We start from the raw sequence: 134,939 nt of genomic DNA, 5'->3' as shown, positions 1-134,939 counted from the left end.
CTAATTAAAACCTAGAAAAACAAAACATAAATTAATTTTTAAAACGCATAGCACAGATAACAAATTTCTCACTATTCTTTCTCTAATTTCACCATAGCATCCCCTTCTTCTTCTTCCTCCTCCCCTTCATCATCATGGCATCATCATCATCAAAAGCTAACATCGAATTAACGCTGTTGTTTTTCTTTATACTATTATTGTTGTTATATGAATTTTGTTCTACCAAAACTAGATTCCACTAATCTGGTGGTAATTAAACGAATCCACCGGAGCCACCACAAACATTACCATATTAGGAGGAATACCATACTTAATCGTTCCTCTAGCCGTCGCTGAGTTAGGCCAAGACGACCCAGCTAAGGGTACTAAGGATTACTGTTGTTAAAGTACTGTGATGTTGAAGAAGGCTTGGTGAAGGTGGAATTGGAGAAGGTGTTGGGTGCACATACGGATAAGGTATAAAGCCAGAATATTGGTGCTGATGATGCGGTGGCTGTGGTGGTGATATGTATGCAGGTGGTAGCTAGCTCCGGTGGATATGAAATAATTTAGCAACTGTTATTTGCTTTCTTTTGATCAAATCTAATTTAAAAAAAGAACAACCAAATTAACCCTACAAATTTCAACTGGGTGTTTTTTTTTTGTTTATAACAATAATAGAAAGAGAGAAATTTTGATTCTGAGTGTATCGATGGATATGTAGAGTGTACTGTTTGGTTTAGGTAAAGTAAGGAAAAAGTGCAGGTTTATGTAAAAACATTAAAAGCATTGAAGAAGATAATGGTGATGTGGCAAAACGAATGAGTTCAAAGGATAAAATAAATATTAATAATGACGTGGCATTTTTGTGTATCTTTTTATATTGTTTTTCAGTGCCGTGTTAAAGTAATTAACGTTATTTCAAATTTCAGTTAACGGAATAGTTCAATTGTCCTCTTTTAATAACGTTAGGGTCATTTTTGAGACTCGAAAAACGTTAGGAGGCTAAGCGAGACACGAGATAAACATTAGGGTCATTTTTGTACCTTCTCCCATTAATGAAATATGTCGTGTTTGTATTGACTGTAATCATATCAATAGAATGAATCGACACAAAATGTTTACGAGCTGTCAATCCATTTTGACACTCTAATTAGAGAATCTTAATAACAAACGTGTCTGACGATCACGTGATGGGAGCGTGGCAATTTTAATTTATCATAGAGCGCGTGTAGTGGGAACCAAACAGAAGCCACATTGTTCTTACAAGCAACGACACTAATGAACCGTATACGACGACACTTGGAAGTGGAGTTTGTTCGGTTTGACTCATTTGACCCACGCGTTCAGAAATTTGGAGTTTACATTTAAAAAATTTAACAACATTTTAATGTTTTAATTTTTTATTAGATCATGTTATAAAGAAAACAAGGTGATGTATTGAAGCATCTTTGTGAAGTGGTAGTAAAGCATAAAATCCAAAGAAAACACAGAATGAATTGATATTGAAACCAAATCATGGAAGTCCACACAATCTTAATTTTGTCAACAAGTGTATGAAATAGACACAAGTCATTACAGTAATTTCATCCTTTTATTTTCTTATATGACCTCTGATCGGAAGGGTCACGCCTCTTTTGAAAATATCACATTACTACAATTTGTTTCGTTTCATTTTAAAAACTAAGATTATAAAAATATGGCAGAAAGTATAAAAAAAAATCCTTATAGTTTTTATAAAAGTACAAATCAGTTCTTTTGGCATATTTAACATGAACTTTTTCATTTTTGCAATTAAAACCACGTGTGTTTTACTTTAAAAGATAGTGTTATTTTACATCCAAAACGACGTTATTTTAATATAAAACGGTGCAATTTTACATCCAAAACGGTGTCGGTGTCTTGAATTGCAAAATTTTGAAAGTTCATATACTTTTTTGCCAAAATTTAAAAATTATGTTAAATACTAAAAACACGCGAAAGTTGGTGCATTTTTGGTGCATTTCAGCCTTTTTTTATTGACTTTTTATGAGCGGAGCAGATTTCAGCGGCGTTCACCTATACTTTATGGTTTACTTCGGATCTCGTTAGATTTAAAAAAAATGGAGTCGCTACCTAACTAAACTAGAAAATGTCTTTTATATCGACCAAACAATATCACACGCTGGATTTAAAGCTAATTAACGTAATTATCCTTATTAAGCATGTTAATGCTGAATTTGGACATGCTTGAAAAGTGATAAACAATATAAGCATACATATTTACAGTTGATATACATATAAGGTTAGAAATACTTTTAAACTTTGAACATCTAGGGTGTTTGGCAGTTGTCTGTCGTCTGTCTATACGGCCAGAATCTGGATCTGGGCAGAGCGTGAAAATTCTTTGTATGGTCGATACGGATCTATTGATTAAAACCGAGGTTGATTGTGAGTTCATACGAATTCAGATCTGATTTGAAAGCTGTTGGTTCTGGCGAGGTTGAGCTTTCAGGCTCACGATGATGTGGCAGCTCATTAAACTAATGTGGCAGGCCGATGCTGATTAGGATGGATTTGAGAAATTACATAAACATAGATTCTTCATTAGGATCAGTTGAAAACGAGCTAACGACTCAGAATAATACTTCTACCCCCCAAATCCAACCACATCACATAACTTTTCTTCACTCATAATTTCTTGTTTAATTTGAATTACTTGTGTTTTAATAATTTTTCTGTTATTTATTCATAAGCTGTGAAAATTAGATTTTGTTTAATTATAAGTTTTATCCTCATATGTATAGATGTGCTATTAATTAGAAAACAGCTTACTATTCTATAATTAAAGAAAAATACATGTTATTGGCAGAAAGGGTTAAACAAGGTATGTGGTTGTATGGTCTTATAGATAGTTTGCATCTAGAAGTTTAGAAGCCTACAATTTATTGCAATCGTCAAAGTGCTTTTAACTTGGCTAATAATATGGTATGTCATGAATTAACAATATTGATGTGAGGATGAACCTCAATTGAGACACCATAGATTTTTAATATAAAAAATAGCCATAACGGTTAATCCATCGGATATATTGACAGATTTATTGTCTATTGATAAGTTCAAGAATAATTTGGATTTATGACCCATCCTATTTAATGTTATATGTATAATATTTTATTGACTCTAAATCGACCAAGTACATTCTACTTTTTCGATATTATATATTCGTTCAGTAGTGCTACCGCGTGTCACTGCCCTCCAAATATGAGGAATTTGGTTCACAATTATAAGTTTTCCGGTTGATGAACAAAAAGATCTATTTTCAAAAACTAAATCAAATTTATAATTAAAGCTCTTTCATTTTGTTTTTATTGAACTTTGATCATTCTATTCTCTCATTAATTGACTTTAATAATAAATCAACGAAATATACAACAATCTTTTTTTTAAATATGTAGGGCATATAAAAAATATTCAAAAGATTTAAAACACTTAAATAGCAAAGGTTAAAAATTTTACATTAAGAGTTACAAAAAGAGTTTGCATCCGCAAACACAAACTTCATGAGCCAAAATTTAATTTTATATGACCATTGCAAACTTTCGAAGGCAAGTCTAAAGATTCAAGATGCGAAGTAGTTTGGAAAGGCGAAGCCAAAATCTTACGTACGCGAAGCTCATAACTGTCTAAAACCTTTGAAGTTGGACCTAACGTGAAGTCAAAGATCATTTAGGTCAAAAGCCTTAGTAGACTTTCAAAGCAAAAACCTAAGGTCACTAGCGTGAACTACAAATACATTTTGATATACAATGATCGTCGGAGATTTGCTAGAGTAAAGAAAAAATAGCGAGCGCGAACTTTGTTTTTTCAAAGAAAATAAAAATGTGTTGATGCACATTTATTATATTCAGTTTCGGAAGCCGCAACCTGTAATGTATTTCTTAAAAGTTCGCATACTATGGAAGATCGTGAGCGGGAACTAGGACTTCATCATCGTGATCTTGTTTATCAACTTCAAATTAAAACAGTTGATTTCGCTCTTTCAATCGAGGAACACAAATGTTGTTTTGCTGCCTATTTACCGGAACAGAGCAAAAAATTAAAAATTAAGGGGTCTAATTATACAAAAACTGAAATTTAACAACATAAGTTTTTATTAAAAATATTGCGTGCAAGTGTAAATATAATCTTTGCATTCGATAAAAAGATCCCTAAAATTTGTCACATGGGAAAATGAAAAGTGTGAAATGAATAATAGATGAGTGTGTTCCCATTTCTTTACACCGTAAGCAACAAAAAGGTTCCCATTGTCATAATGTGTAGTGCCACGTCAACACATTTGGGACCCATCTTATTTGTGGAGATATCTTAGATAATGAAATAAAAGGTCCAATATGTTTGAATCCTTAGAGCTGACTCATGTAGCCACACGTTTGGTGTATAGAGATCGTGTTTCGTCAAAAACATTTAGAATGCCATTTAATTAAATATATTATATTGTCATTTTTGTTATAAAAAATATATATTATATTGTCATTTTCATTCCCAGCTACTCTTTTCGTTTTTCTTTTAACCTTCACTGATCAATATTATTAGTATATATTAAAAAAATATCCTCTTATTTTAAATTGTAAATTTTAAAACTTTTTTCTTTTGATAATTAAATTTTAAAACTTAATACTATAACTTTATTAAATAATTAATATTTTACTTTATAAAATCATTTAATCAAATAATTTTTATTAAAAAAGTAATTTTGAAAAATAGTTATTAAAATTATTTTAAAATTTTAAAACGTCAAATAATTATAGATAAATTTATTAGGTAAGATAGACAATTTAAAAAATGGAGAAAATACGAATCAGTAAACCAAATCATAATACTCTTCAAAGCAAAAAAAAAATTAAAATAAATGCATACATTTTTTTTAGGGTTAATGTCATAAAAATTCAAAAAAATTGCACGTTTTTTCATTTTAATCACGTAGTTTAAATTTTCTCATTTTCATGCACGAACTATCACTTTTTCTCAAATTCATGCACGGTGCTGAGGTGTCACGGCTCCATTGGTGTAATTCGCTGAGGTGGAGGTCATTTTACAAATGAATGAGTGCCACCTCAGCACCGTGTATGAATTTGAGAAAAGTGGTAGTTCGTGCATGAAAATGAGAAAATTTAAACTGCGTGATTAAAATGAGAAAACATGTAAAGTTCGTGATTTTTTTTGACATTAACCCTTTTTTTATGGGTTAATGTCATAAAAATTCACCAAGTTTACACGTTTTCTCAATTTAATCACGTTTTTTAAAAAAATTCATAAACATATACCGATTTTTATTTTTTTCCCAAATTCATACACGGTGCTGGCGTGTCACTCATTTATTGGTTAAAAATGGCTTATACCTCAACAAATTGCACCAATTACTGAGTTCCACGTCACCACCGTGTATGAATTTGAGAAAAAAATGAAAGTTGATGTATGTTTATGAGAAGTTTTAAAGAACGTGATTAAATTGAGAAAACATATAAAGTTTGTGAATTTTTATGACATTATTCTTTTTTTTATTTTTATAATATTAACTTTCAAAAAATTATTTTTTTAAAAATTTGAATGGATCATGTATAAAATAAAAAAGTAAATCATATATTTATTTTAAAATATTTATAATAAAAAATAAAAATTATCCTCAAACTATCTTACTTTTAATAAATAATTACAAAAATTTGGATTATTAATTACTAATTATATTTGGTACCCAGTTTTATAAAATATTTAAAAATATACTTTTTTATAACCAGCGTTTATTCACCATAAATACACCATAAAATTAAACTATAAATATACTACAAAGACACTAATAAAAATATACTAGAAAGAGTATTTTTGAAATTAAAATGACAATTTAAAATAAAATAAAAAACATGAGATATAATTATTTACAAAAATAGATACCGCTATAATTATTTTATAAAAGTAGAGTATTTTAAGAATTATTCCTAAAAAATATGATGAATTCTTTATTTATTTATAAACTTTAAATATAAATTGTAATTACCTAATTTAATTTATGAGAAAAAAATTTATATAAAAAATTAATTAATTAATGTAAAATTATTAAATCTCAAATTAATTTAATTATTATATATAATATTTTTAATACAACTGTAAATAGAATGATTTTTTATGTTAACATTTATGTGCATCATTTTTTTGGTATTAGTATGAGGTTTTGAACGGGTTTTAATTATAAGACAACTCTTTAAATCTTTTACATTCAGACTACTTTCTACTTGAATCAGATAGATTTTTTACTGTAGATAAAGTTCTGATCCCAACCTCATTTAACCTAGTAAAATTTCCTAACAACTCACCTATGCCTCTCTATGGGTTATATTAATACTATAGTTCGTGACTAGAGGCGAAAGCTTAAAAGTATGGAATTAAACTCAACAGCTGATCAATTCATGATTAGAGACAACAGTTAGACAATGTAGAATTACACTCAACAACTATGTCGAATGCAGTGACGGAGCTAGGATTTTTATATAGGAGGGGTCAAATATCAATATACCGTTATATGTCTATTTATAAAAAAAAATTGTAATGTATATCAAAGACTTGAAATTTTATGAAAAATCATCCAACAAATTATAACACTAACAATAATAATAAACCATAAAAATAAAAAAAATAAAATGAAGCAAAATTTAAAAAAGACCAACCTTACAATTGAACAATTCAAGGTCAAAGTGTTGATTTAAGTTGTAAGGCCATATTGATATCTGATACCTGCACATTACATAATCATGTAAAACAAATACATGTATAATGAATAATCAATTTGATCAGATTAGCATAAACAGTAAAGTAATGTAATTTGTAAATTTATTCTATGAAAAATTAGGAAATAAAGAAGAAGGACAACTTACTGTTTAAATGGGTGCCAAAAATTAACCTAAACTTACTTTCAAAAAAAAAAAATTAACCTAAACAAAACAAAATTATAACTTATATAAATTATAATCATTTGTCAAAGACTATAAGATAATCCTAATTGTACTATTTTTATAAATCTAACACCAAATGATTTTTAATAACATAATATTTACAAAACAATTTATTATGCAAATACATTTAATATACAAATAAAATAAACAAAACTGATGTTATAAATAAGTAAACTAATCTATTCAAATTTTTAATCATTACAAATAGTAGAAAATAAATTACAAAAATTAAACTTAAGTTGAAGTTCATACGCACCTTTCCTTAGATAGCTAGAGAAAATAACAAATGGCTCCAAATTTGATTGATGATTTTTCTCTAGTAGATACTTAATGAAAATAATGGTCTGGAACAAATTTTCTTTTCAAAAGAGCAAATTGTGAAAAAGGCGGTGGCTTGTTCGTTACTCCAAATAGAAAACCAAAGGACACTGATGATGAGAAAGAAAAATAAAAGAAGAACAAATACAATAATAATGGCCTAATTAAATTGGATTTTTATTTTTTTATGGGCTACTCAAATGGGTTATATGAGAAGGTAAAAAATGAGTTAATTGAGATAAATAGAAATTGGAGAGTGGGCTCATTTTAAGGCTACGGGCCATGTAATTTATATTGACTTATTCTATTATAGTTATAAGTTTGTGGGAGAGGGGGCGGGGGGGGGGGGGGGGGGGGTTATTTTATTAAGCTATAGAAGATCATTTTATAAAGTTAAATAAGTTCTGTATAATTTTTGTAATTTTTTAAAAGTTAGGGGGGGTTAAGACCCTCTCTAGCCTACCCCTAACTCCGTCACTGGTCGCATGTGGGAGTTACAAACACAATTCGAGATTTGGAAAACTTTTGGTCTAACATATTTTATTTCCTTTTAAATATGGTATAAAGCACCGTTTGGATTGACAAATTTTAAAAGAATAAAATTTTATACGATTTATAAATCTTATGGAAATTTATTGTTTGATGTAAAAAATATCACAAGAATCCAAAAATTGTGTCAATCGACCATTCTTTAAAATCCATGATTTAATTTCGCACCTCAAAAGTGAGAACATTGAAATCTATCATTTCTCATAGGGGCATTAAATCCTATATTTCATTTTTTTTTGCCATTTAAGCTTAAGATTTAAAACTTTACGAAACAAGTTCTAACCTTTCCAGTATTTGAAATTGTATTCTTTGCATATGTGTCAGCTATATTATTGGCATACTATTTTTACATAACGGTATTTCAATCAGTATAGCGTTTGAATACTTTCAAAAATTATAAATAATCCTTAGGGGCTCCTATGTGTACGATAAATTTCTCAAATCATGTGGAATTGACTTATAATGAAAAAAATTTATTTTAATATAAATGAATGAAACCAAACAATTCAAGAAAATAAACTTAAATTTACAATTTGCAAATTTTATCAAAGTAGATGGAATTTACAAATGAAGTTCAAAAAATTAAATGAACAAGCTTTTTTGAATAAAATTATTAGAAGTTTTTAAAGATTATTTTGTCTTTTTTTTTTTTTTAATTTTCATTGATGTTGCTTGATTTTCCTCACTTTTTTTTAATCTTTTTCATCTACCCATTACAATAACTAAAATTAATAAATATCAAGAGTAGTCTTAGTTACTCTAATATTGATGACAAATTATTTTAGGGTGAAGATATTACCAGAGTAACATTTGACAATGATAGAGCAGAACATGTTATTTTGACAAAATCACCCTCTTTTATTTATAACATAGAAATAGATCCTTTTAAAAACAAATTGAGAAAAAAGGGCGATGAACTCTCTTTTCGTAAACTCCAAAAACCCTTACCCAAATGGTTCAGCTAGCTACATACAAGCATGTAAATCAGACGATTCAGATGCGCTAATCTCTTTAAGGGCTTCAGACTTGTCATCTTCCATTAGGAGTCTGATTTATTTCGAGAATTTCCCTCGAACTTAGAGGTATCATCATTTTGAAAAGGTATTCGTATGGTATGGTGTAATCGGTCGAGTTTCACTAGCTACCAAATTCACCAAAAGAAACTGCAGTTTCGGTTTTTTTAAGCAGAATTCTGCAAGGATCTACAATGGATTCTCAATCAACTTAACATGATTGCTATTGGAAAATTCAGATTGAGGATTCTTCGCTCTAGGTTTTCGGAGAAGTAGGTTGGTAATCCTAAGCCTATTAACAGACTCGCTGCTATTTAAACTCCCATTCGATCGCCATCGTTAATGTTTGCAGCCTTTTGGGTTGGTGGGTGGCATGGGTATTTTTAATTCCATCGGTGATCCCCATTTTTATCGATAGAATTTATTTGTTTTCGGAAAATTTAAAGTTCCCGCAGACGGAATCAAATGATAGATCCGAGAATGTAGGAGCATCAACTTTTAATTTAGTTATCTTTACTGTAATTGTTGTTTTATATGTCTAGATAATTGTATTAGTCAATTACTTTTTTTGGAGATCAACATAATTATATTAATAAATCAAAGCAGTTATATTTGTGAGATATTCAGGAAAGTGACAAACCACTCCTAATGATCTGATAGGGAACAAGCATTTTGCGCTGGAACATGCGCAGCCTGATTCACAGATCACCTCACGAGAAAAAAGTTAACATTACATAACTGCTTTTCTAAACTCAAACAATCATCTATTAGAATATCTGATTCAATAAGATTCGGATTTCCAATCTCCAAGGATGCAGGCTAGCCATCCCGAAGGAACCGAATAGGATGCAGGCTAGCCATCCCGCGACAGATCCAGTTTAAGTAACTATTGCTCTGGGCCAGTTTGATTATCAAGGCCCGGCGGTCTGTAATTTGTTGAGTCAACAATCATGTCCGTGAGTTGAAAGATTGGCTCACTGTCAACTTGGACTCCACCCATACTCACACTAGATCTTTTCCTTTTTGAATTTACCGCCACATCTTCATCTAACAGATTTGGAAATCTGTAGCTACCAACTTTCAAATTTATTTGATTAGATTTCCTTCCCTCTCTAATCCATAAATCAGTGGAATTTCTTTCAAACACTCGTTTTTCACACATTTTCTTCTTTTGAATTTCAAAAATTTGATTTGATGCTGGTAAGCTAAGATTTTCAGAATCTTTCATCCAAAATTACCACATCAGCTTCTGCTTCCTCACGCTCCTCCCTCACCGGACTTGTGTTGCACAGCCACCTATTAGACATTAAAACCTGCTGTTTCTTCAAGTTAACTCTCATATAATATCCATATGGTAAATAACTCCTTTGCCACTGGATTATCAAAGTACTTCGCACAGAATATCTCCAAATGCCTGATAATTCCACAATAGAAACAAACTCCTCCGTAATTCGAACACCCTTCACCGGCTTCCAAATAGTGGGCAAAGCTCTTTGCACTGCAACACATTTCACATTCTTCTCAGTTAAAAACCTACCAACTAAACACCACTTATACATTGCAAAATCTTCTCCTGCCTCTACACCAGCGAAGTCCAGTCCTTCATTTCCTCTTCTTCCACAGCCAATCGGGTATTAAAATCAATTGCATCATTATTTTCAGTCATAATGAACAAACAGATAAAAACTCTCCTCCACAGAAACAAACTGATTTCAAAAAGTTTTATAGTAATAAACACGTAAATTGCATGCAAGAATGCTAAAACACCAATTTGTACCCAATAAAATGGGAAGCAAATCCAACAAAATAACCAATAGAAATGAAGCCAATGGTGAGGGGGACACAAACTCACTGACAAAACCACTTGTCGCCGGAGCACAAGACAAATCTTAACTTGCCACAATGCAAGACTTCACATAGACATATAGAAATTTAAGAGTGCAAGTTCATCTCAATAAATATATTCAATGGAATTGACATATTGAAACTAGACATTACATGGAAATGGGTTTACATTGAGAGAGATTTAATCTCATTCAGCAAGTTGCTCCTTAAGTAATAAAGTTTATTAGTCAATATTTGATAATATAATTTAGATTGCTTTTAATTAGCAATCATTAATCAATCCTTATAGAAAAGATATTATATTCACTATTTTATTATTTGACTATGATCGTATATATTTGTGAATTTTTACATTATTATTTTCTTCAAAAATTTTCATTATTTTTAGATTGTAAAATTTATGTGTGAAAGTGATTCACATGTAAGAATTTCCCACCATGCTTCGTTTTAGATGATAACTTATCAGTTTACTTTTATATCATTCCTGGGTTCATAATGAACTAAAGCCCAGCCCAAAATGCATGAACCAATGTCTCATATAATGGATGGGCCTGCCTTTGCTACTAATTTCATAGGGCTAAGTACATATATGGGACGATGACAAAAGTATCTAAAATTTTAAAAATATTTACAAAAGTATCTGTAAACTTTTTTTATTTACAAAAATATGACTGATTTAAAATTAATTACAAAAGTATCAAAAAATGAAAATTAATTACAAAAGTACGATTTGTATAATGTCGGTATAATTATGGTATAATTTTGGAATATTAAAACTATAAATCAGATAATTTAAAAAGAATATTTGGTTTATTATTGGTATAATTTTAGTATATTTTTGGTATATTGATTATAAATTTTTATATATATTTTCTAGTTGATAACATATATTTTTTTTTATGTGTATTTTTCACTATAGTTGGTAATGAACTAGAAAATTTGTATACTCTTGGTATACTGATGGTATAATTTTGGTATATTATTAATTTAATTTTCAGTATACGATTTGATGTAATTTTGGTAAATTTTTATTTAATATTAATAAAATCTCAGTATGTATAATGTTGGTATAATTTTGGTACAATGTTGATATAATGTTAGTTTATTAGTATACTAACATTATACCCACAGTATACACCGTATGTTTGATATTATTTTTATTTTCTTATACTTTTGTAAATATTATTAATATTTTTGTAAATAAAAAAAGTCAACATATACTTTTGTAATTATTTTCATTTTTTTTGGTAAATGGTGTAATTTCCTCTACATATATGCCCGATTTGGGCTGGACCTTTTCAAAACTACTCCACCATTAAAAAGATAGCAAAAGTACGCTTTTTTTTCCTTTTTGTTTGCATTTGCACTCTTTTTAAAGAGAAGCTACATAACACTTGTCAATCTAGAGCCAATACTTCACATGTTACATCCATAAAAGAAATAAACAACTGTCATTGTTTTACTATCATTGAAAATATATAAGTTTATATTATGTTAATTTTTTTTTTCGATTAACTGCAAATTTGATTTATTTTAAATTTTATATTCTCCGTCTTTAAACTTTGTATGTGAAAAATTTGTGATTCAATCATTTTTTTTCTAATTTCTCATATTTTCTCTCCATTTTTAAAATCTAACTACTCCAAATTAATTTTTCAATTTGAACAATAACTATATAAAAATCAAAAACAAATGAATAATTTAAAAATAATCATTAAAAACATTTAAATTTTTATTATTTTTATTGTTGTTATTAGAGTGAAAATATTAAATTTTAAGTCAAATATTGAATAAATTTACTTACATGGTAAGACATTTATCTATCTTTAAATATTTATTTATTTTGATATGTGAACACTTGTTTTTTTGTATTAAAACTCTTTCTTGTCTAATTTTTTTATTTTTGTTTATTTAATATTTTATTATTATTATTTTAAAATCGTTATCTATTGATACCTCTTATCTAAGTTTACACTTATCAATAATATAATAAAGTTGGATATAATTGAAACGAAATCCTGCGTTTCATGACAAATTGGATAAAATTGAAAGGTTAGACTTTTGTAAAATTTTCTTCAAATGTTTGGCCTTTTTTCATCATTTGAACTTTTTTTATTGCTCGTTAGTTGCTCTTTTGGTTGCTCGTTGGTTGCTCCTTAGTTGATTGTTGGTTACTCATTTTTTATTCTTTTATCATTTAAATTTAGACATATATCTCAATTTAAATTATATTTTAATTATTCATTGGTTATCATCCAAATTTAGACATATATCTTAATTTTATTTCAATTTTAATTACTCATGGTTATTTTTTTATTATATATTAATTATTATTTTATTGCTCGTTAGTTGCTCTTTTGGTTGCTCGTGGTTGCTCGTTAGTTGATTATTGGTTACTCATTATTTATTCTTCACATATAAGAATTTATCATCTAAATTTAGACAAATATCTTATGTATTTAAACTCTTTTTAAAAAAAATGACGTCTATATTATTTAAATTTTAGGGATACAGAAAAAGTTCAACCAATTAAATACAAATTAATAATAATATACAGATATTTTACATAGTTTGATTTTTAATAATTTTGTGCATGCAATTTTTATAAACCAAACACTTTTTTTTGTTACAAGAATTAGAAGCATAAGCCTGAAAACTAATCTATTGCAATCCTTCTGCAGTAAGCTACTCCATGTTCATCATGCATCAACCATTGCAAAAGACTTCTTGGAGGGTTATCATGAAAAATAAAACCAGCTATATCATCATCACTCAAAGATGCGAGGTGGTTCGCTGTAAAGTTAGCTTCTCTGTTAACGTGAGTGATTAAAATTTCCCAATTTCTATTCATTAAAGCTCAGATAGCAGCTGCGATATTAATAAAATTTCCCAATCACATAGATTTTCTTTTCAATTCTTCTCTGTTTTCGACTCCCATTTACACCGAAGGTATCATCCTCCTTCAATCATCATCATCCTCGCCGTTGTCGGCATATTCATCGTCTTTCACGTCCTCCACAACAGGTTCATCCTCTTATGGTGTTTTGGATTATTACTTCTTCAAGAGAAAGATCTGCCCAATTACTTCTAGGTTAAAAAGGAAATATAGTAAAATGATGTTAGAAAGACAATTATTCGGAGAAGAAGATAGTTAAAGGAGATAATGATTTGAAGGCTTAGAAAAGAGCGTATAAGAAAAGACCGTATAAGTGGAAAGAGAAAATTAAAAAAAGCGTACGCTTGATATCAAAATTTGTGGGGGAGTATTTTCACAAAGTTTAAAGAAAAGAGGGTACTCTATGTAATTTCCTCAATTTCATATTGCTTTTCATGACATGTCAAATTTAATTTTAAATGAAGAAACAAATATATAAATATTAATTTCTTTAATAATTTATCTTATTTTTCTTCTGAAATATTATTTATTATCTAAAGAATCATTACTTTTTATTACATTTTAATTAAATATAAAAATAAACATCAAACTAACTAAAAACAATATTCATTTTGCAGGCCACCAATCTAATATTAGAATGTTGAATTAAAAATCGTATGCACCTCTTTTTCGTAAAATAATTTCATAAAATTGTATCTTCAAATATTTTTTAATTTTGCATGTATAAATTAGTTTAGTAATAGAATCCAAATCATACAAACTTGTATGTGATTTTTGAGAATTGGACAGAATCATTTTGCATGTTATATTTATTAATGAGTTAACACGTGTTGATATGTCTTGTTTGTCAAAACAGATTATAGTAAATTACATTTTGATATATTTAACATATATATTAATAAAATATTTATCCTCTTTAATATATTTTTTAATTATATAAATATAATAAAATAACAAAAACAATTATAAATTTTAATACAACAAATAACCATTAATAAATTGTATGAATTATATGATATTTTTATTTTGATAATTGGAAAACAAAAATCGCTTATGGAAAAAAATTGATCACCCGACCTGATAAAATAATGCATAGCACTTATACCATTGGAGCTATAGCTAATTTGATTATATATAATAAATAACATAATTAATAAACAGATTTAAACATGTCTCGGCGTGTCTTAAACGGTTCAACAAGTTTAACTTGTTTAATCTATTTTTTTAACTTTATCAAAAATTTCAAACCCGCATAATCTCAACATAGTTGTGTCATGTAAAACTAATAAGATATGTAAAATATTGTCATCTTTACTGCTTGTATAAATCTTTTAAAAAAATCAATATCTCACATATATATTTTTTTGTTGAGGATCGCATATATTATTAATTTGTTGCACACATAATGTAAGCATAACAGATAATTATGCAAAATATATGTTTATATAAAAGATTATATGAATGCACATTTCGACTTTTAAATTTCAATTAGAATTTTAATTTAAAATAGGGTTAATTCTAATAATAAAATACCAAAGTCTGCAGGTTTTGTCAGTTATAATTAAACTTTTCAAAATCAGCTAGTTTAACCTATTTGGTATATTTGAAATCTTTTATAGCGATTCGTGAATTAAATTGAAAAATTTGATATTCGTGAATGGGTTAAACTAACTGATTTTGATTGATTTCGCTAGAAAAGGTTTCAAATATCATATATCATTTAAAATTGGTTAGTTTAGTATATTCACGAATAATAAATTTTCGGTTTGATTCAACAATGGCTAGAAAAGATTTCAAGTATATCAAATGGAATAAACTGACTGATTTTGAAAGATTTGGTTATAACTGAATAAATCCGCAAACATTTGGTATTTTATTGGAACTGACCCTATTTTAAAATAAAAATTTAATTGGAATTCAAAAGTCGAAATGTGCATTCATATAATTCTTTTATATAAACATATATTTTGCATATTTTTCTGTTATGCTTACATTATGTGTGTAATAGAATAATAATAATGTAATTTTCAAAACAAAAACTATATATATGAGACACTGATATATTTTATAATAATTATACAAGCTTTTCAGTTTAATTTACGGATGGCTAGAAAAAATATCATGTCGTATCTCGTGTTTTTTCGTCATGGTCTCGTTGTATTTCCGACTTGGTTTCAGATTGTTTATGGTGGAATTAGCAAGATTAACACTTTGTTTGGGGTTTGAATTGTATCTTGTATGTGTCACATGTGTCGTGTGGGTTTACGATGACGATTTGATTTGTATCCGGTTTATAATCGATGATGTGTTCGTGTGCCTTCTGAATCTGACATGTTTTGATAAAATATTCATATCTCCCAATTGCACCGTCGGATCGGGCTCTTTTTTGGATATGCATTGCACAAGAAAAAGTTGACTGTTGGATCAAAATTGAGACGCGTTAGAGGGCGCGATCGGTTGTTAATTTAAGGACGAAATTTTAAGGACGAAATTTTTAGAGACTAAAATGTTTAGGTCTCTTTTTTATTTTTAAGGACGAAATTTTTAGAGACTAAAATGTTTAGGTCTTTAAATAATGACAATAGCCTACTAAAATAAACAATGGGTCCTTAATCATAATTAAAAACAAAATATTAAATCGTCGTTCATTAGAAACAGCTGAAAACATAGAAATTTAAAATAACAAAAGCGCAACATCTTTAAAAAAAAAACAAAAGCGCAAAATCTTTCCAAGCTCCGGCAAAATTCAAACTCTCCTGATCTCTCTGCGTTTCTCGATTACAAACCTCTCACACAAAAACTAATCTGATCTGCTCTCAGCTTCTCTCAGATCGTGATTTTAAAATCTAGATCCAAATCTCAGTTCGTGATTTCAAGATCTAATTCCTATTCTCAGTTCGTGATTTCTAGATCTAGATTCAAATCTCAGTTCGTGATTTCAAGTTCTAAATCCAAATCTAAATCTGATTTCAGATTATCTCACTTCATCTGGAGTAGAAGATTTAGGGTTTTTGTGTTTATATAGTCTCTCTAATAAGGTATGACCTAATTTGTTCAGTTAATAGCGGCTAATAATCATGGACGGTCCTCGACCTTTGCACTAAGCTTCCCTAAACCCCCTCACCTTTCAAAAGCTTCACTAAACCCCCTGACCTTTATGGCGGCGCCATTCACGGCCCTTCTGAAAAAAAAAACACAAAATCGCGGCGCCGCCAACGATTTAATCGTTTGCATGCGTTTTCCTCGCCACCTGTCGACCCACGTGACCTGTCCTCTGTCAGTTGCAACAGTCCCTCTCTCTGACATGCCGGTTGACTTTTCAAATTTTAAAATCAAAAAAAAAATTAACCGCTCGGTAACTTTTATCTCTCTTTCATCTTCTTTCTGACATACTCTTTCATCCTTCTCTTCTCTTCCCTTTTTTCTTCTGAAACTCATTCTCTTCCCTTTTTTCTTCTGAAACTCTCATTTTCACACCGCCATTGTCTCGTCGATTGCCTGTTCATCTTCCGTGCTTTCTGTGTTTTTGCATTGTGAAGAAGAAAAAATAACGAAGGAACAAAACATAAATTTAGAGTGAGAAAGATTGATTTTTACTCTTGTTATCTGGTTCATGTGGTTTAGGGTTTGATTAACGTGGTGTATTTACGTTCTCTGTGTCACAGGTTTTTATAGTGAAAGAATTACAAAAATGAGAAAGAAAGGAAAAGGAAAATCAAAGGAAAGAGAACGAACGGGACCACCTGGAACTGCTGGATGGGGTTTAATGGATGAGAGCGATAGTGACGAAGTGGTGGAAGGTATGTAGGACCACATAGTACTTTGGTTTCTGTAAATGTTTGTTATTCTATGCTTTGATTTATTAGCCGCTTTTGGACATAGGACTACAAGTTGCTTTATGTTTGTTTACTGCTGTAGGACCACTAGTTGGTTTGATTTGTTTAATCTTTGTACGAGTTGTTTATTGTTTTCACGTTTCTGTTGGTTGGCATTTACTATTATTTTTGTGTTGCTTGATGGTTGTTGGTGTGTTTAAATATTTGTCTGTTTGCAGTGTCACCAGGTTTTGAATTTTTTCAAATCAACCTTCACATTAATGGGGCATTGGGGGAATGGGGTTACCATGATGGGGAAGTGTCCACCGGCGTTTATTCTGTGTCTGGTATGACTATGAAGAAATTAGATAGATGGATGAAAAGAGAAAAAGTTGAGGGCTTAGTTGATTATTACTGGAAAGAAAAAGACAAGGAATTTCATGATTGGATTAGACCGATAAATCACGACGATGATGCTATGGAAATGGCAAGTGCTGGGAAGAGGGACGGAGAAGTGGATGTCTATGTTAGGAAACTGACCGTTAAAGACATTGAGGCTTTAGTCCCTCCGCCCCCCTCGCCCCCACATGTTGTAATTGAGGAGATACCAAATCCCAAAGATTTAGCTTATGTGTATCCCACTCCCGTGAAAAAAGTAAGGGGTAAACCATTGGCTACCAAGGCTGGTGGGAGTAAACCACTGGGTACCAAGGCTGTTGGTGAAGGTCCTTCAGAAAGTGGGTGGTCATGGATGAGTCCATATGTAAGTGAATATGTAAGTGAAGGGGCTTCTATGGTCCAGGGAAATACGCAGGCTCAGGGGAATGAAGGGGCAGATTTTTTGGGACAAACTGACACTGGGAATGATGAGGTTGCTGGTGAGCGGGCAAATGAAGAGGCAAGCGTTCAGATGGCTGATGAAGATTGCCATGATAAGGGGGATGGGGCTGCTGAAGATTGCCAACTTAATGGGGCTGAGGCTGGGGCTGTGGATGGGGCTGAAGCTGAGGCTGGGGCTATGGATGGGGCTGAGGCTGAGGCTATGGATGGGGCTGAGGCTGAGGCTATGGATGTGGCTATGGATTTGGCTGAGGCTGAGGCTGGGGCTGCTGAAGATTGGCAAGTGAATGGGGTTGAGGCTGGGGCTAGTGAACAGCATGGGCCACAAGAGGAAGAAGTTCCAATTCAGGGGCCACATGAGGAAGCTCAGGATTTAGGGGCTGACGATGGGCCGCACATGGATGAGGTAGAGGGGCTGCATGATAAGGGTCCTACTCAACAAACTCAAGATGTGGACTTCGACAATTTCTTCCAGACCCAACATCAGCCCCCTTTTGAGGGTTTATTTGAGGACCAGAACAGGGAACTACCGCAAAGGCAAAGTGAAGACCAGCCACCGATGCCCACTGAAGAAGAGCTTCATCATTCACATGAATGGGTTGAAGTTGAAGATTGGGATGATGATCTAGATGAGTACATTGTGGATCCTGATTATGACATCTTGGATGGTGATGAAGATTTGACTACCGAGTTGAGGTCAAACGGTCAGTTGCCTGAAGAGAATGAAGAGAATGAACAGGATGAAGAGAACGAAGAGAATATTGGTGCTTCGCAGAACAGGGCTGGTGGGAGACCCAAAGGTAAAGCCCAATTTGAGTCTGGTGGTGTTGACAGAACAATTCACCAGGACACTGTGGGTGGTGATTCAGAGTACGTAGAGTCTGATGGTAATAGATCTATTTCAGATTCAGAAGAAGAGGGGGAGGATTTTAATGTGTTTGATGAAGACCACGACCATGAGGGTCCAACTTTCTCTATTGGGATGTTGTTCACTGACAGGGAGCAGTTTAAGAAGGCCTGCCGTGAGTGGGGGATACACCACAGGTACCAACTGCACTTCCCTGTAAATGAGATAACAAGGGTGAGGGCAAAGTGCTACTCAAAGAGCAAATGTAAGTTCTACGTGTTTGCCTCAAAGCTGCACCTCAAAGATCCCAATGACAACACATTCCGAGTGAAGACCCTTGATCTGCGCCATACATGTCCTAAAGTGAGCAAAAACTTCCACCTGACTAGTGCAGTCCTCGCCGACAAGTACTTAGAAGAATTTAGAAACGATCCTGAATATAAGTCTGAAGTGTTTGTGAAGAAGATTCAGACGGACCTAAAACAATCAATAAGCATTCAGCAGGCAAGAAGAGCAAGAAGGGCAGCATTGGACAAATTGGAGGGTGATGAAGACCGGCAATATGAGAAGCTGTATGACTATAAGAGGGAGGTTTTGAGAACCAACCCAGGCAGCACGGTGGAGTTTAAAGAAGCAAGGGGGAAGTTCCAGGGAATGTATGTATGTTTTGATGGGTTGAAGCAGGCCTTCGTGAATGGGATGAGACAGATTGTCTGTCTGGATGGGTGCTGGTTGAAGGGTAAATACGGGGGTCAACTTCTTTCTGCAACAGGGATTGATCCAAACGACTGTATGTACCCCTTAGCATATGCCTGGGTTAAAACGGAGAACACGGAGACCTGGATGTGGTTTATTGGGCTACTATCAGTTGATCTGCACCTTACGAATGCCGCTGTTTTCATGTCCGATAAACAAAAGGTACAATCCTATCTTGATTAATGTGCTGTATTAGATTTTTTACATTAAGATCAGGGTCCTTTGGTGAATAATGTACAAACTATAGGGTGTGTTATTGATTGCATGGGTGATTATATTTCGTGCGCTTGTGCAGGGTTTGTTGAATGCTGTGAAGGAGTTGTTCCCATATTCAGAGCATCGATTTTGCTGGAGGCATTTGTGGGCCAATTTCAGGAGCACATTTCACACGCAACACATGAAGCCCTTCATCTGGAACATTGGAACAGCAACATACAAAGCAGCCATGGATAGAGCAATGAAAGCTCTGGAAGACAAACATGACGCTGGCTACAAATGGATCAAAGAGAGGGACAGGAAACACTGGTGTAGAGCGCTGTTCAAAGAGGAAGTTAAGTGTGATATCCTCCTAAACAACCTGGCTGAAGCATTCAACAAGTACATACTTGCTGCAAGAGAGAAGCCAGTGTTGACAATGTTCGAAATGATAAGGACGCAGCTTATGAAGAGGATTAATGACAAGCAGAAGTTTGGGGGAAACATGGAGGGTGAGCTGTGCCCAAAGATCAGAAAGAAGCTTGCTAAAATCATTGATTATGGTTGGAAGTTCACCGCAGATCCTGGTGGTAGCCCTCAGTGGCAGGTAGAGGGCCCAGGGGGCCAGTTCGTGGTTGATTTGGCTAACAGAACATGCACATGTCGAAGGTGGCAGCTTAGTGGAATCCCATGTTCGCACGCTACACCATGCATATATGGAAATAATCAACGGCCTGAAGAGTTTGTGGATGATTGCTACAGTGTAGCTACGTATCAGAGGGTATACAGCTATGTAATCAACCCTATGAATGGGCCAGACATGTGGGAAACAGACCCTGAGCCGGCTAATATCATACTCCCACCGTCCCCAGTACATAAGAAGAAGAGGGGCAGAATACCAACGGCCAGGAAAAAAGAGGCGGAGGAACTAGAGAAACAAAGGGTTGAAAAAGCCAAGGAAGCCGCTGCAGGTAGGGAAAAGTTGCCAAGGAAAGGAAATATGAGAATGACGTGCAGTTTATGTGGTCAATATGGACACAATAAGAGGGGTTGCCTAAAGAGGAGTGGGGGTCAGTCAACTCATGAGGTTGGTGGTCCGTCAGCTGAAAGAGTGCCTGGTGGTCAGTCTGTTGAAAGAGAGCCTGGTGGTCAGTCTGCTGAACGAGAACCTGTGCTTCATGACTCTCCAGTCACCCTCCGCTGGATGATGGATGTAAGTGAATGTGTGGTTTTGTTGTTTTTAGTTTTTTGGTTTATTATTCCTTTAATTTTATTTTGGGTCTGTGTCTTTCCATGGCAGGGTACAAGTCAAGTCGTTCATAGGTCACCGAGTAGACGTGACACCTTTCCATTTGTGGATCAAGCAGTTCCGGCGGAACCTCCGCTTGCTGACCAAGGCCAACCAGACCAGAACCACCCAGGTGATGCAGAAGAGAATGCCTTCAACAGCCAACGGAGCAGTGTTGACGATGGAGCTCCGTCCCAACCTATCCCGACGCAAGCTGAAAAAGGAAAAGGGAAGCAGAGAGCTAAAGATGTTCCCTCTAGATACATGAACATCCTGAGGAAGAGATCCAAAAAAACGTAGTGCTGGAACATGGATTAGTGGTAGTTATTTTGCTAATTATTATTGTGGTGCACATAGGCAGTATTTTGAACCATGCTTTTGATTGTTTTGAGCCACAATGTTGTGGTTGTTTTAGGAATGGAATGTTATGAAACTTAGGAATGTTATGTAATTAATTCTTGAATCAGTGTACAGACATGAAAATTCTTAATATAAAAGTACTCTACTAAAGACTTCAGAATCGAAATTAACACCAGAAAAGTTGAGTTACATAATAAAACGATCAATAAGACAAGTTTCACAAATGATTTATAAGCCTTCAGTTCCCCTATTATTTTCTCTAATCCGAGCAGCTGTGAGTTCATTCTTCAATTCTCTAATCTCCATCTGCAGTCCCCTATTTGCAGCATACAAGTCTGTTAGCTCCAGCTCCATCCCCTCAATTTTGTTAGCAGCTTTAAGAAGCTCGTCCTCCACTTCAATTGCATCAATTATACTTGCTCTGTCAATCAAATGCTTCAGCTCGAATACATCTCCTCTGAGCTTTTCCCCTTCTTTCTGTAGCTCTCCATTTGATCTCTTCATAGTATACAACATGTGCTTCAGGTGAGGAGCATATTCCTCGTCATACCACATGAAGAAGGGGCATCGATTCACCCGCATCTATACACAACAGTTGGCTTTAGAAAATGCCATATAAAAAATACAAACACATTGAATAAAACCCTAATATCCAAATGACTCAAATCAGAAACCCCAAAATTACCGTTTTACAAACCCTAATATCCAAATGACCCAAATCAGAAACCCAAAAAATTGTCGTTTTACACAAGAAGAAGAATTTCATACAACTAACCTTAGCATTTGGACATCGAAAGAATCGCCTCCCAGGATGCTTTTCAGTCCAACACACCATGACCTTCGCCTCCAATCCGCATTTGCATTTAGGAACATTGCACACAGGGAATCCATCTACATAATCCTCTTCTGAAAATCCTTCGGCCATAATTAGGAGATCGACACAAGAAAGAACCCTAAAATCGACACAAATGGAAAGGTGTCACGTCTATAACAGTTTATAACAGTTTATGTTTGTCTATTGTTTTTTAGCAACGATAAGGTCAACATTTTACATAATCACCTAAGGTACTTATCCTATGTTTTAAATATCGTCCACGGTACTCATTCTTTTATTTCAGGATCAACCATGGTACTTCAACTTTTAATGAACTATCACTTAAAGTACTTAATCTTGATAATTAAAACAATAAAGGTTCGTTGGTAATTAAAAAAGGGACATCTGTCACACCTGACAACGAAAAGCAAATCTGAACCCTGCATAAATGAAGGTGCAACACATTATTCAACTGAACACTCAACCCCTTTCTGAAAACCCTCGTCTCATTTTTTTTCTTACCAGCCTTCCCATAGATCTCCACTCCCAAGACACAACGACAATGGAAGGACAAGCTAAACAAGTTGTGTGCGACTGTGGAATTCCATGCCGTATGCAGATTTCCTCCACCGAACGAAATCCAGGACGGAGATTTTACGGCTGTTCGAAGAGAAATGTAAGTATTTTAGATTTTACGGCATTTCGAAGAGAAATGTAAGTATTTTTTTAAAACTTAATCTTCATTTGTTGCCATTTAACTGTCGTTTGACCTACACTACACAGAATCAATGCGATTTTTTTGCGTGGGTGGATAACGACATGGCCTATCAGATGACGATGGTCAGGAATTTGAAAAGTGAGGTTAATGGCATGACTGAAGAACGCAACAAAGCTCTACTGGAACTAGTTCATGCCCATACTCAGGTGGCGGCTAAAACTGACGAACTGGAGCAACTTAATGAGGCCTTCGAGGGATTGAAGGAGTCCATTGAGATGTACCACGAAGAAAATGTGCTTATGATCCAGGATAGTGGTCTGCAACTTATGGAGATAAACACTCTGAAGAAACACGTCAAGCTGATGGAAGTCAAGTGCTCAGACATGGAGAGGAAAAACAAGATCATGAGGCTTGGTTTTTTTGTGGCATTTACAATTGCCGGTTGCAGTTTATCCGTTGCTTGTTTGAAGAAAAAATGATGCATTTTCTATTAAGTGACAATGGCTTGTGTTTGTGCAGTGTTGTTAGTAAACTGCGTTCCAATAATTTTTTGTATTATCTTAAACTCATTTAATTTGCTTGTTGGGAAAACTTTGTGTGATTCAAAAATTTAAATTACAGTACTGTCGTTGATTACATAATTTAAGTGCAGGTGCTGTCTTTCATAATTAAATATAAGTTCAGGTGCTGTCTTTCATAATTGGTCGAAATGTCAAGGGCTATATTAGACTTCACAGAGAAATAAACCGCCAAAAAAATGAAAACTTAATGGCAAAGATTAGCAATGGGTTTTCCAAGAAACCCTTTCATTACACCCGTTCCATCAGTTGTATTGTTCCAATGCAGCCTCTTCGTTAACCACAACCACTAACACAAAGGGCATGTAAAGAAATTGAAGAGTCATGATGGTAACTTATTTAAATAGGCAACCACAGCAACTGATTCAACCATTTCAGATTACACAAATTGTTCTTATTCTCAGAAAAACCAGAAGATGTCCGATAATATTGTTGTGTCTTCACTTAATATGGAACTCATGGATTGCCCAATATGCTGTGAACCCTTAACAACTCCAATTATTCAGGTTTTTACCCATTTATTTATCTTTACCGTTTACTGTTATTTATTTCTGTAATTGTATTGTTTAATAATTGTATTTTTTCTGTAACTATATTTAGTGTGAAAATGGGCATGCAACATGCAACTCATGCTCGGAGAAGACTCAGAAGTGCCATTCTTGCACCCTGCCTATCAGAAGAATGAGGAACCGGATTCTTGAAGATGTTGCTGACTCTTTGAGAGTTTGTTGCTCGTTCAAGAATTATGGATGCCCAGCAACTGTGAGGTACCCCGAAAAGAGCAACCACGAAAAGTTCTGTTCTTTCATAGAGTGCTCATGCCCCATTGAAGTTTGCAATGTTAAGGGAACCTCTGAAATGATTTATGCTCACTGTAAAGTGATGCATAAAGATTTTGTGAAGCCGTTTGTTTTTTGTCGTAAATTCCCTGTTTCTGTTCGGCTGAATGATAATTTCTTTATTCTCCAAGAGGAAAACACAGACATTGTGTTTGTTCTGAACAACACAACGTGTTCTTATGGGAATATTCTTACAATCTGTTGTCTTGCACCGTCACAAGCTGGATGCTGCCCCTATGAAATTGAAGTGAATGCCAACTCAAGTCACAAGTTTCACAGTACTACCCAGAACATTCAAGGCACCGGCAATTACTATCGTTCTTTTTCAGGGTTCCTTCTTGATAGTGACCACGAATTTTTTGCTGACGGTATGATCAAGATGGAGTTTTGTGTTTATCGCGCACCGGAGCTTGCTTAAGAGGATGACCTGTTTATGTAGTCTTGTTTATGTATTTTTTGGTTAATTTTGGTGAAGATGGATATTTTTGTTCTTGTTTTTGTTCTTGTTCAGGGTTAATTTTGGTGAAGATGGATGTTAATGTAATTTTTTTCTAAACGTTCTGAAATGTTTGAATATTTAATGAAGTCAATTATTAATCTTACTTTTATGCTTGTTTATATGTCTTTACGAATTATATTTTACATGTTCTGTAAGTAGTGTAAGTAATGTATGTTCTATATGTTTTATGTATATTTTTTTGTCCAGCGTAACAAATATCAGGGTCCACTACTCAATCTATTTTAAAAAGTCAGGGACCTTATGTGAACAAAAGTATAAGAATGAAAGACAGTGGTCATGCATGAACCATACGTATTTCATTTCTCTAAAAATAAATTTATAAAATTTCCAACATATAAGTGTCTTTGAATAAAATAACAACATATCAGGAAATAATAAACAATGCTAAATTATGAAATAGCACATATAAAAAACATATAAGTGTTTTAAAATAAAATAACAACAATATCCGGAAATACAAAACAACGCTACATTTATTTGTTCTTTCGTTTTTATTTGTTCTTCTGTTTTTTGCTGCACCCTTCTTCTGGACCTTCAGCCACATCAGATGGGCCTTCAGCAGCAGCAATCTCCACTTCCAAGGCTTCTACTTGGCCCTCATCTTCAGTGCCGTACCACTCTAGCAACAATAATTCATCACCTGGACCTTCTTCAACTCCCGCGGCATCTTCAACTGCCTCCACTGGACCATCTTCAACTGGCTCAAATGGACCATCTTCTTCAATTTCTTTCAATTCTAACTTGGGTCCACTCTCAGGCACCAAATTATGCACATCATCAGAGGTTAAATATCGAACGTAGACATCAACCACACCTTCTTTTAGTGCAGCCCTTGCCATCTCCTCAACATCTCTATCATGTTCAAGAGGTTTTATCCCTCGATGATAGTCCAACTCTGGCTGCCTCCAATAATACATAACCAGCCCCTTCACTCCAATTTTTTTGGCCCACAAATCAAGCCTATTCAGTGACAGTTGGGAAATGTCAAAACATCTTGCACACACGTCGCCCCACAAATAACCACCTTCTCCAAATTCTCCATCATAGTGCAGAACAATTTCCAGGATCTGAGAATCCACTTCCACAGTACGGGCTGTTCAAACAAACAATATGGAGACATTCATTCACAGACATTATGCAAAACAAATCAACAAATTTTACAACCAACTTGAGAATAACTCCCCCCAAAAAACATACCCATAAACCTAAAAATTTACAATAAACCTAAAATCACAATTTCAAGTACCCAAAAACACATACCCAAAAACCAACAAAATTACCCTAAACACTAAAATTAAAATTCGAACCTGGCCGTTTCTTCCCTTTCGTCTCATCACTGCCGAAGAAGATCTCTTCTTTTCCCATTATCTTCTTAGCCTGTTTTACCATATAAAGATATCAATACCAAAAAAGTGTGCACATGACAGTAACTTTACAAAAATTGATCAACCATTTTTTTTCATACCCGGATTTGTTCTTCCTCGAAATGCAACGCAGGCGAACTACAGAACGAGAGAAAATGAAGAGCAACCAAACGACGATGACAAACGTCTAGGTCAGAGGAGATGGGAAATATAAAAAGACTGATTTCAAAAACAAATATAATGAAGAAGAAAGAGTATGTCAGAAAGAAGATGAAAGAGAGAGAAAATTTACCGAGCGGTTAATTTTTTTTTTGATTTTAAAATTTGAAAAGTCAACCGACATGTCAGAGGGAGGGACTGTTGCAACTGACAGTGGACAGGTCACGTGGGTCGACAGGTGGCGAGGAAAACGCATGCAAACGATTAAATCGTTGGCGGCGCCGCGATTTTGTGTTTTTTTTTTTTCAGAAGGGCCGTGAATGGCGCCGCCATAAAGGTCAGGGGGTTTAGTGAAGCTTTTGAAAGGTGAGGGGGTTTAGGGAAGCTTAGTGCAAAGGTCGAGGACCGTCCATGATTATTAGCCGTTAATAGCAATCTAATCTTATTATTTGCTCATTCATAGTAGATTTGTGTGTTTTTATGTTGTGATTTTGTAACCCTAAATAATTATTAGAAATATATTGTTTTGCTATCAAAATTAGAGAAATCTGGCTAAGTTTTTATTTGTGTGAAGCAGTAATCGGTAATATGTGTATGCTGTTAGTGATCAGCTGTATTAGTTGTGTTTTTATGATTTAAGTGGTGTTTAGATGAACAAAAGTGTTATTATTACAGTGAGAAGCTTCTAGAATACTACGAATTCAGATAGTTAAGGAATGGAGCTACTAATTCGGTCATATTGAGTGCTACTGTTGCTGCTGGAGCTTTAGATTTTTTACTAGTTGTGTCTATTCACCAAGCGATATTTATGAAATTTATATATCAAATTTTTCTCGATGTTCATTTTTCTGACACGGAAATGTGTCGCAGGTGAAAGAAGCTTGAAACTGAAGCTGCAATTTTCTTATCAAGTGGGGGTTCTAGAAAGAAAATTGAGAAGAATTCATGGATAGATGAAGAGGAGTTTATAAGGATTGATCTATGTAAAAATCTCACATAAACTTCAGTGTTATGATGAGGTGCAGAAATGTGCTAATTAGCTGATTGGCGTCTGTTTAAGAACAAAAGTATTATCATCATCATTTCAAGATCTGCTTTCACCAATCCATCAGCAAGGTTAGGCTCATTTGAATTTATTTTTATGCTTTACTTTCTGTTTCTGTTTATGTTAATAAATTTATACAGAGTTTTGTCTGCTGTATTTATTCTTTAAATGCTATAGATGAGTTTTACTTTGTTGCAACTTGAGCTACTTGAATCAAGTAGAAATGGAGATGGTATCTTGAATTATATGGCTTTGCACTTGAAACTGAAGCTTGAAAATTATTCAGCACCATGTTATTTGTCACTATAGCTTTGTCCTCTCACTTTGCAATGAAAGTTCAAATGACACATTTAGAAACTAATGAATTCACGGTATTTTTTATTTCTTTCATTTACTTTAAAATTGTAATATGGGAGTTGTAATTTGACATCCCCTCCAAATCCAATAGTCACAGCAATCTTTTTTAAATTTTTAAATGGTTGTCCCACGCTCACCAGGTAAAGTAGCCTCCACTGCCACTGCTAATTGATTGTAACAAATTTTAGATAGAAAGCTGTTCGCAGTGTGAAGTTCTAAAACAACAAGAGTTAATAGTTTGGTGTTGCATCTTATTCGTTGAAGCATTTAAATTCTATCTTTTTTATTAGTTAAGCCTTTATAATTTATGATGTTGTATGGACTGAAAAGCCTTTATAATTTATCATTTAGCATCATACATGACATCTTACTGATTTTATTTTTATGCAGATTCTATATTCAGCAACAAAGGACGCGGTCCTACACGAGGCAAGGGGCTCGCTTCATTGAACAAAACCATTGGAAAGAAACTACCCATAGATATCTCTCTTGATCTAGGAAGGCCTGTGGATAGGGTGCAATCGGCAAAATTATCAAGCGAACTTGGATTGATTGCTAGAGAGTTTATGCGAGTGCCTATATGCTGGAAAAAACTTGATAAGTCAGATAAACAAAAAGCTCATGCTCGTCTTGATGTAAGTTAAACGTAAGTTTTAGTAACTTTATATTTTAAAGCATAATTTCATACTTTATGATATCATTTTTTGTAGATGAGACTTTCTATTTTGAATCGACAAGATGAAGATGTAACAAGAAGAATTGATGATATTTTGAAGCGCCGGAGCAAGGATTGTAGATATAAATGGCACCAGCATTTCTTGAAGTTTGATAGTGTTGATGATGCTATTATTAACAAGCCAAGAAGTTGTAGAGATGATGATGATTGGAAAAATCTTTGCATATATTGGTCCAACCCTACTGTTCAGGTCAGGTTTATCTATTTAATCTTTGCGTATCTCGACTTACTTCTGCAAGAACTCTTCTTCTTCTCGACTTACCAAATAGAACTGTTGTTCTCTGTCAAATTATTTTAAAGCAGACAGTTCAGTTCCGTTCTATTTAAATATAACAACTACAAATTAAGTGCAACGGTAATTTTGTGGAAACAACTACGAAAAATAAAAAAAAGAGTCCTTAATTGTATATGGTAGAATCAATAACAAATGTGGCATAAGGAACTATAACCTGTTTGTAATACCCCAAAATAATTAATTAGCTAATTGGACCACGTGTCCAGTTTTGAGTCGCGGAAGTGGCGATATTGGAAAGTTTTCCGATAAATAAGTTTCAAGTAGGTCGGTTTTGAGAAATTAGCTATGAGAAAATTAAGGTTATATTTCAATTCTAAAGTTAGAATTGGAATTAATAGGAAAAATGTCAAGAAAAGTCTAAAATGAAGTACAGGGACCAAAGTGGTAATTTAGCCACTTTGTGTCGAAAATAGAAATATTGGATTTTGACGGGAAAGTGTTAATATCGGGCTTTGTATTATTTATAGGATATAAATAATACGTATAAGTCGTGATAAAAGAGTTTAACGATTTAGCTATGGACTAAATCGTACGATTGAAAAGTTTAAAAGATAAATGATAAGAAACAAAAAGAACAAGGACTCAAGTGAGCTTTTAACCAAATCATATATAATTAAGGAATTATGAATGAAGAAGAGGAATCAGAGTCCAGAAGCTTCAGTCGATTGATTTCCGTCGTTTCGCCGCCGTTTCTCCGTTCGACGTCCGATTCGAGCGATTCAAGCGGCAATCTCTTCAGAATCTTGTCCTCTATCAATATTAAGCTTCGTTTCGAGGTAAAGTTCTTGAAATTTGGTGCTAAATTCGAAATAACGGGCTGTGTTGAGTTAGGATCGAGTTTGGATTGGAATTTGACGTTTTTAAGGTTTTTATGGCGTTTTTGAAGAAACTGAGATATGGGTATTGAGTGTGGGTGTGTGAAGCACGTCGGGGTTGTGGCGAAACCCCGGAAAATCTGATTTCCGGGGCTGTGCACGTGGTACACGACCGTGTACCACGGGTGCACGAACGTGTACTGATGTACACGAACGTGCACCTAGCAAGGTACACGATCGTGTACTGAAGTACACGAACGTGTACTTCTCATGGTACACGGACGTGTACAATAAGTACACGAACGTGTACCCCTGAGGTGCACGAACGTGTACTTGGTTGCACGATCGTGCACCCACCAAAACGCACACCCGTGCACCCCAACTCGCCCCCACGCGTATACAAACTATAATTGACCTAAGTGTTTGACGTTTTGAGTAATTTGACTCTAAAGGACGGGTTTCGGACTTTGAGAATCATTGATCTCAAGATTAGCTCGACGTTTTAAATGAATAATAATAATGGAAAACGTCAAGGACGTTAAGCGATTCTCAATTAGGAGAAATAGTATTCGCTAAGTCGTTTATACGACTAGAGATATTGAATACGTAAATAAGTGTAAAACAAAACTAAATCCAAAAACTTAAAAGAATTATACGTATAAGAATATGAGAATCACGTCTAACTATTAACGATTTATCAGACGTGTCTGCGAGTAGTGAAGTCAGTAGAGGCGGACTAGCAAGAGCGTACTATCAGATCGATCATATCATTTCTTGGATTGCGGTCACTGTGAGTTGCACTTTACTTTCGTGTATTATCGATCAATATTATGTTGATATCATACTATATATATATACTGTTTATATGCATCGCACTATATATATATATATATATGAATTGTTGATATGCTACATGTTTTGATTAAGTTTTAATGTACGAGAACCTAGTATACGATCCAACGAAACTAGCTACCTATTGGGTGTCAATAGGCTGCGTGATCACCAGTAATCGAGTCAGTCTAGTGTGTCTGACTATAAGATATGATTTGAGATGCATGCATGGTTTGATTATGAAAACTTTGATATGAATGCTATACGAGAGTGAACTCGGTTACAGTGTAACCTGAGCCCCGTATCTAGTAGGTTGGACCTACCAGTGGGTTGGACCCACCTCTTTGGGATTAAGAGATATGTTCTGACTGACGTGGTTGAACGTGAACGCTCCCGGGTCAGACTAATGGAATCAGTATGATTTGAATAATAGTGAGTTACGTTATGTTTCAGGATTATAGTTTCGAAAGGATCGAGTACTTGTTCATATGTATTTTTGTATTAATGTTGATTTAAAATGCGATGCTATATTTCTATAATAATACCGTTAGTAAATGCAAACTCACTCAGTATTTTCCCAAATACTGACCCCTCATCTTTGATGTCTTTCAGGTGCTTAGCTTGTGGACTTAGCTAGAGGCCAATTTTGGAGTGCAGAAGTCAGCTGTATATGTTAGTTTATGACTTCTGTGAGTGCTGCAGTAGTGGTCCTGTGTCAACAGAATAGTAGCCTAGTCAGCAGTTTATTTTGATTGTATATATCAACTGCTGTATTTGTCTATATGCTTTTTGATAGGCTACGTACGTTGTATATGATCCACGGCCCCAGATGCCAGTGAGATGTTTGAAACACTAATTGATGTATATAGTACCGCGAGGCCAGTTCGTACAGGGTACGGTAACTAGAGCCCGCGAGGTTTTGAAACAGTTAGTGTACATATTCGGTTATATGTTATATATATGTATATTTGCTTCCGTTGTCTGTTGTTATTTGTTTATATTATATTTACGAAAAATAAATTGTGATTTTAGGCTTGCTACGGGTTCCGGAGCTACCACTCCCGTTCCCTAGCGCCGGTTGCGGCTCAATATTTTGGGTCGTGACACTGTTGAACAGTATTGCAGCTTTTCTAATAGCTTTTCTGTTAACTTATGGTTCTGTATGTGGTTGAATTTTTGTTGCTTAACCTCAGTTCTTATATTAAACTAAAAATAACAAGTTGTTGCAAAAAATGAAGTCAGGCATGTGTAATAGTTCAAATTGAAGTTAACCTACAAACAACTGCATCAAATGTTTTTAAGTTGTTGGTGATTTATTGCAGGAAAGGTGTGCGAAGAACTCATATAATCGATCAATGCTAAAAATCTTGCACAATCAAGGTTCTATGGCTTTTGTTGCTGTCCGACATGAAATTGTACATCACTATCAGCATATTTTCATAAATTAACAATTTGATTATTAGCACTTTTTAATTCATTGTCTTGTTTTTAGGAGCAAAATGAACTTAATGGCGAAGAATGTGATCGAATTGAACTCTTTAAACGAACACATTATTCAACTGGAAAGGGGTGGACAACTATAGAGGCTGAAAAGAAATATGTAAGTTAGCTCTTCTAATATGAACCTGAACCTAAGTGGAAAGTTGTCTAATAAGCATTGACACTTTTTTTTATTAGGATGAGATGCAGGCTTTGCTTGATGAATCATCCACATCTATTGATGCAATGATAACAACGGATGAGATTTGTGATAAGGTTCTCGGCGTTCGATCCGGCTATATAAAAGGATTAGGATATGGTCCAAAGCCAAAAAGAACTTACACATCTAATTCAAGAATTCAAGAGCTTGAGGAGTCGCTTAAAGCATCTCAAACAGAATGCAATGAGTTAAAAAACTTTTATATTGATTTGAAGGCCCAAGTCGAACAACAAGCTTCATGGATTGAAAGTCTTATTGCAGCAGGATTTCGTCCACCTCCTCCAAAGCAATAGTAAGATTATCTTTATCTTACTTCTAATTTGTTTATCTTTTTTATTGTTTCATTTTATATCTCATTCTTCTTTAGTAATTAGGACTGATTACTATGTTATGTCACATCTAACAAATATATCTTATGATCTTGTCATTCTGAATTGATGGTTGGTTTTTCTGTGAATTAATGATAATCATATCTTGAAACTTTATAGGGTTTGAGTAATTTGATATTTAAGGCTGTGCATTCTTTGATGATGTAGTCTGGCGCCGTGTGTATAAATAAATTAAAGCAAATAGATGATGTAAAATTTTGATGAAGTTTGTTTAATTTCTGGTATCCAATGGTGCTAATGATACTTAATTGATGCACACAGCTAAAAAAATTGTTGAATCTTTAAGATTGTGCCTGATGTATGTCATTTGATATCATTCTCTGGTTACTGTAGTTACTGTAGTTATCTTTTGCTGTCATTTTCTGGTTATTTTGTTAAGTTTTCTACTTGTTATGTTCCAAACTAAATTACTGTTTATGTTATATATTGCAGGTTCATTGTGCCAAAATATATTGGTTTAAAAACAACACCTTAGGAGCACTCAGAAAAATAATCCGAGTTGTGTCCGAAAGGCTCTAGCAATAAGACAACATTGAAGCATAGTGAGCTGCATCAATTCATATTTTGAGTTGGACATTCCAAGATGTTGCATCAATTCATATTTTCTTGTTAGATTCAGTTTAATTGCTATTGTTAGATTCAGTTCAATTGCTATTATTGTTATTGTTGAATTGAATTTAATTTCTATTGTTGTTATTTTTGTAAAGCTGGTTATCAGTATTTTAATGGTGGAATATTGTAATTTTCCTTTTTCATATTAGCATAATTTTTTTTTTGCTGTAGTTTTAGTTTTGGCGACGAAATGCAATTTTAGTCTCTGTAAAGTTATATAATAGCGACGAATTTTGGTACTTTTGGCGACTAAATAAATTGTCAGTCAATAGACTATTAATAGCGACGAAATGTGTTCTGGGACGAAATAATTGAAATGGTTGCTGTTTCAAATGGGCGACCCCTTTTAGGCGACGCCTGGGGCGACGAATTTATTTCGTCTCCAAAGGCTTTGGCGACAAAATTTTCAGTTTTAGTGACAAAATATTTCGTCGCTAAAAATCAATTCTGTTGTAGTGACCATTGGAGCTATAGCTAATTTGATTATATATAATAAATAACATAATTAATAAACAGATTTAAACATGTCTCGGCGTGTCTTAAACGGTTCAACAAGTTTAACTTGTTTAATCTATTTTTTTAACTTTATCAAAAATTTCAAACCCGCATAATCTCAACATAGTTGTGTCATGTAAAACTAATAAGATATGTAAAATATTGTCATCTTTACTGCTTGTATAAATCTTTTAAAAAAATCAATATCTCACATATATATTTTTTTGTTGAGGATCGCATATATTATTAATTTGTTGCACACATAATGTAAGCATAACAGATAATTATGCAAAATATATGTTTATATAAAAGATTATATGAATGCACATTTCGACTTTTAAATTTCAATTAGAATTTTAATTTAAAATAGGGTTAATTCTAATAATAAAATACCAAAGTCTGCAGGTTTTGTCAGTTATAATTAAACTTTTCAAAATCAGCTAGTTTAACCTATTTGGTATATTTGAAATCTTTTATAGCGATTCGTGAATTAAATTGAAAAATTTGATATTCGTGAATGGGTTAAACTAACTGATTTTGATTGATTTCGCTAGAAAAGGTTTCAAATATCATATATCATTTAAAATTGGTTAGTTTAGTATATTCACGAATAATAAATTTTCGGTTTGATTCAACAATGGCTAGAAAAGATTTCAAGTATATCAAATGGAATAAACTGACTGATTTTGAAAGATTTGGTTATAACTGAATAAATCCGCAGACATTTGGTATTTTATTGGAACTGACCCTATTTTAAAATAAAAATTTAATTGGAATTCAAAAGTCGAAATGTGCATTCATATAATTCTTTTATATAAACATATATTTTGCATATTTTTCTGTTATGCTTACATTATGTGTGTAATAGAATAATAATAATGTAATTTTCAAAACAAAAACTATATATATGAGACACTGATATATTTTATAATAATTATACAAGCTTTTCAGTTTAATTTACGGATGGCTAGAAAAAATATCATGTCGTATCTCGTGTTTTTTCGTCATGGTTTCGCTGTATTTCCGACTTGGTTTCAGATTGTTTATGGTGGAATTAGCAAGATTAACACTTTGTTTGGGGTTTGAATTGTATCTTGTATGTGTCACATGTGTCGTGTGGGTTTACGATGACGATTTGATTTGTATCCGGTTTATAATCGATGATGTGTTCGTGTGCCTTCTGAATCTGACATGTTTTGATAAAATATTCATATCTCCCAATTGCACCGTCGGATCGGACTCTTTTTTGGATATGCATTGCACAAGAAAAAGTTGACTGTTGGATCAAAATTGAGACGCGTTAGAGGGCGCGATCGGCCACCGCGCCTCGTAACTCGCCCAATGCTGTTTGTGCGCCAAGTGAAGGCGCGATGGGACGAACGCGCCTCGCATCGCGCTTCCCAACGTGCATGAGCTGTAATTTTATATCGTGGGTTATATATAGACTCCTTATTCGACCCATATCATTCCCTACTTATTTTATTAATCCTAGACACTTAAAATCCATCTGAAATACTAATTTCCTTGCTGTCTCTCTCTCGTTTTGAATCTCGGTAAGTGTTTGTTCATTAATTTCATAGTTTAATCCTTGCTTTATCGTTTTACACGATTGATTCGTTGGTTCCTCATATTTCAGTATTGTGGGTGTTGTGACTCTTTTTTTTCTAGAAATCTCTTCCTTGGATTCAAGTGGTAAGTTCCCTCATTTTGTTTCATTGTTTTCTTGTCGAATTTCATAGAGTTGTCTTAAATCAATACCTTAGAATGTTTTGATGATTTGTTACTGTTTTGCCTTGTTGTTAGATCTGCGTTATCACATTAGAATTGATCTAGAATGTATGTGTAACAATTGTTCAAGGATTGCGATGGTTAATAATGTTGTAACGCTTAAATTGCTTCAATGTTGATTCTCCTATTATAGATTGTTGTGGGCTCTTCTAGCATAATTATATTGGCTGTAAATTTATAATTAGCGCAGTTGTAGGTTGATGAAATCAACTCGTTGTTGTTTTGCTTTTTGAATGGATTCTAAGTTGAGTAATTGACTTGTAATGCACGTTTATACTTGGGTTGGTTCGAATGTTGTTCTTAGACCTTAGTTGCTGCCCATAGGTGATTTAGGGATGTTTTGGATGTTTGTAACAAGTTGGAAATGTTTAAAAATCTGGAAAGCTTATATAATTTGGATTGAAAAAAAAATCTGGAAAGCTTATATAATATAGTAGTCTAAGATTATTATACTTTGTTTTGTCGGATTGGTCCGACTAATTATCTTTATTGATTTTTTACATGTTATACTTTGGATTATATTGTTATATATAAGGCATGTTGTTAAGTCTCGGGTTTTAGCCGAGCATTTCAGATATTTTAATTGTTATTTATGTTGTTATGTAAACTGTTAGACTTAAATTGTAGTCCCGGTTGCCCCCAAGTAATATTTTTCTGCAGGTTTATATGTGTGATTTTTTATCCGCGAGACTTGCTACGGGTTTTGCTACAATCATACTCATACTTTAGTGCCGGTCTACGAAATCGGATCGTGAAATATCCCAAAATGGGCTAAATTAGTCAAATTTAAAAAAATTAGCTATAAATGATAAAACCATTAAAAGTTTAATATTTTATTAGGATTAACTCTTTAAAATATAAACCAAAATTTAAATTTGTTAATTGGAAAAATGTGCAAATCGTACTCTTCAAATTATTACCATATTAATTAAACTAAGGGGTTAGTTAATTAAAACTTAAGTGGTAATTTTTCTTTCAATTTGCAAATCATGATCAACTAACAATATTTTAATTTTATAGTTAATTTAGTATATCAACTTGTTTTCTTTTGTTAATCTGCCTCGATATAAAAACAATTTGCTTCTTAATTTGTAAGCGATGATCAATTAGCACATATTTTAATTTGACAGACAATTAGCACATATTTTATTTATAAAAACTTCAATGAATAAATAATTATTAATATTAACTAAATTCTTTAAAACAATTAATGTATGAGTAATATCTTAAATTTTTTAGTTTTATGTATAATTAATCCCACATTAAATAAAAAAAACATACACTACCTTATCATACATTTTTTTTGATAATTTATTAAATACAAATGTATTTAATTAATAATTATAATGGTTTTTAAAATTATTTTGCAAAGATTATGTAATTAATGTGTGATGGTCACACACTGCCGCTCTTGGTGCTAATGCCCAGACATCGCCACTAAAATATTAATAATTATAATTATTTGGAAGTGATTATTTATATTATAAAAAGATAATGTATAAATAAATGAAAATTGAATATTTAATTTTATATCAGATTCTAAAAAATTATTATAACTAGTTATTGTATCTTTTGTTTTTATTTAATTTCATACTAATTTATACTAAAATATATTTAGGGACTAAAATTTGAATTTTATTTTTATTAATAAAACCTCTTCATAATAATATGATCTAACTAATATAAATTGACAGGTTAAATGGGTTAATTGAAAAATAATTTAATTTTGATGTTAATTAACTACAACATACAAATTCAAGGGGAAGATTGTTATTGAATATAATCTATGCGTTCATTATTAGAGGTGAACATCACGTGCTAAGTTTGGTACAAAATTGGGACAAATTGATAAAAAAAAAAAGAGTTTATGTACTAAATTAACCACATAATTAAAATATATATTCCTTCCATCCAGTAAAGATAGAGCAAATTTGATTTATGCGGAAATAAAAAAATAAAAAAATTAGCTTTGTCTACTTCTAGCAAGAAGCGATAGAAGATAGATTTCTTTCCTGGTGAGCCTTTTTTTCATTTTACACCAGCTTTAAAAAGCATTTCTCCAAAAGACAATATCCAATAAATAGAAGAATAAAAGGATCGATTGCTACTCTCGGAAAATTAAAAAAGTCTTTCATTGCTTCCTAAGGTCAGGACAAGGCCCCCTTTATTATTTTTAATTAATTTTTTATTATACTCTTAATTTAATTATTTTAAATATATTAAATTATACACTTAAAAAAAATCGCTTGTTAAAATTATAAATAAATTTTTTAAAACTACTATTTGTTTTTAATTTTAACATTGGCTTAAGTGATAACTAATAATGTTTAAAAGAATATGATATAAATAATTATAATTAAATAATTAATGAATGATAAAAGTGACATTCCAACTAAATTAAACAAACTAAAATGAAAAATTAAATTACATTGTGGAACGCTTAAGATAAAAACTTGACCTAAGACGAAAATATATTAAATAATTGTCGATTGTGAGTTTGGAGGTAAATTAACATAATTCAATTAATTAATATTTTGGGACAACTAATCATATTTAAAAGTAAAATATTAAAGAGAAGACAACTAACTTCGTTGTGTTAAGTTTTGGGATCTATGTTTAGAATTTTCTTTATTTTTCGATTTTTTTTGCTTTTATTTTACTGTTTTCTATTATTTTATAGTTTAATTTGTTGAAAGATCATATGTAAGTATTTGTTATATGACTTTCATCTCTTATAAGTTGAATCTTCATAATTAAATCTACCTTGGAAGAAAAAAAACCAAAATCAAGGTTGAAAGTAAAATGTGAAAGAGAAGAAAACAAGGCTAAACCCATCTAGAGGCCCTTGTACTATATCATTTTTGTTCAAAAAACCCCTGTACTATTTTTTTATTCTTCAAGTCCCTCTACTTACATAATTTTAGATTTTCAGGTCCTTTTTTAGTTTTTTCCAGTCCCTCTACTTACAATTTTTTTGTTCCTCCAGTCTCTCAAAAGGACCTAAAAATCGGAATTTCGTCAAGTACAGGAACCTGAAGAACAAAAAAATAGTACAAGGGCTTTTTGAACAAAAATGATATAGTACAAGGGCCTCTAGATGGGTTTAGCCAGAAAACAAATGCACATGCATACATATGCATCATTAATTGACCACTTAAAATAACAAAATTCTAATTTAATAAGAGGAAAAAAAATGTGTTTTGATTGCTACAAATTTATAGCAACATAATGTTTGCCTCGAAGTTAAGGTGAGTAATGATTACGATAAAGAATAATGTGAACATTTGCATGATCCCCATGTCTTTTTTTAGTGCTATCTTCATGCTGCTCCACTCTTCTTCTTCCTTCTAAACTGCACCCTCTCACATGTTTACTTTCCTAATACTAGCATTTAAATAATATGATATATTCTATACTCTATTTTTTTTTATCAAAGGTGGAAATCGACTCTTTAAAATCTCATGTTAATTGTTAGTTACCGAAGCGTGTTTCGAACCCACAATCTCTCGATGCACTAAGAGACGTCTTAACCATTCAGGCTAGGTCTACATTGACTATTCTATACTCTATAGTACTGTAAAAAGAGATTCCATGGTTCGAAAAATCAAGAGCATGTATACTTATATACTTGAACCAAATATAATCTAGACACCGTTGAAATTCAAATATAAAAAAAAAATCTTAATCTAGTTTAAATTCTCATGATCCAACTTAAATATGATATATTAATTAATCATATAATTAAATCAATAAGTAAACTTAATTTTATTTTTTCAAACGACCAAATCCTTTTTTTCATTTGATGTGCCGAAATAAAACGAACAAATCACAACATTCTCTCGAACATTGGATTGAATTTTTAAAATAATTGAGTGAGAACAGTCAAATTTTATGTAATCTGCTCCAACAGAATAATAAAAAACTTGAAATTCCTGCTTAAATTTGTAAAGCAGAAAAAAGGAGAACGACGATTTATAAAACAATGCTAATTTTTTGCTTTTGTAACTTTAGAAATTATTGGTGTTGGATGGGGACAAACACTACCGTTTTATCAAATAAAGCCTCCTTTTGTAGTTTGTGTTGGATCATATTAATTTGACCGTTTTATCAAATAATTATTGAACTTTGATCTTGGGAATAATAATCATCCATGGCCTCTAATTTTTGAGGGTCCAATTACAAAATTTCTGATGTTTACGGCCCTTATAAACAAAAAATATCCCTTATTTTTGGGCGTCTGTGATTTAAAAAAAAATTAATGGCGTCAGATGTCAGCTGACACATCACTAAATATATATATAAAAAATTAAAACATCTAAAATACCTCTAAAAAACTTTAAGCAAACCAAAATCCAACCACACTCAATCAAATCCAGCTAAACTCAGTCAAACCCACCCATCTGGTCAACCTATCCACAACCGCCCGCCGATCCAAACTACTTGTCGTCGTCGCCGCTGCCGCTCTCTAGTCGTCTTCTAGCCCTGGACATCTGTTCTTCAAGAACAAATAGCTATTCTTCAAGAACAAATATATATTCTTGTCAAGAACAAATCAAAGTGGCAGATCCACATCTGTTCGTCTGAGAAGACGATCCAGATAGTTTTCTTCTCAGAGAAGACGATCCAGATGGTTGTCTTCTCAGAGAAGACGACCAGCTGGGCCTGAGAAGACGACCGGCTTCTGTCGTTTTCTCACCTGAGAAGACACACCGGAGGGGGCGGGTGGATTGGGTCGAGTGATAGGTTGGGTTTGAATAGATGGTCTGGGTAGGATTATATTTTTTTTTCAAATATTAATTTGAGGGTATTTTGATTATTTTAATTTTTAGAGTATTTTGGTGACCTGTCAGCTGACGTAGCGAGCGCCAATTTCTTTTATTTTCAAAAAAATGACAGCTGCCAAAAAAGAAGATGACGATAGGGGTATTTTTGTCCATAAGAAACGTGAATGGCACCGCCACAAATATTAAGAAATTTACAGATTATTTTTAAACATCAGAGGGTTTCGAATTTCCAAAAAACAGGGTCCATGAGTGATTATTAGCCTGATCTTGGCTTATAAATTTATAGTGGATATGGTAGACCAAAAGGGGTGGGTGTTGGTTGATCAATATTTCCTAATTTCGTTATCAATTTCACAACATTAGTTTTGCTTCGTCATTTCATACAATTTTAATCACTTAAAATAAAAGATTAATAGTGTAAAATAGCTAAATCGTTAAACTTTCTATAAAGCTATTCAAATATCCTAAAAATAATAAATTTATTTCAATTTTATAGATTCGCTAGGAATATATTTAATTTTCAAAATTATTTTAATTATGTTTACCATAACAGTTGAACGTGTAAATATTATTTTTAAATTGAAAAAAAGAGAGTTGTCTATTATGATGCTATTTTATTCAAATAATTAACTTTAAAATATATTAAATTAATCTTAAAAAATTCGATAGAATTTCAGCGAATTGACCAAGTTGCAATAGATTTATAACTTTTGAAAAATTTGGATAGATTTTAAAAAATAAAAAGATTTTGAGTTTTAATACCATTTAGACCTTAAATAAAAATAAAGTGAATATCACCTTTGAATGTTTCCGTCTTAAATGAATTTGTGTTGATATAAAAAATTGTAGTAAATTCTCAAAAATAGTATAATTGACTAGAGAAAGATCTATTTAAATGTAAATTTAATATTTTTATTTAATAAGATAACAATTAAATTTAATAATATTTAAATTTAAATAATATGCAAATATCACTACCCAGAGTAAAATTGAGTATACAAATTAATTTAATTAATTTTTTTTTCTGAACTCATATTATATTATTGAACAAATTACTTTGAAATCCCCAATTTATAACATAATTCACATTTTAATTTTTTTGTTTGAAAATCAAACGATATGGTCTATTACTTTTGTTTTCATCAATAGTTTAGTCCCTCCGTTCATTTTTAGTATTAGTCAACTGAGTTAAAGGATTTAAAAGTAAATTAATTTTTAAATATGAGGAAAAAAAATCGTTGACGTAAATAAATGTAGGAAAACGCGTCATTTTTTTAATTTTATTCCTTTGATTCGGTTGAGTAATATCAAAAATGGATAAAATGACTAAATTGTTAAAAAAAATTTAAAAATAAATAACTATATTGTTTGATTTTAAAACAGAAAAGACAAAAATATAAATTATGATATACATGAGAGTCTCAAAGTAATGTGCTCTGTATTATAGTATGTTTTATTATGGTCTCAAGTGTTGGTTGGGATCTACCTTCTTAATTTTATTCTACTATTTAAAAATATTATTTTCACAAAAAGACATTCACTTATTGTTAGGAAAGTTTTCGATATTTTTGAAAAAAATTAGTTTCACAATGTAGCAGCACCCATATAATTTGAGCTACATTCACTTATAAGTTAGCATTAAGGTTTCTCTTAAATCACATTTAAATCCTTTTGTCATATAAAATCAATCGTGACCTCCACAACAATTATTCATCACATAGATTGCTATTTCCATGCGTATCGCATCTTCCGAAAAAGCAAAACTTAATACTAGAAACAAAAGCCTAATCACTTAGATATATAAAAATATTAATTTTAATGAATGTATTTCAATTATAAACTATATATCAGTATAAATTTTTATAAATTTTTTATGTTTTTATTTATGATAAAATATTTTAAGTTTGTTAATTGTAACATAATTTTAATACATATTTTTGAAAAATCAAAAAACAATTATAGATATATCTAGTTGACTACAAATAAAATGTACTTACCAAAAATATTTACAAAAATTAGACCATAATAAAAAAATTGATATTTTTTAATGATTAGGATTAGAATAAACAAGCATTCATGTCTTATAATTTATCGATATGCCATATATAATAAATTAATTTTTGTCAATTTTAATATATTAACTTTAAAATAAATCAGTTATTCATTTATATTTTTAGAGCACATACAAATCAAACGTAAATATATTTTTGTTTAATATATTTTATTACTTTTAATATTGTTTTGATATGTATATTAATCACATTATATTTATGTGTAATATTTTTACGATTTTTTCTACGCGAAGTAATAGATTATTTTGAAGATTAATTAATTAAATTATTAAAATAACCAAATTTAATATATAAGCTCATTCCACAAATTTAAAATTGAGATGATGTTAAATCAAACTTAATATATAACCTAAATGAAAGCAAATAACTTTTTTGAATGTTTATAGATGAAGGCAAAAATAAAAAATTTAGAACTATCATCTATTGTGAACACGCATGATCTATCTATGCTTCTTAAAGCATTCTCATTTTTTATTGACAGAGACAGAATTTAATTACATTAATAATTAGTGGATAATAGTTAGATTTTATTTTCAATTGGCTTTAAACCTTAAAACCGAAACTTCATAAACGCGTTGGAGTCTGGAGCGTTTTAACCACTTATACTAAGCCTCACTAGCTCATTTTGATTTATTTGCATTACAAGAATTTGATATCAGATAGGGGAACTGTTTTTCAATTCTTAATAAAGGGGTAATACTGACCCAATAATATAAAAAATATTTGCAAAATAAATTTTAATGTCTCATTTTTATAGCGATTTAATTTCAATATTTTAAAATGTCACGAAACAAACTTTAACTTTTTTTATTTATACAATTTATAGTTTAAACCGTTTTCCGGCAATTTTGTACGTGACAAGTCATCTTAAAAACATGTATTGAAATATTAAATTTCAATATTTCAAATTTTTTTATATAAAATTCTAACCTTTCATATTTTTGTATTTTATAGTCTAAAAAAAGAGACATAACTACCAGAAAACTGAGTTGGCCTATAAATTGTAAAAATAGGAAAGGTAGAGATTTGTTTCATAACGTTTTAAATGTTGGAATTAATCGCTATAAAAGTAAAACGTTGAAATATGTTTTGACAATTTTTTAATAATAATAATAATAATAAAAGTGATTTGGTTAATTTACCAAGTAGATGGGATGGTTTAGACATGACCGAGATAGGCCTATTATGCATTTGCAGTTTGCCGATCAACCAACCCTCACCCGAGTCCGACTCCAAACTAAATTGAACCGATCCAATTTGACTCAATGCTAGTTAACTCTAGTCTTGACCACCAAATTGAACTGAACCGAACTTGTGTCTCGCCTCCGATCCAAATCAGGATCTCAACTCCAAAGCAAGTTGAGTCCAACTCAAAATCGAGTCCTGGTTCAAATCCAAATCCCAACCTGACCCCAAACTCAAGTGCTCACCTGAACTTGAATTCCGGCTTTTTGTTCTGAACGAATCTGAGTCATGACCTGATAATTAATTTTAATTTAATTTTATATTATCGGAATTTTATAAATAATAATTTAATTTTAGTCTTTTCTAGGGATAATATAAAAGAATTAGAACTCTAATATCAATCTTTTTTAGGTATGGAAATTTCATGTATTCCTTAAAAAATGATTCCTAAGGAAATCCTATTTTATTAATTAACTTTTATATTTAAATAGCAAATCAAAAAATTAAAATTGAAACAGATATTTAAAAAAAAAATTGGGATACCAAATTTGTTCTACATGAAAGCAAACAATTTTTCTGAGTGTTATGTATTCCAGAATTATAATATCCAGGATTTTGATTATTAAAGATGAACTGCAGTAAATTAATATAATGAATTCTATTGTCAACAAGCATGATCTATGCTTCTAGAAAATTTTCATTTTATATTTATCTAGCTAGGGAAAAAAGTTACTTGCATTGCAAGAATTTAATAAATTTTTGGATAAGGAACTGTTTATCAATCCTCAATAGTGGAGGTAATTATACTGACTAAAAATATCCCTCAAAAAAAAAAAATACTGACTAAAAATAAAAATATAAATGGAAGTAGTTTGGTCAATTTACCAAGTAGATGAGATGGTTTAGAGTTTGACTTAGATAGGCCTACATGAATAATTTATTGAAAATGCATACTTTATAATTAGTAGTACAATTTTCTATTTAGCACTCAACATTGATATTATCATCATTAGCATATAATAATTACAAAATTAAGATTATTGAATAATAAAAAGTGTCTTAATCCTGATTACATTTGTAAGAACAACTTGTCATTTTCAAAGGGTCAGATATATTTCATCAACTTAAAATTGAAATTGCTTGTTGGAATATTATTTGATTTTTCAATTTTATTAGTATTAAGGTTTAGGTGGGTTAGATTGAGAGACAGTTGCTCCTTACCAAATTTTAATTTTTTTTCCTTCACCATTTAACTGCCAATGCACACAACACCAAACTACTAGGCTCAGGGGTTTGCATTTAATTCAACCCCAAATAATTTTTTTTTTAATTTAAATCAGTTTAAGTTTTTATGTCGAACTAAATTAAATCGGTTTTGATTTGATTTTTAAGTTTGATTTACATAAACTGGATTAAAAATTTGTTATCACTAGAACCAAACTGACCAATTCTTTTATAATTATAATTAAATTGAATCGAAGTGAAGTGAAGTGAATTTATTGATTTGGTTCATTGAATTTTATTTTTTTAAGGAGGAGAAATTTTGGCGTTTTTAAAAAAATTATCCTACAATTTTAATAGAACTTTGCTAAGCACATATGTTATTTGAATGATATACATAATTTGACTCTTGAATACATATATTCTCAGTTTTAGTTAAATATTTTTGGCTTAATGGTGTAAAAAATCATAAACTTTACCGTGTTTTGCAAATTTAACATGAACTTTCAATTTTGGCAAATTAATACACAAACTTTTGATTTTTTGCAATTTTAGCACCGATCAATTTTCCTTCAAAAAAATAGAGAAAAATGCTGATGTGGACTCCGGAATAGTGGTTATTCTGGTGTACACATCAGCATTTTTTTCATGAAAAATTGATCGGTGCTAAAATTGCCAAAAATCAAAAGTTTGAATTTGCCAAAACTGAAAGTTTATGTTAAATTTGCAAAACACGCTAAAGTTTGTGATTTTTTACGCAATTAAGCCAATATTTTTTGTCAAACTTGTTTAAATTTAGATACTATAGAGATTGTGATCGAATTTTAAAAAGTCAGATCCGGTTGAACTCGATATCAACCCGACTCATGATCATCCTATACCTTGAATTAAAAATAATTATATTATTTTATGCTATGATACATTTACATTTTAAGGAAATCGATTAAAAAGGTAAAACTTTGCATGAACAAGGCCACCTAATTGAATATCTAATCCTGGTTAGATTGGCTATGAGCTTACCTGTAATTTTGGTTTATGTTGAGGTCCATTTGCTGTCATGGAAGGACATGACAATAACTACCAGAACCTAATCATACTTTTTTGGATTAATGTAGCATTTATCTATTCTATTTACCAATTTAATGAAATTAAACCAAGAACTATGATTTAAATGATAATTCATTTGCCTGTAATTTAAAAAAAGCAATTACTAATTTAGTTTGTAAATTAATAAAATTTTAAATTAAAATGAACCAATCAAATCAAACTAAACCAGTATTGCATGGACAATTTGAGGGTAACTTTCCTTTATGAATTATTGAGATATTTTAATACAAAAATTTATATTGTTTTCATATGTTAGTTAATCATTATTAAAATTTATTTTATATGATATTTTTATGATAAACAAGTTAAGGTGAAAATTATCTTAAAATGATATAACAACATTATAACCAAATTATGAATGTAAATTCGATATTGAGGTTTCTATGATTGATGACTCAACTTAACTTTTTTTTAGTCAAACCAAACAAATCCAAATTTATTGATTTGATTTTAATTTGCAAATAAACCTAATTAATTTGAATTACTATTATATTAGTGTTAAATCATTCTAATAAAATCATACACACTCCTAATTCTATTATTTTAATAGAATTAAAATTCTCCCAAATTTATTTCAACTTGAGGGGTTAAATTTAATAAATCTATACTATTTATTATTAAATATCAAAAAACTAAAATTTTAATTAAATTAATTTATATCATTTATTTAATAATGATAGTGAATTCGACTTCCTCAAGTTGGAATTAATTAGAAAATCCTAATCCATCTTAAAAACATTACTTAAGAGCAAATGTGTATAATTTATTATTATGATTTTGAAATTTTGGTGTTACATAATGATCACATAAACCCTACATACCCTACCTGAACATGAAATCTGGTCCTGGACAACACATAATCTTAACCCATGAGAAAAGATAAAATTATTACTCAATTAATAAAAACATAAATTCCTTATTTGAGGACGTACTTGTCAGAAAAAACAAAGCTGAGGGTATTTTCGGACTCTAATTTACTCTATCTCCTAATTCTTAAATTCCCTGCTTGCGTTTTATTGCTCCAAATCACAAAACGGCGATTCACGTTCAAAATAAATAAACAACTGTTTGTTTTCAAAACACATAACTCTGTTTTATGTTAAAAAACATAAAATTTTGCTTTATTTTTAGCTTTTTTTGCTGTCTAAATTCTCCACATTTTTAGATTTTTTTCTCTTCATTGTTCACATTACTAAACTTGAATCTTCAGTCTCACAGCATATTTTTTTTTTCTGAAAAGCTTACAAAGATCATGTAACTGTGTCCACTGTCAATTGTTCATGGGTAAGTTTAATTCTTTTTTTAATATTATTTTTGGATTATACAGACATGTTTCTGATTAATTCTTTATCAAAATGTTCCATGTTTTTACAGCAAAAACGTGTTTTTTATTACTTGATCTGTGTTTCACATTTTTTGTCATTACAAATTGTTTGGTTTCTGGGAAATTTCCTGATTTTTGTCTTTAAAAACAGATCATCAATTTGCTTTAATGGGTTGACCAATTTTTACTCCAACTTTAAGTTTCTAATTTCAGTAAGTTCTTGATTAACTATCAGTTTAACATAAAATTTTCAATGTTTAAGATTTCTGGGTATCTTTTTTATTGGCCTTTTTAAGCAAAGTTTTAATCTTTACAAAGTATTGTTGATGGTTTTTGTTATTTTTTTCTTATAATAAACTCCATCATATTTACCAGTTGAGTGATTATTTCTATGTTTAATGTAGATTAGATTAGTTTAAAGGTCAAAATTTGTTAGCTTTGTTGGTTTTTTTACGTGTAAAATCAGTACTGTTGAATAAGACTATTATTATAATTGAATTCAGAAATGTTTTCTTCTTTGCCTTATTTTACCAATTCAACATTTGGTGTACAAATGACTTTTTTGCTCTTTGTTTCTCATTTTGGTTTCTTGGCCTTGAATGCTAAAACATTCTTTTTTTATCTATTTGACCTTTGCCTGTTGTTATCAGCAAATGTGTATAGCTAATCTATGGATTTTTATTGAATTTATTATTGAAATGTCAAATTTTCAGATTTTGTTCTGTTGTCCAGCTGCATCAAATCAATTTGGTTATAGTTTGACTTATGGATTATAGTATGCAAATTTTGTACAGTTTTTCACTTTGGTTTTTGTTGCAGTTCAGTCATTAAGGAAATGAAAGGGGAGTCATCTGGATTGATTATTGGGATTTCCATTGGAGTGGTGATTGGAGTGCTTTTGGCTATTTTAGGATTTATCGGTTTTCGATACCATAGGAAGAGATCACAGATTGGGAATAGCAGTTCGAGGAGGGCTGCAGCTATTCCTATTCGAGCTAATGGTGCGGATTCATGTACTATTTTATCAGATTCAACTCTTGGTCCGGAATCTCCGGTTAAATCTGGACGTAATGGCATGTCCTTTTGGCTCGACGGAATTAAGAAGAGTAATGTAGTGGCAGGGTCTGGAATACCGGAGTATTCTTACAAGTATGTTTTCTCCAGTTGATTTTGAATAAGTTTGTGTTTTCTAATCATCTGTGGCTGTGAACTTGCACCATTAAATGAGTAGAATATGCAATCGCTGTTGCATGTAAGTCTAGTTCTATATTTCAGAATTTCATATCTATTTTCGAGAACACTTCTAAAACTCTAAAACTTTATATTTATTCACTATTCTTGTATGAAAATGTCCTTCTGCTGTTTTCCATTTCTATGTTTTCCGTGAAACATAGGTGATCATATATTGGTTGATAGTTGTTTCCCTATTTCTCTGCTTGTTGTAAACGATATCTGAACATTAATGGTAACTGTTACTTTATTGGATTCTTCACTTCCTGTTCAAATTGGTTATAGTTTTGTTACTGGTGCTACTTGTTCAGGGATCTGCAAAAAGCAACCTTTAATTTTACATCATTAATTGGACAAGGAGCATTTGGTCCTGTATATAAAGCTCAAATGTCATCTGGTGAGATAGTAGCTGTTAAAGTGCTTGCTACTGATTCCAAACAAGGGGAGAAAGAGTTTCATACTGAGGTATAATGTGTTAGCAGTTTGCTTTTATTTAGCATTTCGGATCTGATGAATAATGGTTTATTATTGAGGCATTTTTTTCAAGTTGAACACTGAATTTTCTTTTAAGATTATGATATGACAACATGCACAGACATGTGACTTAATTTGAACACTGCATGTGCTTTAAAGGTTCATATTAGCAATTGATTGTGTTTTACATAGATTTTGTTTTTTTCAGAATTCCGTATTGCTAATCAACTTTTTATGTTTGAACTCCTTTGATTATTCTCAGGTTATGCTCTTGGGAAGGTTACATCACAGAAATCTGGTGAATTTAGTCGGATATTGTGCAGAAAAGAGTCAACATATGCTTATATATGTCTATATGAGTAAAGGAAGCCTGGCGTCTCATTTGTATAGTAAGCTAATATCAACTTTATATATGATCAGAAAATTGTTTCACTTGTGATTGGATAGCTATCATATGCTTTTATGACATGCTTACATCACGTTTAGGAAATGAAGTTATCCTGCAAATGCATCAGTTATGTACCTATTATAGCTAAGAAGTTTAGTTGTTGAAAAACCTTTTTCCTAGTTAGACTAAATGCTATGGTGAATTCTGTTTGTTGCATATCCATTGTCCTACTTTCTGGAGATTCTATGAAGAAAGCTGAATTCATGAAGTTTTTCTTGTGGCTTCTGTTTAAAGATAAGCGCAAAACACCATTGAGAGTTGGCTTATATGAGTAATACTAAGTAGAATTATTGAGTAATGCAGTGTATTTGAAGTTCTGTAAAAGGTATGAAAGCATGTTGTGATTAGTATCGTCTAGTTGTCGTATCACATGGTGAGAAGTGAAACCAAACGTCAGGGTTGGTTTTGGTAACTAGTGGCATTAAACTCAAGCATATGTTGTTTATTCTTTTTGCATTTTGTTTTTCATATCTTTAAAGGGTCAAACAGGTCATTTTTTTTAGGCATGCACAAAGAATACTTCTGTTTTTCTTATTCTTCATTATTAGTCATCTCATCTTTCATGAACTTATAGAATCCTTGGCTCAGAAAGTGAACTTTTGTTTGCAAAATAAGCCTTTGTGCAAGATGATTTTGTAAAGTTAATTGCACTTTGTTTCTATCATGTCTTGACTAAAGAGTTGAACAGTGCCTTCGTAGCAGTACAATATCTATGGAAACATCAATTTCAATTATTCTCTTATCTTCGGACATGTATGTGCCGCTTTTTGAACCATGACTTACTTTCTCATGTATGTGCAGGTGAGAACCATGAACCATTGAGCTGGGACTTGCGCGTTTATATTGCTTTGGATGTTGCGAGGGGGCTGGATTACCTTCACGATGGGGTAATTTTCCACCTTTTTATAGACAACTGCATGTATGTTTGTCTTTGCTTATGCGTCTAAAAGTTTCTAATGTCAATCCTTACGAACCGCTCTTTTAATGTTATCAACGTATTTTTGCTTCAGGCAGTTCCTCCTGTGATTCATCGGGATATTAAATCTTCCAACATTCTGTTGGATCACTCTATGCGAGCCAGGGTATGTTTGTTGTCGATGATAATTTTTTGCATAAATCTTAGATCTTGTTATGGCTTGTTGTGCTAATATGTATGCTACTTCAAGTAGGTTGCTGATTTTGGTCTTTCAAGGGAAGAGATGGTAGACAGTCACGCAGCTAATGTACGAGGAACTTTTGGATATCTAGATCCTGAGTACATATCTACAAGGAACTTCACAAAGAAAAGCGATGTCTATAGTTATGGAGTTCTGCTCTTTGAACTTATAGCTGGCAGAAATCCTCAACAAGGTCTCATGGAATACGTCGAACTAGTAAGCATTCTACTTAACTTGTCCTTATATCAGTAAACAAATTGATTGCGAAAATAGAATTAAGAAACTACATTGTGTAAAAAAACCTAATAACTTCGACTAAAACGTAAATCCGATAGACGTGAATTTCCGTTTATTCTCTTTCTTAGTGGAAATTTATCATGATAAATAGGCTGCAATGAATACGGAGGGTAAAGTCGGGTGGGAAGAAATTGTAGATTCCCGACTAGATGGGAAATTCGATGTGGAAGAGCTAAACGAGGTAGCAGCTCTTGCATATAAATGTATCAATCGTGTGGCGAAAAAACGACCAGCCATGAGAGACATTGTGCAAGTACTGACAAGGGTCCTGAAGCTGAGGCACAACAGAAAACATAAAAAGTCACTTTCTGCTGCCACAGCCGATGAAGTTTCTATCGACATTGATCAACTAGAAGTCAAAACTCCAGTTTCCGATTGCCATCGGAGAGACGAGTCCATGGACAGCACTGACACTTGTGAAATTAGATGATTGTTTTGTTCATTTGATCATTAAATGGTCTTCCTTTAAATGTATGGTTTTTTGGCTTGGATTTTTGTGAGATATACATGCAATCTAAAATTGGTTTAGATGGCAAAACAGGCCTATTTATTATTTATAGCTCTGATTTTTGCCTAGAGGGTTAGATTGAAGGATTCAAATTCAGTATTTTTTGTAACTTTATGTAACATAGGTCCTCTATATTCTCTAATATTGTACATCTCTTAGAAATGGAAATGCAAGAAATGAAAAATAGAAAAACTATTTTCAGTCTTGTAATTTCAAGCTTATTTTTATTCATTCCTTGTATATCAAGAATCTTTTCCCTTTATGTTTCCAAGTGTATGATATTTTTTGTAAAATTATTTTCTTTAAGAGCAAGTTGAGAAGTTTAAAAATTGGCATATATTTTTTTCTAATATCATTGACTGATTAAATAAAAAAAATGAAATTCAAATAATAAAAATGTGTGATAATGATTTGGAAAGGAGATTAGATACACTTACTATGTCAACTATGGCTATGACATTGGCATTGATTATAACATAACGTAAAAGAAAATCAGGAAATTATAGAATGACGTGTTGAAACTGCCATGCGAGATAAACTATTCAAACCATTTTTAAATTTTTTAAATTTAAGTTTTTAAAAATATTTATTGTTTAATTAATTTTTTATTTATTTTTTGAACAGTAGTATATCAAACAAAGAGATAATGCTGAATATCTACTCAAAGAGTTTTTTAAAAAATATTAATAGAAAAAAAGAATAATCTTAATAAAAATTGGAAAAATGGATAGAAAAACTAATAAAATATTAATAGACAATGTTGTTTTAATATCTACAAAGAGTTTTTTTTTTTTTATAATTGAGTGTCTGCTCAAAGAATTATTGCATAGAAAAGACAGTTATGAGAATTAAAGGACGAAATGAATTTAAAATTTATTACTAACTTCTTTTAAGAAAAAAATGTTGATAATCAAATTGCTGAAAGTATTACAGTATACTCTTTCTGTCTTAAATTGATAAACCATTTGAACAAACATAAAAACTTTAAAAATATAATCAAGTTAATTAAGATTACTTCTTTTACCCATCTTTACAATTTTTTTCTTGAACGTACCATCTTTACAATTTTATTCTTCTGTAATTTCTGAATATATAAATAAAATATTAATAACTAATTTTTCTAGTGGTACATGAATATGAGCTATTCATTTATTTGAGAGTGAAGAAGACTTTTATTTTTTAAATTGTTTACTAAAAAGTGACTTATAATTTAAAAATGCTAACAATAGTAAAGTGGTTTATCAATTTGGAACAAATGGAGTATTTCATAATTTATTAAAAATGTACGAGATAATTAAAAAGAATATAAAAATTTGTATAATTATTGGATTGGTGCTGTTATTGTAGAATTTCAAATTATAAAACCATGTTAAATTTTAAAATTAATTTTACTTATGGTATACTTGAAAAGCTCATCGAATCAGTTGAAACTAATAACTGTTTAACTTCTTCACATACATCAAAGATAATTTTTATCCGAAATTCACAAAATTAGAGATGAATATGACGCCGCTATAAATTTGACACCCGCTTTTGGGCGGTTGTTAGCAAATTTATGATTTGCAATTTTACAAGTAATATTATTTTGGCTGGGGCACGACGTTTCAGGAGTTAAAGAGTCCGCTAGAGGCACTAAAACTTTGAACGTTGATAAAAAAATTGTTACACAGACTATCAGTATTTAATTTTTATAAAAGATTGATAGAGATATTAGATAGTATTAGACGGTATTTTTTATTTTATTTTTTATTTTTGAATATTAGGTTTCATATTATTATATTTAAATGATTTATTTAGTGGCTAGAAAAATCCTTATGAATGACTGATTTGCGGTTTAAAAATGGGTCACTCATTATTAAAGGAATCATACTTTAATTGTACAAAAGGTCCTATTTGATGTAATGAAATGAAATGTTAGAGTTTGGAAAAAGTTTAAAATTAGTAATTGAATACGGTGTCGTTTGGAAACTTTATCTCTTGAAAAGTTGCTAATTCTTATCAGGCGCTTCCCTTGTTATCCGTTTATCCATTGAAAGAACTCAAAAAGCAAAGAGAAAATGGCGGCAGCAGCACCAATGGCTGCAACAACAGCACTTCAGAGCTCAATCACTTCTCTGTCCCTCTCTTCTAACTCTTTCTTCGGCCAACGCCTCTCCTTTCCCTCTCTCGCTACTACTGCTTCACCAGTACGTTTCCCATTATTATCACTCCAATTTTTTTCAGTTTCCTAATTTCAATTTTGATTCTGTTCTTGGGTGTGCTTTGGTTTCTTGTTTGATGTATGTAATTGGGTCTTTTTTGGTTTGCTTCAATTTTGAGTTAAACTACCTGTTTTTTCTGTCTTGTGTTTCTTGGAATTTTGACGTGTTTTCTTTGTGGGCTTTAGCAAAATTTAGGAACTTTTTTAAAGTTTGTTTTTTATGATAATCAAATAAGTGTTGAGCATAATATGCAAACTCAAGTTGTAGCATTGCTAAGTGAACAACAATAGTGTACTATCAGTAGTGAAGTAATAAGATCACTTAGCTTGTAGTTGCTGAGTTATTATAACTCTACTCAGTACGGGCAGTTCTGCAATTGAACCAAGGAATGCAGCTTATTTCCCCAACTAATGGAGAGATCTTGGCAGAATTGCCTCATGAAATTCGGCATAATTTTGCAAAGAAATAGCCCGTTTCTTTCTTGAAAAGAAATGGAAAACATGCTCAATATCATTGTATTGACCAGCCGCATTGTTGTAGTTTGCATAGCTGCTTACATGTATCTTTGTGCATAATTTGTCTTATATTTCCACATTGAAGCTCATGCTATTCATTATAAATGATATGCTTGCCACGAAATGCTCTGGCCTTTTATATTTTGCCCTAACAGTTTGTCTTGTTTGTTTTCAGTACATTGGAAAGTGTTTTTGTCGTAGTTTCTGATACAGTCTAAGTTGGTCATGGGCATTAATATAATGCTTGAAATGCTTTCCAATTGCTGTAATTACTTGATAACAATTTAATTCCGTGTTCCTCTTGCAGGTGAAGACACCTGAAAATCAATGTCTCATTGTTGCAAGGGTTAGTATCTTGGAATCCTTTTCAAAATGCTGCATTTTCACATTTACTTACTTAAGGAGCATTTTTTAAGCTGTATGTTGTGTAAATACACATAAATATAAATGCTTCAAAGCAATTAAAATGTAAAGGACTTGATAGAAAACTATAAGTGAGCAATAGATTATAATAATGATTCAAGAAAAAAAGACAATAGACTTCTACAGTCTCTGATGCATGAAAATCCTTTTTTATTAATCCAGTTTATGTTCTTGTTGATTTGTTAAGTGAACCTGCTGCAGCGAGACATAGTTTTGCCAAAAGTTTCCTTGAGACGGAAGGTTCTTCTAGTGCATTGTTCTATATCTGTCTTATTTTTCGGACTGACATAAATATTTTGTTTGTAGCTCTACTAATGAGCTTGTTGTGAACAACATGGAGTCTTATGAGTTGACTCTTATTGCTCTCTGATGCACATCTACTGGGCATTGATCAACTAGGTTGTAATGAGTGTGTATTCCTTTTTTTCTTGCAGCTTAAACGATGGGAGCGGAAGGAATGCAAGCCAAACAGTCTCCCAATTTTACACAAAATGCACGTTAAGATTGGAGACACAGTTAAAGTGATAGCTGGAGATGACAAAGGGAAAGTTGGAGAGGTTACTAAAATTTTCAGGCATAACAGCTCTGTGGTAGTAAATGAAATAAACCTGAAGACAAAGCATGTGAAGAGTAAAGAAGAAGGGGAACCTGGACAGATTATTAAGGTTGCTTTCATTTCATTTACTTTTTCTTGAATTAGCTCATATTAATGATCGAATTCTTATACTATCAGATTTGGTCCGCACTATCCATGTCGGAAAAAAGTCTTATTTTATAATCATCTCAATTTCTTTTGCTTTGAATGGATGCCATCACAAAAATTTTGATTTTTCATGCTGATATTCTTCTATATTGCACTGAAATCAAAATGCTGAAATAGAAAAACAGCGAAGTGGGTTAAAAATATATTCGGAGTTTTAAAAGCAGTCTCAAAAATGGATACTAAACACCGAAATATAGGACTCGATAAATTTTCGTGCAATATGGTTCAACTTAAATAGGTAATGAGTTTTCTTATAATTTAAACTTGCTCTTTTAGTTAATGTCATATTAATTTCTATTCTTATACTCTTGGATTTGATTCATGCTATCTGTGTCGGAAAATGGGTCTTGTTTTATATTCATTTCAAATTTTGGCTTTGAATGGGTGCCATCACAAATATATTTAGATTTACATGCTGTTATGCTTCTATGTAGCACTGAAATCAAAATGCTGAAATAGAAAAACAGCGAAATGGGTTAAAATATTATTTGGACTCCATAAGTTCTTGTGCAATATGGTTCAGCTTAAATAGATAATGAGTTTGCTTACAATTTAAACTTGCTCTTTTAGTTAATGTCCTGTTCTTGTCTGTACGAACTGACAAGTGGATTTCTGAAATAATATTACAGATTGAAGCTCCTATTCACAGCTCCAATGTGATGCTCTACTCAAAAGAAAAGGACGTAGTCAGCCGCGTGGGTCATAAAGTCCTTGACGACGGAAAGCGAGTTCGTTACCTCATAAAAACTGGCGAAATTATTGATGGAGTAGAGAACTGGAAGACACTAAAGGAAGGGAAGAAAACCGAAGTAGCTGCTGCTTCATAGCAAAGCAATGCACGCGTTGGCAATTGATGTAGATTCTAGAACTCTAGGTGAGTTATGTATCATCTTTCACTTCTTTACTGGTTAAATAGTTTGTCATATCCCCCTTGTTGATTCATTTGTTGCAAGAGTTAGATTTGATGATTGTTTGTATGGCCAACTGATACAAGATACAGAATTCTAGTGCCTATGCGTCTAAGTTTTGTTTGTTTTGTATCAAATGAAAATTAGTTGATAAGATCCAAACAAAAAAGTAGTTGATTGAGTGCCCGAAACACCTTGAGTCTTCATTTCTCAAAGAGATCTGATTCTTATGTATGCGTTAGAAGCGAATTGATTTTAACAGTTTCAATACCATGTTTCGGCATCAATGGAATTTGCTTCTTTAGGCCCCTAGGGGTGTGCTTTCCGTTTGGACGGAACCTAAATTTTGAATGTTTTCAACACCGAACCAAACTAGACGGTTTGTTTTTTTTTTTATTGGGATTGGCCTTTTAGTTTGGTTCAGTTTTTTGGTTCGTTTTGAACTAAAAATGAGTTGAAATATTTTACCGAATGTCTCATTGAATAGAACCGAATTTGTCAGTTCGGTTTAGTTAATCGAGTTGGTTCTAGAGTTTTCTTGATGTTGTATATGTAATCAACTTGTGTGTCATTTCTGTAAAACAGATGGTACACTATCAAGAATTGAGCATGAAATGATTGGTATAGTCATTGCTCAAAACAGAGTGATGGGATCTTTGGCACACCTAAAATATGAAGGTTCACAACGATCGAATTGATCATCTTTCATGCATAAGGATACTAGATTATCTAGTATAAACAATTTAAATATCATCACAGAGAAGAGTATTGTTTTATTTCTTTTATTTTTGTAGGGAAAATTTCATTTTCATACCCTGTGGTTTCACCTTTTGACACAAACGGTCCTGTGGTATTTTCTGAGACATTCTGCTACCTTGTGGTTTGCCACGTTATCACTAATGGTCCAAATCCTTTAACACCGTTAAAATGGCTCATTCTTGATTTTTAAAATGTATGTTTGTCCCATCTATAATTGAAACTTTGCTCTTTTAAATTTTACCTTTTTTGAATTTATGCTATAGGTTTTTCAAATGACATCAGATGTTTGATTATTTGTCTAAATGAGAATTGTATATGCCACGTCACTATGCTGACTGTGCAAAAATGAGCCATTTTAACGGCGTCAAAGGATTTGGACCATTAGTGATAACGAGGCAAACCACAAGGTAGTGGAATGTCTCAAAAAATACCACAGGACCGTTTGTGTCAAAAGGTGAAACCACAGGGTATAAAAATGAACTTTTCCCATTTTTGTATAGAGATAATCCACTTTGAGCTTGAATTATATGTGTTAATTAGTTTAATACTAAAATTAATAGTTAAGAAATAATTATGTTAAAGAAAGGTGTTTGATTAAATTTTAAATTGCTGCAAATAGGTAGAATGTGACCGGAAAAATTCTGGTCTGAACCAGTTCTGGCACCGGTGCCGGCAACAGGCGGGTGTGGGCCACACGTGGTAGCGGCAGTTGGTGCGATTCATAAAAATATTTTTATAATTTTTTTAAATACTATAAATTATGTTAAGTATTTTTCGTAAAAGCACTATATGCTGAATATGCACGGATATTGAGATAAAAATTATTGAAGTTTAAACGATAATTAGGTAAATTTTTAAAATCAAATAAAAACGAATGCCATGCATAAGTTAATATATTTTTAAGGATATAAGTTAGAATTAAAAGTTGACAAAATAACTTTGGAAATGAGTTTTATAAAATTATTAAATTTTTATTTAACGAAATTTTGAGTATTTTACATATTAAATATATTTCTATGAAATATATTATTTTTAAAAAAATTATAATATAATTTAAATATTTATGAAAAATGGAAAAATAATATTTAAAAGAGAAAAGAAGAAAATTCAAATAAATAAAGTATGGATATAATTATTAAAGAAATAATATGAGAATTATAAAATAAGTTTATGATTCTTAATATTTTTGGTCGGCTTTCCCGTTTTCCAATCGTCCCACTATTTTCCGGACGCCTCCCCTGTTTTCCGTCTTCGAAACTCGATTAAAACAGGGTTGTCAAAATGGGCCATGGCACGATAACACGATTCGCCTAACACGTAAATTTGGCGAATCCGGGTTGAAGTTTAGTGGGTTCATGTAGCATCCCTAGATATATAAAGATATATGTATAATTTTAAAAATTATTATGCATATGCTTATGTTTGAATGTGGTTATTGTTGATGCAAATGAATTCATGATATTGATGGAATCAAGTATATTACGTATAATAATTGTGAGAGCAAATATTATATCGCGAATAGGATACATCGGTTAGCTTCGTTACCGATGTCAGACGATTGGGATGGATCGATTGATTGTGCTATCGGTCCCAGGCGAGTAGGAAAGATCGGTTGTTTGTGCTAACGGTCTCAAACGAGTAGGAAAGATCGGTTGGTTGTGATATCGGTCTCATGTGACCTAGTATGGATCAATTGGCTGTACTATCGGTTCCATGCGTTTCCGTTACATGGTTGGCTTTACGGTCGATGTTCAGGCGGGTGAGATCGTGATATTATGATTATTATTTTAATTTAAAGAGTATAACTAAGTTATGTTTTATCGATTTTAATCAAGTTATAATAATAGTGAGATCATTCACGAAATATTTTTTATAAATATTTTCAAAGTATATCGAGGAGTTTTAATTTTGAGCTAAAAGAGAGGTTAAAAAAATGTTTACAATGGCATTGAAATTTACGTAAAGTAGATTTAAAACGTTTTTAAAAGTTTTTGAAAATGCACAAAAAACTTTTAATAGTAAAACGCTTCCTACTTTATGTGATGTTTATTTGTAACAACACGAATTCACTCTGTTTCATATTGACGTCGTTGTTTCCGATTTTTTAGTGTACACACACCATAAAACACCATAAAAATATAAATCAATTCGTTGTATCAAAATCAGTAGTAAAAACACTATAACTACACCACAAAACACCAAAAACATAGATCAATTCGTTGTGTACGAAATCAGTAGCATCAAAACAAGAGAACAATTATATGAACAAGAGAACGATTATATAACAATTATATTAACATGAGAACAATAGATCTATAGTGATATGTGTACAAAATATCTAAACAATCACAAAAATTATAAAATATTCTAAACAATCACAAAAAATCTAAGAGGCGAAAGAACAACGATGATAAAACCGGCGAAAGTAAGATGGCAGCGAAGAAACCACCGGAAGAAGGACGACGATATATGAAGAAACTATTAGATTCCATCTTAAAACCAATTGATGTTAAGTGGAGGTGCCCAACCAATATTTAAACACATGTCCATTCACACACATAACCAATGTGTGATTCCCACTTCAACACTCCCCCTCACGTGTAGCGTGTCCGGGCCGAGCAACATATCCCCCCTCACGCATCTCACGTGGGCCAGGCCAAATTCAATTGTGTGAATGGATAAGACTCTGATAACATATTAGTATTCCATCATAAAACCAATTGATGTTAAGTGGAGGTGCCCAACCAATATTTAAACACATGTCCATTCACACACACAACCAATGCGTGATTCCCACTCAACAGAAACCACCGGAAAAAAGACGAAAATTATGAAACAACCGAAAGAAAGACGACGACGTTGTGATCTTAAATTTGGAAGGAGGTGTCTTTTCATGTGCTCGTAGACCTGAGAAGAAGAGAGGAAAAAAGAGAGAAATTGAGAGATTTAGAAGGAAGGAGAAGAGATGCGTCGGCTGTGTGAGAAAAATGATAAAATGAGAAAAAAAAACCTAATTAGGAGAAGACTTATTTTTGAAATTATTTCTAAAAAATTGGATAGTCAGTAAAGTTAGCTAAACATGGCCTAAATTGTTGCAATTGTTTTTTAGAAATAGGGTATTTTATAAATAATTCCCGTAATAATATGATTCATCGGTACATGCTTTAACGACAGCCATATTAATATTTTAATGAAGTTTTAGACAAAAGATTCAGATTAGCCGTTAGTCGGAGTCAAAAAATATTTGAGCCCTTAAGGTGAACAATGCTCACTTAAATTCTTGTAGTCATAAAAAAAATGGTACAAAAAGGACCATATCGTTAACTCCGTTAAAAATTCTGTTTCTTTAAAATAATAAGTTCAGATAAGCTCTTGTGGTTAAAAAATTTGGAACATTTAAACCTTTATCTATACTATATATAAAAGCACGGATGGGGGAGGGGACAGGCAAATTTACGGTACTATCCTTTATAATAATTTAATTTTTTTAATAATCTATATATTATATAATTGAGAGGATCAACGGAGGCTTTTCATTGATTCTCACCAAATAGAGAATTCTTATGAGTTCCCACCTTTTTAAAAACACTTATGTTAATTATACTTTTTCATACAATTTAATTAAAAGAATTTTAATCCATTTAGATTTCTTATTTTAACTAAAAGAATTATAATTGGTTTAGACTACTATAAGTTCTCACTTTTTCAATCAATATCAATCTCTCTCTTTTTTCAGATTTCAATTTGTGTAGCCGATATTAGCATACTATTCATTCTTTGAAATTAAATTAATTTTTTTCTTATTTGCACTCACTTCTCTCTTTCAAAACCAATTCCAATTTGTTCTTTTTTTTTTAGGGAAATTGTCCAGAGGAAGCAAATGAGAGGTAAGCTCAATTTTTCTTCCAATTTATTGATGCTCTAATATGCATTTGTGATTAATTTTTGTATATATGTGTCAGCAAGGACATGTTTTTTATATTTATTTCTTTGACCTGCCTTTGTTTAGATTTAGCAGTTACATGCATACATGTTTCATATTTATTGTATGACTGTTTTATTATCTCAATTGTTTGTGTGTTGTACTGATTTATGTTTGATAGTTATGCAAATAGATCGATGATTTACTTTGTCGATTGAAAAAGTCACCAAAAGTAAATGACAAACAAATTGCAGTATTAATCAAGTAGTTTAGAGCAGTTTGTATATCCATATTATTCATAGACTTAATATATAAGGGATTTGTGGTTTCGCAGACTGCTTATATTGGTTAATTCTTTATTACTGCTTTTTTCTTTGTAGTATTAATTGAATAGATATTTTTTTCTGTGTTTTTTATAAATTTGATTTATGTTTTAAAGATTGTTTAAAACATAAAGCAATGCGGAATGTGGAGTACGCAATTGAAAATTAAAAAAAAGTAATGATATTGATTTTAATATTAATTTTATATCCATCTATGATAATTTCTTGCTTAATATCTTTATTAGTATTATTTTATTTTATTTTTAAACTTTTTTTATTACAAATGTTTAATCTTTATAAATTTAGTAAATTTTTGGAGTGTTAAGAATTTATATCAATATTAAAAAGTATATGTATGAAAATATGAATAATTTTATTTTATTTTATTAAGTTTCAGTTTAACTAGAACTATAGATGTTTTTTAATATTTGCATTAAATTTTAAATTGAAACACATGCATTTTTATATAAAAATAAATAAATAAATCATGTCCATCTCTCTGGTAGAATTTTAATTTAAGTTATATGTAAGTTTCTATGAATTCTACAATAAAAAAGAAAGTTATACTAATTTTATAATAAGATGTGGTCAGAGTCAAATCCAAAATTTACCAATTTGTATAAACAAAATTTTGGTACAAAAACTATCTATATATATATATATATATATATATATATATTTATATAGTTGAGAGGACGAAAATAATATTTTTATGAATTTCCACTTTAGATAAAACACTCAATATTTATTTGATTTTTGAAAGTTACTACAAACAATTCTAATTAGTTTTTCAATTTAAATAAAATACCTATATTAAATGAGCATGTTGTAAATTTAAATAAATCACTTACTTGATTTTTAAAAGATATTAATTGCTATATTATTAGAAATTTAGAATATATTTTTATTAGTTTGTAAATTATAATTTTTTTGACATTTTGTTTTTGACATTTTTCTGTATTAATGTTTAAAAATATATTATTATTTAAATAATTTTGCGCAATTGCGCGGGATTACGACTAGTTAATTAATACTCCTAATTCTAATTCATAAGATATTTCCTAATTCAATTAAAACACTAATTCCGTATATCATAAACAAAAAGAGTCCAACTTGAGCACGTTGTCATTATATACATATTAAAGTAGAAAAAGAAAAGGATTGTTTGAGCACATTGCCACTTTCAATTAGTGTTAATCGGCAGATTCTTGTGGCTCATAGTAGGTTTTTTGCTGTTAAATTGTGTGATCGTTGGGCTAAACAACAGTAGAAATCTTCTTTGCCTTATGTTATTGAGATTGCTGACTGTGATGATGTGGAGGTTTATATTGAGACTTTGAGGTTAATGTATTGTAAGGATCTCAGACGAAAGCTCATGAAAGAGGATGTTTGTAAGGTTCTTGGCATTTTGAAGGTATTTTTTTTAATTATTTTTATTCCGTAAATTGGTAGCACAGACACGGAGACACTTGGGCACAGAAACATTGTTATTTTAAAGTTTTCTATGTAAAATGTCCGAAGTGTCAAGTGTCCGATACATTTTCGAAACGGAACATGCTGATTAAATGATTAAATTTATTATATTAATTAAATTTAATATCATAAATCATTATATTCTTTTTATTAGATTAAGAAATATCTTATTTTATTTATTATATTATTGTATTACTATATTTTATTAATTTAATATTAAATTAAATAAAGATTAATTACAAAACTGTTAAATAAATGTTAATTATATTATTAAACAACAAGTGTTCTATCTAAATTTTAGCTAACTGAAATTACTTTTTATACAATTGAAATACTCATCTATTTTATGGTCTTCTACCATATCTATCACTGCAAAATTTACCATTCTATTATTTCAAGCCACATAATCTTCCAATTCCTCCACTTATTTTTCTGATTCTATAGTATTGATTTTAATTTAAAGCTTTTTGATGTATACATATGAGTGTTAAGCTGTTTTGAAAAATTTGATGATGCATATCTAAGATTCTAAGTTGCTAAATCAAAATATATAGAGCACAGTCAAAAATTACAATTATATGCTGCAATTTAATTTTTAAGTGTTCTTAAATTAGAATTAAATCAAGACTTTATTTATTTGTCTTCTTAAATAGGATTTGAGGGTTCCTTTTTTTAAAAAAAGAAGAAGATTTATTTTTTCTTTTTGGCTCAGGAGAAGATTTGTGAATTTTTAAAAAACAAATAACATATTTCTTTTAAATTAATAAACAAATGATTAATATTTATTAATTATAGATAAAATACATTAATATTATTATAATAAATTTAATTTAACTCATAAAATATTTTCTAATCCAACAAAAAATGCTAACTAATTTAACATCGATTATAATTTTAAAATATATTGGTATAATTATAATAAGTTTAATTAATACTATATATATTATTATGTAAATTATTAATATAATTAGTTAATACAAATCGACGAGTCACATTACGTGCCACGTGCGTAGCACGTAATACAAAACTAGTAGTTTAAAATGAGTCCAACTTTAAAAAAATTATTATAATTGTATATAATTATTATAATTATTATAAAATTATTCTAAATTAATGTTTATTAATTTTTTCAGTTCAGTTAATTAATAGCTAATTTTTAATTTTTATGTCTTATTTAATAGTCAAAAAAATTGATTACGTTCATAAATTTATTTTAATTTTTACAATTTTATTTGTTTAAATAATTTTATTTTTATTGATAAAAAAATATATAGTTAGTATAATTTTTTATCAATAAAAATAAAATTATTCAAACAAATAAAATTGTAAATAATAAGTATCACAATAATTATTTTAAATATTTTTTTTATTTTTAATTTAATTATACAAAGTATAACATTTATTATAATTACTATTTAATTTAATTATACTAGGAGTAAAATATATTATAATATTTTAGTGTAACTAAATAAAAAGTATATTAAAAAATAGTAATAAATTTTTAACGTAGTATAAATAAACAATATAATAAATAAATTTTAAAGAAAAAAATAAAAAAAAGCTATTAATTTAAAATAATTTTTTTGTATCATTTTTTATGATCATAGGAGTTTAAGTGAGTCACTATCCATTTTAAAAGTCTAAATATTTTTTAGCTCCGACCACAAAAGCGAATCTGAATTTTTTGACAAGTTTTTAGTATTCGTTGTAATAAAAAAAGAAAGGAGATCACATGAATGATGAACTAAATATATTGGAAGTTTCACAAATGATGCAATACACACACCATTTGTCAATTCTTTTATCTTTTTAATAACAAAAAAACATGTAGGCAAACCACGTAATCTTAATTTTATTACTATTCTTTAGCTAAAAAACATACTCTTACAACTGTAATGAAGGTGTAGCACGCCTTACATAACGTGATAGCAATCAAATAAAAGCATTATATTATTCTTTATATTAGTTGTAGATTTAGAATTTATTAGGGACGAAACTAAAGAATTTTGGAGAGACACTGTTACAATACAGCAATAACATACTTAAGTGAATATAAATCAATTCAATGAGTCGAATATCAGTTCAGACCGCTTAAATCCGAGCACTTGAATTGATATTTATGTATATCTAACAAGTCCGAATTAAACTCTCATGATTCATTATAGATCGGATTTAATAATAAATATCAAATAAACGGACTTGAACCCGACTTGAACTTGCATATAAAAAAAGTCGAATTCAATTTATCCATCTCGATCGTGTTCAAACCATATTCATGGTTTTTAGATATAAATTAAAATTTATCAATTTTCAAGGTGATGTAAGAAGATGAGTTATTTCATATTGTATATTTCACTCTCCATGTGGTTACCAACATATTAAAAATTAAAGAGTCAAAAATATAAATTTTGATGGATAGTTAATTAATATTCAATTTTTTCAAAAATTCGGCGATCAAACTAATTTCATTTTTGTTTTATTTTAGTTATTACATTTACATTTTTTTTATTTGATTATTAAACTTTAATTTTGTTTCAACAAGAGGTTTTCCGGTACAGGAAAGCAAAATTTTTACTTTATTTTTATTTTGAAAATGTGTCATGTGTATAATTTGAACTAAAACTCTCATTCGAAATGAAATTATGCATATGTAGCAAAATCTGGCTGTCACACATGCTTTTTGTCCGGAAGAATCTCTATTGAAATAAAACTAAAGTTTAATAACCGAAATGAAATAAACTAAAGCTTGGTCACCATAATATAAAAAGCGATAGTTGGATACCCACAGATAAATTACCTAAATCTTGATAGTTATTTATTGTTTCATTCATTTATTTTAAGTAAAAGAATTGGCAAGGAGAATCAGCTGCCTAAATTCTGCCACTTAATTATATCAGTCTAAATAATTATTTATACACAAATGAAGATCATAGATGCATATAATATGTATATATATGTATTTATATATATCTAGTCTTTGCTTTATTTCCTGCAAATACAAAATGAATGAAAATAAATTAGGTGCAGCTGCATACTGTGTGACTGGTGCAAATGGATACATAGGATCATGGTTGGTGAAGCTTCTTCTTCAAAGAGGTTATATGGTTCATGCTACTGTTCGTCATCCTGGTTCGCTCCTCTTCCTATTTTAATTTCTTGTATTTACTTTTTACTATATCACTTTTATGTAAATTCTTTCTCTTAATGCTTCTGTTTTAAAATCAGTCAAATAAGTCATATTTGCTTTGATAAGACATAGAAATTAATTTATGTTTCAACATAAATCATTGATTTTAAAGGGATAGGATTTTTTTTAAAACAAATTCAATTTTTTATAGTTTTTTGTTTATATTCCAATTTCATAAATGTTAAGTTTAATCTAATTTTAATAAGTAATCAAGTATTCAATTTTTTTTAAAAAGGTCAAATCTTGACCTTTTCTGGCCAATTTTCACTTTTGATAAGTAATTTTTATTTTTATTTTAAAAAGGAATTGTTGCCATAAATGAAAAAAAAAGGTTTGATTTTTTTGAAAATAAATAACTTGCTAAATAGAAATATACTATTCGAAATTCAATGAAATTGACATTTTTAAAAGATTGAAATATAAATAACAAAATAAAAAGAATGGTAATAAAACCTCTAACTTTGATTTTATTGAACCAAAAATCTCTGTTTGTTTGGTTCTGCTCCATTTTGTTGCTCATAGATAATATGGTGATGAACTAAATGCTAATACATAAATAATTTTATTATTTAGGCTTAACCCATCTAGGCCCCTATATTTTATACTTTTTTTTTGTAGGTTCTTATACTTTATTTTTGTATTATCTGGTCCTTCTACTTACCTATATTCGATTTTCAGGTCTTTTTTGAGTTTTTTCCAGTCCCTCTACTTACAAATATTTTTTCCTCCAGTTCCTATACTTACAATTTTTTTTTTCCTCCAATCACACAAAATGACTGGAAAAAACTCAAAAAGGACCTGAAAAATAAAAATAGGTAAATAGAGGGATCAGATAATACAAAAATGAAGTATAAGGACCTATGGAAAAAAAAATGTAAAGTACAGGGGCCTTTAGATGGTTTTAGCCAATTATTTATAATTTGTACTCATATATCACGTATGAAGATCATGTGGCGTTGTATTACAGTTGGTATAGTACTCTTGTGCGGCCACATACTCATTATGCAATACTTCCTCCGTCCCACTTAAGAAGGGACATAACCCTTATGCACATATATTAAAAAAATAATAATTATTCTTGGTTTTTCTTATTTTACCCCTATTAATTATTGTCTTGTAATTTGTGTGTAGAGTATTAGCTTTAATTATAGAAAGAGAAAATGAGGGTATAAGAGAGAATTCCTTATAAAATGGCACAAAAATCATGAATTGGCCTTCTTAAGTGGGACAAAAAAAATTGAGATATGTCCCTTCTTAAATGGGACGGAGGGAGTATATTATTTTGTCAATTGAAAAACAATTTTTTTTGTCAATTGAAAATTTACAGAACTAAATTAATATAATTTTTTTAATATAATGGAGTTTATTATAATAAGAGATCGCCAAGGTAAAATCTTCTAAAAAGAAGGATAAACGAAAAAAAAGGAAGGGCGTAATGGTGCCTGCATGCATTTAATTTGAGTCCGGAGGAGGAGACCATGCTAAATAAAAGATGAATTTAATGCATGATTAAGCTTCAAGGCTATGTCTTTCCAGATGCATCTGAGGATCGTGGATTCAAATCCCGCGCCTGTTGTTTCCGCTAATTTAATTCTTCTGTAATTTTAACTGAATAAATTGATAAAATTATTTTTTATTAAATAAATTTAAAAATAATATATAAAATGGCTTAATGTTTTAAAAACACCCGACCTTCTAACCCTTTTGCAATGCTATTCCGATGTTGAAAACTGGTCAATTTTATTCTATTTTGTATTTCTTCGTTTCAATGGTATCTTTGAGCATTAAATTGACTTTTTTTTATTTGGAAAAAGTTTGAATTTTTTTTAAAAAAGTTAATTTAATGCAAAAAGGTCAATTTAATGAAAAAAGGTCAATTTAAAGAATGTTTTAAAAAAATTGCCAAATAAAAAAAGGTCAATGTAATGCTTAAAGTACAATTGAAAGGAAAAAATACAAAATAGAATAAAATTAATAAATTTTCAATTTTAAAATAGAATTGAAAAGTGGTTAAAATGTCGGCTGTTTTTATAATAATATGCCAATCTTTAAAATATGGTACTTAACACAAACCAATTGATTTTAGGCAAAATAAATTCCAACCTCACTATTTGTTGTTTGGCCTATTACTCTCAGGGCCAATAAAGTTTCAATAATCTTTTAAAAACTAACTATAATTAAATTAGATTTTATATTCTGATTTATAATTAACTGATATTTAAATATTTTATTTGAAATTTGAAACTCTATATGTTATTCAAACAAAAAATTTAAAATTCATGAATTTAAATTTTTTGAATTGTGAGATTGAAATCCATAATCCATACTATACATCCAAACACATTTTTAATATATATCTTTTTAAAAAAAGTACCTCTATTTTTCTGCAAATCTTTTTTTATAAAAATACGCACTTTTGTAAAAATACTTCCTTTTTTTATTATTATGCGACAAAAATTAATTATTTTTTTTATATTTGTGAGATAAAGTGAATATTATTTTTAGATAAAAGGGTCAAATGAGCCCTCCATGTTTGGCATAAGGAGCAGATTCACCCTCTATGTTTGAAAAGGTGATAAAACATATTTAACATTTAAAAAACAGCTCAAATAAGCCCCTCCTTCTAACACCATATTAAAAACCGTCAATTCTTACTTGGGTGGAATCTGACGTGGCTTATTGAATTTGAAGTGGTTCAAATATGCCCTCAATATTTGGCATATGGGTCAAGCATGCCCTTCATGTATAGAAATGTTCAAATATGCCTTCATGTATAAAAATGTTCAAATATGCCCTTCATGTATGAAAAGTTCAAATATGCCCTTTATGTATTAAAAAGGTTCAAATATGTCCATATATAAAAAGGTTCAAATTGAATTTGAGCATCAAAATAATCCGCTTGATAAGCCCGCGAGTCTAGTCGAACTTTAGTAAAAAAATTATTCTTTATTATTATATATATAAACACAATAATATCTTTAATTTTTCATAATAATTAATTTCTAAATATTTATAATCAAGTCAAATCGAGCTCGAACTTTAATTATTCTATCGAGTTTGAGTTCGAACTTCTAAACTGATATTTTGTCGAGTTTGTATTAAGGTTCAAACTTTAAACTTTAAAATCGAAGTGATCTCAAAAGTGATTGTATTTTTTTAGAATCTACTCGATTACATTGCTAATATCAAGGGATAATAATGTCCTTTGATATCAGACAAAAATTTGCAATGCTTCAATAGGCCATTTCATTCTATTAATTTGAATAGCATCGAAACCGACATAAATATAACAAAAAATTAAAAAAAATTGGCTTGTTCAGTTAATTTTTAATAATTTAAATCTCAAACCGAATTAAAAAGATTTTCTTTTTATTTTTTATTTAAAACTAAACCGACTAAACCCAAATTTATAATCAAACAGACCGAAAGTCATAAGTTTGATCAGTGAATTTGGTCGCTCGATAATTTTTTCTCATCCTTACTGGTGATACTTGAACCTATTCATACATGAAAGGCGTATTTGAACCTATTCATATATAAAAGGCATATTTGAATTTTTTTTTCATATATGGAGGTATATTTGAACATTCTCATTAATAAAGGGTATATTTGAACCTTTTCATACATGAAGGGCATATTTGAACTCCAAGTCAAACATTGAGGGCATAATTAAATCACCTCATGTTCAAAAAGTCACATCAGATTCCAGCTAAGAAAGAACTGAAAGATTTTCAAACGGTGTTAGAAAGAGGGGCTTATTTGAGTTTTTTTAAAAATATTAAATGTGTTTTAGCACCTTTTTAAACAAAAAGGCCAACTTGATCCTCAGGTTAAACATGGAGAGTATATTTGATCCTTTTCTCTTATTTCTAACGCATTCTAAGCACAAATTATAATTGAAATTGAAACATAAAGAGGCAACAGCAATTGAAACCATTATTTGTGATGCTAACCGGAAAATTGAAAAAAAATTGACAAACACAAAGAGCACCCGCTTCTTTTAGTTGACAACTTCCAATTTGGTCCTTAATTCTTAAAACTATTTTAACTATTTTATCTATGGAGTTTGCACATCTAGTTGTCTTATTTAAGCTCATTCTTTTTCTATTCTCTCTCTAATATTTAAGTCCTGCATTATCACATTTTCTTGATTTAGATCCCTCCACTATAAATTTTATACATTGAGCCGTTACATTTTTATTTTTATAGACATAAGGTCCTTTTATCATATAAAATGTGTTACCAATGTCAAATCAGCGGGAAAAAAAAAACCATATCGAGAGACTTACTTTTAATGTAATTAAAAGCAGCGACTCAATTCAAAATGTTTTATTTTAGATGAATGTCAATTCAAACAGTTTAATATAAAAAAGCGAATAAAAGATGTTTTGCCATTATGAATTGAAAATCTTACTAAACAAACTGGAACCTGAAATATCAGCAAAATCACTACATCTATTGTCACAATGGAGTGGAGTTGACAGATTGAGACTGTTCAAAGCTGATTTGCAAGAAGAAGGCAGCTTTGATGAACCTGTAAAGGGCTGCCATGGTGTATTCCATGTTGCAGCATCAATGGAATTTGGTTCCGAAACGAACAGCAACACTGGTAATTCGAAAAGCATGCAATTCTCTATTTCTTCAATGAAAATTCTCGCCGGAGTTTACTGTTTCAAACTAGTTTCCTTACTTTCTGTGAACTTGTAGAGTACATTCAGTCAAATATTATTGATCCTGCGATTAACGGAACGCTGAACCTTCTAAAATCATGCTCGAAATCTGAATCCGTGAAACGGGTTGTTTTCACATCCTCCATTAGTACACTAACTGCTAAAGACAGCGATGGGAACTGGAGAGATGTAGTCGATGAAACTTGCCAGACTCCGATAGATCATGTCTTGAACACGAAAGCTAGCGGATGGGTAAAATCTATGATTCCTCTTCCATAACCTGAAAAAGCTACCGAGTGAATAAGTTTTGACAAGTACATTTCCGTGTTTTGCAGGTTTACGTGCTCTCCAAGCTTGTTTCAGAAGAAGCAACTTTCAAATATGCAAAACAGAATAATATCGATCTTGTTTCGGTAATAACAACTACTGTTGCTGGTGCATTTCTTACTTCAACTGTTCCATCAAGTATTCAAGTTCTCTTATCTCCAGTAACAGGTTAGCTAGCTCTAACACCTGCAATTCTCAACATTCAATGCATCAGATATCGTCGAAAGATACATGACAATCATTTACACGAGCACCGTCAGAAAACTGAAACATTTAAAAGCTTAAGCCTATAAAACTATGTAGCATGAAAACTTATCAAGTCCTACATTTCAGCATTATGTTAAACTCCGAAACTTTATATTTATGACCTACTCTTGAAAAAATATTCTTTTGTTATTTTCTGTTTCAACATTTCTCGTTCCAGAATTTTTGTTTCCGTACAGGCAACTCCGAGTTTTATTCCATATTATCAGCAGTGAATGCAAGAATGGGTTCTATAGCATTAGTCCACATTGAAGACATATGCAATGCACATATATTTCTAATGCAGCATAGTAAAGCAGAAGGTAGATACATATGCTGTAAAAATAGTTATCTAATGACTGAATTAGTTGATCATCTTGCCGAGGAGTATCCTTGCTCGAACATTCCAAGGTGCGTTATTGTTCATAACATTCGTAATTCAAATGATTCAAAGTAAAAATAATTGATCTGAAGTTTTGTAATGCCTCTAGGTATGTCAGGGGAAAAGAAGGTCGCATACCTTCTGAGATTTCTTCAAAGAGATTAAGAGAACTCGGGTTCACTTACAAGCATGACATTAAAGATATAGTTCGTGAAACTATATCATGTTGCATCGACTATGGATTGCTACCGCGTATTCGATAGTAAAGAGAAGTTAATGTTAGAAACTCATGATATATGAACATAGACAGGAAAAAATGCTCAAACAATGTGTCTATGGTTTTACTGTATATAAGCAAAGCCTGAGGTGACCGTATGAACATATTTAAGTTACTACATTGAACCATATGAACATTTTACCGAACATTTTTCGGTTTATGTGAGCTGAAGGTTTTTTACTCCAAAAACCGAACTGAACCAAAAAAGTTAAAATAAATTAAAATTTCACATCAAACTGAACCGAATTGGTTTTGTTTAGTTTGGATTTTGCACAGTCTAGTTGATATTTAATAGTTAAATAAATGCTGAGAAGACATGAATTCGATCTAAAGGCGTCAATTACGCCGTCTTAACTCAAATGAATTTGCAAACTTAATGTAGCTATTTATTATCACAACAACTAAATATGAGACCATTTTGAATGATAACAATCAAGTTACTAAATAATTGCACATCCATCATTGTCAAGCCGAAACAAATGAAGCAACATATTCAAAATGACCAAAAAATGTAGGTAATATTTAGTATACTTTCTTCTTATAAATGCTCATAAGACATTGATCTATGACTAAAAGAATGAAAACAAATTGCAGCAATCTAAAGACACCAATTATGCCATTATTGAATCACAAACTTGGACTAGTCCTTCATTTTCAAAACAGCTGGAGAGACTAACAGAAATTGAGACTAACCAAATAGAGACTAACAGAATAAAACATTGATTCTGTTCTGTTTAGCACAAGGTAGGTAAGTAACTAACAACACTAACAGATAAGAACACGATTTCGGATGGGCCCATAACATTATATACATAGACTATCTTAAGGCAGTTGATTAATATAAATCAAACTCAATGTTTCACTCCTTGGTTCATTGATGGAGCATCGTAACTAAGTTGTACAGAAACAGAAATCGCTTAATATTATTTTGAAAGTTCTCGTTTTAAAACGGAAAATTTCTCTAAAACGTTCCGAAATGCGGAAATTTTAGATTATTAAAGTTTTTTAAAAAAATGAATAAAAATATTATATAGCTTTAATGCAAAAGCTACTTTCTCAACTAACTAAACAAATACTAGTATATTATTTTCTTGCTGTCTGAAATGACATTTGATATCTTATACTATAACCATACTAGTATATATCAGGACCACCTTATGAGGTACATGAATTCCTAGCCACCCCCACCCAAGCCCCAATCAAAGTCTTTCATAAAACTGCAATTCAAAAGTTAGGGTCCAAGCTCCGTATTCATATTGCTGATAGCTGTTAGCTGTCGCTATTAGATTCGTCCATAAAATCCAACAGTTCTTACAACATTTTCATCTCAACCGTTCGATCAGTTCCTAACAACACATGCTCGAAGTCTAGTGCCGGTATCGATGCTTGCTTGCTATGCACAATTCAGTATATTCTTGAATGGTACTTTATGTTTTTTCTACCACATGACCTTGAAACAGAAAATGAAAACAAGAAGCAAAATGGCAATCTTTTATAATTCCTTTTTCTAATCTCTAATCTTTCATTTTCAAGTTCAGTTGTCCTATGAGGAAAACATAATTAATCTTAGTTTGTCTCACTATAGAGCATTTCATTGAAGATAACTGCTCATAGAAGAATGAAAAGGTGGCATCCCACCAAACTGAGAAGTCTATATCATGGGGGCCATGCCAACTGCACTGAATATCTTCATTTGTGTTCATCTACTCCCATGCAAATATTTAATACTACCACCATTACAATTATTTAATTTTCAGACATTCAAAAAAAAATCACAGAAATACAGAAACAGTAGTATTTGTCCACATTTATTAGATCCATGTGCTTGCATTAATAGCTTCACAGATTTTGCAGTAAAAATAAATTTAACCATTTCAATTTCCAAATTCAAAATTGAAAGGAGAAAGAGAAGGGATGAACCTTATCTTAATAGCTGTTTTCTTCAACCAATAATGTATCTGCAAAAAGAAAAACAACAACAAAACAAAGATTTCATAGTATAAATTCAAATAAATATATAAAACAGAATAGACAAAACCAATCTATGAGAATAAATTTTTTTATAACTTCTGAATTTTTGTCCTGTGATTTGGACTAATCCTTGGTTTTAAGCATAGCCTCCAACAAGGACCACATGCAAATATATATCAAATACTACCAGTTAGTCACTACACATGTTTATAAGAGCTTTTATATATTTTAAAAAAAATTGTGGTGAATAGAAGATGAGTTTATAATCCTTCAATGTTTATATCAAGTAGAATCTGAGCATGATTCTGTTTAAATAATTACTAATATGTTAGTTTGTCTTCAAGTTGATTTAGAATTTCATAAAATAATACAAACAACTGGGTTTACTTTGGAGTTTTCAAATATAATTGCACTTGCATATAAATCAAAGTCTTCTTTCAAATTTCTCTGACAACTCATAAATGTTAGTTTCAATTACAAAACCATGTCATGGTTATTAGCTGCAGAAATATTTTTATATGTCTGCTGCATATATACATGAACACTTTTCAAATTCTATATTTCAGCGTTTCGATTCTGTTTTTGAAAAAAATATCTAAAACTACAAGACTTTATATTTATAATTTATTTTGTAAAAATATTGTTTCGCTGTATTTCGTTTCAGCATTTCCCGTTTAATGTTTCCGTGGAATGTAGGGTAAAAAAAATCCTTTGAAAACAATGGTTCCAATCAACAGACAAAAATTAGAGAAGCATAAGATATATAGTAACAAGAAGCAGATACAGCTATGCTACCAAAAGCCAAAAAGAAAAAGTAAAAAATTGATGCACTAACAAGTGAGAGAAGAATTGAAATTCTTCCAAATAAAATTTTCTACCAAGAGATCAAAGAGGAAAAAATGGAATTCACATACACTTGATAGCATTTTTTACTGAGGTTTTCTTCAAGGTTTGCATATTACCACAAAACATGGAAGGAGAGCTCTAGGATTTAGCAGATAAAGCTCCTCAATATTTGAGTAGAGACCAACTTTTCCTGCTAATGAATCAAAGCCTGTTTGGCCAGAAATTTCTTGTATATTCTCTAATGGTCTATGAACTCTTCCTGCTATCACTCTGCATACTATTAGAGCTTTTCTTAAGCAGGGATCTTCTTCTAATAATTCAATAGATTCAAAAGCTCTGCCGCTAGTAGACGTTGTGAAAACACCTACTCCGCCTTTAAGCTCTTTCTTTGCAGAGAATCCGTTTCTTATTATTCGGCAAACACAGCATTTTTCAGATATGCATAAGCTGGATGATCCGTTTAGGCCGAGCGAGCATGCAATGGTGGTTCCGTAGAACCTGAGTAGCTCATTTCCATCTGCAATGCACCTAGGATGTTTCTTGGGGAGTTTGCTGGCCTTAATTTTGACCATTTCTCTGTATTCTTCGAAGCGCGCTAGAGTTTTCTGCATATTATGAACTTTCAATACTCTTTCAATTCGTCCGCAATGGTTTTCGCTCTTTAACCAACTTGTTCTGCATATGATTTCAACAATCTTTCTTGATGAGTCACCTTCTACTAGTTCAGTGACTATGAAAGAAAGAAACCAAAATGAGTTGCTAAAAAGAGAGAAACTAGAGATAACACATAGTAGTACATCAGAATAACAAACTTAACAATTCATCAAACATGTATGGTATTCACTGATATCATCAACTCTGTTGCACGGAAACTTGTCGAGTTCTACATTTCAGATTACATTTCCATTTGCAAAAATGCTTCTGAATCTCTAAAACTTCATATTTACAACCTATTTTTGTAAAAATTATCATTTCACAGTTTTCCGCTCATTGATTCTGTTTCCGTAGAACATAAATTTTAAACTACCGAGTGAATGAGTGATACCTTGTCCTAAAAGTGCAAGAACGGTAAAAGTGCTTATTCAAATCTGTGGTCAAAACAATGCACATGTGCTGCTGATAACAATACTCAATCTAACAAAGATGCTTTGCTGAAAAACATACACAAAAATGTTAAAAGTATAACTAAATAAGTTAGAAGTTCCATTTTCTTACCAGCATGTTTAGAGAGATGATGATTTTCAGCAGCTTCCCATTTGGTAAACTGTTCTCCACATTTATGGCAAGTGATTGTAGAAGAACCATTAGCATCTGTTTCAAGAGACACCCTAGTGCTTGAATGTCCACCATTACCACCACCACCACCAAACACTCCAGACCCTTCTCTATCAGACAAAACAAATGGAGATTTTCTTGGTGGAGTAGCAGAGTTTCTAAATGAAGGATTAAAATAATGCATTGTAGGATGCCCTCCAGGCCCTGGTGTTCCAGGCCTTAAAGTACCAACAAAGGTAGAATTCCCACCACCTCCACCACCACCAGCAGCGGTGGCAATCCCTTCCTGTGACCCACCAAATCCAGTGATTTTAAGCTCACACCTTGAGTTACTCAAAATAACTTCATGAGTTATTGGATTAAGAAACTCACTGCTACCAATAGATCTTGGACTGCAACTTGGTGGCCTCTCTGTATGTCTTTTACTGCCATGGATGACATCTTTAAGATTAGCTATGGACCTTGAACAGCCTGATCTTCCTGCTTTTCTTGTCAAGATTGTGCTCAATTGCTTCCTGGTTTTAGGGTCATGAACCTCTGATGGCTCTGATTTACAATGCAGTGATTTCTTCAAAGAAAACCACACTGTTGGCATACTTTCTTGAAAAAAAAGTGTGAAAAATCACAGCTTTTTAACTCAAATTTGATGTTCTTGATTACCCATTTTCCTAAAAAGCTCATAACTTTATTACACCATTAAAGCTAAAAGCAAGAATCTAAATGTACCATTTAAAACACCTTCCTTTTTCTTGCAATTTCCTTTCTACAATCAGAAACCTATCAGACAATAATTTCAAGAATCCAAATTTTTCATGAAAAATTTGTGCAATTCATATTGAATGACACATACCCTTTTAACCAAATTAAGCAAAGATTGAAACTTTTGCTAAAATGGGCCTTGAAGAAGAGAAAGAAAGGCTCATAGAACTCAAAAACAAAAACAAAAATGAAGAGAAAAGACAAAAGAAAAGATAAAATTAGAAAAATGGGGAAGTGAAGAGAATCTTTGGTGCTTGAATTAGAAGACAAAGCTAAGATGATGAGTGTATTAAATGGGAGTTACTGAGAGTTATGAATAGTGAAGAAAACAAGTGATGGAATTGAAAAGAGAGGCTGACAAATAGACATTACATTGCATGTCATCTGCATTACATAATCTTGTTTTTCTTGGCTTTTTACATTTTCTAAGATTTTGTAATTAGTAAGCACAGTCAATATAGGATCTAGTAACTTTTTGCAAACATGAATGGGTTTTTAGGGTCAATGTAAGAGTTAAATACTAAAAAATGGATGACTTTGAATGAATTTTGTAATTCAATTACTTGTTTTTTTAAATTTTCACAACATTTTAACTTTTTTTGATTCCATATGTGGCTTTGTAGTTTTTATAATTTCATATAATCATTTAATCATAAATCTACGGTTGTCATGTATAAAAAGATCGCTGAAAAGGCATTAATGATACATGGGAAATTCTTACCTAATCCCGGTCCATGAATTTTCCATACACCTACCCAATGAGGTGTTAGAAAATCTAATATAATTTTCCATGATTACAAAATGCAAAAGCATGAAAAGATAGAATTTGATATGTAATATTTTAAATTTTAAAATTACATCGCTACACACATTATACGCTGAGAATTAATATGTCAATATTCTTTTTTTTGTGCTAAAATATAAAAAAAAAATACACTAGAACATACATACAAAACACTCAAATAGCAACAAAAAAACAACCAACTAAATACAAAAATACATTAAAAGTAGAATAAAAAACACCAAAAAAAACACATAAAATACACTTTAAAACACTCATTCATAAAGGTCAACAAAAGTCAACTACCCACTGTCCAACAATGCACGTAGCACGCTTGATCGTGCTATTGACATTGTTGTTAACCACCACCGGCAAGAAATTTTTCCCGTTTTCTGCCGACCAAAAAAAATTTCAACAAGACTCGGACGATGTTTTTCGCAAACAGTATTTATATAATAAAAATTAAAAAAAAGTGTAAATTTTTAAAGTATGAATATAATTTTAAGAATTTATAGTATATTTGTAAATAAATTTAAAAAAATATAATAAATGATGTATTTTTCTTTTCACTAGTCAATATATAATTAAATTTTAATATATTTCTACAATGTGGCCATTGAAATAAGAGGTTTTTTTATCAGATATAGAACTATTCAATATTAGTTGTTAACGGGGGTTAGCAATTAATACCAATTTATAATTTATTTTAAATCATCTAAATAACGGGTTGCGGAGAGTCGAGATTGAACCCCCGACCTCACGCACATAAAGCCGTAGCTATCGGGTAAGTGCTCAAGTGCACATTGAAATAGGAGTTTCCATCACAATAAAAAGGTTAACCACAAATTATCCAAAAAAATTACTTAATTTTTAAAAATTACCTTCCAAACTCAAAAATTTCACTTTTACTTAAAAATAAATTTTTTTCATAGTTTACATTTTTATTGCTATTTATAGAAAGACATCGTAGATATATATTTGATAATTAAAAACTACATTGTTGATATATTTTAAATACATTTTTGATACGTGATGGATCAAGCAAAAACTTTTAAGTGCGGAATGAAAAAATTTAGATGTTAAATGGTTTTTCTAGGAAAATTGTATTTAAAAAAAAAACTGTTTTATTTTTCCCTAATAAAACAACATGCATCCCTCGCCACAAGTTTACATGGTAAATAATAATTTATTTTGACCAACAACAACAAAAGCTTTACAATCTCTAGGTCTGTATGGTAAAGTAATAACTAATAATATTGACCATAATCATATTATATATAAGGAAAATATCATGAGTTGTCCTTCTAAAATCAAATAAACGCAAATTTACATTTTAAACCTATCTATATTTGAAAACAAATAAATGCTACCATCAAAAGAAAGAATATCACATACCATGTATTATAGTGATCTCTCTTTAGTCAGTCCAATAAAATGTACATACATTTTTATAAATGGTGATTCTATATCTAAATTACCATAAAAATCCTAGAAGGATGTGTTAGGAAATTTAATATAGTTGTAGGTATTGTCAATATAAATTTAGCAAAGTTGGCACATTGGACCACAATACCTCCCATCTATGATCTATGTGTTTCTTCAATTTCTGAGGCATTTATAATCTTACCATAGGTAGAGGTGACGTTCATATTCATACCAGAGGATTTCAACAACAAAATTGCATAAAAGAGATGGGTCTAGAAACAATCAAACAAACCATGATTCAAATTCATATCAAGAAAATAAAAATGTTTATAGGTGCCTAGGTGCACTAGCCATGTAGGCGTGTGAACGGGCTGAGTTGAGCCCGAGTTAGGTCAAACTCGAAGTCGAGCTCGAGTGTGTTATACAAAATCGAACTCGAATTCGAGCTCTAATGGGCCTAAATTTTAAAACTTGAGCTCAACCAATAACCGAACTACTCGAACTCGACTCAAGTTCAATAAAAGTACAATTAATAGTTATAATTTATAGTATTTGATGTATTTTAATTGTTTTTACAATAAAATATAATATTTAATCAATTAAGAGGATATAAACTTAAATTTAAAAATATTAAAAGTCAATATAATTAAAAATAATTTTTAATAGTATATGTGTATGAGACTCGTTTAGGCCCGTTTAGACTCGCAAGCCTCACTAGCCCCCTTATTTGATACTCGATCTCAGCTCGAGATGAAGTTTGAGTAGTTCGAGCTCGACCTAGGTTCAAGTTTTTTGAGTCGATCGCGAGTACAGTACTGGATTGAAAAATTATGGTATAAGATATAAAAAAACCATTCAAATTATTCTTAAAAGCACATTTGTTTGCCACTTATTTTTAAATAGTGCAAATAACTCCTACACTTTACATAAATACAGAAATAATTAAAAAAATAAGAGGTCAAGTGCCAAAAACAATTAAGCTAAAAGGGCTTAAGTGCTTTATCCAATAAAATTAGAGATTTTTCTTCGGCAATATTTAAAAATATTAAAGACACAAGTGATAAAAAAAAATAAAGGATAACTTTACCCTCTCAACTTGCGTTAAAGTATCAAAAAAGATCAAAATAGAAAATTGGATTACTTATACCCTGAACTTGTGTAAATCGGGTCAAAAAATAATAGCTGACGTGACACCTTAATTAGAGAGTGGGTTTCATCAAAATTATAATTTACTCTAATTAATCATATTTAAATACGAATTAATCATAATTAACCATAATTAAAACAAATTAAATTAGTGACTTTTAAAAAAAATCAAAAACAATGAAGATTTTTAACACTCAAAATACCATAGATTAGCCATAGATTTTTTCTTCATGAACAGATCCATAGATATGTTCATGAAGAACGGCTCATTCTTCATGATGAAGAACAAACCGGAGAAATTTCTAGCGGTGATTGGGCTTGTGGTGGATGGATTGACCGAATGGTTTGGGTTAGACTAAATTAGGTTAGATTAAATTGGATTGATCGAATGGTTTGGGTTTGGATTTGGGTTAGACTAAGTTGGCAGAAGATCGGTTCGATTCAAAAATTGACTATAAAAAATAACGAATATGTTAAATTGGACTAATTCTGTTGATTTTTAAAATTTTAATTGTATTGACTAAAGTTGCAAACGTTTTGTATTTTTATCGGGATTAATCCTGAATAATATTTATTCAGTTCCATTTTAAAAGTATCACTATATTATAAATAAAAATTATAAAAGTAACTATTAACATTACATTTTTTACTTTATCCTTATTAACGATTGTTTTGACAATTTAAATAAAATTAAAATTATTAAATATCATTAATTATTAAATAATTATAAACTTTTAATGAACCAATAAGAGAAAGAGAGAATATATTAATTCTAATTTTGTTCCATTTAAATTTTATTTAAGTTTTAAAAATTTCATGATGAATTTTAAAAAGTAAAGTTTAATGTGGAGTATTCAAATCTTATTTGGAAATGTGAACCATAAATTTTATCTTCCTATTATAACAAAATATGATTATATCTTCCATATGTTTATAACTAATTATCTAAATATATACCTATCACATGTTGGCTCAATTGGTCACAAGTGTGTACAGAAAATTTGGAATTTAAAGACCGTAGGTTTGAATTTCATATTTCACAAAATAGAACTTATTGAAAACATTTGTGGATGTGAATCGTTAAAAGGCCCGTATTAAATGGGAGCTACGGGCGGTGGAATGCCAAGACTAGCCTCCTCGAGAATTTACCAAGATCGAACTCCGCCTGAAGTTCCCTTGTCACCAAATTTTTTTTATTTAAATATATGGTATCCTATGTTAAATTTAAATATAATTAACCCATTGATTTGAAACTTACTTTAATTTTAATTTTTAAAAAAAATATAAAATTTTGGCATCAACCAGACCATAACCGGCCTAGACCATCCAAAAGGCGGTTCAATGCCGATTTCATATAAAGTGGAACCATGAGGAGAACTGCCGGTTCACAATATAATCATTCTTAAATTAGAGAAGTTAATATTTTTTATATTTAATTTATTACACCACTCTCATTTTTTTAAATTAAATTACTTAATGTTGAAATTTATAAACAAAATCTAGTGATTTTTGTTATAATATTTATTATTAGACTTTAATGGAATTTTAGCATTTTCAGTGATAGTAGTACTTTAATCTAATAAATTACAACATACATCAATAATCTTAATTTTAAGCAAATTATGGTTTGACTGCCGGCTCTAGACGACGAACCGGCCATCAAACTGGCAGAGCAAATTTTAGTTGCTATTTATGTGGCACTGGTGATATTATGAAGTGAAACAATCAAATCCATGCTCAAAAGTAGGGATGGCAATGGGGAGGGGATTCTCCGTTTCCCGTGGGGACCCGCCTCTAATGGAGCGGGAAATCTCCACCAATTACCCCCATGGATACGGGGATGGGGGAAAAATCATTTTCCAACCACGGGAATGGGGAGGGAACGGGGAGTATAGTCCCTACCCCATGGGGATCCCCATCCCCGTTCCCATAGAGACCCGATTTATATTTATGCATATTTATATTATATTAGTATAAGTTTTAGTATGTTATTTATAATTTTAAATAATTTAATTTAATTTTTTTTATTTGTTTCAATTTAGTTATAAATATATAATATTATAAAAGATAATAGTATTTTCTATAATTAGTTTTTTTTTAAATATCTTATGAAAATAATGTAATTATTTATAAATTATATTTAATTGTACGGGGAACGGGGATCCCCATGGGGATGGGGAATCCATGGGTGTGGGGACGGGGATGATTTAAACCCCATTAATTAAATGGGGACGGGGATGGGGATTCCCCATAGACACGGGGATGGCTTCCCCGTCCCCACCCCGCCCCATTGCCATCCCTACTCAAAAGTTTAGCGAATTATAGTTATGAAAAATATTAGTAGTATATTAGTAAAAAAATTTATATCAATTATCTTTGTTTTTTATCTGTAACTAATTTTTAGTTTGTTATGTGTTTGAATTCTACAAACTAATTTGAAAATGTTATAGTTATCTTGTTTTATTTTAGGATATTAAACTCTATAGATCATTAGACTTTACTCAAATTACAGAAAGATCACTAAAAAAACTTTTGTTACAAAATGGTTATTGAACTATACCTTTTACTACAGAAATGTTTATGTTGTTACAAAAACAACACTAAACTTTTCGTGAATTACAAAAATGTCACTAGATAATACCTCTTATTACAAAAAGGTCACTGAACTATGTTCTTTTTTGTAATTTTGGTTTGCCACGTAAGCAAAAATGTTGCGTTTGTGCTTAAAACGCAACGTTTTAGATGGCTGAACCCCTTTGTAACAAAAGGTATAGGTCAATGAGCATTTTGTAACAAAAGTTTTTTTAGTGACCTTTCTGTAATTTGAGGAAAGTTTAGTGATCTACAAAGTTTAATATCCTTTTATTTTATTTAAATTTAAATTCTATTTAATTACTAAAAATTGTTATTGTCTTTTAATTTTTTTCTTTTAATTAAAATTACTTAAATAGCGTCTATATCTATATCTATCTATATCTATCTATGACTATCTTATATGTGGGAAAGGGGGGGACAGGCAAAATTACGATATTATACTTCATTAAGGGTATAAATTTTAAAACAAAGCTGATAAATTATAGTTATAATTAATTAATTAAGAGTTTAATTACTATTGAAATTCGAAAGTTTAGATAATTTTTCCAAGTTAAGTTGTTGTACATAATAGAAAGACTCTTTTTGGATGATAATTTCAAAGTTTAATTTTAAATAGATTTGAAATTCGATCACTGTAAAAGTAATTTTGAACCACCACCATTCAAATCTGCCAATATAGTCCACTAAAACAATTTTATGCCTATGTGGTTAATTCTATTTTGATTTATTAAGTAACTGTATTCTTAAAACAAACAGTTAAGCTAATTAAAGTTATTATACATTACTTTTAAATATACATTATCTCTAAATTGATATGCAAACACTATTAGTATATTTTTAATTAACATCATCGTATTATTACAACAGATAAAAATGAATTTCTTCAAAAATATTAACTTGAATTAAAAAAATTATAAATATATTATATTTAATATTTTTATATATATAACGGGTCGTATAAATATCGCTGTGAAGAGAAAGGGGACATGTAAAATTACAACATTAGTTTTAATAATTTAAAAATTGTAAAGTTAAGTATAACTCTAATTCCAATAAAATTTATATTGGATAAGAATTTTCATAAAAATAATTTTAAATAGGATAATAAAATTAATAAGAATTTAACTTCTATAAGGAGGAGAAGTTTGATTTTAAAAGGAGCCATATTTCAATATTTGTATTTAAATTAATAAATTTAATAGTTGTTAATTTTTATACGTAATTGAAAGTGTTAGAAATATAATTTAGTACTAAATAATAAGAGTTTATCTTTTGATAGGATAATGCAATTAAATATGATATTTCCCAATTAATTTTAAATTAAACTATTATTAAATTAATTAACGAGTCATATAATTTTTTTATAAAATTTAAAATATTTTATTTAATAATTAAATCAATATATAATACATATAACGGGTCATATAAATGTCGCTCACGTGCGTAGTACGTGGAGAAACGCTAGTACTATATATAAAAGCACGGATGGAGGGGGGACAAGCAAATTTACTGAATAACCCTTTTAAATTTATTGTTAAATAAAGGTTTTATGGTCATTAACTAATTAGTGACTTAATTAATCACTAAAGATGATATTATAATTAGAATATAATTTTAATTACACAGAAAAGAATAGCTAAAACATCTCCAAATTAGTAGGCTAGAAGTTGAGGTGTAGGCGGAGCTTAAGAAATTTAAGTCCCATGCTATTGTAATCTGCATGTGCTTCAAAAACTTGAGGAGAAACGGAAAACCAATTTACTACATCTATTTTGTGTTTAGTTGGTATTCTAACTGGTGGGGGATTATCAATTTTAGGTATTTAATTTGAGATCTAGCTTTTCATCAAATAAAAAAAAGATGAGATTTAGCTTGTGATAGGAAAAAAAAGAACTACAACGTTGGTCAATATACTATATTATTTAAATTCTATTTTATCATTTTTATAGACGCATAATTATAAAGTTTAGTTAATTGTTTACAGATAACCAACCATTCATGTCTTAGATTTTAATTGAGAGAGTTATTAAACAAATTTTCTATGGTACAAAAACTTAATTTGTTTCCACAATCTCTCAACTGTTCAATCATGGCAGCTTAACAAGACAAGTTGAGATATTGAGATATATTTAGAAAAGTAGCCAGCAACACCATATTAGCCCTAGGGATATCATAATTTTGGTACGAGTGAACTACAAAAAATAAATTGTCCAAATTCTTTTTGGTTAATTTATAATAAACAAACAATGCTAAGTGATACAAAATTTTGACAATTTTTCTAACCAAAAAGTAATCAGTTAATATTTAGGATAAAAAGAAAGATGAATAGATATCAATATATACATATAATTGTTAAAGATATATTATAATTAGAACCTTTAGATATGTAATTCATTTATTTAATTTTAAACATGGATTCTAATCAGAAGAACAAAAATATAACAAAATAACAAATTTAGAGGCTTAATTATAAGAAAATTATATATAATTTAACTTTAAGAGAAAATCTAACTAATTTTACCATTAATTATATTTTAAGATATGTAAATATAATTATAACAAACTAAAATCTCATCTTTAGTGAAACAAACAAACAAAACTATCTAATTTTTTTTAATAATCTATTATTTATTTATCTTGCTTCATGTTTTATTTACATTGCTCCATATTTTTGCTAAGAACATATGTCCATTCAAGTGAAATGGTTATATCGTTTACAAGTTATAACACTAGATTCGATGGAGTGTATGTTGTTGGCACTTAATCTATTTTTTTTAAATAAATAATTATTATTTTATAATTAAGTTCAAAAAGTTTAATACACTTTAAATATTAGTAGAATAAAATTAATAATATATATTGATTTCTAATAAAAATTACAATTAATTTTATATTGATTATAAATAAATAAATTTAATATAACAAGTCACGTTACGAGCCACGTGCGTAGCACGTAATGCAAAATTAGTATTTTAAAAAGGGACTGATTACTTAAATAGCTTCTACAAACTAATTTGAAAATGGGTCTCTCTATCCGGATAAATTCTATATTTATTGATTGTCTATATATTCTATTCAAATATCATCTCCCACCACGCCATCACCGTATTTTAGTTAAACTCTCCAAACTGCGGAGATGGAACCCAGAAATCATAAACAGGAGAAGACGAACATGTTCGAAATCCTCCATGAAGAATTAAAACTAGAGATTTTCCAAAAGTTACCGGTCAGAACCCTACTCTGTTGCACCTTGGTCTGCAAGTCATGGAAATTTCTCATTAAAAACCCTACTTTTATTCGCAATCATATCAAAAACACCCACAAAAATCGCATCCATAGTCCCTTAGCCCTTTGTTTCCGCCATTATGACAGTTCAATGCTATCCGATACCCATTGCGTCTATTTTGATGATACCCAAGAACTGAAGACGTATCATCTCCATAAATTTCCATTAACGCATTGCAGAGAAAATTGTGTCCTTATTGGTTCGATCAATGGCTTAGCTTGCATTGTTGGTGATGATTTACGCTGGCCGTCCGATAAGCCCCTGCCTCGTCCCCGGATTTTCATCTTCTGGAACCCATCAATTCAAAAACATGTTGTGCTTCCAAGCCCTAACGTGTTATCCAACACACGCTGCTTTGTCGGGCTCGGATATGATTCCGATCGCGACGACTACAAGCTAATGAGGATGATCAGTCCTGACGACTCGAAAGATTTCAAATCTATAGTCGAAGTTTTCTCTCTCAATTCCGGTTCTTGGAAGATTATGGATTCTCGGTTTGTACCATATTGTAGGGCTTCTCTGGCTACGCAGGCTATTGTTAACGGAGCTAGTCATTGGTGTGGCCGTCGTAGAGATGGATTTATCGTGTTATTGAGGTTCAATGCAATAGGCGACGAGACTGTTGAGGAAATTGGTATTCCGGAAGAATTGGGGTCGCCGGAAAAAGATGTTTGGCCGCGGCGCCAGCCATTAACATTCATAAATGTGTTGGTGTACAATGAATCGACAGTTGGGTTGTTCTGGGAAGATTGGAATAATCATGAGCATAATTGTTTATGGATAATGAAAGATTATGGTTTGTCCAGTTCATGGATTAAAGTTTTGACTATGGGAAAAGTAGGGCCACAAGTATTTGACCCGCCAGGGCAGCGGTTCAGAGTGTCGCTACCTTTAGGCTGCGTCGGAGTTGAATATCTCTATAATAATGGCAGAGGAGAAATATTTGGGATTAACTTAGTAACCGGGCAGGTTCGATTTCATCATTTTCTAAAACCACAAAATTATACTTATATTAGTAATTACATAGAAAGTTTAGTTTTGTTCAATAGATGAGCCAGCCGTCTTCAAACTTAATGTTAATTATGGATTATTGCTAAGGACTGGGAGCTTCTCTGAGCAACGAAAATATGATTAGGTTTATGCCACATGATTAGGGTTTGGCTCGTTTTCTTCAATATATAAATGGTATTCTTTGTGGTATTTTTTTGTCTTTTTTTATATTTTTTTATGTTCTAAAATATGTCACTTTTGTGTTATTAATATATATTTTATATTTCATTATTAATTTGACCGATATATACTTTCGAAAACAGTTTTAGCTTGTCTCTATTTTAATTAATGAAGAGCACTGCATCACACTTCAGTATTTTTGTTATCATAAAGATTTCATAAAACTGTTTTTAAAAATACTAGTTTTTTTTGCCACGTGCTACGTACGTTAATGATATCTATATGACCTGCTATTTAAAATTATAATTATATATAATTTATAATAATATATTATTATTTAAATTTTATTGGACTTGTGTTTTTTTATTCGTTTTTGTTTAATTATTTTATAAAATTTTAATTTTTTTTATTGGAAATGTTAAAAAGTTAGAATTAAGTAATAGATCTAATTTTTATTGTTAAAAATGATAATATGACTGAAGCAGATTTATATTATTTTTCATAGTAAATAACTAATAAATAAAAAAATATCAAAATTTTAACACAAATATTATAATATAATTATTTAATGTTAATGAAACTCATCATATTTTTTTGTATATAGTGATATATCTGTGCAATTCCTTTTAGGATTAGAAATTTAACACATAATGATAGTTGTTGCATAATTCCTTTTAGAATTAGGAATTTAATACATAATGGTAGCTACTCCGATAATTATTTTTAATATGTTTTTTTTATAGATTAGGAATGTTATCTTTCTATTTGTTAGGCACAAATATTCTTATATGTCACAATTAAGAATATCAACTTGAATAAAATATGTAGAGGGTATATTTGTCCGTGAATGGAAGTGTTCCCTCCGTGAATACACTTTTATATTTATTATAGATTATAGATAGATTATAGATTATAGATATAGGTTGGTATAAGTAAAAAAATAAAAACGCACATGTACGAAGTAAAACAATATATAAACCTTAAGATAGGTTTCGTCAACTTAAATTTTATATTTCAATTCGGTAATAAAATTATAATTCATATTAAAATAATATCAAAATTGTAGTTATTAATTTAGTAAAACTACTTTTAATTGTTTATATCAAAATAAATTAATACGATGATTTGGTAATGATATATTCTAAAAATATGAGTATACATCTATGCAAGACGCCCCTACATATATGTTATAATATATTTTAAAAATATATGCTCACATACATCAGATATTTATAATATATGTTAAGTGGTCTATGAAGATAATTTGTCAACTTGTCCATATATAGTAGTATGAATTTTAAAATTAAAAATTTAAATTTAAAATTTCATTAAATTGGTTAACCATTTATAATGGTTTATTTTTTCAGTTTCGCGGATTTTAACCATATATATAATCTATTAAAAAAAATACTCATAAAAAGTTAAATTTTATAGAATAAATTTTTTAGCATAGCCTAATAAAAAAAACTTTAATTCTATTCTATTAATTTTTCTAACAAATAAAGAAAAACTATAAAAATTCAAATTATATAAAAAAGAGAATAAAAAATTAAATTACTTTTATGATTAGTGAATCAAAGTAAATATTTAAAACTATAAATTATAACTATTAAATGCATTTAAACCATGTCTATATAAAATATAAATATATTCCTAAATGATAGATCTTTTGAATATATTTATATGTTCAGTATTTCTATATGTATAGATTAAAAAATAGATATTTAAAAATGGTCGAATTTCATTTAAAAATTTACCCGGGGAAAGCATTAGTCGGTTTGGTTAGGTTCGATAGTGAACCGAACAAAACCGACCAACTAAAGTTTGGAAAAAATCCAAACCAAACCGAACCAAACTAGTAGTTTGGAGTAAAAAAGCCGAACCGTATCGGTTTGGTATAGTTAGATTCAATTTAAACTGAACGTTTTTATTTTTTTTATTTTAGTATTTAAATTAATTCAAATATTAAATAATTAGTGTCTAATGAATTTACGTATACATTTATTAACATATTTATATGCTGTATAAAATCTATTAACTCACATATTAACAATAATTAAGGAAAAAATATATACCAAAATATATAAGCATATATATATATATATATATTAAAAAATTATTTTTATATATTTGTACGGTTAAATCAGTTTTTTCAGTCGATATTTAAAATGGTCAAACCGGACCGAAAACCAAACACCAAACTTCTACTTTGGTGGCAATAAAACCAAACTATTTTTACCGAATAGCCGATCCAAATTATCTTGGTCGGCTCGGTTTGGTTTGATTTATGCTCATCTCTAACCGAGCTAATAAAAACATAGTGTGATAAACAATTTATAACGTTTTCAAATTTGATAATTAAACTAAAAAAAATGGTAACTCCAAAATCAATTTTAATTGATTTTGAAATAAAGAGAAAGGTGTAATCAAAATACAGCTCATATTTTTATCTTGGAACAAGAAGTTGCTTCTAAAGAAATTGTCTCTCAGACATGCACTCAAAGTTAAAAGAAATGCATATCATAGTTCTCCTCCTCGACATGAAGTGTGTAGACTATTTTGCAAGTGATAGGATTAGAAATACTCCTCTATTTACCTTGGTATTTAAGACACAATTTTTGCATGTTTGCGATCCTTTTGAATTCAAATTGCTTATTATTATACTTAAGTTATTTCAGGAAAATATGTGCTAGAATGAAGTGTTTTGGAGCATAATTTGATATTTGGAAACATCAGGGGATTGGCAATCCGGGAGTCAAGCGAAGCGGAAATGAGAAGATTTGGGTCACATTGGAAAAGAAAAGATTCGAGCTACATTGGAGTCAAGCCGATCACACCAGACATCAACTAAGTTCGGTGCGACCAGACTAAGCCCAGTGCGATCGCACCGACTAAGAAGTAAAACCAAAGGAGAAAAGGGTGGTGCAAGTGCACCACCGTTGGGCTGCTCACACCACCTTCCATACATGTCCAAAAAGTGTTAGAAATGTTTTCTTTTGGTCTCCCCAACTTCTACATGTGAGTTGATCATTCTTCAAATGAGTCTTAATCTTAAGGATGTGGAGTTAAAAAAGGATCCTTTTACTAAGCCTCCATTTTTTTATTTTTTTATTTTAACAAAGGCTAAAATTTTCATTGACGAAAATAAAAATTATATAGATGAATGGTTCTTCAACTCATCGATTAGGGCTTTTTCAACCATCTAAAGGTTACCCAAAACATATATGGTTCAAATTGAAAATACGATCTTGTTAATGTTTGAATGCTTGTTGATATGTGTGAATTAATTGATTGTACATTTTATGGGTGATTATGGCCATAATAACTTTATTTATTTTTAATTCATGACTCTAGCGAGTTTAGGTTAATTAGACTAAAACCAATTAATATTCTATTTGCATTAGCAACATGAGAATGAGCTATGTTCAATAGGATTTCTTTGGGTACATTATTAGTTTAATTGGACTTAATTAGGTGGATTAGCAATGAGTTGTTAATTAAACTAATTAGGATAAAATAGACCTTTGCTAATTAGTGACTCGAGAGAGAGCGGAATTAGTGCCTATGAATAGTCAGGATCATATATATATATCTTATTTGCATTCATACACTGATTTTTCGGATAAGTGTTTGCATTCCATTTACCCAATTGTTTCCTTCAATTGATTGAAAATTTTGTGTTTAGATTCGTAGCTTATTTCTTCTTCTTTTTTATGAATCATAGCTTATTTCTTAATTGTTAATTTTATATACTTTTACTTTAACTAGTTTCGCATTACGTGCTATGCACGTGGCTCGTAACATAATTTGTCAATGTACATATTAGTAAATTTATTATAGTTATATCAATTTTTTATTTATAATTAATATTAAATTAATTAAAAAAATTTGTAAAAGTAAATATAATAAATTCGGTTATTAAATTTTTTTTCCATACTGAATTTATTATTCTTTGGTTTTATAATAACCACAATTAAATAATTAACTAAATTTTATTAATAATATCTTTAAAAATAATATCTTTAAAAATAATAAGATTGAAATTTAAATAATAATATATTGATCAAATATAGTGTTTTAATTTTGTAGTTCAATCAAACTAAAAGATAGGTATTCCTAATAATTTGGAGACAATTTAGTTATTTTTTATATACTAAAAACTAAATTGGAGATAATTTAGCTACCTATTCTAATTAGGAGTTTAATTATAATAGAGATTAATTAAATAACTAATTAGTTAATGACTATAAAACCTTTATTTAGTAATAAACCGAAAAGGATTATTCAGTAAATTTGCCTGTCCCCCCCCTCCAATCCGTGCTTTTATATATAGTATAGATTAATAAACCAAAACCGTTGAAACAAATCAAGTTAGCTTAAAACTCGTAATTAGAACGTGCTTTTTTAGTTAGATCAACAATCAGAACTTTATAGTCTTTTACTACTTGTGATTTCGTCTACTTGCGGTAATCGACCAACACATAGCCAGTTATCTAGCCACTGTCGACATTGACATTGTTTATCACCGTTTGTTCATTTCATTTCATTTTTACTCTGACGGTTTTACGCCTCTACACTTAAATATTTCCAGATTGATACCTCTTACACTCTTCAATTTTGAAAAACTTCCGCCTCTTACGCTCTATTAATTTATTGGGCTTACACGCTTTCATTCTGTCGAACTTTCGCCTCTTATACTTTATAATTTTTTGGATTTATGCCTCTTATGCTTTTTGAATTTTTTGGATTTACGCCTCTTACACTCGACCGAATTGTAATAAATAGAAAACACTAAGAGATACGTTTCTCCTTTTTTTTACGTTTTTAAGGGGAAAAGCATATGCTTCGGCTTTTAATTACTTTGCTGAAACATAAGTGAAAAAACATCTTAATTTATTATTATTATATATAATTAAATAAAAAATTGTACATATTTATACAATTGTTATTAAATTAATTTCAGTTTTTTCTTTATGAAATAAAATAAATTAGATATTTAATTGTAAGTTGTTTATTTTTAATTAAACAATATAATTTAAATTTAATATAATATAATAGTTTACTGGAACCTGTTTATATTTAAGACCTATTTAATATAGGGACCTATTTAGATAAATTATTTATTTTATTTTTAAACAAATTAAAGATTTTGTTGAACGGATTTAGAGTTTAACGTTATAAAAAATTAGAAAAAGAAACTCAAAAATTTATCTGCACATCTTACCTATTCTTTTATTATGAGCGGCAAGAGCTCGCATGCAACGTCCTCGCTACATCAAGCTAGGTGTTTATCTTTTTGCGGATCGATATGTTTGAGATAAAAAAAAGCCATGAGTTTTAGGACAGAGTGGATTCTTTTAAAATGTTGGAATATAAGTAGGAATTCCGCCACACAATTGACTTTTTTAGTCATTTGGCTTTATTTTTATATATGGATGGTTTTTGATAATTTAGTTCCATATTTGACATAATATTCACTTTATCTAATTTATCAAAAACATTTGTTATTCAGCTAAAAATTGGAGAAATTCTTATGTAGACTCGGTCTAGCACGTTATCCGTAGACTAACCTATCACATCATGACACGTCATTAAAATGATGGCAATCTTGTAAATTTGTTTTTTACTTATTTACATCTTTAAATAGTAATATTATAAGATTACCATCATTTTAATGACGTGTCATAATGTGATAGGTTTGGTCTACGGATGACGTGGTAGACCGAGTCTACCTAAGAATTTCTCTAAAAATTGATATTAATTTTTTGAATGTATTAGTTTAATGAATACTTTTAGTATAGGTTACTTATAATTAAGTAGAATAACTTTTATATATATAAAAAAAATTGTATATTCAGTTCATATACTTTGAGAATAAAATACTGAAATACTAATTTTAAAACTTTTTCTTGCAAACCATTATTTTTCTTTACTGGGCTTTTAATCCAATTTTTGAGAAAAACTACTGTAAGTAAGGGTAAAATTCTGATTTGTAAATTTTTCCAAGGAGTGCTAGGAGGGAAAGTTAGTTACACACATTGTGTTCGTTACATTCAGTTCAAGAAGTGATAAACTAGAGAAAACATTCAATTCAAGAAGTCATAATCATTCAATTCAAGAACTGAAAACCCAGAAAAGCATTACCTCTCTTAAACGATTCTTGAAATGAATCCTCCCAATAACCCTCATCTATCTTCTTATTTTCAAGAATTGTTCAAGCAAGAATTACGACAGTACATGATCTTGTATGGGAAGGAGAAGGTTCAAGGGTGGGTCGACGAAATCGGCAACGACTTGGCCACTTATCTACCCAAAATCCATCAAGAAACCGATGATTTTTTAACAATTTATCATAAGATTAATGCTAATACATCTTCTGAGATCGAATTCCTCAATGCAGAATCAAGAGATTTCAAGAAACTCACGGTGACGGAACAGAATTCAATCAATGAACTCTTGGTTCAAAAATATGCAAGAAGAGTCCGAAGTGGTCATACGGGGTCTGATTTGATCGAGAGGCAGGCGTTTCTTATGGGCCAGCGACTTTATTCGGGGTTGCAGATTGAGAACGAAAATGAAAACGCATATGTTCCTCTGCTAGATAATCTGGTTTTGCCTCATGAAGAGCAGCAGATCCTTGACCAAAATCTGAATTTGCCTGAAATGCTTGATGAAAATCTAGTTTTGCCAGAAGAGCCGATGATTGATGAAAATCTGATTTTGCCTGAACTTGACGAAAATTTAAGTGATCATTGATCATCTGTTTTGACTTGTGTTTTGTTAGACTAAATAATCTAAATCTGTAAAAAAGTACTATAGCTTCCATTTGTTGATATTCAATATAAGATTTTGTTCATCCAAATATTTTTGAACTTATCAATTTTGCGCCAAATTGAAGAGTAATCGAAAGGAGGGAAAAAATTAAGTCAATTTTTTTAATACTTTGATAAATTAAAAATATAGAAAATATTTAAAAAAAATTGAATATTTATGCGTACATCTCCATAAAAAGGGGTGAACACACCAAAATCAATCCAAAGCATGATTTTCTGTTCAAGACCAATTACGTTCTTATTCATTTTTTAACTATAATAATTTTTATACTTTTTACCAAATGTATCCATAAACTTATTTTTATTACATGTTTTATGTTAATATTAATATTTTAGCATGAAACGTAAATGAATTGAACATTTAAATATTATCTCATACAATTGTCTTATAAGATATTAGAAATAAATAATATTTATTAATACTTAGGTCTTCATATAAAGAAAAATAAAAATAATTTATAAACATCAAATTTCAATTTTAAATTCTTAATACAAAAAGGATAAAAAGTGACTTGATATTGGTTTTGTTTGATTTACACATGTTACAAAATTTAGTTTATTTAGTTAAAATAATACTAACTCTCTGTAATATCTTTATTGAATCATTAATAGATTCATCTTCTCAATATATTTTTATTAATTAATAATTTAAAATCACTCATAAAAAATTACTTTTAATACTGAAACTATTAAAAAATATTAGTAATTATTATTGTTATTAAAACCATGGGCAATTTACTTTAATATCTAAAACTAATTCAATTAGAAATATTTTAGTTAACTAGATCTAAAAGTAGAAACTATTCTATAATTTGAGACCTTGAAATAGAAATAAGCTTGAGATTGTAAATTAAATTTAGAGTCCATATAGAGTCCATATCCAAATTTAAAAACCAAAGAGAAAATTATTTGGTGATTGGATACATATTGGATAAGACTAAATAAAACTCAAATGTCATTAAGGAAAAAAAAATTCCAACAATATTTTGATTTCTATTAGAAGAGAACTACAAGATAATAATTAAGAGATATGCACATCACTAACTACTCAACCACCAAAGAAACAAACTAATCAATCCTACTGCAGCTACATAGAATCCCAAACCCTAAATAAAAAGAGACAACAAAAAGAAAACTAATTAAACTAAGAGCTAGAAGAGAAAAGAAATTTCAGTGGAAACGCAATAGGTTTGTAAGAATCTGTGATCTTGTTCCCTAAATTGATTGAATTTCAGCTTAACTGTCATCATCAGCAGGGCTCTTTGAGGGACCCTTCTTGGGGAGGAGAAGGTTGTGAATGTTGGGCATAACTCCTCCGTTAGCAATGGTCACGTCTCCGAGCAGCTTGCTGAGCTCCTCATCGTTCCTCACTGCTAATTGAATGTGTCGTGGGACGATTCTTGTTTTCTTATTGTCTCTTGCTGCATTTCCAGCTAATTCAAGGACCTGAAAAACAAATAAAATCATTGTCTATTGAAAATGCCCAACAAAAAAAAAACCTAATTCAAGCAGACCCAATTAAACAAATGAAATCATCAATCAATTGAATATGCAAAAAAACCTAATTCAAACAGACACAATTAAACAAACAAAATCATAATCCAATTTACAATGCAAAACAAACTCTAAATTAAACAGACCTAATTAAGCATACAAAATCATAGATCAATAGAATATGCAAAACCCCTAATTCGAACAGACATGGTTAAACAAACTAACATTCATAAATCATTTGAAAATGCAAAAACCCTAAACTTAAATTTTATAATCCATGAGACAATTAGACAAAATTAGCATATGAATGTTATGCCTAATTCCAAAATTGTTTCCAAATTGAACTTCGAATCTAGAATAATTATATTAATTACACCCTAACTGACAATACCGAATCATAAATACACGTGTCAATTTTACCCATTTCGATTATAAATCAGAAATTGAAAATCTAACAAACCCTAAATCCCCAAATCCAAACTAACACAAAAAAAACAAAAATCTCAAATCAAAATCAAAAGAAAATTAAAATTACCTCAGCAGCGAGATACTCAAGAACGGCGGCGAGATAAACCGGAGCTCCGGCTCCAACACGCTCGGCATATTTTCCGGCCTTCAAAAACCTAGCAATACGACCAACAGGAAACTGCAAACCCGCCTTGCTACTCCTCGACGTCGCCTTTTTAGCGGCACCAGATCCTAAAGTTTTGCCTCTACCAGCCATTGAAACCAAAATCACAAATTAAACGGAGACAAATCGAGAGAGAGCTGAAAAAACTAGTTCGTTATTTATTAGCTATGTGAGAGAAATGGAGGAGTTTGATGTTTATATAGGGAATAAGGATTCGATGGTAAACCAATAGGATTGAGTTACGCGGATTGAGAATGTGTACCGTTAGATTAGCGAGACTAGAACGGTGAGGATTTTGTTTGTTGCCGCTTGGTTTTGGTTTGGGTCTTTTGGTTCGGATCGGACTATGAAATTCTGAATCTAGGAATGAATTACATTAAGAAGAAAAGGTCAACGCTTCCGATTTGTATTTTACGCGTTTTAAAAATATAATTATAGGGTTATTTGATCTAAAACTGAAAATTTTTGAGGTTGGTTGTTCAAACAAGTACTCCCTCCGTCCCGTTTAAGAAGGAACATATCCCATTTTTATTTGTCCCATCTAAAAAGGTCATATCGTGTTTTTTGTGCCAATTTATATTAAACTTCCACTTTTATCCCTTTAGTTATTTCAATATGCATTCAATGCAACTCAATTTACATTAAACCATACTAATTAATAGGGGTAGACATGATAAAATAAAATATTGTCTTATTCTATTAATATTTGTGCAAAACTCATTTGTCCCTTCTTAAACGGGACGGAGGGAATATAAATTGGGTGAGATGATCACGTGTTACAAATTTAGGGGACGCGTTGACCCTTTGTTCATTACATTAATGACCTTTTTTTTGTATCACTTTAAAAAAGAGCAAATTACTCTAAGATATCTTATATTTATCATAATTTACAGTTTGATACCTTATATTTAAAAATCAAACAATTTAATACCACAGTTTTAATTTTGTAAATTATAAGGCACTTCTGTTAGTTCAGTTAATAATTTGAAACTTACTTTCAAACGATTTAGTACCTCAGTTTCAATTATATAAACAATATAGTATCTCAGTTTCAATTATGTAAACAATTTGATACCTCACATACGTTAACGTTTGAGTACCTATATTTAACATAAGGGTCTTATAGTTTACAAAATCAAAATTGAAGTACCAAATCGTTTGATTTTCAAATAAAGGTAGCAAACTGTGAATTATGACAAATGTGAGATACCTCAGAGTAATTTGCTCTTTAAAAATTTGATGTTGTGGTTCCTTTGTACTTTGCAGCAGTATTTTAAAAATCTGGATTCATGGTAGAACTGTTATGGCACCGATTCGGTTAATAATTGAAGTTTACAGGCGATTTATAGATTTCATGGGCTAAATTGACCACAACCAAATTTTAATAGCCTGAAAAATCCTTTTTGATACTTTTGAGGACCATAATAACCATTTTACCATTATTTTTATGGCATATTATAGACACCTATTCTCCGGACAGGTAAAAATTGATAAAGGTCCAATGATGATTTTTAAAAACATTTGTCTGAATTGATTCGTTTGTTTGAATTAAAGCGGACGTGATCAGTGCACAGTTGCGAACTTGAAAGATTAAAATGTAATTAGCCGTAAATAGCTTATAAAAATCCAAAAAAAATGTAATCTAAGTTTAGAAAATTGGACTAATTGAAATATCTTAAGAGTTTATGGGCCAATTTGCAAATTTGATGAGTTAAATTGACCATACCCAAACTTCTAGGATCCTAGAAGTCGTTTTATACTTTCGGACATAAAAAATAGCTTTCAACCACCTTTTACTCATTCAAGAATAAATCCGAATTTCATATTGATAATTATTTAATTAACATTTCTAACTCTATCACTCCACTCATTTTCATAATACCTAATGCAATACAAACACTAACTAACCCTATACCTGATTGATCATTATAAATACATCCTTAACTCAGCCTAGCCAATGGTGGCACCAGTACGTATAGAAAAACAACATAAAAACCTAAAAATGCTAGTGTAGGCCAAACCACATAGCCCCCCACCACACATACACCAGTCAATTTCAGTTAATCAAACAAGCTTATATGCTTTATTTTATTCAAGAATGCCCTGCTGCGCGTAGATTCAAAGTTGGATTCCACATTCGGATCACCAAAAAACGAGCCAATGACTCGAAACAGTAATTCTGAGCAAATAATCATTGTCTTTATCATCTTACACATTGCATGATTATATATGTTCGTAACTGTATCTTAATTGCAATAAAAGTCATCTTGATATAACTGTTGTTGCTGATCATTTCCATAATTGCTACAAACTGTTAATTCTGATGAATATGCCATGCTTATACCTGATTTAAATTATAAACATGTGTTTTTAGGATGTTCTATATGTCTTAATTGCTCTCACATGTCAGATTTGGTCATATCTGATCAAATCTCTATAGGTAGAATCACATGTTTAGCCATAAACTATTTGATTTGCCATGCCTGATGTTCTTGATATATTTACCTCTGGATCCACTTAGAAGCATGTCTTTAGGATGTTTTTGAGTGTTTAGTACGTTTCTGATAATTTATGTTTCGGAGTAAAACAAGTCCGCCTTTCAAGTATAAACCCATGATAAGTCACACTCCTTACCAATGTGGGAATTTAATGCACTTTTCTTATTTTGAATTTTTCACACTAAAGTGTGTTCGCACACACTTGATTCAACAATCCCCCAGTTGAAATTTTTTAAAAATATCTCGAACAATTTCTGTATCATTGCGCATAAGCAAAAGTATCTTTCGATTTGAACTTTTGCGTAGTGAGTAGGATTCTGATTCAACAAGAGTGACTCGTAGTCTTGAACTCTATCTCGGACATCAAACCACACACAACCTTTTAATTGTGTATTCAAAAGCCTGTGCATTTATGGCCTTGCACGTCTATCCCAGTTTAGTGAACGCCCTAGAAATTTTTGCCTCAAATTTCATGGAAAGCGGCCCCACTTTCACATTCACAAAGGTGAAGCCATCAAGAGTACTCCTGTAGCTAGGTACTCCACTCCATATGGAGTATAGACTTCATTAAGAGATTCTATTAACACATCCTCTAATCGCTTCAGGAATCATGCTTCAATATTGCATGCTCTGACTCATATCAATCATAACTTGTTATTACCCATTGAACCTATTTATTGGGATCTCCAGTCAGTTAGGTCGGGTTACCATTATGGATGACTCATTCTATAGGCAATAGTCCCATTCCCTTAGAAGTTTTATGGACTTTCTCTCTACCTAATCTTTTCGTCAAAGGATCCGTTAAGTTTTCATCAGTGCGTACATGATCCACTCTTACAGCCCCTGTTGAGATAAATTCTCTAACAATGCTGTGCTTACGACGCATCTGTCGTTTCTTACAGTTATAGTAACGGTTCTCAATTTTTCCAATAGCCGCAGTACTATCGCAATGGATCAACACATGTGATATCGGTTTTTCCCATAAAAGAATCTCAGCTAGCAGGCTTCTTAACCATCCTGCTTCTTCACTAGCAGCAGCTAAAGCTATCATTTATGACTCCATCGTAGATTGAGCCAAAATCATATGTTTCTTTGATTTCCAAGAAACAGCTCCACCAGCTATACTAAAGATATAGTCGCTTGTAGCTTTGGAATCATCTGATACAATATTTCAATCTGCATCACTGTACCCTTCAAGTATAGTAGGGTTTTGATCGAACATGCTCCACCAGCTGTACTAAAGATATTATAATTCTTTTATAAGAAGGTTCCATGACTTGCAGACAAAGGTGCAACTCACTAGGGTTTTGATCGGCAACTTTTGGAAAATTATAGCTTCTAATTCTCCATGGAGAAATTCAAATATGTTTGTCTGATTTCTTCTTTTCGTCTTCATAACTTCAAACTTGTTAAAAAAATCAAAAACAAATTAGTCTACATAAGGTACCATTTATTCCACTGTTCAGTGTGATTTGTGATTCTCAATATCTTAAGAGTAACTATTTTTATGGTGGAAACCTCTTATTATTTATTTCAATTTTGAATTTTTATTAAGTTAAGAAATTGTTATTATGGCAGAACTCTTTTTTAAGAAGGAAGTAGCAGGGGTGTAAATGGACCGAGTCAAATCCGAGCTAGGCCAAGGTCGAGCTCGAACTCGAACTCGAGTGTGTTATATATACAAGTTCGAGTTTGAGCTCGACCTCGAACATATTTAAATTTCCAAACTTGAGCTTGAGCTCGAACGATATCCGAGCTACTCGGGTTTGAGGTCGAACTTGACTCAATTTAATTAAAAAATTAAAAAAATTATAATATTTGATGTATTTTAAATATTTTATTGATGAACGAAGATGATATATACTTAATTTTCACGATATAAAAAGCTAATATAATAAAAATATAAATTATTATTTTATGTTGTATGAGTCTCGTTTAGGCTCGCGAGCCTCACAAACCTTCTTAATTGATACTTGATCTCGGCTTGAGATAAGGCTTGAGCTCGAACTCAGCTCAATTTTTTCGAGTCGATCTCGAATAATTCGCGAGTAGCCCAACTCATTTACACCGTTTATACATTTATTTTGCAAAAGTTGAACTAGGTTGATATTCGGGGGTGGGGGGGGGGGGGTGCGGGTGATTAATTTCTAAATTTAATTTGTTAATATAATAATTAATGGTAAGACTAAGAGTGTATATATATATATATATATATATTAGCAGTTTCATTGTTTATTAATTCTCTATATAAAAAACATATTAAAAGAGATGTGGAAATATAATTTTTATGTGCCAAATTTTTGAAAAAATCATTATGTATTATTTTGTCTTCATATATTTATTTAATTAAGTCTAATTTATCTGTTTGTTTAATTTAATATTCTTTTTGAAATTGTGGTGAGAAAGTAACAATTCCTCTTAAAATATCCACTTATACACCATAAATTATTGACTACTACTAGAAACATTATCAATTGTATTATGAGTGTTTTTGAGTGAAATCTAGTTAAAATACAGTAAATTCTATATTCTAATTCATTTAGACTCTAAAATTTAAAGTTCAAAAATCAAATCAAATCAAATCTTTATAAATTTTATTTTAATAGCTTTATCTTGAGCTAGATAAAATAATTAAAAATTGAGTTTGACTCGGCTTGAATCAATTAAATACATGTATTAGAATTTTAGTATGAAAATAAATGTATTGTTATACCAAAAAAAAGAAGGCCAAATGTTGTAAAAAGACCAAACCTTTCACAAAAGTTTCACAAAAGTCCCGACCTTTCAATTTTGTCGATTTTAGCCAAAAACTGATTATTTGGTTTTACAAAAGTCATGGCCTTTCAATTTTGTCAATTTTGGCGAAAACCAGGGACTCATACTAGCAAAAAGAAAATATAGGAACCAGATAATTAAAAAAACGTGTAATACAGGGGCTCCAGATGGGTTTAGTCTAATAATCATGAGTTTTATTCATACGCATAAAATAAATCCCACTGCAAATAACTAAAATTACATCCAAATATGTCAAAACAAATGTACAATTTCTAATCTGTTTATGAATTTTCAGCTGCCACAAAAATTATCCTTCTACAAGATTGCATCAAACCAACTTCTATCTAAAAAATTATGCATGTTGAACCCTTATACAAATACATCTTTTTCCTCCAAAATTTTAATTCAATATAGCAACTTCTAAATTTAAACTACCTAGCTAATTATTCACTTAACAAAATCCTATTAAAAAATAATGCAAAGAATTTGAACTAAAACGGCAGACCTGTATCTAACTGCTAATGCACAAGTTATCTGAATACAGATATCTTAGTCCTCCGCTGAAGAATTCCGTCACTGTGACATTATATTGTTACTTTTTCGCTCCCCATAACCTGTAGGAAGACGAGTGCAAGTACCGGTTAACTTCGCTTCTCAGTATCCCTTCTTTACAGAAGTGTGCTTGAGTGCCCGCTATGGAAGTAACCGGTGAGATATTTACTTCCTGAACTTTCAACACAGCAGCAACCTATATATTCAGAGATAAAGGATGGTCAGAACTCGGAGAATTGCAAAGTAGCAAAGCGCTTTCACAGCATATTGTTTCACTTATGACAAAATTTTACAAATCAGATCTATATACCCAATAACAAAATAAAATAAGCTCAAACACATATTTTCACATTTAATGTATTCTTGTCACTTGGAAATGATGGGAGGATAGCAATACCTATGAAACTCGTCAACTTTCATCATCTGAACTAGAATATTCCCTTCTCTCTGCAATTGCTGGAAACAACCGTTGACGAAGATCTGGAGAAGGTTGTTGGCGTGGAGAGGAGTGAGATGATGCGGACGAAGATTCTTTTTTCAGTGCTTTTGCTGACCTCTTTTGGGCCTCACCCACCTGTTTGCATACCTTATCTAGAATTATCAGGAAGTCTCGCAGAATGATGAACAGACGTAAGCCTTCATCCTTGCCCGCATTCCCATGGAAGTAATCACCGGTGCTCTTCACCAGAGCCAGAATTCTCTTCTCTTCTTCCAGCAATGACATGGCATCAACCTCAGCATTTTGAACAAAACCTTTCAACGTTTCATGGAATTCACTATGTTCATCTAAACTCATCATGTCCTTGTTCAGGAAATCTTTGGTTTTTAACAGTGATAGCCCGATTTTGGCAACAGTTCCCGTTAAGATATCAGCATCAATAATTGCTGCTTTCTTGACATTTTCTAGATCGTTGCTTAAATTAGAAACCACCTGAAGACCAAGGCTGCGATACTCCTCCTCTGTATCAGGGGAAATATCCTGAAGAAGATCTTCAGTTGTGGCACTGATATTGGAGAATGTCCGACTCTCCTTTGCTGAGCGTGCAGCTCTCACACCTTCTGAGCGGATAATCTCTTGAACAACAAAGTGCAACAGTGTTGTCTTGCCATCCGTTCCCTTCACATCAACTAACTTCAAAAGCGTGTCAAGCTTGAATGCTTGTGCACCACCTCGAAATGTTCCATCATTCATGCGATTGCCGGTTTTAAGAACAGCTTCTAGGAGCTTGAGAAACAATCGGCTATTCCTGAGTTCCTTGCAAGCAACCTGCCACGTGAAAAGAAAATAGCATTGTCATTTTCTTTCAAAATCAGTGAGCACAATAGTTCAAGAAACCACGGGAGGCTATCTGCTTCTGTAGGTTAAATTAAATTTGTGCAAAGTGCAAACGTTTACAAGATGGTTAGCATAAAAGACAGGATATTCATACTTCCTGTTATAATCATCATTATTATTTCACACAGTAAATAGTTATTTCTTTGACTCAAAATCAGGATATTCGTATCGTATGCATTTAAAAGACATGTAGCAGGGAAGACAATTAGAGGCTAGTCTAACAGGACCATAGAGCATCCCATGGTTAGGTTCCTTGCTTATAAGCTTAAAGGGTTGGCCAATGGATAATATACAAGGTAGGTTGGCTTGCTAGCTATGTTAGTTACCTTTGTGATTCGTCTCATCTCCAAAGACTCTCAGTAAAGTACCACATTTTGGTTTCACATACTTTCAAGTTTATTGCAAATGCAGTACAGGGAAGTGTAAGTTGTCTTACTGCAAAATTTAATGCCTTATAGTCCAAGGCATCTGATTCATACTATAAAAGTCCAAGTTTTTGCTCATCATGGGACTATAAGCAGCGATCTCGCCAGCATATTGTCAAAGCAACTTCTTATCTCTTTTAAAGCTATAAATAATTGTGATCGAAAGTGATAGAATAGCAGCAGCAAAATTGAGAAATAAATCAGATAGGTGATGCAATAAAACATTGTGTACACTACCTCTAAGATTTCAAATGACTCCTTTGTACTGGTAACCTCTTCTTGTAGGGTACCCATGAAAAGTAGCGCTTCCAGTCGTTTATAAGCAAATGGAATGTCAACCAACACCTTCATGAACCTTTCAGCAGGCCCCAGTTGAGACAGCTCACCGTTGAACAGTCTAAGCTTAAGTTCTTCATCTGCTGTAGGTGCCATCTTCAACAAAGTCTGCAGAAACTCTGCAGGAAGCTCGTTTCCTGAATTTTACTCAAGAAAAGTTAGACTATGCTGACAGTATACTAGATACAGAATTTGCACGACAAAGTCAATCTGCACTGACATTATTTAATAAAATAGTCAAATCCGTCAAGGAATGGCAGCCAGTAAAAAGATAAATAAAACACATATAATTTGCTTCATATTATATACAAAAGAAGTTAAATCACCTTCATGAAGTGCATCACGGACTTCTTCTATTGTAACATTTAGAGCCCGTAGAAGAATTGCCAAATTTTGTGCCTTTTTGGGGTCGAGTATTTGAATATACTGAGTTGAAGGATCTTGAGAAGAAGAATCTTTCTTGGTGTCATATTTGTTTTGGTTAGAAGCTGCATATCCAAACAGAGTTTCAATCATCTCCTCGTTGAATCTGTAATATTAATTCAGCAGCACATTAATTTCAAGAAAATTCAAGAATGAAATGACAAAAAATACTAAATGAAGATCACGTGACATACTGGAATGATCCTGATTTAATCTGATGCCAAACCATTGATTGCTCTGGATTCGCCAGAACTTTATCCCAGAAAAAAGGTTTCAGCTTGGCTTTGGAACTATTAGCATCACCATTTCCTTCATTAGATGCTGCATTCGATGGAAGCTTCAATCCACTGGGTGGACGAGGGGCCTTTCCACCCATAGAGGATGGTGGCGGAGGTCGGGGAGGACCATGACCGCTCTTTGGAGGTGGTGGTGGCGGAGGACCAGATTTGGCACCGGGAGCCATGGGTGGCGGAGGACCAGATTTGGCACTGGGAGCCATGGGTGGCGGAGGAGGTGGTCCAGGAGGGCGAGGACCCACACTAGAAGAAGCTTTTGCAGGATGAGATTGTGCATATGGGGGAGGTGGAGGGGGAGAAGGAGACGGACCAGCGTGGCTTGCAGGAGGTCTAAGAGAAGCAGGTCGTTCAGGAGGAAGGGGGACTGCCTTTCCTGGGGGAAGCTTCAAAGGAGGCATGTTGTTCCCCCAGCCAGGAGGAGGTACATGTCCAACTGTATTGCTAGTTCTGTTATTTGATTCAGCAGAGAATTTGGCAGCACCAACAGCTCCCATGGATGCAGTTTCAGCTACTGACACATGAAAAGCATCAGAATTTACGCTATTCAAAGGTGAGTTCTTTCTATCAATGCTTGGGGTGTTATTGAAGGAGTGATGGTCAGCTTTATCTTCATTTGTAGAAGCTACGGTACCAAAATTCTTATAAGAAAAGCCTGCACGATCAATTTGAAACAAATCAGAACCGCATTGAAACAAAATTAGGTAGCAACTAGAAAGCATCTAGTGGGTCAAGTATTATACCGGTGGAGTAGTCACTTAAGCTTAGGCTAAGTAGAGGTCTTTCATCATTCAATCTTGCTGTAGAGCCTCGCTTACAAATCTTAGTACAGCAAAAAAAGAAGAGTGCTGCAAAGGCAAATGTCACTGCAGCAGTCACAACTACTGCAATGATAACTTCTTTATGTTTATTTCCACTACCACTTGGCTTAACAGTTGGATCAGGAATTGGACTACCAGAAATAGTTTCTGCATTTGGAGTTGGAGCAGGTGGTGGTTCGTCGCCTCCTCTAGGGAAAAAAGGTGCTTGTGGAGATGGAGCAGGAGGACTTGAAAGAGCAGGAACTGGAGAAGGTGCCACATCAGGAGCCGGTGCCGGTGCAGGACTGGAGAGAGGCGATCCAGTTGCAAGGAATGATCCAGTTGCAGGAAATGACCCACTCGCCGGGAATGGTGTCTCTGCAATGCTCTGAAGCAAGTTCCTCTGTGGAACAACTGGTCTAGCTAACAAGTTATTAAGATAACTTGCCTGGTGACTGTTATAGCGACCATCTCGAGAAACATGAAAGAGAATACTATTCTTTCTCATACAATTCAGAAGAGTTTTCTTTAACTCAGGATGCCGGACTCTAATCAAGTTCCAAAACTGTTCTTTTTCCACTGAAATACCCTCTGAATCACTTTCACTGGCCACACCAGGTATCTCCTCTGGAAGACATGAGTTGAGACCTTCATTAGCCTCCCTAAATTTAATCAAATCTACCTTGCATTCGATCCACAATAGCTCTACCTGTAATTAATAATTTTAGCAAACCATATATATGACTGTTCCTTTTACATAACAACGTATTAAAATTGCTTTAGATTGACACATGACTTGCATCAACAAGTATAATAAGCTCACAACAGTTAGCGTTTGTTGAATTTATTAGATGCACATGTTAATTCAGGTTATAAAATAGTTCCTAAATCCAAAAAAAAAAAAAAAACTTGGAATTTGTTACTTAAAATGGCAATACCATCATAACAACAAACTAGAAGCCAAATCCCACATTAATGCATAAAATAACTACACCAAAATCAACATATAGAAACACCAATTCAATACTCTAGTGTATCTAACATATCAAAACATCACATAGACTCATAAACATCAATTTTCAACCACTTAAATCAAATAACCAAGTAATTTCTCATAAACTTTAATCAACCTCAAGTCAACCAGAGAGTAATTTAAAGTGCCTCACCATGCTTTCATGACCGTCCCCGGTCACCGGATCAAGTAATTGATCCCAAAACACTGCTTGTGTCCTTTTTTTGTATTCCAACCCACCAACCAAAGATGCACAAACCAGAATCACCAAGAACATCAAACAATTTGACTTCATTTGAACCATTTGTAGCTGAATCAACATTCTCAACACACACTGGACTTTTCATTTCATCATTAACTAAACCCCTTTACAGAAGCTAAACCCTACCCTTAAAATGCAAAACCAACTTAAAAAAACTACCTGATCACCAATCTCTATACACAAAATTATCTAAAACCCAAATAAAAAATTATCCTAAAGATTGAAACTTTGAACTAGAACTAAATTAACAAACCAAAACCCAGAATTTAATTTCCCTTAAAGAGACCAAAAAATGGAATTAAACAACAAATTAGCAGAAACCCACCAAGAATTAATAAAAATGAGCTCTGAAAGGACCCGATCAAAATTTAAATGAAACAAGAAAATCCCAAAATGTACGCAGGAATTTTCAAAAGGGTGTTGGATTGTGACCAGATCCAATTGAAAAGAGCTCAAAAAGGCATTAGCTGTTAATGATGGGAAAAAATGATGTTTGACCGTGAAATTTTTTCACAACATTTTCAAAGAATTTTCTTCTTCTATAAGGTTTCCAAGAAAAAGCTGACAAAATAATTTATTTTATTTTACTTATGTGTTCTTAAAAGTTAAAACAAATAAAAAGAGTACATAATATTTGAATTTGATGGACTGTTACGCACAGTTATACGCGGAAATGAAGAACCCAAATTCAGCTGTTATTCGTGGAAGAAATGAGTAAAAGAACCAAACAAATGCTCGAATGTTTTTTTTTCTTGTATTAACTTTTTGGGATAATTATAAATATTACCCCCAAATTTTAACTTATTCTATAGTTTGTCTTTATATTTTTGAAATTGTAATTGGCAGTCCCTCATTCAAATTATTACTATTACTGTAAAGAAGCATGGAATTAGGGGTGATCGTCGGTCGGTTTGGTTTGGTTTGATTTTGTTTTGAATTGACCAGGATCGACGATGTCGAAGTTATGCAAAATGGATGAACGAACTGTTGAAATCGATTTCATATTTTTTATTCAATTTTGGTTTATTGACTGTTCGACATTTTTGATCCAAAATCAAATAAAAATCTTAAAAACTTAGAATCGAAATACAAAATCAAAAAAAAGTTTTCATAATTTTGGAAAGTTTTTTGTTTTTCGATTTTTTCGTCATTTTGGTTTTATAAATTCTTTAATCAAAACGTTGACCTAACACTAAAATTCTCCAAACTGGCCATCAAATCAGATCATTTTTATCAAATAACCGAATCAAACAACAAACTTCATTCCGGTTTGATTTGACTTTCCAGTCTGGTTCAATTTGTAAACTATCCTAAATGAGAAAATTATACAACGCAACCGTTGCGTCATGTCATTCGCGTAACAAATCAATAGTGTGTTAATCATGTGGAATATTAAATGATAAAAAATAATTAAAAATTTCCTATCGTAAATATTCATTGGTCTGATATAAAAATAACGTAACACAATGGTTATATGAGATAAACACTTCTTCCATAGAATGTTCAAAATGATCTTAACTTTTTTATTTTCAGTTTTGGTTTCTAGTAATTTTTTAGTCTTTGGAAAGAATGAAGTTTCAGCCCTTGATAAATATTCCTAATATATTTGGTAATATATTGTGTTCTTTCAGGAGTTAGATAAATTTTTATTGCTAAGGCTTTAACTTTAAACAAATTTACACATATCTTTTCTCATTTCTTAAATTTTTAATTGTAGAATCTTATTTTCATGAAAATACTATACAGTTTCTTTTTTATCAAAAAAATACTATACAGTTTAAAATAAAAAAAATTGCACTACATCTATGATATAATTAAAAAAAATAAAATTCAGATTTTTTTAGTTGCTTGACTTTTTCTTTCTTTTAAATTATTAGTGTCACATATCATGATGATATGTATGTTAATTTTATTAGTTACTTGACTTTTTTTTCTTTAAATTATCAGTGTCATATATAATGATATGTATGTTATATAATTTTAATATAATATTGAATGAAGAAAGAAAGATTTAAGGTAGAGAGTTCAACTAAAAAAAATTATAGATCAAGTTCAATTAAAATTTTAAAACAACTCTATAAATAGGTTTGTAAAATTTACATGTATATTTGAAAAATTAAATATATAAAGTCTGTTTGGTTCAGCTGTTTTTTGTAATTGTTAACCGTTAGCTGTGAGCCGCTAGCTGATAAACTATACGTGTTTTGAAAGATGATGTTAAAAATAAAAAAAGCTAAATATGTAAGATATTTTTAGATGATTTTTTTAAAAAATATGATTGGACGATTAAGCTTATTAATATAAGCTATCTGAATACAATATTTTTTTTGATAAGTCTCTATACAATGTTTTATCAATTAAAAATCATATATAAAACAAACCACTTCCATTATTTGTAAGTTTTTTTCCCTTTTTAAAGAATTTAATTTATTTAATATATTCTTTGATATATTCATATATATTTATTAATTTTCAATAATCAGTAAATTACATAATTTTAAGCTTCGGAGTGAAAATCATTTATAGAGTTAAATCCGAAACAATATTAAAATTTAAAATTACATTTTTATTGATAATTAGTTGGGAAAAAAATACCAAGAAACTATAACTCAAATGATAGAAGCGTAAGACGGTAATCTGCTAAGTTTTGGGTTCGATTTTTCCCACAACCGCTATCTCTGTCCAATTATTAAAAACAAATTGGAAAGAAAATAAATTTTAGATTCAAATTTGAATTAATAGTTGAATTTTTTTTTTTTTGAAACTCATAAAATTTCATTAATCAAAAAGCCATTTGATCGGCCAGAACATGATTTGAAACTTTTGGAGGACGTAATCCTTCCAAACACTGCTCCTAACAATGGTTGCTAAAGCCTCTCTAGCTAAATAATGAACAAGCATATTCGTACTCCTATTACAATAAGAAATACTAATACATTTTTCACTACTAACCGGACTTAAGCTATGTTTCGCTATTAGGCTCACATCAATACACAACACACTGTAATTAGTGGATGCCTCTATTGCAACTTTTGGGTTTGATATTACCTCAAAAGGAATTAGATTAGCTTCCTTTGCTATGATGATGTCTTCTCGGATGGCAATGTAAAATTTGAATCCAGCATTTTGAACCATTTCTGTGGAGTCTCTAAACAGCAGAGTATGCCAGAAAAAACCCCGGAGATGGTTGAAATCATCGGACAAAGCTGTGACCGTCGGAGCAGACACTGCGAACTGCCGGGTTGCTGGAATCTGATTCTCTCGAACCGCAAAAACTACTCCAAAAGGTGGAGACATACTAACCTTAAATTAGAGTAGAATAAATCTAACTCAATTAAGGCAAAACTAGAAAAACTTCTAAATCTAAACCAAAAGTGGTTGAGATAGCAAAAAAACTTGAAAAAAACTATAATAAACTGAAGAAATAAACAATACAAGCTAAATAATAAATTTAGGGAGGTGATTTTTAGCCTAAGAAGGCCTAAAAATCACCTCCCATGGCAAAAAGAGGAAGACGGCTACTACTTGGTGAGGAGAGAGGGCAGAGAACACTTTAGGGTTTTTTACTTTTCCCGTAATCTTTCAATAGTTGAAAATTTTAACAAAGACAATTAATGAAAAACATATAAATATCCAAAAATGTACTATTGGATTGGCACCGTTTATGATGGCTCAAAACGTGGACAATGTCAAAATTGGTGATGGATTGAGAAAGTTGTCTATCATTGTCACATAACGTCTACTAACAGGAGGCAAATCCCTCAACATCTTAAACATTTTCACAATTTTTTTTTAACTCCTGTGCTTTAGTTTCGTACAATTGAGTCCTTAAAAACTTGCTCGGTTCTTTTCAGTATCAACCCCTTTTCAAAAGTGAAAAGGCAAAATTGATCGCTTTTTAAGGAAACACAAATCAAATCCAATTTGAGGGATAAAAATTAGTTCGGTTCAATATTAAATTTTACCAAAATATAAGAATAGTTATTTAAAAAAAAGTTAAAGTTAAACTTGAAAAATTAAAAAACATTCAAATTAAAAATTAGATTTAGATCAAATGACAATACATTATATATTTTAACTACTCTTTTTTATCAGAAGTTAAATTGTATTTTTTTTTTGCCAAAGAAAGTTAAATTGTATTAAATGAAATGAAAATGTTATAATTAATCTAAAAACTGATTACGTAGGTTTGATTGTATTAAGTGAAACATGTATGTTTGATTGGCATTGGAATGAATACTATTTCTTGCACAGCTTTAACTAAAAATGATTCAAATGATATCATATTATAGATTACAAGATATAAATCTTAAATAAGCTTGATTATATGATATCATATTATAGATTACAAGATATAAATCCAAAGTTTTTATGTTAAAAGATTCAAATTCTATATAATACCATGATAAAAAATAAAAATAAGATTTCAATAAAATTTTAAATACAATTAGAAAAATTATGGCTAATTATTGATCTTTCTATTTGTGGTGGTGTTGTCTTTTATTAATAGTTGACATAATTCAAGCTTTTGGAAGTTATTTATTTCTTTCCTTAATTTTTTAATTTAGCAAGAGGTAAATCATTTGGGTTTTTGATAATATATTTTTTTCTTTTTAATTTAATATAAGCTATATCAGAGGCAAATTATTTAGAGATTTCTTATGTTTAGATATTTCTTTCTTTCTTTACTTTAATCTTAGCAGTATTAGTAAATTTTAGTATCGATTCAAAACTCAATTAAAACTACAGGCAGAGATAATTACGCGCTGTTTGATTTTTTCTGTCAAAATTTCACTTAACAGGTTCAACCAGTGGTTGAACTAGTTGAACCGGAAATCGGCGGACACAACAGTTCGGCTGCCGGTTCAGTTTCTAAAACACTGCGCTATTAATCTTGTTTATTAATTAATGCATAAAAACTGTCCAATAATCTTGTTCATATAATAATCAACCTACATCAATATGGATTAATATGATTCGTATACGAATATATATATAGGTAAGAAAATCGAAATATGTATGCAATTTAAATACAAATTAGGAATAAACAGAAAATGTTTGAAGAGATGAATTGAAATTTTATGTACTTAAAAATTCAAATTTGATACCAAAATTGCATAAATGTTGCTCTTATTAACTTTGAACGATCTATTCAAATTTGAACAATTAATAATTATTAATTGCAATAACATATTATTTCCATACTTCAAATTTTAATAATCAAACATAAACTTCATGTAAAAGTAAATGTAATAATGGGACCAAATCATGGATTTTTATTATGGAAATTTGACCTTTTTAGGACAATCAACAATGTTCACATAGTAGTTGAAATTATATATTAGGAATAATTGTATAAGTATTCTCATCACATTAATACTTTGTTGAATTGATGCATACAATAACTATAGAATGAGATTTTATTCCATTTCTGAAAAAGATTATTTATATTCAAACCCTAGATATAAACACATCCATCTTTGATTAATTTTGTCAAACCCAAAAAATAACAATTTTCTTTAATTTTAGTTTGTTCGAGGGCCGAGTTCGAAGTTAGAACTTAATCTTTTTAACCCTATGAATAATAATGGTAGTCCTAATGAAGATAATATCGTGCGCGAGAAGCAATCCGATCAATCTCGGGTTTTTCCATGTAGCTTTTGTAAGAGAGAGTTTTCGACATCTCAAGCTCTCGGAGGGCATCAAAACGCGCACAAACAAGAACGTCAATTAGCGAAAAGGCGTCAGGGGATGGATTTAAGTGCCTTTGGTCACTATCCATATCATAATTATCCTTATTCAAGCCTTTCCAATACTCATCCTTTCTATGGATCTTTTAGTAGATCACTTGGGGTTAGAATGGAGTCTTTGACTCAAAAACCGTCGTCTTATCCGTGGATGTCCTCCGCCAGCGGGGGATATCGATACGCTCAAGGCGGCTGGCCTAGGCACGCCATGATGAATACACAATCTTCCATTGATCATCATAGATTAAGGTTTGAGAGTTTGAATGGTCTTAATAATGGCGGATATGATACTATTCCGAGATTTGATGATAATAAACATAATTTATTTGCTTCTTCATCATCAAATAATTTGCCAATTATTAAATCATCGATCGGTGGTAATCCTTCACGAGGTGATTGTCCAACAAGGGATCAAGTCGATGCATCAGGAATTGATTTGTCATTAAAACTTTAGATATTATGTATTTGCTAGCTTTTAAAGAATATCACATGTTTGTTATTGATTTTTTATTCTCACAATTAATTTTAGATTTTTTTCAATGCAAAAATTATCATTTGTTTATGATATATGTTCATGCTCTATCGAAGCCTATTAATTAAAATTTACGTGCATGTTATTTTATGTATTTAAGCAAATATTGCATTCCCATGGAGGGGGTTATGCAATCTCCACTAATTAATTGTGCATAAACACAAAGTTTCCTGTTTTATTTTTTTATTTTAGTTATAAATTTTAGTCAATTTTGAGTCAACCATTTAAAATTATATAATAAATTAAAATACACAAAGGAGATATTTGATTATAAGGATCAAAGAACTCAAGATGATCAAATCCCTAATCTCATATGAAAATCAAATCTTCCTATAAAATTGGGTGCATGTTCCTTATATGAACTAATTAGCAAATCAAGAAAGTGACAATTGAATTGGGAGACAAGAATTATGATGAAGTGTCCTTCCTTTAAAAATTTGGGTGGACATTAAGTGTAGATTGTGTTCATTGTATCAAATTTACAAAATATCACGAATTCTCATCTAAAAGCAAAATAAAAAATATATAGTATAACCAACAAGTTGCAACTCAAATGATATGAGCGTTGGACAGCAAACTCTCGCGAATTCAGTTTTTTCTATAAACGCTTTCCTCTTTCCAATTATATAAAAAAGAATATTATATAATAAAAATATTATAAGATCAAAAAAAATGACGGTCTTTTTTTAATTTATAAGTTATTCATGTCTGATATGATATGTCTGCCATAATTCTTTTTAGGCTAAAGCATTTTTTTTAACGTGGATTTACTAAATGGAAAGTCCGTTAGTTTTGACAGAGACTAACCACACTCAGAGTTAGATCCGTTAAAAAAAGACCCATTGAAATAAAAATAGTAAATCCAAGGACTCTAAGTAATAAAAATAAAATGCAGGGACCAAATAATTAAAAAAAAATGTAGTATAGGAGCTTTCAGATAAGTTTAGCCTTCTTTTTAATACTGAACAAAAATATATTCCTTCTTACTTTACATCCCTCCAAATATTCTCTTAGAATTTATTCTCCTATTTCTTTATTCAACCTTTTCTCTTGAAAAATATAAAGAAAATAATATTATATAACTTTGTACGTTAATATAAGGTTTAAATACACTAAAAATCACAAACTTTTGCGTGTTTTTAGTATTTAACATAATATTTTAATTTTAATAAAAAAATACATGAACTTTTAAAATTTTACAATTAAAAGCAAAATAGTACTAAAAATGTTTAAACAAATTTCTAAAAAAATCAAAAAATATGACTTTTTAACTTTGTCAGGCTAAATATTAATCTTCCTCATGGTGTTCACATGAGAAGTTAAAATAAAAAGAAAAATATTCCAACTTTCCTTTATGTTTTTGCACACGAACAAAGGATCATTTTACCCTTCATTTTGGAACAAAATTTCAAACACGTCAAAATTAGCGAAATCAAATCATTTTTACTTTGAACTTAACAAAACCGTTTCAAATACTCCCTCCTAACTCTCACCCAATAAAGAGTGTAACACTCTCCAATCCGAATAAAAAAAACATATAATGGTCTTTAATATTCTTTTCATTTTATACTTGTTATTGTTAAAATTTTAATTATATCCTCTGAATTTTAAAAGTCAAATATCATTTTCATTTTATAGTTAAAACCTAAAAACCTTTTTGGACTTTTAACAAAAACCTATCTTTTTCAACCTTCACTCCAATGACGACTCCGGTGACGTCCATTTCCGCCAGTCCGGCGACGTCCATCTCCGTCAGTACGACGGCGTCCATCTTCGCTAGTACGGAGACGTCCATCAAGCTCAGACCATCTATAATTCAAAGCTCGTCTTCTGTTCAGACGAACAGATCTCGTCTGAAGACGAGATGCAGAGCTCGTATAAGCTTGTCAGAGAAGATGACAGCGATTCGACAGTCGTATTAAATTATGATTTATTATGAAACTCGCTCTTTTTTTTGTCATAGGGGGGTTTGATCTGGTTTTCCATACTTGTGGGTTTTTGTCTGGTTTGCCATACTTGTGGTTTTTTTTATACCTTTCTCGTAATTTTGACATGTTTGATATTTCGTGCCAACATCAGGGGTAAAATGATCTTTTGTTCCTTTCCACCCTATAAAAGTCTAAAGGCTTCAAAAAACTTCCATCATGAAAAGAAAAAAAAATTCAAAAATTCTCTCTTATTTCTAAAACTACAATGAGTTGCAGACAGCTTGAGGTTCATACAGAAGATCAAACACCACAGAAATGGAGTGTTTCATTAAAAGAAGAAGTGTTCAAAAGATTTTTGGCTCAACCAAATTCAATTGTTCATAAGATATTTGGTGATGGATCATTATTTAGTCCATTATTATTTGGCAAATATTTTGATCCTTCTGATGCATTTCCACTTTGGGAATTTGAGTCTGATGTTTTTTTGTGTAATCTTAAGAGCTCCGGCAAGACTAGTGTTGATTGGTTTCAGACAGATGATTTTTATGTATTGAAGGCAGAATTACCAGGCAAGTTATTTTTATTATTTCTCACTAAGTATTTCTTTTTCTGGAAAATAATATTTTTCAATTTTTTGTTTATAGTGTTTAGAGGAATACTTATATATGATAAACTCATACTTTTCAAGTTATCATTCCTTAAATACAAATTAAGAGCTTATATATGAGTTCATATTCAAGTGGCATGAAAGCACGGTGGAGCTCTCTCGAGTTTCTCTAGCGTAAATTTTGCTTTTCGTATTGTGATGTGAATAATAAATATAAATTAAGCGAGATAAATAAAATCAATAAATATATATTAGTTGGACTAAAATAGATTCTTAATAAAAAATAGTTTTTTTTTATTAAATTTCAATAATTAGTAAAAAAAATCCATGAAGTGGTACTGAATTTTCTGAAATTTGTTGAATTGTAAAACAGGATTTGGGATAAACACAGTGCAAGTATATGCTGAAAATGGAAAAATAGTTGAAATTAGTGGGCAATGGAAGAATCAACAAAAAGAAACAAAAGCAAAAGATTGGAGAAGTGGGCATTGGTGGGAATTTGGATATGTGAGAAAGTTAGAGGTACCTGAAGATGCTGATTTCAACAAAATTGAGGCATTTCTTAATAATGATCTAATTTTTGAATTAAGAATTGCCAAGAACTATTTGGATTGTCATAAGGATCCCAATATAGCTATAAATTCTGAATTAGTTTAAGTTTAGATGAGATTACTGAAATATACAATTTATAATTTTATGTTCAGTAATTTGTTAGTTCTAATTAAATAAAATCATCTTGTATAATCGCCATTTGTATATGCAGTTGTCTAAATTTTAAAAAAATTAATAGCAATATTATGTTAAAAATGTAAAAGTCTTTTAATTTTTTTGGAATGAAACTGTAAATCGTTTTAGTTGTTTTTTTGACACTTGAGCGGTTGAGCCCTTAACATGTTTTGACTGTGCAAAAAATTCCTTCAATCTTTTTTAAAAATAGCATATAAGCCTTTTCAGTTTTTTTTCCGTCACTGGAGCATTCAACGTTTTTAGTCTTTTTCTTTTTTTGACTATATTTATTTGCACTCTATAAAAATATTGAGGGTCCAAAGGGTTAAAAAAAATAACTTACATACTCTTTTTAAAAAAGGCAAAAATACTGAAAACTCCCCCACTTTTGAACTTTCTTTCAATTCCACCACCACCTTGGAGAATTCTCAATTGCACCCTATTTAGGGTTTTCAATTTTCATCTGTACCCCAAAATAAAAAAAATGGATAATTTAATTAATTTAATGATAAAATTATTAAAACCAACTAAATAGAGGGATTGTATCATTATTATTTTCATTTGAAAAAAACAAATAAATTAGTATATGAAGTATTAATTTAAACTTTTTTCTAAATAAAAAGAGGTCATTTTAGTCAATTGGGGTACAGACGAAAACTGAAAACCCTAAATGGGGTGTAATTGAAAATTCTCCTATGTGGTGGTGCAATTGAAAACAAAATCAAAAGGTGGGGGTTTTTTAAATATTTTTGCCTTTAAAAAAATTAAAAGGTTCTTTTTAATTTTATCTTCTGTCCACTTTCTTTTTATCAATGAAACTCTTTTACATCAATGTTTGAGGTGAAGTTTCATTTTAAGGTGAAAACATGGAACTCAAAAAAAATTGAAACGATTATGGAATGGTTTTGAAGTTGCATATTAAATTTAATATATAGTAAGTATATGGTTCACAACTTGGGGATGTAGCTCAGATGGTAGAGCGCTCGCTTAGCATGCGAGAGGTACGGGGATCGATACCCCGCATCTCCAATTTTTCTTTTGGTATTTATTTTTAATTATTTACTGAAGAAAATGAGTCATGAGATTACGAGCTCTATAATGTCTCTATCTTCGAAGCCCAAAATAAAGAGAACATGTTTCAAAAAAAAAATAGAGAAAATTACACCAAATCACCCAAAAACTCAAAAGTTTGTATAAATCACCCAACTTTTTTTTTTTTGCAAAAATCCCTCAATTTTAAAAGATTCTTTTCATCCCTATCTTTTAATAGTTGTGATTACTATTTTATCCCTATGGTGTATTTTACCTATTGTGTTTTCATTACACCTAATAATTTCTCCTCATTTTACATAAACCGGCCAATTCTAACCGAACCACCACCGGTCAGACCATTATTGGCCGGTCAACGGCCGGACCACCGCGGTCAACGCCGGTCAACGCCCGGACCGCCGCGGTCAACGCCCGGACCACCGCGGTCAACGGTCAGACCAATACTGGTGAACGCCGGTCGGACCACCAATGGTTGGTGGTCTGACCATTTTTAATGGTTGGACCAATACTTGTTTAATAATTAAAAATTAAATAAAACAACATATTGGGGTTAAGGGGATTTGAACCCTTGACCTCTTACAAGAATGACCAAGTGCTTTGCCATTAAGGCAAAGGTTTATTGCTGTCAACATTTGCTCTATAATGTATCTATATATTATATACATCTGATTATAAATTTATTAGAATAAAATTATTTTTATAGTATAAATTAAATATAAACTAAATATCAGTTTAAATTAAAGGTACTATTAAATAAGTCTAATTTAATTTATTTAATAAATATTTACACAGTAAAAATATAAAATATACATATATTTATATTTTACACTCTTTATTAATACATGAGTAAGACTAGTAAGATATTTCACTTGTTAAAATTAAAAAATATAATGGTTTGCTGGTCAAACCCGAGGTGGTCGTGGTCGGATACGTGGTGGTGGGACCCGCCATGGTGAGCAAAAATTCAATATAAACCTAATAACGACTTAATGTCAACTCAATGACAACTTAATGTTAACTTTATTATTTATACTATTAAAAATAATTTATAAAATGACAAATAAAGTAATAGTAATTTAAAAGCAAACTATCTAAGATTTTATTGACATGAGTCGAAAGTAAATTTAAAATAAATGAACTGAATATAAACTTAATATGAACTCAATGTCAACTTAATATAAACTCAAAGTAAACTTAATGTGAACTTAATATAAATTTATGTCAACTTAATGTAAATTTAATGTTCACTAAATATCAACTCAAAGTAAATATTTTGATAAATAATTATAAATTTTAAATGAAATTATTTTTTTATTATAATAGTAAAATTATTTTTTTATAATTCATACTTTTAAAAATAAACTAATTGTAGAATGAAAGTATATTATATAAGATTTTTCGCAATGATTTATGTAAATTTAATGTCAACTCAACGTCGAATCAATGTAAATTCAATGATGACTCAGTGTCAACCCAATATAAACCTAATGTCAACTCAACGTCGAATCAATGTAAACTCAATGATGACTCAATGTCAACTGAATATAAACTTAATATGAACTCAATGTCAAGTCAATATAAACTCAAAGTAAACTTAATGTGAACTTAATATACATTTATGTCAACTTAATATAAATTTAATGTTCACTAAATATCAACTTAAAGTAAATATTTTGATAAATAATTATAAATTTTAAATGAAATTATTTTTTATTATAATAGTAAAATTATTTTTTTATAATTCATACTTTTAAAAATAAACTAATTGTATATTGAAAGTAAATTATTTAAGATTTTTTGCAACTATTTTTGTAAATTAATGTCAACTTAACGTCAAATCAATGTAAATTCAATGATGATTCAGTGTCAACCCAATATAAATATAATGTCAGCTCAACGTCGAATTAATGTAAACTCAATGATGACTCAATGATGACTCAATGTCAACTCAATATAAACCTAATATCAACTAAATGTAAACTTAATATAAATTAAACTTAATATCAACTCAATGTCGACTCAATGTCAAGTGAATGTAAATCTAATATCAACTCAATGTAAAATTGATGTAAACTACATGTCAATTCAAAGTAAATGTTTTAGTAAATTATTATAATTTTAAAAATTAACTTAATATTAACTCAACGTCGACTTAATATCAACTTAATGACGATTCAATGTCAACTCAATGTAAACGTAATGTCAATTCAATGTAATCCTAATGTCAACTCAGTGTAAATATCATGTCAATGCAATGCAAACCTAATGTCAACTCAATATAAATTTAATGTCAATCTGAAAAAGTAAATTATTTTAATTTTGAAATGTAACTTAATATCAACTCAATGTAAACTCAATGTGAACCTAATATCAACTCGATGTGAACCTAATGTCAACTCAATGTAAACTTGATGAAGGTTACATGTCAATTTGAAGCAATTTTTTTAGTAATTTATTATAATTTTAAAAACTAACTTAATATCAACTAAATTAACTTATATTATTTATTTTGAGTTTATATCGAGTTGACATTAAGTTAATTGTGTTTCTAATACATTAATTTATAAATTTATTTTAACTTAATTTACTTTAAGTTAATATTTAATTTACACTAGTATTAATTTAATTAGAATAAATTAATTTAAATTTTAACAAGCGTAATATTTTATTAGTATTTTATAATCAACCATTTTAATATGTTTATATTTAGTTTACATGCTTTCTTATACATTATTAAAGAGTATATGTATATATATAAAAGAGTAAATAAAGACAACAAACATGTCTTGCCTTGATGGTTAGACACATGGACAAAGAGTGAGAGGTCATGGGTTCTATTCCTACTAATAGCAAATTTATATTTTATTTAATTCTTTTAAAATCTCACCACTATAGTTGATTGCCCGTTGACCGTTGGTTGACCGTCGTTGACCGCGGTGGTCCGAACGTTGACCACGGTGGGCCGGCCGTTGACCGCGGTGGTCCGGCCGTTGACCGGCGTTGACCGCGGTGGTCCGGCCGGTCGGACCGAAAATTGGTCGGTGACGGTTGGTTAGTTTGTCTAACCAAATCCACATTTGCCACGTGTCATTATTTGATTGATTCAAACATAAACCAATGAAATGTTGACAAATATCAAGGACAATATTGTCTCATTTTTTTTTTATTTTGGGTTATGAGGGATTTTTGTAAATTTTTTATTTTTTTTGAGAGATTTTTGCCAAAATCAAAATGGTGAGGGAAAAGTGAAACACCATAGGATTTTTAGGGGATTTGTGTAAAAAACCCAAAAAAATAAGGGCTTTTTATATGTTTTACGGGTTTTTCTTAGACATTTACTTTTATACTTAATGATTTAATTATTTACATTGAGCACCATTTTAATTTACTTTTTTAGACCTAATTTTTATATTGTTATCTTTTCTACAATTTCATCTATTTTCTCTCATTATCGGTAGTTTCTTTCCTCTTCTCCACGATGGTGAAGATTTAGCTGCGGAGGAGGCAACGAAATGACGGAGAAAATGAAACGGCGGTGGAGGCATTAGATCGATGGTAAAGACGGAAAAGTCGGCGGCGATAATATCTAAAATTTGGTGAGGCAGAACGGCAGCGGCGAAAAAGGAAGAGCGGCAGCGGTAGAGAAGGAAGAACAACGGTTTTTTTCCTTTTCCCATGATTTTCTTAACAATTGTTGTGTCTTTGTTTAATTGAATTTTTTAGTGAAGGCCTATTATTAAATTACTTGTGAACGGATTAGGAGTTGTCAATAAATTTGTTGAATTAATTGCTTGTGCTGCAACAATGCCTAAGATGCATCAACACTCCTCATCTCTTAGCCATCACTTTTTTGTTCTCTGTGCAAGTTCTTTCATTATTGTAATTGTGCAAGGCTAGTGGCTGCTTAATTGTTTTTCAACAGTGGCTTAACCTACCAAATATTTGTGCTCCTTTTGTGATTTTAGGGATCATATCATGTATATTACAAGGAGGGTTGGCTCTTTCCCTTCCTAGTGCCAACTTGCTGTAACGGAAAATCTCCAATTCCATAAAGGCGTTGCTAGTTTAATATGTATCCTAAGATTTTAAACTACTTTCAAGGACCTTGACTTTAGGCAATGAACCATTAAGTTTATCAAATTTCTAGAGGTTATTTTGTGCATAATGTTGCTTAAATTGTACATTATACGGTCTTCTAATGATTTACTCTTTTATGTGCATTTTCTATGTTTCTTTATAGAACAATCATCAGATCTTTAGCCGCTTTACACTAAAAATTTACAGCTTAAGCATAATCATCATATCTTTAGCTTCTTTTGCACTGCATTCTTTCTGTATCTATATTTCTTTTTGTTTGAAATCTCTTTGCTGCTGATCTTGTAGCAATGTTAGCTAGTTGTGAGTATTTATGAATTTTTAAGGTTATGCTCAACCATGTATATAAATTCATGGTACATTTTTGAATAGTTATAGTAATTGGAAAAATTAATCGAGTTAGAAGAAGATTGTGATAATGACTATTGTATTGGAATTTTAGCTTCGTGTATCATTCTATGAGATTGGATCTTTTTACGCTCTCTAGTTTAACTAGATATCAGCTGAGGTAGAAGATCGTGTCATTCTTTAATGTTATTGCAAGACCTTTTCAAAGTTCTGTGTGTGTTTTTGCACGTATTGAATGTCAACTTCTTTTGGTTTCGCAGGTGATATAATATATGTTTGTTGTACCAAAGACGAGAACTTTAAATCTAATATCAATGTAGATGAGGAGTTCTTGCCCGTCAAAACGGTGATCTTACAATCATATATGATGTCATCGGAACATACTACTGGAGTTAGTGGCCGCTGGGCACATGTTGTAGTAGAAATCACAATCCCCATAGTCGTCTCGATAATTTCTTACTTTTTGTATTTTTGGCCTTTTTTTTTTCTTTTTTGTCAGTAACAATAAATGTAGTTTATCGTGAAACTAAGTGTAATGATATTGTTTACAATCAACTATTTTAAATATGAATTATTAATATTTCTGAATAATTACAATGTTACACTGCTAATTTTACTTTAATTTTGTGTTGACATTATGTTGATATTTTGTTAATCTTCAGTTGATATTTTGTTGATTTTCAATTGATATTTTATTGCTTTTAACATTGATAAAGAAAGACGATATTGTTGATATATAATCAAACTAAAAATGAAAATAAATTAAATTGAGACTGGATATATTTTTTTATTAATTTTATGTTGATATTTGGTTGATTTTATGGTATATTTTTTTTTCTTTATTTTGGATTTTGAATTTTTTTGAATGTTGATTTTTGTCAGTTTTAAAATCAACATAAAATCAACAATATTTAATAAATTGGGTAATATTCATTTTTAATTTTTTTATACTATTTTTTTTTTATTTTTTTTTGTTTTTTTTTGCTCATGATTAATCAACATTTAGTATTTTTATAATTTTTAATTTTTTTTCATATATCAGCATAAAATCAACACAAAATCAATATTTGTTATGTTTTTGAAAGACATATTAATTTTTGTCTTTTCACTTATTGACATGTTGTTGATATGATGTTGATTGTAACAGTCACTTAAGACTAGGTCAACTTCTACTTCTTCGAAAAAGAAACATTTCAGTAAATTTGATAAAGTTTTGTATGATGCCTTCATTAAGGTATTTCATCTTTGTATTTTTCTATAATGCTAATTTAACTTCACTTCTTTAAATTAGAAATTAAAATAAAAAAAATCAATATACATGTTGATATATTGTTGATATGATGTTGATTGTAGCAGTCACCTAAGACTAGGTCAACTTCTGGTTCTTTAAAGAAGAAATCTTCCACTGCAACCTATGAATTTGAAAAGGTTTTATTGTTGACATATCGTTTATTCGTCGAGCATTTGATTGATTGCAATCATAATCATTTGTCATATTCGTTGGATGAAATGGAATTGTATCATAACCAGCGTTGTCAAAGCTTGGTTAAGTATGGAAGGTGGAAGACGGAAAACAATTATTAGATTTTTTGAAATATATTTTTTAATTGGTGAACTATTGTGTTGGTTGTATGTTTAATATTTTTTTTATATGTAAGGATGATTTTAATTTTTAATTTTTAATTTTTTATTTGACTTTTTATTTTTGTTTTTTCATATTGTTTTGAGTAGGGGTAAGCATCTGTCGGTTCGGTTCGGTGGGAAAATTTTTGGTTTTTTTGGTTTGGAAATTTTCCAAACCGAATCGAACTTTTAGTTTGGAAGTAAATAAATCGAACCAAACCGAAAAATTTCGGTTTGGTTCGGTTCGGTTTAAACCGAATTTAATTACTTTTTTTATTTTTTTTATATTTTTTATTAAAATTAATTCAAATATTAAATAATTAAAGTCTAATAAACTTTCATATATGTTTAAATAACAATTATTAATTCATATATCAACAATAATTAAGATATAAAGACAAAAAACATATAAATATGAGTATATATGTATATTATTTTTTTAAAATTATATATTTTATATTAAACTTCGGTTTTTTCGGTTTTTCGGTTTTCAAAACACCCAAACCAAACCGAACAACGAACTCCGAACTTTACCTAAAGTAGGAACCGAACTAAACCGTTTTCACCGAAACACCGAACCAAACAACGAAGTTCATTTCGGTTCGGTTTGATTTTTCGGTCTGGTTCGGTTCTTCCTCGGCCTTAGTTTTGAGTACTTACTTTGATAATTTCTTTATCTGATTCATTTATTTTGAATTTTTGTACTTTTGTTGTTCTTTAGCAGAATTACTACTATGATACTAACAATTAATGCTAATTTAGTGAAGATTTTTTTTTATAAATACATTCTTTGGTGTTTTATAGTCCAATTATATATCCATCGGTTTTAATATATCAACATAATGTCAACCATAAATCAACAACGAATCAACATAAAAAATAAAATAAAACATATATTTTTGAAAAACTGTGACAATCAATAAATATCAACAAGAAATCAACAACATGTCAACATGATAATGCTAACATATCATTATCTATTCTCAGTTAAATTTTATTATTTTTTAGTTTATTTCACGGACAAAATTATCTAATTTACCAATGTTTTTTTAGAATAAAATTTTCCAATGTTAAAATCAAGCAAATACAAACTGATTATCAACATAAAATCAACAACATATCAACACAAGATCAATATAAAATCAACTGTGCAACATTGTAAATATTTAGGATATTAATAATTCATATTTAAAATGAATTGTAAACAATATCATTACATTGAATTTCACAAATATTACATTTATTGTAATTCATGAATTACACGTACTACACATTTATTAAATGATTACATAGTTTGACCTCCCTCTTTTTGAAAAATAAGAATTCACGTTATTTTTGATTTTTTTTGATTTTTTTGGATTTTGACTTTTTGTTACTGTTGATATTTTTCGTCAGTTTTAATATCAACACGATATCAACACAAAATCAACATATGTAATAAACTAACTAATTTAAATTTTTCAATCTTTTTTGACATTAATTTTTATTTTTTCAACATTTTTCATTTTAATTTCATTTTTTTTTATTTTATTTCACATATAATGTGTTCTTTTTCGTTAATGTTAAAATTAATTAAATATCAACATAATATCAGCACGATGTCAACATAAAATCAACATTGTAACATTACAATAATTTAACATCATTATTTTTCTTCTTCCCCGATGCTACCATATCATTATCTAGTATTAATTTAATTTAATTTTTTTAGTTTATTTCACAGACAATATTATCTTATTTGTCAATGTTAAAATAAAAAAAATATATTGATATCAACATCAAGTCAACATAAAATCAACAACACTGTAATATTACAATAATTCAGCAACCAATCATCATCAACAAATCGTTCTGTAGAATAAAAAAAACGCAGAAATACAACAAATACAAGAAAATTGCAGAAATAGTGTAATTTAATTCCATAAAATCATAAAATCATTCTACATAACATGAAATGAGTATTAAATTCTTCAAAGACGCTCTTTATACATGTTTAATGGTGAAAAAACAGTAAAAAATAAACAAATTATAGATCTGAAAATGAAAAAAAAAAACAGAAAATTTCAGATCTAAAATCAAAAAGATAAAAGAAAGATGGCGGCACGACGGAGATGGAACGGCGGAGGCAAATCGGCGAAGGTGGGACGGCGCAGGCGGGACGACGGTGAAGAAGGAACGGCAGAGAGAGAGAAATCTGAGTTGAAAGAGAAAGAAAAGAGAAATATAAGGAGAGAGAAAATAATTGTAATTATGAGAGTTTGTGTTATTAGGGTTCTATATATATGAATGGTATAAAAGTAATAATTTTTCCCTTAAATGGTATTTTTTAAATGTCAAATATGTGTTGGTATAAAAATAAATCAAATATGAATGGTTGTTGTTTGTGTAAAAAGTCCAAAAAATAAAGAGAACAAAAGTCTTGTTTCTTTCACAACATCCGAAATTCGGAACTAAAGAATTTCTTTTTTGATAAAGGAACTAAAGATTTAAGAGAACATTACTTGCATCATTTTTAACTCAAAATCAAGTCATGTTTTTTTCTTCTCTTATTTTTAAAAACTACAAAATTAAAAACTATACATAATAAAATTTATATTAAATTTATTAACTTATTAAATTTTATAATAAACTATACACTTGAAGGTTTGTCTCAGTTGGCCAAGTTCTAATAATATGTGTATGAGGTTGAGGGTTCGACCCTCAACACTCACAGGTTGTGTGCCTATTTAAAAAATGTTTAACATTAACTCCCGCTAACCCCCGCTAACAATTAGAGTAGATTATCTTTGACAATAAAAAAATTTATAATAATATAATTTTATTTATATCAATATTAAATATAAATTAAAAGACAAATATTTATTAATTAAATTATTTCACTTCGTTAACTCTTCTTAAAAAAATTAATCTTAACGAAAATAAAATTTAAGAAAAACATCATAGTTTTCTTCCAAATCAAGAAAAAGATGTAAATATTTATATGTCATGTATGTTAGAATTATTTACTCGAGGTTTATTTTTTACCATAAATTTTTTGGTTCAGCTGTTTCTTATAGCTGGCGGCTGTTAGCTGTTGCTGATAGCTGTTAGCTGTTGGCTGGTAGCTGATAGCTGATAGACCATTAGTGTTTGGTGAGATTTAATTAGCTGTAACTGTTTATATATAAAATGACCGTAAAGGGCATAATTTTTGTTTTTATTTATTAAATTATGAATATATTATATCATATATTATTTAACAAAAGTATTAATAATTATTTTTTATAAGAATCAATATTTAGTTTAAACTTATTTAGATATTTTTTTGATAAATTTGTAATAAATTTTTCAAAAAGTTATTAAATTATATTTGTTTTAATATAAATAAAATAATTTTATATACTTTATAAATGATTAGAGTATTTAAAAATAATTTAAATAATTTTATATATAAAAAAACAATATATTCTAATAGCGGTAATTTTGTCTAAATAATGAAACAGCTATCAGCTGTTGGCAAAAAGCTCCAAAATGGAGTTTTTCAAACAACAGCTGTTGGATGTTCAAAAAGCTCTAAAAAAACTCTGAAAAATTTCTCATCAAACACTTTGGTGGAACTTTTTGAAAAGCAAAAATCAAAAACTCCACCAAAAAGTTGAACCAAACACCCCCATTAGCCAAATTTTTTTCTCTACGATTCAATCTCCTATATTTCACATACACGCGCGCGCACACACACACACACACCAATTTGATCTGCGCGATCAGTTCAACCAAATAAACCAGACAACCAGCTATTAGGCCGGTTTAACAACTTTAAAATTCTTTTCATTATAAATTCTTTTAAAATCAGTTGAACCGACCTAATATCCTATAATTTGAATGAACCGTACATGGTTTAACCAATTTGAAAGGATTTTATAATCGAATTGGTTCGACAATCATGGTTAGACCCCTGATTGTGATTGATGAGCATGAATATGTTAGCTTTGAGCTGTTAGTATATAGTGATGGATGTAGGTTAAGACATAAATTCAGAAAATCGAATGTCTTTATTAAAAATGTATTGAAGGAAGCAAGTCAGTTGCTCATATACCAAACCAAGGAAACTCTAATGAAGGCTATGTTTCAACAAATTAATTTTGCCGTCTTGTCTATTGACAAGTGTGGTTTTTGTTTTTTGGTATTGGGGTCTTGTTTATTAACTGGTGTGATTTTTAGTTGGGTTCAGTGCCCAATCATTTTTTTGCACGGTGGACCAGTTCATGAGAAGGGTGCATGCAAGTTTTTACGTAGTGAGTTTCTTTATTTGAGGCTTTTGTCATTCTCGTTTCTACTTGCTTTTTGGGTGTTGATTGTCATGGCGTCGTCTAGTTTGGCTGATGTTTATTCTCGTACTACGGTTGAGGATGAAGAGGAGGGTGGTCTGGATGTGGCGGAGGAGGAGGAAGGGATGATTGAGGAGGGGTTTAGTTGGTGTTTGGTGGGGAAACTTCTTCTGGATAAAAATGTTAATTTTTTAGTTATGAAACAGATGTTGGCTGAAATCTGGAAGCCAGTTATGGGAGTGAGGATTGAAATGCTGGGTCCTAACCTTTTTTTGTTCAAATTTTATCATGCTCTAGATTTGAAGAGGGTTGTAGATGGAGGTCCTTGGACTTATGAGAAGAATTTGTTGATTTTGAAGAGGCTGAGTGTTGGGGAGGTGCCAGCAGCCATTCCTCTATGGAATGTGGATTTCTGGATTCATATCTTAGATGCCCCGGCAGGGTACGCTACAGAGAAGATTGGCGAAAACATTGGGAATTATCTTGGTCGTTTTGTTGATTGTGACCTCAAAGGAGTGAGAGGATCTGATTTGAAGGCGTTTCGAGTTCGAGTGAGTTTAGATGTTCGAAATCCATTAAAGCGACGTATGAAGTTGAGACGTGGTGGGGGCAACTGGAGTTGGATTAATTTCCAATATGAACGAATGCCTACATTCTGTTTTTGCTGTGGGATTATTGGTCACTCGGAAGACTTTTGTGCTAAGTATTTTGAGAACCCAATTCCAAAAGAGTTTCTACCGTATGGAGTGTGTATGCGTGCTACCCTCAGAAGATCGATTGTTAATACGGGTGATAAGTACTTGAGAGCGACGAGCCCAATCAGGGTTCAAAATGAAGAAGATGATGATGAGGTGGAGGAGCTGAATGGAAAGATTGAGGAGAATCTTATGATATCCAAGAATAACAATAATTCCATTTTGAATTTGGAAAGTTCTTCCAAGGTTGGAAGGGTAGGGGAAAGATCAGATATTAGTGCTGTGGGCAAATCCTCAAATTCAAAATTCCATTGTGAAAAGATTTCGTTGGGTGACAATTCTAGGAATATGGATGAGTTGACTTTGGATTCAAAAAGGAAACGGTTGGAGAGTGGGGTAGCTGCGAAGGATGGTTTGGTTGGGGTAGATTTTCATAAAGATTCTATGATTATTGACTCAAATAATTCTGGTCCGGTGGGTCCTGGTAACCAGGCCCGCCAAGCCCAATGAATGTTATAGCCTGGAATTGTCGTGGATTGGCCAGTCCACAGGCAATTCGTTTTTTACGTAATCTGGTCAGAACTAGAAGCCCGAATATTTTGTTTTTAAGTGAGACGTTGATTAGCTTAGCCAGAGTGGAGGCTATTAGAGTGGCAATGAAGTTTGATGGGTTACTGTGTGTGGATTGTGTTGGACATAGAGGAGGTCTTGCTCTTCTATGGAAAGGTTCGGTTGATGTGTTGTTGAATAGGTTATGTGAGAATTATATTGATGTTACTATTGGTAGCTCGGATGAGAGTAAATGGCGTCTTACAGGCTTTTATGGATTCCCTGAGAGAAATCGTCGTAGAAATTCGTGGCAAATGTTAAAAGATCTTAGTACGCACTATTCGATTCCTTGGTGCGTTATTGGGGATTTTAATGATCTGCTATCTCGAGATGAGAAACGAGGGGGTCAGCTGCAGCCGATGTGGTTGATTAACGGCTTTCGTAATGCTGTTGCTGAGAGCGGGCTCATAGATATGGGGGCGAAGGGGTACTTTTTTACGTGGGAAAGAGGTAGAGGTACGCCGAGATGGGTTGAAGAGAGGTTGGATCGTGTCTTGTGTACGGATGACTGGAGGGAGAGGTTTCATAATGCTGAGGTTTCAAATCTTAGTGTTACTACGTCTGATCACAAACCTATTCAGTTGTCTTTATTTGGTAATGGTTGTGTTAGGCAGCCCCGTCGTTTTCGTTTTGAAAATAATTGGGTTGCGAAGAAAGATTGTGGAGCTGTTATTGATTTAAACTGGAGAAATTCATCGGGTGGGTCTATTGTGGAGCGTATTAATAAGACTTCCGTTGCTTTAGCTGGTTGGAGTAGGAATCTGAAGTCTAATTTTCCAAAAGCTATCGAAGTAAAAAAACAGGAGATATCCTTTTGGCAAAGTAAGCAGGATGCAGAGGGTTTGTCTCAGTTTAATAAAAGCTCAGCTGAGTTACATAGCTTGCTTGAGGCGGAGGAAGTTCACTGGAAACAGCGAGCTAAGAAATTCTGGTTGCAAGAGGGAGATTCAAATACCAAGTTCTTTCATAATTCTGCGTCGGAGAGGAAGAGACGTAACCGTATTTCGAAGTTGCGAGATGAGAATGGGGTGTGGAAGTCCTCTGAGACCGAAGTTGCGGGTATCCTGCATAAGTATTTTTCTGACTTGTTTGTTTCTTCGATTCAAAATTTTGTGGCAGTAGAGTTCGATGTGTCAACAAAAATTTCAGATGAGCAGAATATTAATCTGGTTAATCAGATTTCGATCGAAGAAGTCAGGAGAGCAGTGTTTAGTATGCATGATGATAAGTCTCCGGGGCCCGATGGTCTGAATCCTGCTTTTTACAAGCATTTTTGGAGCACTGTTGGGACTGATTTGACATTGCTTTGTCGACAGTTTATGGAGTCTGGGAAGATGGAGAAAGGGCTAAATGATACGAGCATCACTCTTATTCCAAAGGTGTGCAACCCGGAGTGTGTTTCTGACCTTAGACCGATCTCGTTATGTAATGTAGCCTACAAGATTATCTCAAAGGTTTTGGCGAATCGTATGAAGCGTCTAATGCCTTTGATTATTTCCGAATCGCAGAGTGCGTTTGTGGAAAATAGGCTTATTACAGATAATTTTTTGGTGGCGTTTGAAATAGGGCACTATCTTAGAAGAAAGAGGCAGGGAAGGGATGGGACAGTAGCTTTTAAAATCGACATGAGCAAGGCGTACGATAGGATTGAATGGCCTTTTATTCGTTTTATGCTTTTGAAATTGGGGTTTGGCGTTAGGTGGACAGATTTGATTATGGAGTGTGTGTCTTCAGTTCGGTTCACTAGTGTTGGAGATAATTACGATGATGACCCAATTATTCCTTCTCGGGGTCTTCGTCAGGGTGATCCGTTATCACCTTATCTGTTTATTATTTGCGCAGAGGGTTTGAGCTGTTTGCTAGTAGAGGCGGAAAGGAACGGTTTGTTGCATGGAGTGTCTATTTGTAGGGGTGCACCGTCGGTGAGTCATTTGTTCTTCGCGGATGATAGTTACTTGTTTTTTCGCTCTAATGTCGATGAAGCGGAAGTGATTATTTCTATCCTTGGTTCTTATGAAAGTATGTCAGGGCAGAAGGTGAACCTTAGTAAGAGTAGTGTGTTGTTTAGCAGGAATGTCTCAGAGGAGCGTAGGAGCGCGATCTGTGATGTTCTTCGGGTATCAGAGGTAGAGGATCAGGGTAAGTATTTAGGCTTACCGTCTCTGGTGGGTAAGAATAAGAGACAAATCTTCCATTTTATTAAGGAGAGGGTTTGGGGAAAAATTAAGGGGTGGAGTTCTAAGGTTTTGTCTCGTGGAGGGAAAGAAGTTTTATTAAAGACGGTTGCTCAGGCTATGCCTAATTATATCATGAATGTGTTCTTAATTCCGTTAGAGTTGTGTGGCGAATTAGAACGCATGATGAATTCGTTTTGGTGGGGTCGAAATCGCGAGGAGAAGCGAGGGATTTGTTGGGCAAGTTGGGATAGTCTTTATAAACCAAAAAAGCATGGTGGCATGGGGTTTAAAAAAGTTCACGATTTTAACTTAGCTATGCTTGCACGGCAAGCTTGGAGACTAGTTTCTAATTGTGAATCCCTGCTAAGCAAAGTGTTTAAAGCTAAGTATTTTCCGAGTTCTAGTTTCTTGGAGGCTAAGCTAGGGAATAATCCTAGTTTTGTTTGGCGGAGTATTTTTGCGGCTCAGAGTGTGGTTAAGAAAGGTGCGAGAAGAAGCATTGGTGATGGCCGAAGCATAGACATTTGGAAGGATCCGTGGTTGAAGGCGAAGAATTCTGGTTTCATAACAACGGAGGCTTGTCCGGAGTTGTTGGGGAGTAAGGTGTGGCAGCTGTTTAGAATTAATTCTAAGCAATGGGATGAAGAAATTGTTAGAGATATTTTTAATGAAGTAGATGTTAATAATATCTTGTCTGTGCCTATTAGTGTGAGAGATATTAATGATGGATGGTACTGGGTGTTAGAGGCGAAGCATCAGTTCTCAGTTAGGAGTGCTTATCGTTGTCTACAAGGAGAGTTTGATGATCGTAGTAGGGTTGTAGGTGATTTTTGCTGGAATAGGGCCTGGAACCTTCGAGTACCGCTGCATGTAAGGAGCTTCTTATGGAGGTTAGTGTCGGGTTTTCTTCCCACAATAGATGCTTTGGCTAAGAAGAAAGTGTTCATTCATGAGATTTGTCAAGTTTGTAACATGTTAAAAGAATCAGCGATACATTTGTTTAGTGAATGTAATTTGGCTGATCAGTGTTGGCAGTTGACGGGTCTGAATGTTGGAAGAGCAATGGGGATGGATATTGGCAGATGGATATCTGGCTGGCTAGTAGGTCTGAGCTCAGAGGATGGTGAGCTGGCAGTGATGATTTGCTGGAGGTTATGGATTAATAGGAATAACCTGGTGTGGGGGGAAGAAAGGGGAGGCTGCTGTTGCTATTGTTAATTCTGCTAGCCATTCACTTTTGATTTGGCAGGCAGCTCGAAGAAAGCATAAAATTATGGGGGAGGGCGTTATTGATAGGAGGGATGGTTTGATGATTTGGCGGCGTCCTGATGCAGGCTGCTTTAAAGCCAATGTAGATGCAGCCGTGTTTGCTGAGGAAGGTAGAGTTGGGGTCAGTTGTGTGGTTCGGAATGAGCAAGGAGATATAGTTCAGGCGAGACAAGCGTGCTTTTTTGGTGCGTTTGACCCAAGGGAAGTGGAAGCAATGAGTATCCGTGAAGCGTTAAGTTGGCTTAAGGGGTGGGAGAATCTCACTATTGAATCGGATGCTATGGATGTCATTTTGGATGTTCGTAATCCGGAGAGGGCAGTGGGTGATGTGGTGATTGAAGATTGCGCTATGCTTGCGAAACAGTACAATAATGTGTCTTTTGTTTTTGTAAGGCGGTCTGCGAACGAAGCTGCGCACGTGTTAGCGCGTAATGCTCGTTCTTTGTCAGGTCATCGGGTTTGGAGTTCTCACTTCCCCGAATATCTTACGTCTGTATCTGTTTCGGATCTATCTTAATGAAGATTTCTTGATTGTCAAAAAAAAAAAAAACTCGTAAAAAATAAAAAAAAATTAATTTTAAATTCTCTATATTTTAATGGTGGAAACGAAAAAGAAGTAAGTTTTAACCTTAAAATGGATATAAAAAACGCATGAATAATTCATTCAGGTCTATAATTTAAAAAATTAGATTAATTATGCAAAACTGAATAGATTTATCAAATTGCAATAGATTTCAAACTTTAAAAGATACAAATATATTTATAAAAAATCACAAGATGTTTAACTTTTTTTGTACAAATAGACCTAAAAGAATACGTGACAGTATTTTAAAAATTGATTGTTGTGATTCTTTTTTGTTTTAAAAAGTTGAATTGTATTTTTATTTTTTACTTTTAGAAAAAAAAATCGAATTGGGTGAATGGTTCGATCTGTTTTTTTTTTTAGAGGCGATCTAAATCTTAAAATACTATGTACAAAATTAATTTTCGTACATTCTGTTTGCAGGCCAATTATATTATTAATGACCAAAAAATCATTATGTTTCCTTTGGAATCTAAAATAAGAGAGGCTGCAATTACTCTTATTGGCCTGAAATATTAGGTAGAACCATAAATATTTACTTATGAGGGGGTAGGGGTGCATTCGGTATTACGGTTCGGTTTGGTAATACAAAAATTAAAACCGCGTAGTTTATAAAATATAAAAAATAAAAACCGAACCGTAATTTTAATAATGATAACCGAAATATATTTTTACCATAAAAAAATCGGTTCTGTACGATTTTTGTTTTTAATTCGATTATAACTTCAAAATAAGTTAACTAAAATTCTAAATTTTTGCAAGGTTATACACATAAAAAAATCCAGATTTTCTAGCAGTGCCTGTAGGGGTGTCAAAATGGGTTAGCGGGTCGTGTTCGTGTCGTGTCGACCCACTCTGTTGACACGATTAGGGTCAACACGAACACGACTCATTTTACTAATCGTGTCAAAGTTCTCAACCCTAACACGACACGAATTTTAGACGAGTGACACGACACGACACGATTAACACGTTAAAATAAACGGGTTACACGTTTAACACAACTACATGATAGGAGCGAAATACTCCTATCGTTTCGAGTCTTTTTGACATCGCTTCGTATGTTTTATATGCGGTTTTAAAGCAATTGTATGCCTTATTACGTATATGTACAATTTCAGGGAATCAGAGCGAATGTGAAGATTTTGGGCAATAATAGAGCGAAATATCAAAGATCCCAAGGTTTTAGCAAGGTCTCAATCGAGACAAGGTGTTGCAGAATCGAGAAGTCTGTTTTAAGGCAGGTCTCGATCGAGAAGTCTCATGTTATTAGCTTCTCAATCGAGATCAAGGTCTCCAAAAGATACCGAGAGCACGCCATTTTTGGGTCTTGATCGAGAAGCAAGGACCCAAAGGCTTCTCGATCGAGACCTATAGACTTAAATACTGGGTTCAAATCCTTTTGGATCATTGTGCTAGTTGAGCCCATTTTCTTTTTTGGCCAAACATTTGTAATAGGGGATGTTCTATTTTGCCTCTTTTGGTTTGGCTATATAAGGCCTTTTATGTTTTTAGGGTAAAACACACAACACTTTTATTCTCAATCCTAATATAGTACTTTTTATTTTCCTTTTGTAGAGATTCAAAAATTGTTTTTATTGTTTTTGATAGTAATTTCCAGATTTTAGTCTTATGATTTTTCTTTTACTACAAGTCTATTTATTATCTTCAAGCTTCATTATCTATTGAATGTTTCTATTTACACACAAGTTCTACTTAAGGTATTTAGTTCCTAACTCATTATGATTAGTAATGGATGTTTAATGTTTGTTAATAACTTAGTAATTGTTGTTATTTT

The 134,939-nt window shown here is 31.1% G+C and overlaps 15 protein-coding genes, 1 long non-coding RNA gene and 1 other non-coding gene across 26 annotated transcripts; 12 read left to right on the top strand and 5 right to left on the bottom strand.

Moving 5' to 3' along the window:
* Positions 1–16,166: 16,166 nt before the first annotated feature.
* LOC126669688 (uncharacterized) lies at positions 16,167–33,601 on the top strand. 3 transcript variants are annotated; one of them, XM_050363222.2, is made up of 8 exons: positions 16,167–16,624; positions 27,560–27,795; positions 28,472–28,716; positions 28,792–29,007; positions 32,081–32,173; positions 32,251–32,358; positions 32,436–32,749; positions 33,279–33,601. In XM_050363222.2, coding segments are annotated over exons 3-8 (801 nt in total). In that variant the 5' UTR covers positions 16,167–16,624; positions 27,560–27,795; positions 28,472–28,647; the 3' UTR covers positions 33,280–33,601. The 3 variants fall into 3 exon arrangements, with proteins under 3 accessions (XP_050219179.1, XP_050219178.1, XP_050219177.1); XM_050363221.2 differs by having other exon boundaries at positions 27,557–27,795; XM_050363220.2 differs by having other exon boundaries at positions 27,550–27,795.
* Positions 16,660–21,627, top strand: LOC126668165 (uncharacterized). Its single transcript, XM_050361378.2, has 5 exons — positions 16,660–17,162; positions 17,252–17,386; positions 17,641–20,006; positions 20,140–21,252; positions 21,340–21,627. The coding sequence occupies exons 2-5, from the start codon at positions 17,278–17,280 to the stop codon at positions 21,625–21,627; spliced, it is 3,876 nt and encodes a 1,291-aa protein (XP_050217335.1). The 5' UTR covers positions 16,660–17,162; positions 17,252–17,277.
* On the bottom strand, positions 21,916–22,764 carry LOC126668164 (uncharacterized protein At4g04775-like). The gene is made up of 2 exons (XM_050361377.2): positions 22,463–22,764; positions 21,916–22,269 (listed from the first exon to the last, which is right to left on the bottom strand). The coding sequence occupies exons 1-2, from the start codon at positions 22,610–22,612 to the stop codon at positions 21,916–21,918; spliced, it is 504 nt and encodes a 167-aa protein (XP_050217334.1). The 5' UTR covers positions 22,613–22,764.
* On the top strand, positions 23,064–23,698 carry LOC126669689 (uncharacterized). Its single transcript, XM_050363223.2, has 2 exons — positions 23,064–23,177; positions 23,285–23,698. The coding sequence occupies exons 1-2, from the start codon at positions 23,064–23,066 to the stop codon at positions 23,696–23,698; spliced, it is 528 nt and encodes a 175-aa protein (XP_050219180.2).
* LOC126668163 (E3 ubiquitin-protein ligase SINA-like 10) lies at positions 23,191–25,226 on the top strand. The gene is made up of 2 exons (XM_050361376.2): positions 23,191–24,303; positions 24,398–25,226. Exons 1-2 carry the CDS (start codon positions 24,214–24,216, stop codon positions 25,052–25,054), a joined length of 747 nt encoding a protein of 248 aa, XP_050217333.1. The 5' UTR covers positions 23,191–24,213; the 3' UTR covers positions 25,055–25,226.
* Positions 25,521–26,502, bottom strand: LOC126669690 (uncharacterized). Its single transcript, XM_050363225.1, has 2 exons — positions 26,464–26,502; positions 25,521–26,249 (listed from the first exon to the last, which is right to left on the bottom strand). Exon 2 carries the CDS (start codon positions 26,071–26,073, stop codon positions 25,648–25,650), a length of 426 nt encoding a protein of 141 aa, XP_050219182.1. The 5' UTR covers positions 26,074–26,249; positions 26,464–26,502; the 3' UTR covers positions 25,521–25,647.
* A 13,573-nt stretch (positions 33,602–47,174) lies between the features above and the next one.
* On the top strand, positions 47,175–51,810 carry LOC126670114 (calcium/calmodulin-regulated receptor-like kinase 1). 3 transcript variants are annotated; one of them, XM_050363775.2, is made up of 8 exons: positions 47,175–47,394; positions 48,259–48,583; positions 48,976–49,129; positions 49,401–49,527; positions 50,388–50,473; positions 50,597–50,668; positions 50,756–50,959; positions 51,132–51,810. In XM_050363775.2, the coding sequence occupies exons 1-8, from the start codon at positions 47,391–47,393 to the stop codon at positions 51,468–51,470; spliced, it is 1,311 nt and encodes a 436-aa protein (XP_050219732.1). In that variant the 5' UTR covers positions 47,175–47,390; the 3' UTR covers positions 51,471–51,810. The 3 variants fall into 3 exon arrangements, with proteins under 3 accessions (XP_050219732.1, XP_050219733.1, XP_050219734.1); XM_050363776.2 differs by having other exon boundaries at positions 48,254–48,583; XM_050363777.2 differs by lacking the exon at positions 47,175–47,394 and adding an exon at positions 47,563–47,646 and having other exon boundaries at positions 48,254–48,583.
* Positions 51,811–53,545: 1,735 nt separating this feature from the next.
* LOC126669612 (50S ribosomal protein L24, chloroplastic) lies at positions 53,546–57,959 on the top strand. Of its 3 annotated transcripts, none has more exons than XM_050363119.2 (5): positions 53,546–53,734; positions 54,572–54,610; positions 55,122–55,352; positions 56,080–56,324; positions 57,737–57,959. In XM_050363119.2, the coding sequence occupies exons 1-4, from the start codon at positions 53,606–53,608 to the stop codon at positions 56,275–56,277; spliced, it is 597 nt and encodes a 198-aa protein (XP_050219076.1). In that variant the 5' UTR covers positions 53,546–53,605; the 3' UTR covers positions 56,278–56,324; positions 57,737–57,959. The 3 variants fall into 3 exon arrangements, with proteins under 3 accessions (XP_050219076.1, XP_050219075.1, XP_055960738.1); XM_050363118.2 differs by lacking the exon at positions 57,737–57,959 and adding an exon at positions 56,944–57,640; XM_056104763.1 differs by lacking the exon at positions 57,737–57,959 and having other exon boundaries at positions 53,547–53,734; positions 56,080–56,512.
* A 7,693-nt stretch (positions 57,960–65,652) lies between these two features.
* LOC126667824 (putative anthocyanidin reductase) lies at positions 65,653–72,069 on the top strand. Its single transcript, XM_050360914.2, has 6 exons — positions 65,653–65,964; positions 70,464–70,631; positions 70,730–70,944; positions 71,028–71,187; positions 71,463–71,673; positions 71,754–72,069. Exons 1-6 carry the CDS (start codon positions 65,769–65,771, stop codon positions 71,905–71,907), a joined length of 1,104 nt encoding a protein of 367 aa, XP_050216871.1. The 5' UTR covers positions 65,653–65,768; the 3' UTR covers positions 71,908–72,069.
* LOC126667823 (uncharacterized) lies at positions 70,337–77,249 on the bottom strand. Of its 3 annotated transcripts, none has more exons than XR_007638296.2 (4): positions 75,954–77,248; positions 74,807–75,468; positions 73,842–73,879; positions 70,337–71,205 (listed from the first exon to the last, which is right to left on the bottom strand). XR_007638296.2 is itself a non-coding variant. In XM_050360912.2 (4 exons), the coding sequence occupies exons 1-4, from the start codon at positions 76,606–76,608 to the stop codon at positions 71,199–71,201; spliced, it is 1,314 nt and encodes a 437-aa protein (XP_050216869.1). In that variant the 5' UTR covers positions 76,609–77,249; the 3' UTR covers positions 70,337–71,198. The 3 variants fall into 3 exon arrangements, 2 of the variants coding, with proteins under 2 accessions (XP_050216869.1, XP_050216870.1); XM_050360912.2 differs by having other exon boundaries at positions 74,855–75,468; positions 75,954–77,249; XM_050360913.2 differs by lacking the exons at positions 70,337–71,205; positions 73,842–73,879 and having other exon boundaries at positions 74,731–75,468.
* Positions 77,250–85,855: 8,606 nt separating this feature from the next.
* LOC126668162 (F-box protein CPR1-like) lies at positions 85,856–90,046 on the top strand. The gene is made up of 2 exons (XM_050361375.1): positions 85,856–86,974; positions 89,912–90,046. Exons 1-2 carry the CDS (start codon positions 85,856–85,858, stop codon positions 90,044–90,046), a joined length of 1,254 nt encoding a protein of 417 aa, XP_050217332.1.
* Positions 90,047–94,966: 4,920 nt separating this feature from the next.
* On the bottom strand, positions 94,967–96,311 carry LOC126670213 (histone H2A.6). Its single transcript, XM_050363891.1, has 2 exons — positions 96,038–96,311; positions 94,967–95,454 (listed from the first exon to the last, which is right to left on the bottom strand). The coding sequence occupies exons 1-2, from the start codon at positions 96,224–96,226 to the stop codon at positions 95,245–95,247; spliced, it is 399 nt and encodes a 132-aa protein (XP_050219848.1). The 5' UTR covers positions 96,227–96,311; the 3' UTR covers positions 94,967–95,244.
* A 5,323-nt stretch (positions 96,312–101,634) lies between these two features.
* Positions 101,635–107,495, bottom strand: LOC126667746 (formin-like protein 5). 2 transcript variants are annotated; one of them, XM_050360807.2, is made up of 7 exons: positions 106,738–107,495; positions 105,515–106,280; positions 104,673–105,426; positions 104,382–104,584; positions 103,957–104,192; positions 102,356–103,225; positions 101,635–102,154 (listed from the first exon to the last, which is right to left on the bottom strand). In XM_050360807.2, the coding sequence occupies exons 1-6, from the start codon at positions 106,903–106,905 to the stop codon at positions 102,368–102,370; spliced, it is 2,985 nt and encodes a 994-aa protein (XP_050216764.1). In that variant the 5' UTR covers positions 106,906–107,495; the 3' UTR covers positions 101,635–102,154; positions 102,356–102,367. The 2 variants fall into 2 exon arrangements, with proteins under 2 accessions (XP_050216764.1, XP_050216765.1); XM_050360808.2 differs by having other exon boundaries at positions 105,515–106,198; positions 106,738–106,828.
* A 4,927-nt stretch (positions 107,496–112,422) lies between these two features.
* Positions 112,423–113,046, top strand: LOC126668161 (zinc finger protein 3-like). Its single transcript, XM_050361374.1, has one exon. It carries the CDS (start codon positions 112,423–112,425, stop codon positions 113,044–113,046), a length of 624 nt encoding a protein of 207 aa, XP_050217331.1.
* A 2,237-nt stretch (positions 113,047–115,283) lies between these two features.
* Positions 115,284–116,403, top strand: LOC126669746 (21.7 kDa class VI heat shock protein). Its single transcript, XM_050363293.1, has 2 exons — positions 115,284–115,621; positions 116,033–116,403. Exons 1-2 carry the CDS (start codon positions 115,318–115,320, stop codon positions 116,314–116,316), a joined length of 588 nt encoding a protein of 195 aa, XP_050219250.1. The 5' UTR covers positions 115,284–115,317; the 3' UTR covers positions 116,317–116,403.
* Positions 116,404–117,341: 938 nt separating this feature from the next.
* TRNAA-AGC (transfer RNA alanine (anticodon AGC)) lies at positions 117,342–117,414 on the top strand. Its single transcript has one exon. It is a non-coding gene; the product is annotated as a tRNA-Ala (tRNA).
* Positions 117,415–120,795: 3,381 nt separating this feature from the next.
* On the top strand, positions 120,796–122,469 carry LOC126669546 (uncharacterized). Its single transcript, XR_007638503.2, has 2 exons — positions 120,796–121,093; positions 122,139–122,469. It is a non-coding gene; the product is annotated as an uncharacterized LOC126669546 (long non-coding RNA).
* Positions 122,470–134,939: the final 12,470 nt, after the last annotated feature.

This window comes from Mercurialis annua, linkage group LG2, assembly GCF_937616625.2.
Source record: "Mercurialis annua linkage group LG2, ddMerAnnu1.2, whole genome shotgun sequence".
Taxonomy (NCBI): Eukaryota; Viridiplantae; Streptophyta; class Magnoliopsida; order Malpighiales; family Euphorbiaceae; genus Mercurialis; species Mercurialis annua.
This window is presented reverse-complemented; position numbering and strand designations above follow the sequence as displayed.

Bases quoted from the DNA above. Each gene is read 5' to 3' on its own strand.
- LOC126668165 (XM_050361378.2), top strand. From the start codon at position 17,278: ATGAGAAAGAAAGGAAAAGGAAAATCAAAGGAAAGAGAACGAACGGGA. The intron at 20,007-20,139 runs GTACAATCCTAT...GCGCTTGTGCAG, and splicing joins TCATGTCCGATAAACAAAAG to GGTTTGTTGAATGCTGTGAA. The intron at 21,253-21,339 runs GTAAGTGAATGT...TTTCCATGGCAG, and splicing joins CCCTCCGCTGGATGATGGAT to GGTACAAGTCAAGTCGTTCA.
- LOC126668164 (XM_050361377.2), bottom strand. From the start codon at position 22,612: ATGGCCGAAGGATTTTCAGAAGAGGATTATGTAGATGGATTCCCTGTG. The intron at 22,270-22,462 runs GTTAGTTGTATG...TGTTGTGTATAG, and splicing joins TTCGATGTCCAAATGCTAAG to ATGCGGGTGAATCGATGCCC.
- LOC126669689 (XM_050363223.2), top strand. From the start codon at position 23,064: ATGGAAGGACAAGCTAAACAAGTTGTGTGCGACTGTGGAATTCCATGC. The intron at 23,178-23,284 runs GTAAGTATTTTA...TACACTACACAG, and splicing joins ACGGCTGTTCGAAGAGAAAT to AATCAATGCGATTTTTTTGC.
- LOC126668163 (XM_050361376.2), top strand. From the start codon at position 24,214: ATGTCCGATAATATTGTTGTGTCTTCACTTAATATGGAACTCATGGAT. The intron at 24,304-24,397 runs GTTTTTACCCAT...AACTATATTTAG, and splicing joins TAACAACTCCAATTATTCAG to TGTGAAAATGGGCATGCAAC.
- LOC126669690 (XM_050363225.1), bottom strand. From the start codon at position 26,073: ATGTATTATTGGAGGCAGCCAGAGTTGGACTATCATCGAGGGATAAAA.
- LOC126669688 (XM_050363222.2), top strand. From the start codon at position 28,648: ATGCGAGTGCCTATATGCTGGAAAAAACTTGATAAGTCAGATAAACAA. The intron at 28,717-28,791 runs GTAAGTTAAACG...CATTTTTTGTAG, and splicing joins AAGCTCATGCTCGTCTTGAT to ATGAGACTTTCTATTTTGAA. The intron at 32,359-32,435 runs GTAAGTTAGCTC...TTTTTTTATTAG, and splicing joins TAGAGGCTGAAAAGAAATAT to GATGAGATGCAGGCTTTGCT.
- LOC126670114 (XM_050363775.2), top strand. The intron at 48,584-48,975 runs GTATGTTTTCTC...CTACTTGTTCAG, and splicing joins ATACCGGAGTATTCTTACAA to GGATCTGCAAAAAGCAACCT. The intron at 50,669-50,755 runs GTATGTTTGTTG...TACTTCAAGTAG, and splicing joins ATCACTCTATGCGAGCCAGG to GTTGCTGATTTTGGTCTTTC.
- LOC126669612 (XM_050363119.2), top strand. From the start codon at position 53,606: ATGGCGGCAGCAGCACCAATGGCTGCAACAACAGCACTTCAGAGCTCA. The intron at 53,735-54,571 runs GTACGTTTCCCA...TTCCTCTTGCAG, and splicing joins TCGCTACTACTGCTTCACCA to GTGAAGACACCTGAAAATCA. The intron at 54,611-55,121 runs GTTAGTATCTTG...TTTTTCTTGCAG, and splicing joins AATGTCTCATTGTTGCAAGG to CTTAAACGATGGGAGCGGAA.
- LOC126667824 (XM_050360914.2), top strand. From the start codon at position 65,769: ATGCATATAATATGTATATATATGTATTTATATATATCTAGTCTTTGC. The intron at 65,965-70,463 runs GTTCGCTCCTCT...CTGAAATATCAG, and splicing joins TGCTACTGTTCGTCATCCTG to CAAAATCACTACATCTATTG. The intron at 71,674-71,753 runs GTGCGTTATTGT...TAATGCCTCTAG, and splicing joins CCTTGCTCGAACATTCCAAG to GTATGTCAGGGGAAAAGAAG.
- LOC126667823 (XM_050360912.2), bottom strand. From the start codon at position 76,608: ATGCCAACAGTGTGGTTTTCTTTGAAGAAATCACTGCATTGTAAATCA. The intron at 75,469-75,953 runs GTAAGAAAATGG...TTTCTTTCATAG, and splicing joins TCATCTCTCTAAACATGCTG to TCACTGAACTAGTAGAAGGT. The intron at 73,880-74,854 runs GTAATATGCAAA...TTCTTTTTGCAG, and splicing joins CTCTCCTTCCATGTTTTGTG to ATACATTATTGGTTGAAGAA.
- LOC126668162 (XM_050361375.1), top strand. From the start codon at position 85,856: ATGGAACCCAGAAATCATAAACAGGAGAAGACGAACATGTTCGAAATC. The intron at 86,975-89,911 runs GTTCGATTTCAT...TGGAAACATCAG, and splicing joins TTAACTTAGTAACCGGGCAG to GGGATTGGCAATCCGGGAGT.
- LOC126670213 (XM_050363891.1), bottom strand. From the start codon at position 96,226: ATGGCTGGTAGAGGCAAAACTTTAGGATCTGGTGCCGCTAAAAAGGCG. The intron at 95,455-96,037 runs GTAATTTTAATT...TTTGTTTTTCAG, and splicing joins TTGAGTATCTCGCTGCTGAG to GTCCTTGAATTAGCTGGAAA.
- LOC126667746 (XM_050360807.2), bottom strand. From the start codon at position 106,905: ATGTTGATTCAGCTACAAATGGTTCAAATGAAGTCAAATTGTTTGATG. The intron at 105,427-105,514 runs GTATAATACTTG...TTGATCGTGCAG, and splicing joins CTTAAGTGACTACTCCACCG to GCTTTTCTTATAAGAATTTT. The intron at 104,585-104,672 runs GTATGTCACGTG...TTAATATTACAG, and splicing joins ATTAAATCAGGATCATTCCA to ATTCAACGAGGAGATGATTG.
- LOC126668161 (XM_050361374.1), top strand. From the start codon at position 112,423: ATGAATAATAATGGTAGTCCTAATGAAGATAATATCGTGCGCGAGAAG.
- LOC126669746 (XM_050363293.1), top strand. From the start codon at position 115,318: ATGAGTTGCAGACAGCTTGAGGTTCATACAGAAGATCAAACACCACAG. The intron at 115,622-116,032 runs GCAAGTTATTTT...ATTGTAAAACAG, and splicing joins ATTGAAGGCAGAATTACCAG to GATTTGGGATAAACACAGTG.